This window comes from Drosophila erecta, unplaced genomic scaffold, assembly GCF_003286155.1.
Source record: "Drosophila erecta strain 14021-0224.00,06,07 unplaced genomic scaffold, DereRS2 tig00000021-arrow-pilon, whole genome shotgun sequence".
Classification (NCBI taxonomy): domain Eukaryota; kingdom Metazoa; phylum Arthropoda; class Insecta; order Diptera; family Drosophilidae; genus Drosophila; species Drosophila erecta.
This window is the reverse complement of record NW_020825198.1, coordinates 2275430-2405530: the sequence shown is the minus strand read 5'-3', so window position 1 is coordinate 2405530 and position 130101 is coordinate 2275430. Positions and strand designations below refer to the sequence as shown.

Sequence of the window (130101 nt, the reverse complement as noted above, 5' to 3'; positions counted from 1 at the left end):
AGTTGAGTTCGATTCGGTTCGGTTCGGTTCAGTTCAGGATGGTTCGGTTCGGCTGGAGGTATAGTATTAATTTATTTGGAGGGACCGAAGCGGCGACGATGCGAACGCCACCGAGAGGCGATGAAGACTGTGCGCGAATGGCGGGTGGCCAGAATCCGCAGTCTCGGGTCGCCTAACTGGCAGTTACTGCTGCGTTGCCAACTGCTTCCTGTGGACTGCATCCTTGCGTTCCACAGGCAAAGACAGTGGGCAAAGTCAAGCAGGAGAGCGGTCTGCAAAGGCGCGCTCTTAAGCCGGCAGCGGCGCTCTTAAGTGCTTATGTGCTGCGCATGCGGCCACCGGAAACAGCTGATCCGTGCAGACCATCAGCTGCTGTGCCCCATTTTGTTTATGTTTTGATGGCGTTTTCCTTTACCTTTCGCTTCGGAGTTTTCTTCTCACTTTTCCTTTTGCGTTTTTCTTGAGACGAGGTTAAGGTCAGGCCAACTTCTAACGACAGATGGCGTTTTTGTTGCCGCGAGGGCCACAAAAAGTGGCGAAGGATACGGGTCCCAGGAGCACTGGGAGTAATGGTAATGGCTTCCACTAATTTATGCACTATGGCCCACGTGGCGTATGCGTAACGCCACCAAGTACCAGTTAGTCATAAATCATCGTTTGAATTGAAGGTGCGAGTGGCGCGGCGGTGAGAAAAACGTTTATTTACGGCTGCTTTGAAAATATTGCCAAGGCTGAACAACCATTTGAAACTTATTGTGTGTATAACATATCTGAAGTGTCCCAAATCCTTGAATTAGTGTGGCGCAAATTAAGAGCGTCACAAATGGCATTTTCTCTGGTTAAACTAAACCCCAGAACAGCTGCCAATCTGTGGGCTCGTTTCTCGTATTTTACCTAGTCCCAAATAGCTGGCCATTTGTCAGGCAAACACCCGTAGATTTTACTGGCGGCTCAGACGCTTCTCAACCGTCTGTGGGCTGAATTTATGGCCGGTTCCCTTTATGCAAATGTGGCCGGGGAAAGTGTCCAAGTGGGAATGGAGACGCCAGTGGAGAAAGTGTCGACTGCCATGTTCCAGGCGCATGACAATCACTTTTGCTTTTACTTGTTTAATCCTTTAAGACGGTTTCTGTCGCCCCACAGGCAGTGCCTTTCTTTTTCGTCCTTCTTTCTTTGCACTGCTGTTGATTTTGGCCAAATTGAATTTATAATGCTGGTTACTCTATATGCCCCAGACAATTAGGACCCTAAAATGCGAGTTAGGATGGTGGACCAAAAAAATACATATTTAGCTGGCTTTAAAATAATGGCAGTTAGCATTTTCCATGTTCATGAAATTCATACCGCGTTATTATTTTCTTATTCCTGAGTCGATTCAAACATAAATATTTCAGTTTCATAAAAATGAAGTCTTTAAAATACTAATTTATGTCTGATAGCAGGTATATTTTAAGCATCGCAGCCCGAAACGATGTGATTACTAATGAGGGGTAGAACTTCCGTAACGGCGAGAAGTGCCTCCGGATTTCGAACCGCCAAATGGCAGTTGGAAATGCGCAGAAAATTTATATCGCAATGTGCCAGCGTTTTTCGTCGTATTTTCGGGGGTGCTGCAGATACACTAATATAGGCAAAAAGTTTTCCCAGCTGCAGGAAATGGGTGGAAACTGCAACAAACTGCATAATTAGTGAAGAGCTGGGTCAAATGCAAATCACGAAGAAAATGCTGATTTTCCACTGCTAAGGAAGCAATGAATTACTGTGAAATATTAAAATGAAGATTAGATTGGATGGCTCGCCATTAAATATGTTTAATGTTGCGGTTTGTTCAAAACTTGCGGTTTGAGTTATCTAAACACAAATGCAGGCAGCATCAGCAAAAATGGAATATTGCTTATCAAGGGAGAAACAATTTCTAATTAAATATTTCACGAGAAAACACTTGCTGGCAATTAAATTGAATTCTTATAAAATATTATTTGCATCTATTGGTTTCCACGCAACACGAATAAAACCTCCATCGCCTGGCATGTTTTTCAATTAAATAAAACAATTTATCGCTGCATATTCTGCGAATATTTGCAGCCATAAATAATGAAACAAAAATTGGGAATAAAAAACAAGCATTGCCGCCCAACGAAGCGAAAGCGCATGTGAGAGTATATGAAATCAACGGAATGGAAAAAAAGCTGAGAAATTAAAAGAAAACCAAATGGAAGGGATTTAACTAATTGAATAATCATTCAGTCATATGTGTGTGAGATACTTGTATATGTGAAATATTCCAACACATTTTATTGGAGTGTACTGATCTGCTGTGTTACTTTATTCGATTTTCCACATGTATTTGGTTGGAAGCGATTGTACATTGTGCTGACAGCTTACCCAGAAATTGCACACACATATGCTATGTTCATGCCAATCAACTTGGCCTAAAACAAAAGTCAAGACCGCAAAACTATATTAATATTTTGCTTTTATTTTTCCATGGCGTATTTGTTTCATTACTAGAGTATTTGTTTTATTGAAATGCACTTTCAATGAATATTGCACATGACTTTTTCACTACTTTGTATTGCTTATCTGATGCATATAGTAATTGACCTATTGAATCGTGATAAGCCCACTAAGTGATTTGGCGTATTTAAGCCTAATAAATTTTTAAACTGCAATGTTTATGTAATGTTTGAGTTACGCAAGTTGTCATTTTGCAGCGGTGGAGATGTGCATTGTTGTTTACAAACAACACGTCAGCCGAATACTAAACATTTGGCTTTCAGAAAAAAATGTGTCAGCCAATGTTTCGCCCAGTTTTCAAACAGGAATTACAAATAAAAGTCAACAAATCCCAGGAACGGGAAAGGGTGTATAACTTTTCACTTTGCAATATTATATTTCACTGGTTTATTCAGCATTTTTCACAAATTCCCTCCGCTACTCCCGCTCTTTTCCTTAAAAAAATGGCAGACATTCCGGCTGTAAACAAAAGCCGATGTGAAGCGTATAAAATAGAATTGGCGCCCGCTGACAATATCCATATCCGCCAGCCGAAGCCAAAATTATTTACAATAACAGCCAGCAATAAGTCGTGGCGATTTCGATTTGCATTTTATGCGAAGCGTTGGCGTTTACGGCCACAAGGACACTTTCCACTTGCTAATCTAAACATAGGAAAAGTACGGCGGAAAAGGCGGGAAAACAGAGGCGTGGTGGCACATAAAATTATGGAAAATCCCAAATGAAAAGTTGTCACGGGCAGGCAAAGCCACAAAAGTGAGTTAGCACGTTTTTCGGAATTAAAAACGCTGAAGAGGAAAACACAAAAGGCAAATAGAAGCTCGACAAGCAGCAAAGAAATGCGTATAAACAAGACGCAGAATAAGGAAACAAAATACGACAGTAAATTTCCCAGTTGATGGAAGCAGCGTGCTGACCCACGTTGGCCAAATTTGCTTTAATGCGGCTGAAGATTTAAATTTATTAGACGAGCGGAGGAAACTAATTTATGCGAGCGACCACAAAATGCCAGCGGAAACGGAAGTGGCGCCTACCTAGAAGGGGCGTGGCCATGCAACTGGGAGGCAGTTAGACTTCCGTTTTAGTGCCGGGTCCTGTCAACAAATTGTGCGGAGTCCGTGGTCAGTAAGGCAGAAACTTAAAGATGAGCAGAAACAGACCGAAATGAGTTCCAGTTAATACACTTAGCAGTGTTGTGCATTTGGCTACTTTGAAGCTGGTCTCAAAATATAAGTAGGTCGAAATACTTGGAAACTATTGCAAAGTTTAGCCAGAAAAAATAAAAATAAATTACCTAACATTCGATAGTTACTGATTTTGTATAGTGCAAACTTTCTATTACAAATTTGTATTTGAAAAAACTATATTTATGGATATTTAACTTTATTAATATCTCTTCTCACTATTTTTTGTAGAATTATACCCACTAATAACTACTGTAGTTACATTTCGGAATACTTTTTGAATAGGCCTAGTTCTTTGTATGGAACGCAGCCATTCTTAGCCAATTTTGTGTACTGTGCTTGCCAACACAAGCCCATCAAGTAGGCTCTTATGTCCTTGAACAAATTTGCCACCCCGACTGTATCTCTCGACTTAAAAAACCCAAATGCAGCGCCGGCGGCTGCTGTTCATTTGGTGTAACCAAGTCGAGTGCTTTTCCTGCTCGGCACTTTCCTCAAACAAAAGCTCATTAAAGGACCTCAGCCTCATTTTCGCTGCTCGGCAGCTGCTTCGTTTGTCATGTTCCGCCGCTAAGTGAAATGTTGTGCCATTTGCAAGTTGAGTAAGTTGGCCTCTGCTGCGGTCTGAGTTTATTTTAGATTCAGATACAGCAATCGCCCTGCACGACTTGTGGCGGATGCGTAAATCGGGTCACGGACATAATAACAATAAACCCGAATTGTTCAGTTGATTAATTCAAACGGGAGCTGGTAAGAATTTGCGGTCAGTTCGGTGGCAGTTCCTTCAACTCGCCTTTTTCTGCGTGTCAATGACTGTGGGTCGTTGTCTGTGGAAATCAATCTGGATGCCATGCGCTCATTGAAATCGAAAGGCGTCACGTAGGCGTCTAGTAAACATCGGACTTTCACAATCGCCAGGAGTTGGGGAGTGTATAAATTTGCTAGTTTTTAAAGTTCTGAGAGGTTTTACTGCTGATAAATGTTAACAGCACCTGCAGCTGGAAAGCTACACTCCTCAGATAATTTGCAAACTGGTCAGGTGTGACTGCACCGAAAGAAAAGTAAGGCTAAAGATTTGATGTAGGTAGTATGGGATATATAAAAGGATTAGATAATTAAATATTTTTATTGATATAAAATATTTAGATAATAAAATACTGAATTTATTTGCACTTCTCATAACTTTGCTCCTGATTTCCGCTAAATGTGAGCACCCAAATTTTGCAGTACTTTTTATCGCACATCCGCAGCAATTTGGTTGTGGTCAGATTTCGTTACATTTTCGTCCTTTTTTATGCCTCGTACCTTGGAGAAATCTGCGTAATAGCGACGTGACGGAAAAGCCAGTTTCCATTTTTCAAGAGCTTTCAGCTCAGGCCAGTGCAAGTGTTTTTCTTCAATTTCCCACCCGCTGGGTGGGCGGTAATTTTTCTTAGCTCTAGTCTTGACGGCTAGAGGTATTAATTAAAAGCAACAGCTGCATAATTTAGAAGCGCGGTGGTAGAATAATTTAATCAATGCCCTTGGCCGTGCAGGTGTTCCTACGGGGCGTATAAGTAATTCAGTTATTCGGTAATTCCGTTGTTAAATCAAATGATAAAACTGTTGGATAAAGGTACAAATTAGTCCCAACTGCAAGTTTGCTGGTTGCTCATGCAAAATTAATTATCCTGCCTGTGAAGTCGTTTCGCGAAACTTTCCGCTGAGATCTTGTTAAGTGCTTGTAAATTATTAAGGCGAACACATAACTCAATTAAAAGAAAAATACCCAAAAAACAAATCCTTTTTATTTGCAGAACTTATTCCTTAGATTTCCTAATCGGAATTAATGTAATTTCTGACACTTGAGGCTGCAGATTCATGGCTTGCGTGCATTTTAAATATGTATCCTTAAACGAAAACCCCGAGCATTACGCCTCTTGTGACAACAGCACGGAATCCATTCTGTGCACTGAATTATAAATAAACCGCATAAATAAGCCTCAAGTCAGCAGGAAATGTAAGTCCCATAAGAGGCACATGCAAATGCCAGGAACAAAACACAACATTCATTTCAATTTCAGCTAACTGCGACACTCATAAAAATTCCAAACATAAATCGAATTAGTAAATAAAGGAGCGGGTAGGTTGGAGACAATGGAGATAAAAATGAAAATACATCTGCTGGTTCTCTTCAGCCGTTGTACAACTGAAGTTAAATCATTAAATATTAAAGATTCATGAATATTTTTCAGATAAATACAATCAGAATAACAGAAGTGCATGAGCATAATATTTGTGCAGTCCTGAGTCACTCTCAGATTAAAGCCAACAATTTGGAAGCCCTTTAGTCAAATAAAATGAAATCGAATAAAACCATTTCGTGTGGAAGCCGCCTTTTGACTTTTCCTTTGCGTGTGAGATATGAAAGTTTTCCAGATAGTCACGACGTATAAAACAGACACGTGCCTCGGATGCGAGTGTGCATAGAAATTCAGAGCATTTAATTTTCAGCAGGCTTGACTTTAGTTTACTACGGCTTCCTGCTTGGCATTCTGGCGGTCTGCCCCTTGGGTCAACAATCGAAATTAAATTTTCGAATATGCGCTCAACATCTTGGCAAGTTGTAAACAATGAGCAATTTTCCAACTGGGACAGGCAATATCTTTTGATGAAAGCGCCCGAGGACCTCGGAAGTTGTGCCAAGTGTGAAAAGCTAGGGCAATTGGGAGGATTGGGGGGATGGGTTGGATAGGGGGGTTGCCTGCCAAGTTATTTAGCATCCGGCCCATAAAATGCCATAACTGGAAATTAATTTGAGAGCATTCTATCGATCAGCTCCTTAAAGTCACATCGTCCTCGACTGGCTGGCTCCTTTAAGTGCGCTCTCTACTGCTTTCTCCTGCGGTTAATTACCATTATCATTTTGGCCAAGTCACCTGAAGAGTCCTCCGGCTTGGGAATCCCCACCTGCGCCACCCTTTACCAGTCTGCGGTGGCTGCAAATATTTAACTATACTCTTAACCGCAGAACTCGTCGAAGGCTAATTGGCCTTCTGATGCTTCCGAGTCGTGTGTGTGCGGGTTTCGAGAGTGTAGCATACTTCCGGGAGTTTCGCCAAAGTTATACGGTTTCTTATTGCAGATTTTTGGGTAGGACGCAGTAAATTAGCTTCTGTTTATTTCCATAATTCGCCTGCCCAACGGGCTGTTTCCAATTGTTTTCACAGTATGCTGTATTATCTTTACATTTGCTTGACATTCAAAGAAAACAATGCAAATAACAAATTCGGCGAAACTAGGGGAGCAAATAAAAACTTTTAACTTCGAGCAACTTAATATGTATGAATGAAAAGAAAGAAATTTTTAACGAATGTGAAAAGTTTTTGAAGGTCCACAATAATGGAAGTTAAATAAAAGAAAAGTACACAGCCAAGGGGAAACATGAGAATACTTCCTTCTCGTAAATTTCGAGGCCAATAATTTCTTACTGTAGCAAATTCCTGTTAACAATAAAAGCCCTTCCATATAATTGTCAGTGAGGTGTGGGAAGTAACTTAAGACTTCATTACTGCAGAATAATACTTTCACTGCAACAGTGAAACCTCAGAGTGCGAGAAGATTGTTTGTCGAAAATCGTATATATTTAATCAAGTAATCATACTCTCTAAGACCAGCAAAATGAGTCTGTCCATAAATGAAATAAATTACCCATACAAAATAATAAATATAATATTTCCAGAACAGATGTGGCCCTAAATTTATTTTCCTTCAATATTACATTTTCGTGATTATGTCATAAAATGCGTATTAACTGCCACAAACTTGGGCCCCAAGTCTGTATTTTGGCAGTGGAACAATGATTCCCCTGGATCCATTTGAAAGTCAAAAGTTGGACGGAGCCACATTTTCAGCCTTCGTCAGTCACGGGTCGAAAAGTGGGTCGAAAGAGGGTCGAAAGTGGTCGTCGAAGTGGGCCAGAACCGCAGAACCGGCCCAATGAGCCGCTTTCGGCTTAATGGGTGGCATAAATCATAAGCCAATTGACTTGGCCGACTGCCCAGAGAGCCATGAATGACTCTAGTGCTGATCCCTTTTATGGCGTGCGAAACATTTCAGCATCATTTCATGCACTCCACTGCCTACTACATGTTATTATTTCTTCCATTTCTAGGAAACCTTTAAATATTTTATAGGATCGAATGCTTGAGGCCAGGCACGTTGTGTTGCTGAATAAGGAAAAGGCTTATGTTGACAGAACATTCCACTCTTATGGGGTTTTTTTGTTAGCCGAAAATTAATGAGTTTAGCGCGCCCAGGGAATTTCCCACAAAGCATCTTTGACTAATGTTTATTAATGAGAAAATCTGGCTTTGATTTTGAGCGGCGATTACGCAGACTTGTTTGATGTAATCTTAAATACCGTGGGAGCATTTCATTAGCAGAGTGACAAGGCCAACCAGTGAAATTCCTTTTGTTCTTCTTTGTCAGCGGCGCACACATGGCGTATGATTAATGTTTGCCACAATCATTGCGCGCGTTTAGGGCAAGACTTGAGATTTTAATTAACTAAGTCAAGCGATTTTCTGCGGCTTAGGCAGCTGCAAATGCGTTATTATTGCTAAATAACCGATGTGTACTCGCTCAATCGAACATGCAAATATCAGACCTAATGGAAATTTATGAAATTCCGTGCAGTTGGTCCATTAACTCGATTAGGCTGCAACTGATGTGGTCTGGATTCGTGTTGGTTTTGGCTTGTGGCTTGCACTCGCATTGCGGAAATCAATAACCGAAATTAATGTTAGAAACGCGGATTGACGACTAATTTATTCATCTTTTATTGCAACTCATTCATTCCAATGACAGCTGTACGCCATTCCGTCGAAGTAATTAACTCAACAAGTCGAGTTGAGTACCAAATCCCGAGCAAATAAACCCAGGCACACAAGGCTGAGCCTTCAACAAATGTCGGAAGAATACGAAAGATGGGAAAATGGGGCTACTTTCAGGCCTGAAGGAAATACAACAAATATGTAATGAAGTCACGTAAACATTTTAATTTGGCATTAAGGTCCCTTACTCCCACGTTTCATATACATTTTCTGCTGACTGGGGAGATTCCATCGCGTAACGAAATACGTTAACGCGTTAACTTATTAATGGGAATGGTAATTGGGGACTCATAACATTTGTCACTGGACCTGCGGATACCAACTGGATTTACCAGTCTGGTTTTTTTTAGTATTGGTCATATATGTACACTTGTACACCTCCTTGTGGTTCTGGAATATTTAATGCTCGTTCAATATGTATGCGACTGCCCTTCGAACGCCTATTGGGTCTATCGATTCTATTTATGCTTGCTATCTCTTTGACCGTATCCCAAATCAATAGATACTTGAAAGTTGGATTGGCTCTGCCTCCTAACAAATTTGTCAAAGCAATCAATGAAGTTAAAGGAATGATTTGGCAAAGGTCATCAGTTGGCGATTGAGGGCTAACATAATCTTTTTTTCTTTTATGTGTTCCTTTAGATTGTTCCTCATCAACCTCTGTTAGAAGATTTTTGAGTTAAAAAAGCTCTTTGTAACATGGGACGCAACCCAACCTAAATTTCTATAGCTATATCGAACACATTTGTCATTTGCATTCATAAAATGTACTCTTAATCACTACTGATTTAATAAACATCAAATATTATGTGAGTCTGAGCATTGTTTGATCAAAATCAATTCTAATAATTGACTTTTCATCTCCAATCAATGTCGTGTCAACTCAATATCGTCACATTTCCGTAATTAAAAGTAATCATACGCAGCGTGGCTCTGCGATTTTCCGACTTTTTCGTACTTGATATTTTACAGAAATCGGAGGAGCTAAATCGCTGTCTGACTTATGCCTTCGGTGTGTCAATTTTGTGAAGGCGAAGGAAGCCTCCAGTCTTTGGTGTGTAATCAGTGCGCCATTAGAAATTAAAGTATTATAAAGAGGCCTTCAAACTAATTACAAAAAGGCAACAATGGGCTGCGCACAGAATCATTGACAAAAAGGAAAACTTTTCCTGGACGAACCCAAATAAAATAAGTAGGTAAAACCGCCTGTGGCCAGAAAAGGTTCATTCCTGTGCGTGGGTAAACTTTTAAAAACCATTAAGTGATTTAAAAGTTTCCCAAACAGTTTCGGGCAACGGCTAAAATATGTGAGCACTGCTTAAAGTCGCTAGCTCATTTTACCTTAATTTCGTGTGGGATTTATAACAACATTTTCCACAGTACATAGGAAATTGATCGAATTTAACATTTCCCACTTGGATTTCCCGTGGAGAGATGACAGCCGACATCTGGAATCAGCATCAATCCTAAAAGCATCGAAGCATCGAGGGTCAAATCAGCCCTCACTCCTCGAGACATTAGCATGTTATGGTCTATCCACCGCAACACATAAACCAACACACCATCTAAAAGATGGGTACACTGAGAGAAGTCAGTAGTAAAACTAAATAAGAAAAATATAAATATATTTATTGCTGAGAAAATAGTAACAAATGCTGGGAATATTTGTTAATTAGTTATTACGTTCTGTAGCTATTAAGCTACTTTGATCTGATAACCATCAGTGCGTGAAAAGTTTTTCTTCTGTGTGATTAAAGCACTAAGCTAACATTCCTTGACGCCTTCAAAGGAGCCAACGCAGAGCGGTTAGACGGGAAAGCAGGGATTTTCCCACCATCGGAGATTTAGATGCAGACTACACTGATGGGTGCTGGTTGGATGCCTGCATATTGATTTAAGGAGGCGCCAAGGCGAAAGCTCTCCGGATTCGCATTTAAATTGAAATGCAATCAAATCGAACCTGCAGGGGTGGCGATGAAAACAAGCGGACTTAACAAACTACCCGCCGGAGGAGTTCAAAGACTTGGTCGGGTAAATATATGCAAATGCAGCCAGATTCTAGAACTGGCTGAATCCCGTATCATACATGGCTGGTAGTACAAGAAGCACAATCAAGCACTCGATTGAACAGAATAGCGTATATCCTTGCAACTTAAGCCCAGGGCTTTCTGCCTTGCCCAACTTCAATCCCAATGCTATGTCCTGGCCATCGGGATTTGCATTAAAACATCATTTTTTATGGGCCCTTATATAAATCGTTTTATTTGACAGAGCGGTGATGATATGCAGCTTTGCGAGGGCTCATTAAAAGCAAAAAGGTAATCACAGAGGACAAAATTAATGCCCATCCAACTGTCAACTTTATGAATCTGTCTGTCATGAGAGCAGTAAATTCTTTTGTGGGCAGAGCCTGTCTACCTCGCTCAAAAATCATGAAAATCATCAAAGCAGCAAAGTTCTGGGAGAATTCCCTGAATTATGTTCTTTTTTTTTGAGATAATAAAAACAAAACTGGCTCTTTTATCCTTAAGTTTCATTTCGGGAATGTAAAATATTCATTTAAAAGTGGTCGGTCATTTTGCACTATCAAAGAAAAGCCTTTCCCCAAAATATTTTGACCCTCAACATGTGGAAGGGGTCCACAGAAACTTGACTAATTACAGTTTCCTGGCCCAGACAAACACACCAACTGGTAGTTGGAAGCCCCAATGGCAAAATATTCTCTTACACAAGAGCAGCTAGGCTAATTATGCTAATTTCTGGCATTTCCAGGCCGGCCAAAATCACATTACACCGAAAAGTGGGCGCTGCAATGGAACAGTATTCCATGTAATTTACTATAAATAACATTATATCTAATCAGAGTGGGATTTAGGGGGCTTCAGGCCATATTAGTTGCATTCATTGACTGCAATTTGCATAATGATGCTGACTTTCGGGCACAGACATCAAGCCGGGCTCAAGTCCCAATTATGTCTGCTACATTTTGTTTAATGCCCTCAATTTACCAGCTCAAAGTTATCTCTGCAGAATGGAAAACTCCCCAGGCAAACCAGAGTGGATTGCAATCCGTCGGTTGCCCAGGATATTCGGCCAATTAGTGTCCTTGTGTGGGCGGCTTTTGCAGTGGACCCTCCTCCTCCTCCTCGTCCTTCGTCACACGTCACGTATGCATAATGTAAAGCAATTTACGCTCAACTGGTGGCAAACACCGTGCAGCAAGTTATTCAAAAGCTTTAAGCTTCAGCATTCTTATTAAAAATAAAATAAATGAAACACTAATTAAAAACGTGTTCAGTATTTAGCTGATGATCATATTATAGAAGAGAAAACTACATGTAGCCAGGTGTAAAATGACCTCTGACCTGTTGCCTGTGTTTCAAACCTAATGGGATTTTAATGGCAAAAGACTCAGTTGGTGAATGATCAACAACCTACAAATTAGGAGCACATTAAATGGGTAGGGAGGCTAACTATGAAAATTCTTAAAGGGCAAGATTATATGCCTCAGCTTGAAAATGTAAAAAAGTACCTTAAGAAGTAAGACAAAAACCTTTAAGCCTTTTTCTGCCATCCTTCAGCCCTTTGTGACATTGAACACGTTCCACTTTATCCTAACTTCACAAAAAGGTATTGTTTTCGGTTCATCGGAATTCCAAATTTCGAGAATTTATGCTCATAAAGTCGCCGTAGTGAAAGTTATGATTAATAAACTTCTAAATGCGCAATGGATAAGCAAACAAACAAAGCCTGCCATAAAACTCACATAATAAACAATAAAGTTTAGGCTTCTGCGTAGTTTCCTTTAGGACAATAAACGACCTTGAAGGCCCACAAAATAGTCAAATGACGAACCAGGAAATCCATTTGCGAAAGAGCTTGTTCTAACACTTTTGCTGAGAAAACACCCTTCGCATGCTGATTGGAAAATGTGCTCATGCAAATGTTTTGATTGCTTTCCTTGTTCCGAGCTCATTAAGTTTTAATTCGATCCCCGTACTGCAGCGTAACCATCATGAATGTTGTATCACGTGCATAATGCGTGTGTCCCGAAAATCGTTTTGTTTATCTGCCCCGTTAAAGTCTTGGCTTCCCATAATCGTTTTGTTTACAGGGCTTTGCTTGGGGAGTATCTTTTTAGGGCCATTTCCCCGAAGTACTTCTGCAGCAGTACCGTACATGGAAATTGCCTTGTGTACTTTGGGGCCTAGAAAACACGAAGATGGCTCAACAAGTGAGCCGTGAAAATGTGCTTTAAAGTGCTGCCTAAAACTCGCGAATCATATTCATACCAGCATCATCCTATTTCAGCAAGGACCTCTGCCAGGACTTTTGCTCCTGCCCGGGGTGCGTGGCTTCAGGGTCATGCAGCCATCGCCATTCAGATTCGATTGCAGCACATTCGTGACCTGGCCGGTTTCCGATTGCGCCGATTTGTTAGCCCCACAAGTTTGCGGACCGCTGACCTTTCTCCGCCGTATTTGTCGTACCTGACCGCTGCTGCGAAAACTTTCATTTCCGCACAGAGGCGGCCATGCGTGCATATATGTGCACAGCAACCTATTTGTATCGATTTTAATGGGGATTTAACTTGCCAAAGACCTTGAGTAAGAGTGAACTAATTAAAACGATGAATTAAATATTGATAAAATTATTTACATTTTTGAATACATTTAAATATATATTGAAGATCATAGGCAATTCCTAAGATTAACTCGTAGGGTTTCATAGATTCACAACTTGCAGGAAATTATTGTTGCGGTGCATTTACGTTTGTGGCCGCCTGCCTGTGGTTGTGTGTGGTTTTGGGTGATGCGGTGGTGCGAGGACCATTTGGCAACTATTTCCACCATGCAATCCGTGCTGATGAGTGTGTGCGTGAGTCCGTGCATTATTTTAGAAATTTCCACTCACCCGCACACGTAGAGCTGCCGGGCATCCGGAACTCCGGCCGTAGATCTGTCAGTGCGATGGAATGGCGTGTCCAGGGCATATGCACCCTGGGCGAGGAGATTGAAAGTTTTCGGTATTGCAGGATTTTTTTTTTGTTTGCCCTGGGCAGCACCACCGTGGGAATTATGAAGAAACGCAGTTGGAAGCGGGAACTTCGTGATTGCAGTGCCATGAAAATCATATCGCATAAATCCTATTGAATTGTTGGCAACGAGCGTTGCAAGTGCAACTTTCGGATCAATTTGTAGCCGGCGTGCTGTAATTAAAGTTTCGTAACTTATTTCTGTGGGGGTTACGGCTGAAATGGCACAAATTTGCATAAGCGCCGTACTTCAGCGGATTATGAAGGGTGCAATGGGGGCAGGACCTGCTCAAATTTCCATATGCCGAGGGGCTCAAATAATTAAATTAATTTGCTGTTGTGAGTGCCACTGCCATGTGGCGAGGTCAGTGAAGTGAAATTCATTTTCTCCCAGATACTTACGGGAAAAAAGAAATTGTGGAATAATATACCCTTCTGCAGATGGACAGTGTTTTTTCTATATACCAGTAATTATTTTATTTATTCTGGTATATTAATAATTACGATGTCCATGGTAGATTCACATCTCTGTCCAATCGTATGTAGCTTAACTCACGCATACCCTTTTCTCCCTTTTTTCGGGTAAACAATAAAGAGAAAACTTACCACATAAAAGTTGTTATTTTCTGCTTGAATGCGATGGGTGAATATGGATGGGTATACACTCCATCGTATATATATTCAGTATATGCAGGCATGAATATTAATGCCGTATGAATAAAAGTTGCCTTTTGTGCGCTCGCATTCATTACGCAATTTTGTCGGCTCGGCAAGGAAATTCCGTGCGTTTTCCCACAGCATTGTTTCCTATTAACTGCTGTTGTTTGTCTTTCGTATTAAATATTTTCCCGCGCGAAGGCCATTTACTTTGATTAATCTGCACTTAAGCAGGCGCAGCAGCTCGGTATCAGTGAGTCCAGAATCAGAGCACTTAAGCCGCATTAGGATTCAGCAGGTAGAACAGATTTCCGTACATGATTCATGCGCCAATTTCATATCACCTAATTGCCCCATTAATTGACCTAGTCTTAGCCTATGTTGTTGGTCCAAAATGTTGTCCAAAAGTTCCTTTGCCCGGGGTTCAATGATTTTTTCATGATAATTAAACCCAAGTCCTCCATTTCACTTAAGACCCGCCGGCATGGCAACTAATAACTTGACAACCGGCCACGCTGCAGCTGGATTGAGTTTTCAATTTAATTAAATCCCGCGTCAAATGAAAAGGCCCTGGGAAAGCCGAAAGGAAACTTTCGCACCATTTGTCACAAAGGCAGCGGACCATTAAACTGAGGCACAAGTGTCAGGGGCCAGCGAAGAAAAACCAAGAAAGATATATAATATATATAAGCTAGCATTTTCAAAGGCGAACAAAACTAATTCACAGCAATTTCAGGGCCATCAAGTACGCGATTGGGTACAAAGAAAGTGAGGGAAAGTCATCTCAGATATCGGGTCTTAGCTTTGTCCTCTGACAATTAGGTCCGTGAACTCTATATGTCCATTCTAAATTACCTACCAGTTTCGCTTCTGCAAATTATACTTATTTTAAGCATCTATTTTTGTTCTTGGGGATGCAGAATTTTGTATATATCTTTAAAATATCTTTCTTTTTCTCTTGATGTTTCCCAACCCGATCGAAAAACAAAGCATTTGTCAATGGGCAAACCCGGTCCCTATCAACATTTACTCCCTATTAGGTTATTGCTCATTCAATTGCTATCAATTTAAAAATAATATTTACACACTCGTATTTTACGTTTCCCTTTTTCTTACTCTTAAGGCCGATTTTGCCGCAGTTCAAAGAGGAAAACTGGAGGGTAAAACCCAAACACGAGCCGCATATAAACACTCATTTTGTATTTTGTAGCCCATATGACTTGGATGCCTTGGTGGGGATGTGGGTGCGGATTTGGGTGCAGATACAGTGGGTGCTTTTCAGTGGGTCGGCGGTTTGCGGCAAGGAAGTTTGCCTGCTCGCGACATGAGAACTCGCATATTTCCCAAGTGTTTTTTTGTGTTGGCGCTGCGGTTATGAGCTGTTTATGCAACATTGCGCGGTTTTATATTAATAATATTAAATATTGAGATTCCTGGATATTGCCAGGAAAGTGAAGTGTATCTTAAAGCAAATGCGGTGATTGCGAGCTGAAATTCGATTCTTGAAAGATAAAATAATATACAAAGTTAGGTTGTGTTGTGTTCCTTAAAACCCTTTAATATATTCTCAGTAAGAATACAAAACGAACAAAAATCGGATTGCACGATTTATTTTGTAAGTATTTTATATGAATAGGCCTTCCAGATTTCCTTTAAAATTCCAGAGTAGCCAAAATTCGTTTAGATATTTTCCTATCCTCCAATTGCTTGTTTTCCCCTCTAATTCCGATTAAGCAATGCATGTAATTCTCAGTATGCGTATAAAATATATGTATGTACATTTGCTCGATTTGAACTGCTTGGCTGGCATCTTGGAATAATTTATTTGCTGTGGCATGTTGCGAATATTTTTCAAAACAATATTTGATTAAAAATGTGCATATTGTAAACATTTCACAATAAAAGGACGGACATAATGCCTTGGAAACCATATTTCATATGGCCCTTTCGCGTTTCTGGCTGTCAGCAGTCCATTACACTGCGCTCAAAAAGTTTGCACACTCTAATGTGTTTGCTGTCAGCGTGTCAACTACGCTGGGCATTACAGCAGATATCCTTACCATTGTTCGACATTCCTTGGTGGCTTACATCGTGGCTGGATGCCTGGCCTCCTGGATGCCACGCCCCATATCCAGGTGCAGCTCGAGCTGTTGTCACATAAATAAAATTAAATGCCAGGCATAAATAGAATGTCAGTTTGCTGAATTTCAGTGCTGAAATATGGAAGCTGACCACATTGCGACACTTTTTTGTGGTTGTAGCTGCTGGTTCGCTGCAAGCCTTTAAGCCTCAAAAGCTCGGACGTGTCAGGCTCCGGTTTTGCCCAACACTCAGTTGAGCCATCAAATCTAATGACAGTCATCTAAAACAATAAGGCGCCCGGTTATCGTTCACCGAGCAGTTAATTCTATTAAAATGTCAGTCGACGACAGCCAGCAGAAGATCTAGTTGCCAGATGCCTACTGCTGGCCTACTGTTGTCTTCATTTGCATGTAAATACTTTGCCACGAACACAGGGAAAAATATCTCTTAAACAATATCTGAATTTGAGTGGAAAATAATGTAAATGTCAATATATCAATAGGCCAGAAAAAGACAGATTACACTGAATATAATCCAAACTTGGTAGCAATTGATATTTTCGTATAATTCATTGATTTTTCAAGTGTATAAATCGAAGGTTCTCAGGGGTGTTGACTTGGCGAGGGAAACTTGTCGGTTTACTAGAAGTGTTTCTCGAAACGATTTTCCACTCGAAAAGCAAACATTTAGGGGCTGACGCAAAACGTTTATTGCCCAAATTAAACAAAATAGCTTAGAGATGTAAATTTATTTGGTAGGCAAAGTATCTGTATTTTGGTGGGGATGTGTTCCAGAGCGGCACGTGGACAAGTGTGCTACCCAGTTCACATTTTTCGTATTTTTCGGGGCTTTCTTGGGGCTGCCACACGGCTTTAAATTGGCGTAGCATCAAAAACTGTTTGACACAACTGGGTCGGTCCTCAGCCTTTATTTTCTGTTGTTATGTTGGCAAACTGGTTCAAGGAGACAAACAACTGCAACTGCACCGCCGTCGTCACCGCAAAAATGTCGTACAAAATGGCGCAACAACTCAGTTAACGGTGCACCCACTCACAGATACGCACACATGTGGCCGCAGATACACACACAGACACATACACACAGATACACACCCACACAGCCAAACACGGCACGGCGGTTGAAGTATTTTCAGGGCGCACGGGACGTATGAGTGACAACGTTCAGTGCAACGATTTTTTAATGAGTTTGGCGAAATGCAAAACAGATAATCTTTGACATGCAGGAGCTGAGAAATGCGTTTTGTGCAATTGAAGAAATGCTCTTTGAAATATTGTCTAACATAAGTACCTATCTCATATATCTGCATAAAATAATCATATTACAAATAGTTACCTGTGTTACTGTATATACACATTGTTATTTAATTTAAATTCAATTGGATGAGCATAGTTCCAACATACCTGTAAAAATATCCTTTACAGACGCTGCTGACAGGTGCTTTCAAGTTTCCCCTGCCAACTTTTTCTCAGCTGCTTCTTGCCGCTTTTCTTACCTGTAGACACCTTCAGCCAATTGGTGTAAAAAGAAAAGCAAAAAGCGAGCCCAATAATTTATTCAACCATAAACAAGAAAAGTTTTGCCCATTTTCGCATACTCCGGAACAATTGTTGTCGAACGGTCGGTGGTCACGCCTCCGCCGCCTTTAACTGGGCCACTGGCATCCGTTCGCAATCCGAAATGACAAATAGCACGCAACAAGGCATTTGTTGCAGTGTACTGAAGTATTGTAGTTGTGTAGTGTTATCCTTGTTTCCGTTTGCCGGCAGTGTGTTTAATGAGATTTGGGCCCGCACCAGTTGTTTGCATTTTTTACGACGTTTTGGCTCGACATTGCGTGTTTGTTTGAACTTTGTTTAGTTATTGAAAAGCAATTAAGACGGCTTTAAGGAGTAGACGAATCAATCTTGGGGAAACTACCTATACTTTTTGGGTCACAACCTCTTTAAATTAAACATTAATTTGGACATAAATTGGTAACCTCCTCAAACAGGCTTTAATCGTAAAACGCGCACAAAAATGGGTGAAATAAATTTGAAAACGCTACAACAATTTTGGGATTATGTGAGCTGACTGCTGTTTGCTTATCTTGTCAGCTGTTGCCCCGTGTTTGCTTACAATCAATCAATTACCAATGGCACGTGCACTCGTCTGGCTCCGCTGGCTCTGATTTGGCAAATAAATACGAGTATTTTGCCATTTCCATGGGCCGAATGCAAATGCCTAACCATAGGAAAATATCAGCATAAATCAGAGCTGCCTTCGTCTGTCTGTGGCTGCCGGCTTATCCGACTTTCGCAGAATAATTTAGAATCTTTTTCGTGGCATTTGGACATTAGACACAAAAAACTGGATATCAGATCGGGTGTTAACAACTGATTCATTTAACTAATGAAGCACTCCAAAGGGCAGAATGATTTTTTAGTTCCCAATCTCTTAAGTACGGCATTTTAATTAAATCCCCAGCCGTTCCCCATCAAATAAAAGAAAGCCCTTCCCTTTCGCCACCTTGGCAACGAAATTTGCGCAATTGAATATTCCGTTTGGCTCCCAACTGAGGCGTGGGCCATAATTAAAACATTTATCAACTTTGTTGACAAATGACTACAGTTTGTTTGTTCTAGGCGGCACACGAACTAGCAAAAAAATCTATGGCGATTTGGGTTTTTTCGCATTTACGGGGGGACATTACAGGTTGCGTGACCGTTTTAAAAAAGCCTCCGCCTTTAAAAATCCCCCAGTTGATTAATGATTAGGTGCCTGAAGTTTTCCCCTGCTAATATTCGACATTGCAGCCCAATCTATCATGTTCAAGCGGTGGAAATGTGTTTGACTTACCAATTTCCCTATAGTGGATGTATGATAATGTTTTCCGCCCATCCCACAACTTGTCAAAAGCCGGGCTTGTAAACAATATGCATATGTTGCGAGGGCGTCAAGAGCCGCAGCTGTCAATGGGTTTCAGCTAACGACTTGGCATAAATAACCGCTGGCAACACTGCGTATGAGTAATAGAAATGGCCACACAGCACGAACAAATTGTCAGAGGCGTGTCAAGTTAATATATGAAAGAATTCATTTCGGTGGCGCTGTAAATTACAGGAAATTCTGGTTCCGAATACTAGAGGGCCAAATATTATTTTAGCATATTAGCCATTTTTACACATTTTGGAGCACGATTTCGGCGGGAGTCTCTCAAACTTTGACATGCAGTTGTTTGGCAAACACGTTCACACATCGCGGGAGCATAAATTAGTTGCTAATTAGGGAGGAGCCATAGGAAAATCTGTTGCCAGGCTTTTCCATTCGAATTTTCTTCCCAACCCTCGGGGCAATTATGGTAATTTTTCTGCCCTTTCTGCTTGGCCACCAACTGGCGCGCACATTTTGGCCATTGTTAAATAGCCGAAAATTTTCACAGCCAAGGACTTTTGGCCCTAAGTTTTTTGGCCTTGATGTGCGCTTAATTCAATGAAATTTGTAGCAATTGCATTTAAAATTGCCTGGGGTTGATTTTATAATTAAGGCTCCTGCCGATGATTCAGCAGAAATTGGTGTGGAATATTAACATATTTCGTTGGAAGAATTTGTAATTTGATTTTGGGGCCAGAGGGTCTACTAGTAGTTACATAATAAGCTTCGCTGCAATTTAATAATTAGAAGTTGTTCATTTATTGCAAAAGTTTTTGGAGGCGAATTAAACGGAAAATGACTTTAAAGCTGGGATGCCAAAATGACCGTGATTTATTAAGTTTATAGTGATTTATAGTTTAGTTTGTTCAGCATAATTTATGCTTAAATGCCGCTAGATGTGTAAATTTAATACGTTAAAGTATTCCACATGTTAGCAGCACCAAAATGACCCCAAAATGAACCAAATACATGGAAAAGTTTCGATGTTGCCAAACCACAAACTTCCCAGTAGCAAATGTGTGACGAGCAAAGAGCCAAGGGATTCCAGGGACAAGTTTTATATTCCATGTTTGTCCTTTGACCCTCGGACACTCGGCAGCCCAACCCCTTTGATTACATTTTCATTTATATCGCTTTTTCCATCCTGTCCACACTTTCTATCCGACGCTCCACTTCTGTACCTTCAGCAGTATAAAAAGAGCTGCAAACTGAGTTAACTTGCATTTTGTCTACACAGGGAAAAAGAGAAAAAAGATACAACATTCAACGAACCCAGCAAGAAAATATAACTAAATTTAAAATGTAATACGCAAATTTGACAACGAAAGGACATAAACTGTTTACATTTCAGTTGCCAGTTCGTTTATCTTATTTCTATTAATTTGAACTGTTTCAGTGCCCTTTCGAACAAAGAGGGAATTGTCCAAGCTGAAATCCTTAGAGTGTGTATGAGTGATTGAACGACCATATCGAATTGCCATTCATATATTTTCAATGACATTTAACTGGCTATGCGTTGTAGGAGATGGACTCTATTGATTCAGGGCTGTGTTTTTATTCCATTTCATCGGTTTGTGTCTGCAAATTGTAAATACAATTTGGGATTTACAGATGGCCCCCCAAACTGTAATTTAAGGCAAATACCTGAGCTTTGGCTTATTGGATTGCAACCATAAATTGGTTTCTAATTGTGTTTTTATTACAGGGCCAAATCTTCCATAATTCCATGAAACTGCAAATGAAGGCAGAAACCCTGTTAGGGCGAGTTGTTAATCTACTTCCAGAAATATGACTTGGCTCTTTTTTGATGGCAGCTCAATGAGTCTTGAGTTATGATGAACTTACCATTATTCTCAATCTTTTCGGTTTTATGTTACGTTTTTAATAATTTTATAATTCAGTTCATAAAATAAGCAATCACCCATATAGCCCGAAGTGTCCATATTATTTTACTCAAGTGGAGAGATAAATGAATTCTTGAAATCAAATCAATGATAATTACGAACGTGCCCATTTATTATAGTCTTGAATTAATGAACTTTTAGGGCCCTATTTCAGAGAACTGAATATAATTTTATTATGCAAGCAAATGTCTGGCTGGGAATTGAATGTGCAACTAGTCCTCCCACTCAAGATTGGGTGGTCCTTTATCAGAATTTATGGCAGGACCCTCGGGGCATTAGCATGAATGATGAACTCTTAGCATTTTGTAATTTTGAATTTGGCCCTTGACATCGCAATCGATTCCGCGTACTTTCTGAGCTTGTAGCCCCTTCGATTCATGTAATACATCTAAAGCTATCTATAGCTTGATCTTCGTCCTGAAACTACTGGCCATTAGCAGCTACGAATTGGGCCATCAGTTTTAGTCCTTTTATTTGTTTCTGTGCGTGTTCCACTCGCTCTCGAACACTGTTGACAAATTCGCCTCGCCCTTTGATTAAAATTACAATTAATCAACGCCCTTGACGCTCTCAACATTGCCATTTGCTTTCAGTCACTTTTTACTGTCAGTTGTTCGTTTATATTATTCGTCCTTATGTCAGAAGGACCAGGGCAATACGGGTCCTTGATGTTTGAGTGCCAATCACTGGGTTTTTGTCGGTAGTAAATCTCCCGAAAATTAAATTCAACGACAAAATTAAACAGCCTTTTATCGTAGCCAAATGCATCCAAAAGCATTCTTGAAAACGTTTTTTATTAAAGTTCAATATAAATTCAGTTCAGTAAAAACAAAGGGCTTCAATAATACTTACTATAAGTGACTTAAATAAAACCGCGTTTCCATCGCAAACACATTTATTCAATACAAAAAGAAATGTAATCTCGTAGCTTCCAAATCGTTTCATAAATATATCTTAGGTAATAGTTAGACTATGACTAATTCCTTTTTTTATCCAGAGACGCGCTTAGCACTTACACAACTATTAGGGGTGAAACTTAGTCAAGTATATCACTTATCAAGGGTGGTCACAAAATGTTGCAGGCTGCTTCCAGGGAGTCCTTTCAAGGAAACCCCACTCATTTTCCAGCAGAGCAAAGCCTCAGCGAAAGGGGCTCTCGATTCGCCAAGGTGGTTCGCTGGCTGGAAAATATTGGAATCAGCGCAGAGCAATTTGTCTGAAGAATTGGTCTGTACATAGTAGTTAAATATTAGTGGGTACTTGGGTAATTTACAGGGCGTACAAAATGGAAGTGAGGGGACATCTCACAGCCAGAGGGCATCGATGGCGTCTTCCACATCCTCGTCCCCTGGACTCGGCGGCTGCTCACTGACCAAAACAGCCTTGGCTTTGACCTCATCGGAGCTGCTAAGTAATACCATTAGAAGGACACTGCTGCGCCTGTTGATAGAGCTTTTGCCCAGCTCTATGTCCTGATCGGAGGATGTTTCGGTTTCCCTAGCCTTCTGGCTGCGCAGCTTTCTCAGCCAGTCCGTCGTGGGCCAGATGCACTTGGTGCCACTCCCACTGCGACGTCTTCGATGCTGTCCACTCGATATCGCAGCAGCCATTTGGCTGGGCTGCAAGTGCAGCTTCTCGACCAGGCTGATGTCGTTAGTGGAAACAGCAGCATCAGTGGCAACCGGACATCCATCAACATCAGTGGCTGCCACTGCCAGGGCCACCGATGCAGCTGCTCCACCGGCTGCGGCTGACACCGCCGCCCGGCCACTGCTCTCCTGCTACACATTTGTCACTTGGGTCGTCAGCCCGAGATCGATGGCCATGCTCTTGCTGACGGCATCCGTGTGCAGCAACCGCTGCCGTCCATATCCGCCGTAGCCGCCCAGGCCGCCACTTCCGCCCACCCTTCCATCGCCGTCGTGCTGCGACAACGGCAGCCATTTGTCCAGCCAGCGGGGACGGAAGAGGAGCGCGAACGTGCTCCGGAACTGACGGCTCATCGAGCAGTACAGGATGAAGTTGATGCTCGAATTAATAAGCGCCAAGATGTCCATAAGGTCACCTGGAGCGAAAAAAGTCGAAATGCCATAAATGCCGGGCGCCACCAACACGCCATCTATGGGCAGGGCTTTGACAAAGTTCAAGGGCGATTAGATTGATATTCCAAACACTCGAAAAAAAATAAAATATCAACAAATTAAATATTTTGAATATTAAAAAAACCTTTTTTTATATTTAAAACTTTAATTTTTAGCGAAATTTAAAAAACCTTTAAGTGTTCGGAGTTTTAAATGTAAGTCTACTTTAATTTGGGTGTGCTAGATAAACAAAATGAACACTTATTGAACATGTCAAGGCCAGACATGTACATTGAAGCCTCAAATTTGTGGTGCAATTATGGCAGCCAGCGGTCCGTATGATTGATGGCTGTGCCAAACTGGGCCCACGTAAACACCAGCCATAAATTCAGCCAATTATCATACCCAATAAAGCAATTTGGTGTTACAGACAGCGGAGAAGTAGGAGTTTTAATCCTGGAATACTTACTCAGCTTTAGGTAACATTGCAGGAAGAAGGCGTCGCCCAGGAGCACATTCAGCAGACCCATAATGCCCTGCGGAAACTCGGTGACCAGGAAGAGCAGCAGGACCGCCAGGAGCATCCTCGTGGTGCGATCGGTCTGCTTCTCCTTCTCCAGGAGCTTACAGCTCTTGGGTTGGGTTGGAGTCACCACCTTTCCATTGACAATTGGCTGCATATCGTTGGCCGCATGGCAGGCCAGGATTTTGCGCCTCCTCTTGGCCTCCAAGAGCGCCCCGATGAGCCGCACAGAAAGGATGGTCAATGCGAAGCAGGGTATCAGCTTGATCAAGACACTATATATAAGGAAGGTCGCATTCCTGAACTGGCGATCATGCAGCGCCAGTGCGCTGTGATACAACTTATAGACAGTCACATTGCGCTCGCCCATCGCCGAGGATGTGGTTGATCCAGTACTTAAAGTGGTTAGGGGTACGACTGTAGTTAAGCTTAGCAAGCTAACTGCAGTTCCATTGGCCGAATCACTAGGTATCGCCCAGGAAAAATCTGGCGTCGTACTCGACATGACCTGCATCGTCACCTCTTCCTGGCGATTGTAGTCCAGGATGTACTGACTCAACGGAACTGAGCCGATCGTCTTGCCATTGGCATCCAGGGTCTCCAGGAACTTGGCTATGGCCGTGACCAGGTACAGCCACGGTGATACCACCAGGACACACACCACATAGGCTGTGGCTATGGTGATCAACGTAGTCCGCATTCCACACCAGATGCGATTCCTCTGCGGATAGCTCACCGCTATATAGCGCCAAACCGCCAGCGTCACTGTCAGCCAAATGGAGATGGTGTGCAGCACCTGGGGAAAAACCGAGTGGAACTTGATGAAGCACGCCCAGCTGTAGCTGAGCTGCTCCTCCCGCGGCAGCCTCGCACTGAGAATGTAGTCGTGCACTGTATAGGGTATGTATTCCAGCATCACAGCCAGATCGGCGACTGCCAGACCCGTGAGTATGGCATTTGTGGGGGAGCGCATCTCGCGTCGGGTTAGCACAATGATATTCAGGGTGTTCGCGATGGTGCCCAGGATACACACAATCAGCGAGAAGTAGCCGTGGAAGTATTTGTAGCTGTTTGGGAGATAGGCAAAAAAGGCCTTATAGTACAACAAATATTTATGTATTTAAATTCTTTTTTAAATGCTTTTCTGAGCCATGCCATTATGGATTATGGATTTTTTCCGGGTATTGGTGCAGCTTAATCCGAAGGTGCCTACCCACATTAGGTACACTTCGTTAGCCTTTTTGCACTTTTTTCCGTAGGCAATTACACACATGATTTCATTATGCGCTCCCGGCTGGCAAATCATTATGTAAATTACACGTAAAAAAGTAATTAATATGCAGACGTACCCCAGGGATATGAGTCCATGCTCAAGCCCACGTCCTCGCTCTACTCACTTTGTGTGGAAATCATCGATGCCGGTGCCACAGTAATGCGGCTGCGACATGTTCGTGACCATGGTGTCAATGATGAGCTGGTCAGGTGGTAGTCGGTGGTGGGATGTCCTGGCAGGACTCCGATTGGTTGACCGCGCTGTCCGACTGCCAACTCAGTGCGCCCCGCTGCTCCACTGGCGTTTCATTAAAATTCCCTTTTTCGGAAATTCCAACACTCTAATATGCAAGCTGCGTGGCGAAAATGGTACCTGCAAATAAACACCAGGCGTTGGGTGAATAAAAAATGAATTCGCTGTTGTGGTTATAACTTAACCAGAATTAAAGCTTCGAAACTCACAAAATACAATGGCATTGCATGCCACATGCACAGAACAATGCCCAAGTTCAGGGTAGGTCAAAAGTATGATTCCACATGAATCAACAAAGAAATGTCATTACCATTTGTCCGAAATGGTCAGAAAACAATGCCTCGGCCCGTAATCAATAATAAGCATACGACCAGTGGGCCAGCAGAAGCAGATGATTTCGGCAATTTGTGGTCAAACGATGTAACATGCAACATTCCGGCTTACATGAAGCACGTAGACAAAACTAAACCTAACACTGAGCATTCTTATACGCTTGAAAGAAATAAAGCTGTGCACTAAATTACAGAAAACTATTTCTTGGAACTACCACATAGTTGCTGAGTGTAACACTCACGCATTTCTTGGTGACATAACTCCATTAGACAAATGAGAAAATACGGAGAATGCAGTTTGTGGCGAGAGTCAAAGGAAATATCTTTACTTTTGCTCTTGGCCCAGCCGCAGTGGCAGCTGCATAGCTGCAGTAGCCTCTAATTAAAAGTTACTTTCTTACTGGCCAAGTGACAATTTTCCGGAGAGCAATAAATCTGGACAATGAAAATTGTGCCAACTGTTTTGTCAGCCTTGAAGTGATAATAAAATCCGAAATTCTCTGTTTTCCATTCATATTCTGTCGTTGTGTTTGTGATCTGAAGCACAAAATCTTGTTTTTGGTTTTGTAAGCCGGCCTAGCTTCCATTACAGTGATTAAGACTTTTGGCCAGGGGATTTGGCCTAGATTGGGCTTATGCCAAGTGACTTGGAAAGGTCCTGCGATGCTGACTGGCAAAAATTCGGTCTTTTTTTTGCAATTATAAATGGTATGTTTCTCCGTGAAATTCCTAATTAATTCCCGTCATAAATATTGAATTAGGGATAAAGAAACATCGTTTCGGAACTACAAGAGCTGCCTTTAAGGCAGCCCCAAATGCCTGGCTAATTCCAACATGTGGTCAGGGCTTATAATTGAATTGGATTTCGTTGCAGGACCAGTGCCAAATTACACTGCAAGCACGCAGAAGTAAAGCAATAAACAAATGTCCCACTGTCTCATTTGGTCGCCACTAATGTAACTAATACGCACCGTATGCCGCCCATTACGGAAGTTTTCGGCAATTCCAGTGGGTGGCTGGGGTGGGCTACCAATGTCAAGTGCCTGCTGACCGAAGGACTAGAGGCCGTGAAAGCTGCGTCCAGTCACGTAAATGCTAGTACTTGTTGACTATGACAGGAACAGCGGAGTGTCTTGAGGGGATTTGGCTGCCTAAAGTGCCTGACGATGGCAGCTGACAGGACAAAGTGGAAAGAGGAATTAAGGGGTCAAAGGACCTCAGACAAGGAACAACACTTGCCGCTTAATAGACAACGCCGCACAAAAAAAAAACATCCATTTAAACGAGCTAATAAAGCCATCGCCAGGCTTTTCCATCTGCATTATTAATGCCACCCACCTTCGTCCGGCGCAATGGAATCACATAATCCACTACACCCCATCCACCGCATCGTTTTAATTACTGCGCCACGCCCCTTCGACAGTTGGCCAACTGCAAATGTCCTCACAAATGGAGGTTTGATTGTGTTGGCCCATTAGCAAAACACGGTGTAGTGGCAATGGTATTCGATTATCTGGCAATGGAATCGATGGTAATGTCTTTAAAGTAGAATCGGTTGCCTAACAGCACGTAGCGTTAAAGAAAAAGTCGTTACAATAAGGGAAAAGCATGGAAATTTCATATACCTGGGCAATTATGTAAAAAGCTTCAGTATAAACCGAGAATTGCTGATTATTTCTCTCCCTGCTAAAGCCACACATCGCCCAAGTCAAGTGTTTGTTTTTATGCACCCTTCGAACTGGGTTCAAGCCATCTTCTGGCCAAGTACAATTACATATTTGGCCTGTCCTCGAGGCAGGACCTCACAAGCGAACAGAACACTGATTCCTTCTGTTTTTCTTTTGGCTCCGGGCCATATAATGAGCAGAGAACAGAATACTACATATACGAGTAGTCCCTGACCCCTCGTTGGATGCCATGTGAGCTGGCTCATTTCGCTGGCCGGAAATACTTTGCCAGGATGGAGGGCCCAGGAGAGCCCTTCGCCCTTCGTGTGCGGTTAGAAACGCCGTGAATTTATGAAACCAAAAGCTCTGGCACACATTTTCAGCATTCCCAGGAATCACTGGGGATGGAAGAGGCAAATTATGCCAAAAGGTACCAAAAGGTAACAACAGCCACGTGCAGCTGCCCGGCTCACATAAAATGCTGAGTTTTTTTGGGAGTCGGAAATCCGGTTTTAAAGCTCACACGCACACATTTCAGGCATTTTAGTTTTTAGTTAGCGAAAAGTACTCTCTCTGGAAAAAAGAGAGAAATTGTGGAGGAAGCCGCAATATCAAAACCGGAAGCCATCATCAAGGACGCTATAGGGGCGATGCTGGCCACAACTAAGCGCATATAATTGAACACTTGTCGTGGGCACATGCGGCGTATGAGCAATATTCCGAAACAGCCAATCAAGAGTTCATGCGCCAAAAAATGGTATCTGCACTGTGGAAATTCATGAATTATTTATGAACCAATTAAAGTTGCTTAGGAAAGTGCTTTTAAGTATAAAATATTGGTTCGCCCTAATAAAAGTGCCTACAAATGGAAATGTATTAGAAAATGCATAGCATCCAGGTTATACACATAAATATTGTCTGCGAATCGCTTTATAATTTTTTTACCGTGCAGTTATCCTGCAAACAACGTATGAAATGGTCTTTTTTCCAGCCATCAAAACACAATCAAAAATAAAATCAAATATGACGTGATATTCAGACCAGAACGAAAACACCGAACAAAGTGCAAAAAATTGGAAAACTGGCAACTTTTCTCCTTGCAAAGGACATGGCCAGGGGCGGTTTTCTAATTCCCAATTTTTCATCCGCATTTCTTGCTCCAGCCGCTTGGCAATTTCACTCGGATCTCTGCATGTGAAAATTTTCTTGGCTTCTCTGGCTGCCTAATTGCTTTGGCTTCTTGCGAAATTTTCCCACTTCGACAGTATTTCTGTGCGATTTTTTTCTTAACTTCCCCGGCATTTTCGTGCTTGTTTTTGGCACTTCTCCGATCGGCCCCCAAGAAAAGCTCTTATCACCACAGTTCTTGAACTCCAGTTATTTTTTTTTTGTTTGTAAAAAGTTTCGCCTCTTTAAGTTGGAGTTGTCGGGGAATTAATATATCCATTATCGAGTGGGTCCGCTTCAATTAGCCCGTAATTCCTTGAAACTCTGACTGACAGCTGCCGCTCATTGATTTGGGTTCCTAAGCGAGTGAAGATAAGATTGAAGGGCATTAGGAAACGTCTTCCTTCTGACACGTATGCTTATCAAGTGCCAAGGGCACTGTTTTCCCATCCTGGATGCGCTTAAAAGCTTTCTTGTATAGCTACATATTAACTTTCTTTGTTCTTTCATATTTTTAGCTTATTTTTTCGGTGGAACCTTAGGGTCCCACGCTTTTCACCGTATTTGCATTTCCACATAAATGTTTTGCGCACTGTCAATTGTACAAAGGAAAAAATTGAAAGGCATCCTAACATTTCTTTAACTGTGACTCCAGGATTCTTTTTCTTTTGTGAAAATGTCCCAATTATTTGTACTGGCCCGGCAGGACATTGGCTTCGGGGCTATTTGCTCATTGATTTGACTGGGTCTATAAATGTGCATTTGCGTGGGGGGAAAGTGTCAACATGTCGAGTGCTAACGCTTTCTCTCTCAAATATTTGCCAACTAAGGCGCCCCAAAAGTCGGCGCCCAAACATGAGCGCATTCTGTAATTAAGCATTCAGAAAACGCTTTGGCTCAGCGGGTGCAAACACGGACAGTTGAATGTCGTGTGGTCATGGTGGAAATGGAATCCCTGGGATCAGCCACAAACATGTCAACGGTTGTCCCTCACAGGGGATATATGTAGCTGCATATTTTAAGGCCAATTCCGGAAAATCCCTCTTGCAATAGCAGTCAGTGAATGGCAAATGTATTTCCACAGATATTGTAGAACAATAAAGCGTTCTTTTAGAAACTACGCTTATTAAAAGGGAATATGATAGTTGGTTACTTTAGTCTGAAAAGTTTTCTCATTTTTCCCACTAATAGTTTCCAGTACAGGACTCAAATTGAAGGCATCTCGGTGCCATTTTCTTAGTTCAAGGTAATTGCTAGTCCATTTAGGCCGCCGCTTAAGTTGCAGCCAACTTTTTTCCGGCCATTATGCTGTTTTGCACTGATTAGTTTTCCTGTGCATTTTCCTCGACTCACCTCTTCGGTTATATTTAGATTCATTTACAGTGTTGACAATGGCAGCAGCTTTACTTAATTGGCTTTGATTGGATCGCAATTCATTATTTTAATTGCAGTGAATAGCGGGACACAGCGGTATAATATTATGATAGCCTATTTCGAGGGCAGTAAACTCGATTTATAGCTAGGAAGTGCCTAATAAACCAATATTTTATGAATGATTAACCATTGCTGCGCAGTTAGAGAGCGACCACAGAATTAATATTTCAATCTGCGGTAATTGAAACTGCAGTGGTTATGAATACTGATGAATGCCGATGTGTGCCAAGTGTCACGCCATTTACTTCCATTATATCATAATTATGCCCACTTTCCCCAAATGGAGCCATATGCCATAATGCTGGCTCAGCAATTCGTTTCAATTTAGCAGCTCCCCGTGTGTTTGGGTGTGTGAGCTGGCACTTTTCCGTTTTAATTTGTTTGCCCAGGGCCCACGGAATATTATATTAATCTGGCCGGCTTATCGGACTTGTTTATTGTTGTAGTCTAGGCCATTTCATCCCATCGCTGGTTTATTGCTCATCGACATGTTTATTACAGTGGAATTCTGCCTGCCATCGGCAATCGGCAGTTGATTAGCAGCATAAGCCCCGGCTCTCCAGCGATTATTCCCTTTGTCTGTTGAGTATAAAATATTAATAAATTATTACACCCACATATGCGGGACACACGGGAGAAAGTCGGACAGCGATAAATAGAATTTTTCACACCTCGTTGTCGTGAATGAACTGCTGACAATGGATCTATTTCTGGAACATTTCGGCTGCCTAATGCAGAATTTTTTACACTTAAACTCGATGAACGCACAGATACCCATAACCCATAGGGAGATTTCATGAAATCAATACAAATCGTATTTAGCGATTTAAGCATTTTTAATTATCCTAATGTCATTAGAGAATAACCATAAAAGCTCTAACTAATTTCACAGTTTATTGGCTATTAATTGCAACACCTAATTTGCTGCCATTAAATTTCTGCCCGCTAATCCAATAGTAAATGTGTGGCCTGCAGTAAAAGTTAATTTCATTTTTAAAAAGCAATTAACTTCCGCTGTTCCACAGCAGCTGTTTCACCCATAAATTGAGTTTAGCTCCGACTTGAAGACAAAACCATGTCGAATAAGAATTTATGGGGTTTTGGCTGGTATCTTTAGTATTTCCCCGGCTCATCGACAGCGGAAACTCTTCTGTGCAGTTTATATTTTCCGCTTCGCAATGCTGGCTGTCGCGCTAGGAAAATAATATCCGTTGCTGCCATATAAACCTAACAAGCAGACCAAATTTTCCGATGACAAGGATTAGGAAAAGTGGGAAATTCGAGTGCAAGGAGACCCTTTTAAGAAAATTCCATTCTGCTAACATCCTGTTGCACACTAAAGCCGAAAGCTGCACTTTCAGAAATCTCATTCCTTAATCACACGACCTGGCACTCATTTGAAGATAATATTACTCATCCTGGCATTTTGCGATAACGAGTGATGAGTGAGAAGGGATTTTCCTACGTTTAATATTCACCTTTTGTCACCTTGCTATCTCTTCTAACGCAACACTTTATTCCCAGTGTAGGGACTCAGCAATTCTACCAAAGATACAATCCCAGGCACTTGTGGCGAGCACGTCCTCATGTCGCAATGGCCACGAATTTCGATTGCAAGGACATGACAGGCAATCCCCAAACAAAAAAGCAAAAGCAAAAGCAAAAGCGAGAGCTAAGGGAACCGAAGGAGAAAAAACTGGGGCAAAGTCTGCTCAATATTATTTTTCAATTTATTATCAAGTACCTGCTGCTGCCGCTGGTGCTTCGCGGTTCGACGGTTTTTATTTCCCCGAATTTTCTTTCTATTAAAGCGCCATCAATTTGGCGGACAAGCCGTCAGCTCACAACATTTAGTTTGCGTCGAAGGGCAAAAAACATAATGGCGTTAACTGAATTTCCAGACGCCTTTCGGTGGCGACTAGACGACATCGCAAAAAAAGAAAAAAAAAAATGGCCGGAAAAAGCACCATCCATTTTCCATAGTCAAACATTTTAACTGCTATGTCATAATAAAATTGAATTACTTGCCCGAAACCAGCTGGCCATGGCCAATTGTTTGCTTTTGGCTCGGGGTAAATTGTTGCTGATACTGCCTTATTAATGCATAAATTTCATATCATCCAAGCTGAAGTTGCTAAAATCCACAAGTAATGGATATAGTAGAGCGACCATAAAAATGGAGAGCACTTGAAGCCCAACTGTCTGCTGTGACTGGAATGTTTTACAGGCATTTCTCATTAATTTGGCAAAAAAGTTTCCCAGCAGAAATGTAGAACTCGCAATTAAAAAGTCCTGCCCAAACTTTTTCTCCTCTCCTTTCGTTGAAGAATCAAAAGACCTGAGGCTGTTCAATACTTTTTCGAATAATATTTCCTTTCCCGTGAGCTCTGTCCGCCCGGATAACTTTTCATTCTGACACCAGACCCTGGGGGTAAGTCATAACGCCCCAGCTTACCTGCACCTTTGGCTCCACCTGATCCTGATCCCTTCATCACAGTTGGGGCATTAGGAACCACGCCACGCTCCATTTAACTCCGAGCCATTGCCGTGCCGCACATACTAATACACACTAATCAATGTGTGGGGATTGTGGGTGGCAATTCTCGCTGGATAATGTTAATTTGGTTCTGCATACCTGGTGGCTGATAGCCTTTGCCTCCGCGATTCGACGCGTGTGTGCGAATAATATTCATTAGAAAATTACACAATTTTTTTACATTAACGTCATTTATATTTGGGACACACCTGCGCACTGGGAAAAATCGAAATACCAACTGAAAATGCAATAATTCTCACTTATAAAGGTATATTTTACGCACGGCATTCTAACGCCGCTGCACGCTTTTAGCCAATACTACAAGCTGTCTAATAACGTGGAACGCTTTAAAACTGTGGTATTTTTTTCTCCGTGCACGCAGCACCCGACCATTTGCGTTATTAAGGTTTATTTCCCAACAGCTTGCGCCGTTTTTGCCTATTTAAAACACATTTTAAATGGCATTCTCACATGAAGCGTGTGATGGCAGCATGTTTGTCGTACTTTATGGCCAGTTTTTATATTCCCATCGACTTGCGGAACGCGGCACGGCCAGAAGACGCAGCATAAATTGCATTTTTGTTAGTTTTTCCCGGGGAGACACGCACAAAGACACACATAAAGCGACGAGGGCATTGGAATTAAACTGGGGCTTGTGTTGGGAAAAGTCTGCGCCCCTTTTCGTTTCCGTGCACTCCCCAAGCATTCACCTTCGACTTGTTGGCGTTATATTGCTCATACGCACTGTTACCCAGGCTCAACATGCTGCAATTAAGTTTTCTCCCCAGGGCTGCTGGGGGTGTTGGGCTGCTCTTGAGGTTTTTCGCATTTTATGGCGCAGGCTTTTGTAATTTCTATGGGTCTCTTCACGTGCAGCCCAACTTACGAGGATTTACATTTACCGAGGGCTGATTGGGCCACGATTAAGACCGGGCAGTCATATTGAAGAGATGGAGATTCCATCAAAAATTGAAGAGTACAGTTCACAACCAGTTTTTTATTTATGGAATGCTTATTCAAGTCCTCTGAACCCTGCTAAGAAACACTATAGCCCATGAACTAGACCATCACTAGTCCTGCTTCGCTGCCCATCTTATGATCTGCTTTTGAAAATGCATATTGAGGAGGGGAATTCTAAAGCGAGTCCCGAAATTTACACAGCTCTTGTCCTTTTGACCAAAGGTAACAGATTCAGGTGAGACGACAAAGGCGAGGCGAACAAAAGACGGCTACAAAACGCTCGGTTACCTTGAAGTGACAATCGAGCTGAGCTGCCCAAAAAGGACTCGAAACATCTACAACTAAGCCAACCTGAACTGAATGCCCAGTGGTTCGGAATTTCGCCACTGCCGTTCTATTTGCTTTTCCATTTGGTACATTTCCACTTTTCCGGTCGGACACTTGAATTGTTTTGGAGGCTTTGCCTACACCAACTACTAACTAAGCGAAGCCAGAATCAAAGCAAGTGTTTTAATTAAGTTAAAGTTGCACAAAAAGAGAACTTAAAGACTCGAAACTAAAATCTTTGAGGAAGCTCGAACAAAAAATTGGGTCAAGCAGCTTTAGGCAACTCGAGAAAATTACACTAAGCCGAGTAGTCTTCTTGAATTTGAATGAATGTGAATACTGAATAAAAATGGCGACTGCTGCATTGTGAGAGATTTGCTGTAAGACAAGGCCAAGTGGCCTGTAACGCACTTAAGGGCTCTCGAGACTTGCACACACAGCAACACCACATCTCTTAACACCCCCCAGTTTTCCACGCGGACTTTTCCGGGTGCCGCGCGTGGAAATCTCAGACCGAGTGAGTGGCTGCCGGAGAAGTCGAATGGCAAAGTGTTTCTCGGACATGTTACTTTTGGAGCAAGCCGAACTTAAGAAACCTGAGCAGGAACTACTCTTGGCAGCAGTTGAGGGCCCGAGGAACGTACTTGGCCCTAAGTGAATGCCAGTGACTGTCAGCTCGTGCTGCCACGCCCACCGGCCACGGACCACCGCCCACAACTTGGGCCATTGACATGCATTTTCGGGGTGCACAGGTTGTAGGTCGCCAATCCGGCCATTATTCTCCATTTGAGAGCTTGTTTCTCACGTGCGAGCATCAAACTGTGGAAGAGGGATTGGGATTTAATAAATTGCCAGGCCTCCAATAAAACCAACAAAGTTACACATAGAGCAACGAACTAGAATTCAATATCCATGCTTTTATAGCTTTCTTGCCTTTATACCTTTAGTCATTTCAGTATATACGAAATAATGTTTAGAAGACTCAATTACAAAATATGACTATTACATTTTATTGCCTGCTGGAACATATAAAGTTATGAACAGCCTGATTCAACTGCCAATAAAATCCGATTTGTACAAACAATATAATAATTTTTATTCGTGACTTGCACATGCCAAACTCTTTCTTTTGCTCCGTGCACAAGTTATAGCTTTTTGCAGCATGACTCACAGAATGATTTGTTGGCACAGGAGGATTGTTGGCCAAGTGAAGTTGGTCTAGTGCCATCAGCGCAATTGAACCGTTTGGAGCGATCGATTACGATGCCAAAGCAAGGTGCGGGCACACGATGAATAAATGAATGAATTAGGCGTGTGGCTGTGGGATGGGAAAAGTAGATGGCCAAGGGCTCTGATGACTGACAATGACATGCGGGTTTCGGCCATCGGAAAGTGGCAGAAGGTGCTGCCGTAAATGGCCGACTGAAGTGCAAGTCACTCCTTGTTAGAGCACACAGATGAAACAGATGTGGCAAAGTTACGAGATTGCCTGCTGCAGCTATAGTTGAAATCTCTTTTAAGTCACTTTCAATGGTCCTAAACCTTTGTACTGCATGGGGAAAATGGTTGATAATTAATTAGATGCTTTAGAAAGCGATTAGTGTATATAGTGTAAAGCGTTCTAATCGCTTTTTGGGAGGCAGTGGTAGTATAATTTTAACCAGAAAAGCATTCAGGTTTTCTCCTTGTGCATCCTTAATTAACCCAGAGATATTTAAAGTCTTTAGGGAACCAGCATGGTGCAAGAATAGCAACGTACAAGTGCTCAGTGGGCGAAAGGGAGGAACTTAGATCTTCTCTGAACCGAAGACCTCACGTTCCATGCCTGGGTGGCTGCGAAATGTCAACAGCAGGTAATGCGTCCTTAGTGCTTCCTGTTTATGCCGCAAAAGTCTTTGCTTCCCGGCAACCCTTTGTCCTTCCGGCCCACGGCAAGGACTTTTTCCCAGAAGTTTCGACTTGCCATCTGTCTGACTGCCGGGAGCTTGTTGATGCCTTGTCTCAGTGCAATTTCCATTTCTTTTGTTGCACAAAAGTCTCGAGCTGAGAAATTGGACAGTGGGAATGATATGTGGTTGGCGGGCTCTGATAAGCATACGAGTATGTAAATTAGAGACCTGACTGAAAATCCCATTTGTATTGTGCCAGCGGCATGAGAGAGATCTCATTTTTCGGTGCTGAACGTGTTTATGTGACAGGACAAGAAACTCATAACTCTGGCAAAGAGCTCTTTAAGAGCTGACCACAAAACTGGACATAAACATAAAGGAATATTGCTGAATCGTAACTTTTCCGCTGCGGCTGCTTGATAACTGTTTCAGATTCTGTATCGACAGCTATCAGCCAGTCACAAAAAAACAAGAATGCACAAAAAGAGAAATAATGAATGCCATCTACGATACGACTTCCACTTATGCTCCCTGCCATGCTTCATGGGGCATGAGCAACAGTTTGTCTGGCCATCAGACATCCACATCCACATCCACCCACCCACAACACTCCACGCTCCTTTTATAATCTTTTAAGGGCCGCTGTCTTTCGCGTCTTTTGTCTATTTGCCGCTGCCATTGACTTTGTTTATTCTCACGAGCGTGTCGGTCCTAGTCCAAGTACAAGTCCAAGTGCAAGACCAAGTCCAAGTCCCTTGCCCCCAAACAAAGCACTTGGGCTTAAAGAGCCGGCCAAAAATAGTTATTTCTCTGCCAGGCGCCATCAGAATAATTGCATTCGATCTATCTTGTCGGCGGCTTTAATCTTCAATGCTTCCAATAATGTGCTTGCATTCAGATAGTCAAGTTTATCTGCCAATTTCGCAGCCACACATCCTTGGAACTGGCAGATACATTGCACAGTGATAAAAGGATATTGCAGTACACCAAACTTTCAATTACTCTTTTTAAATGTAATGAACATTTGTCTTAGCTTACTGATGCACACTTTAAGTGCCTTAAATACAAGGCGGTAGAGCTGCCGAGCTGCAAATCACGGTAAAATCTGTTTTTTGGGAAACTGTTGAGCGCGTAAATGAAAGACGAAAGTAAGGACTTATCCACTAATGGTTCTTCTCGGTACTTTACGAGTATTTACTGACGCTCGTAGTTTCCCCTCCAGTGCTCTAGTGCTCATGCGATGCGACATCCTTTCCTTGCCAGATGCATTTAATTTAATTAAACAAGCTCCCCGAGGACCGAATAATTCACACTGACTTTTTGGTAGAACGCATCGGCATAAACAACATTTAAATGCAGTCATCATTTATGGCTGAGATTTGCTGCGCGCTGCGCTGACAGATGGCAAGATGATATGCCGCTTGATATGACTTCCGCACGACCATGCTGCGTATGCGTAATATTTGCCCAGATTTATGCAATGCTATTTTCCGACTGAACTGAAAGGCGAAAGCGAAGGGAAGGAAGTGATATAAATACGAGATATGGTTATGGTCCGCTCATGCATGGCACATGTGAAAACTTTTGCGATTGCGATTATGATGGGGGCCACTGGATCTGACCTTGCATTTAGCGTTGCATGAAAATATTACGCAGCCAGGCTTTCGAGTGCTCGGATGTATGTACGAGTATAGGTAGACCCCCGCCCAAAGCCGAGTATCCCGGCTCGGCACTGGCAATGTGAATTATTGATCCATTAAGGGTCTTCTACCATATTCCTCTTGCTTCGGCAGCATGTGCCTAGATAGCTGATGAATAGCCCGCCTGCCATTCGGTCGTCTTACTTTTATCGGACTTCGGCAGAAATGCGGCTACCCAAAGAAATGAGCATAAATCTTTTGACCCGCCCTCATTTGAATTCAGTTATTTTTGCTAGCAAACGAACGTGATGGGCGGACCAAACTTTTGTCAGGCTTAAACTTTTGTAACAGGCTGTAAAATGTCCCCACTTCCTTCATAAAAAGAGCTGACAATTTATGCCAGACACACATGTGGCTCAACAGCTCAACTTTCCAACCTTGACGTCGCTTATTTGGCTTAAGCGACGGAAATTATTATACAACAATAATGGAAATTATGATTTTACGCTCTGGCGCCTGGGATTTAAAAGTCAGCGGCCGACGTGGCGTATGCGTAATGCACTAAAGCTAAATAACACATACGCCCTAGAGAACACAAATAGAAGGAGAACGTTACAGAAACAAGGAAATGTGTAACTTATTAGTTACGACTTTTAAACATTAACGCAATTGTTTGGCAATTATATATAATATTCAACATGAGAGGAAGATAACAGGTTAAATTTCAGTATTAAACTGAATTACCACTTACTTTTTTTTGAACTCAGATGATATGGTTCTTTTTAAGCAAAATGCGATGCCTGGAGACAGAAAAACGAGTCAAAGAACCTTAAGAAGACATGTAATACAGAACTTGTTAAACAAAGGCCCGACAAATTAAATGTTTCTACATTCTTTTGTGAGCTAAACTCCGGCAATTAATTTAAATGATACTCAAAACCAAGAGCACGCCGACTATGCAACCAAAGTTTGCCTTTGCTAAGAGCCGCTGGCAATTGACTGGGCTTGAGCCAGTGGCACGTGCTCCGTCTTGAGCCGTCGTCCTGGCCTGGCCAAAACCGAACCACAACGGACAATTACTGTCTCATCTGGGCTGAGACACCGAATCCGGACTGTGGCAGTGGCAGCTGGCAGCAGGCATCAGAATTAATTAGCTGCCCAACTTAACCGAGACCGAAAAGTTCAGGTCTCCGCACAATGGACTCGATGGGATTTGGCATTGGAAAGAGACTGAACTTGGGATTGGAATCGATTGGGATGGATTGAAGTGCATGGCGGCGACTCTTGCCACTCCATGATGACATTCCATGATGGGTATGCCAACAATTTGGTGCCGCAATTTACGGTCTTCTGCTTCGGCTAAATGTGTCAACACATCGACTGGCAATTAAAGCCAGCGGGCAAGTGCATAAATTGGGTGGCATTATGGACTCTCGGCAGCTGCGAGAATTGCGATTTCGCACATGCTACTAATTACGTCGAGCTGTTAACCCTCTGGATGTCCATAAATTGAAAGTTTTATGCATTGTATCTTCTATTGACATGACTGGCGGTTCTCGAAAGGCTTGCACCGCAATTTCCTTGAGGGAAATTAGAAAACTTTGCGCTATCTGGACCGCCATTCGGTGGTTTTTTTTTTTGTTTGCTACTTTTCGACTGTGCAAACATTTTCGCAAGCCAACATTTTGTCCATTGTTTGCCAGTGGCCTTTCTACTCTAGTTGACTTTTATTTATTGTGGCCATAAAAAAGCAGCAGGCATTGCGCAAAGTTGAAAGAAGCCCAAAAGGAATCTAGCACGAAACGCCAACAATTTTTGTATACATTTGTTTGAGGTTTACTTTATGTTTGTTTCCCCTCACGAATGCTTGTTTTTTCCCATATTTTTCTTCGAAATTCAAATTTCATGCTTACAACACTTTTTACGACTTTCCCGCATTTGTGCAAACAATGTTTGTTGTCCCATTCCCGTGTTATTTGTTTATTTGTTCATTGACAAGATGCGAGCATCACATGTATTTTATGTTCCCTTGCCACGGCCTTCTCAGGTTTTCCATCGGTTTTTCCGAAGGGCTCCCTAGTTGCCAGTTGATTCTGGCCCATGGATTGCACTTTTGCGGACCCATTGATCATAAAAAGCCGTCAATAAATTTGTGGCCGAAATGGAGCAGAAAAGTTCCCCAAAAATGCAGATAGGTGGAAAAATTTTCAGTTAAATTGCAAAGTCCACATGCCTTCAATTAATTTCTAAACTTTTCCACAATTGGAAGGGTGCGGAAAATAGACAGAAATCGGAAATGAATAAAAACTTTGAAATCAAAATGATGTAGTTCACAGAACATAATGAAATTAAAAACGAATCTTTCTATAATTCATGATTCCAAATGCATTATTATATTTACCATTTTCTAAAACCACTTTTTTTAAGCAATCATATCTTTACGGCTCCAGAAAAGTTTCTTCAATGACTTATACATCTGGTTTGGCTGCTTACTGTTCACTTAACTCATTTAAAGCAAATTAAAATTCCCATTAAGAATCCTTTCTTAATCATTCGGGCAGCCTTTTCTTTCTTCTTTATAACTTATTACTGGGCTACCTACATCCATCAAATGGTACACACCCAGAAAATTACACCGAATACAATTTGCAGGACATTAAGCACACTGTCCCCATGGATCCCATTATGCTAATCAGATAAACCTTTTTCAGCCATAAATGAAATACAAGTTGGGCGAAATGAACAGATGTCAGATACCAAATGCGATTAGAAGAATGTTTAGATGACCAAAAGTTCACTGACCAGCCGATGAAAATGAGAATGCGAGAAGCCAACTTACACAAATCGAAAAACTTATATTACGAAAAATTCACTGCACCGCGCTTAACCGAAAATAGCAATTATTAGGATTTTGCATCTTAGGGGCACATATCCGACGTTTTCGAATTGTATTTTCGGCCGGGAAAACTCCGAGACACGTGCGTACGGCACCGCAATGGAAAACCAACTGAAAAACTGCGAAAAACTCGAGCGGCAGCTGCTCACGATTTTCCCCGAGCTCTCGGGAAATCGACGGTCGGCTTTTCCTGCGCGCCTGTCGAAAGTGTTGCCAGCTTTCTGGCGTCGACGCCGGCAGCGGCAGCGGTCGAACAGCTGTTCGGAAAAGCCAGGGAAACCCAGGGGAAAAACGCGTTCCACCAGAAGCAACTGGTGCAGCTGGGCGGAAGACAGAATCCACATGGCATCCACAGAAGGCAACAGCTGGACGACTTGTTGAAGTTGCAGAGTCTGTGCAAAACAGAGAGCCGGAATAACAATTTTCCTTGAAAACAACGAGAGAATGTAAAAAAAGTTTTCCTCTCTCCTTTGCAGAAGTTTGGTTTTCCGTTTGCTTTTGCTGCTGCTTTTCCAGTGGATCCCATTCGATTTGTTTTTATGAATGAAAAGGTTTTTATTGAACTTTCAGCGCGCCAAAAGTATATTTAGGCAAACTTTTTGCTGGTCAAATTTATGGAGCATCAGAAAGTCCATATGGCAGTTAACCCTTTTTTCGGACCCCTTGGCGTATGAGTAATAAATCATCAAATGAAATGATAAACTGCGACGACTACCTACTCACCCCGACAATTTTTCCACTTTTCCCAACTACAACGGGCTTTTAATAGAACCTGCTGCGAATGTGTTTAAAATCCCCGTCGAGTGCTCGTAAAACGTTCGTTTATCTTATTTGGGCTGGTATTTATTTACTTTTTATTTCGCAACTGCTTCATGTTAGATTTATGTGCGGATCTATTTGGCGAAATTTATGTTTGCATTTCAATTTACTTCCTCCCTCTTACTCACGGCTTATTTTAAAGCATATGTTGATTAACGTCAGCAGTTTATGACATGATTTCTCCAGCATTTAAGTGGGCTTTATCTAAATAGAATTTGTCGTGAAAACAAGCTATGTGAGGAAAGGGAAGTAAGCAGATTCTGCATAAAAACTTACTTATTTCTTCGCTTTTAGCTTTAATTAAGTTCAGGTAATAATGTAATAATTTCATTTAAATCTCTTTAAAAAAGATATAATTTAATTCGCGCTTTCGGTAATATATTCCTGCCGCGTTGGGCTTCAGTTTGAAGAGATTTCTGATTGACAAGCCCCCGAGGGCGGCATTAACTTCCCCCAAAAAAGAAAACACAGATTTCCCTTTTCCAAATCATCCTTCAATTTATGTCACATTTCGCACAGGACTCTGACGTCTCAAGCCCAGGATTCACACGTCTCTTTGCTGCGCAAAAAAGTGGGCCAAAGGCGAGGATCTCAATTATTAGGGCCTAAGTGCCGATAAAACCAAATCAATAATTTTCCTTTTTCCCATCGTGTTGGGCCGGAGGAATGCGAAGCGTTGACAATGTGGAATGTCTGCACGTGGCGGGGATCCATTAGATATGCGAGTTCTCGCCCAGATCCGCCTCCTTCTGCTCCTCCTCCTTGTCCTTCGGGAGCCTACCCATCCGCACATCCATGAATTTCCAAATGACATTCAATAAGCGTTCGAGATGTTCAATTATTTTTCAATTGCATCGATCTGCCGTCAAGCCACAAAAGAACTTCGATTATGCTTCGGCCGAAAATTATAAATGTATACAGAAAATAAAGAATAGCTGAATAATCCGAATTATAATACCAAAATATTAACATTAAGAAATTTGTATTTAAGTGAGACATTGAAAAATGTAAAAGGCGTTGTCTTAAAAAGTGTATTTTATATTAATTAATGATATGAATATAATGCATACATTCCCATAATGAAACATCTACATTTCAATTATTTAAATTATTTTAAAAATCATAAGAAAATTGTCGTTTTTCCGCATGTGTATGATTCGCCTATTATTGTTGATTTTCCTGCCAGCACGTGACCCGTCTAAAATAAGCCTGGTCGGAAGTCATTTGGCACCCATTTTTGTCCTACGCCTTGGGCATTTCCCACTCCCCGCCCCAGCCACATACGCCGGGGGCTTGTCCCTAAACCAGTTAGCTACTTTGCATTAAAGCTCGCCCCGGGAGCAGCGTTGAGTGGCCCAACTATATCCGATAGCACTCAGCCGTCGCCCGTCCAGCCCTCTGTCTCTCAATGGAGATTCACATGGAGATGAAGAGATGCGTTGACGTGTTAGCGGAAAATGGACGCGTGTCAAGGTTCGGGGAAATTCGGGGAAAATGGGGGGCCAGGATGTGCTGACTTGACAGGGGCGGAGCCGGAAAAGCTGCCGCTGCCATGGCAGCCCAACCGCAGAACAGGATTTCGATGCGTGCAGCTTTTTGGACCCCGTAGCGATAATCCTCTCAGTCCATATGGAAATGCAGAAACATCAGACAATGTGAGGGAACATACACTTGGAGAAAAGCACGTGAGTAATATGCACATACACGTTGAATTAGCTATTCCTTTTCATTCAATAATAAACCTACTTCATAGGTCATGTAAGAGTATTCTGATAGTTCTGTATCACCATTTTGTGCAGCCTACAATCGATTTATGAAAGAGTATTTCTTTCAGTGAACCATTAAAGAAGATTCAAAATCGCCTTGGGCATCACGAACTATCTGCTCGAAAGACTTTAAAGGCTCCTTGGCGGTGGCACAGCTGCCGGCGAAAGTTGTTGATATTTTGTTAACAGATTTATTTGCGCTTCGTGTTCACGCTTTCATTTGCAATTTTCCACTAGAGCTCGATTCTCTGTCGATTTTCTCGCTTTTCGATTAACCGGAGAAGTGGTGCCTCGAATGTTTTGTCCCATTCAGGCACCGGAGTACAAAAGAAATCAAAGCATTTGAGGGAAGCTGCCACTCCCTGTCAAACCCACTTCAAGTGGGCGCCACACAGCAGTGTCCCACCGCTCCTTTGGGTCTGCGGAGGTCCTTTTGTGTTCGGGGTTTCGGTGGTGGCATTTTGACAGTCCCTGTCCCTAGTTCCTCAGTCAGATTGGGTGCCGAAGCGGAGGAACTCTCTCGTCTGTCAATCTCCTGCGGATTGAAGTTGATTTATTCTGGCGGCGCAGGCTTTAAAGTGGCTTTAGACATCTCTTAAATGTCCGGCAAGCTTAACTTGTGCTACCGAAATAATTGTTGTGTGCAAATTTAAGGGGCCTTAAAAGTTTCACAACTTCAGGGCTTTCCACTTGGTTGCGCCCCTTTGAAAATGTGCAGGAAGAATTAAAATATTCATACGGCTTTTCGGGGCATAATTTAATTACACCCCGGGTTTTTTGTGCATCTCCTCGTCGGGAAGATGAGGCTGGGGAAACCTGTGCAGCGGAAAATCGTTTGTCACTCCCGTCGGGACTTATGCTTACGTTCCTGACGTTCCTTTGACTGCCTTTTGACTGCCTTTTTGCCGCCTCTGCAGCATTCGGTTTTTGTTTTTGACACAGTAGGCATCAAAAACGACTGTCTGCGGGCTCCGGTTATCTTTCCGGTACTTCAACAAATATACTTATTGCGTATTTTGTCACATCAAAGACATACTTTGTGATGCCCTTGGGAAAGGATTTTGTTCGTTGAACTTTAAAAATTAATGAGTTTTGTAGCTACTCAATTTGGAGTTTATCTGCCATTTCCAAACCAACACATATACTTTCTGGACCTCTGGGAGTTGCAACTAAAAAAAAATTCTCAAATTCAGACCCAACAAGATAGAATGCTATAGTCGACTTTCCCAACTACCCGTTACACAGCTGGTAAAAGTGCAAACGTGAAATTTTTCACATTTTCTGGAATGTCAGTAGAAATTGATTAAGAGAATTGCGTCAGAAACATTTAGAGGTATGCCATTAAGATAAGTTGAGTTATGGAATTTAGAATTTCAGTCTTTGGACATTTTTGAATTCCTACAATATCATCACATCAGAAAAACTACAAAAAAATCGAAAAAAAATAGAATTCTAAATTTGAATGCAGATTTTTAGAGAATTACGTAAGAAATATTTAGAGGTATGCCACTTCAAAATCCGATTAAGATAGGTTGAGTTAAGGAAATCAGAACTTCAGTATTTGGACTTTTTTGAATTTCTACATTATCATAACATCAGAAAAATTACAACAAAATCAAAAAAAAATAAAATTCTAAATTTGAATGCAGATTTTTAGAGAAACATTTAGAGGTATGCCACTTCAAAATCCGATTAAGATAGGTTGAGTTATGGAATTCAGAACTTCAGTATTTGGACTTTTTTGAATTTCTACAATATCATAACATCAGAAAAATTACAAAAAAATCGAAAAAAAATAAAATTCTAAATTTGAATGCAGATTTTTAGAGAATTACGTCAGAAACATTTAGAGGTATGCCACTTCAAAATCCGATTAAGATAAGTTGAGTTATGGACTTAAGAACTTCAGTATTTGGACTTTTTTGAATTTCTACAATATCATAACATCAGAAAAATTACAAAAAATTCAACAAAAAATTAATATCCAAATTTGAATGCAGATTTTTAGAGAATTGCGCTAGAAACGTTTAGAGGTATGCCACTTCAAAATCCGATTAAGATAAGTTGAGTTATGGACTTAGAAATTCAGTATTTGGACTTTTTTGAATTTCTACAATATCATAACATCAGAAAAATTACAAAAAATTAATATCCAAATTTGAATGCAGATTTTTAGAGAATTGCGCTAGAAACGTTTAGAGGTATGTTACTTTAAAATCCGATTAAGATAAGTTGAGTTATGGAATTTAGAATTTCAGTCTTTGGACATTTTTGAATTCCTACAATATCATCACATCAGAAAAACTAAAAAAAAATCGAAAAAAAATAAAATTCTAAATTTGAATGCAGATTTTTAGAGAATTACGTAAGAAACATTTACAGGTATGCCACTTCAAAATCCGATTAAGATAAGTTGAGTTATGGAATTTAGAATTTCAGTCTTTGGACATTTTTGAATTCCTACAATCTCATCAGAAAAACTACAAAAAAATCGAAAAAAAATAAAATTCTAAATTTGAATGCAGATTTTTAGAGAATTACGTCAGAAACATTTAGAGGTATGCCACTTCAAAATCCGATTAAGATAGGTTGAGTTATGGAATTCAGAACTTCAGTATTTGGACTTTTTTGAATTTCTACAATATCATAACATCAGAAAAATTACAACAAAATTAAAAAAAATGTAACATCCAAATTTTAATCCAGATTTTTAGATAATTACGCTAGAAACATTTATAGGTATGCCACTTCAAAATCCGATTAAGATAAGTAGATTTATGGAGTACAGAACTTCAGCCATTTATTAATTTTTATGAATTTATACAACATCACCACATCAAAAAAATAAAAAAAAATGGGGGCGTGACAGGTTTGGACGGTTTGTGGGCGTTTTAATTTTGGTATTACTTCCTTTCCTTAGGTTTTTTCAGTCTTTTTCTTTCTTAATTTTTGGTTCAGTATCAAAGCTGCAATCTTATTCAAGCTAATCCCACTCTTTGTTTTGGTTGGGAAAGGAATTCTTTGGTGGCCAAAACACCCACGCTTACATTTGTAAATCAAGCGAGAGGAGACAAGTTTATCATGGCCTTTTCGGTGGCAGCTGCTCCCACTCCCAGCGGTTCGGAGTATCCGAGTACGCGGGGGATTGGAGTTGATTCGGCTGGCTTTTATACCATTTGGTATTTTTGGAGCACAGCTGGGTGGCATTGTCACATTTATTGGGGCTCCATGGGCTGCAGCGTGATCCACTCCAGACTGCGAGTGGGCGTAGTTAACACGCCACGAAGCCATATCGCAGCCCCCCGGGGCAAAGGTCACACTCGCAGCTCACAGACAGAGTTGCTGATTAATTGATTTTATATCGAACACAATTTCCCGCGGCGCCTTGCGCCTGTTTTTCCGACTGAATCGGTGGAATATACGGAATTTACGGAATCGGAAGCCACTGCAAGGGATGCCGTGCAATTTATCAGCCAACTTCCAATTAACACTTGCCTGGCCTTTTCCACACCCAACTTCTCCAGGTTGTGAAGTTCGATCCTCTCGATTGTCTGCCAGTGAACGGCGAGGAGTATAATCAGGGCAACTGAGTACTTTAACAGCAGGACATCCAATTAGCTTAATTAATGTCGCTGTTTTCCCAAGTTTTACGGCGGGTAAAGTTGTCAGCAACAAAATCATTGAAGTAAGCTATTAAAGCAAAATAAATCATGTCCATGCATATGTGCACTCCCGTTTCACATACAGTAGCCCCAAATATTTACTCCTCTCGTTCCGTACGAATGTGAACGTTTATTTGCTTAGCTTAGATAACGACAATAGCGACCAAAGTCGTTAGTTTATGTACAAAAAACACCAATACCGAATACGAAGAGCACTCGAGGGCCCTTTAAAGCAACTCATTCGCGGTTATTGCCAATCTAACTGCAATGGCACTTTCAGTTTTTGATTTTTCAGCTTTCAGTTCGGGGTCTACTGGATCGGATTGGCTTGTGGGGGACGAGTGATGGCCAAAAGTGGGTGTTGACATGGCTACCAACAGCCCTGCATCAGACCCAACTGCTGGATGGCGCCGCAGCCAACGCGGTTCTGCATGTAATCCGGGAAGTTGCTCTGCAGGACTCGCATCGTATTCCGCTTGTAATCGGGCACCGCATGGGTCACCAGCTGGCAGGTCTGGCTTCGGTAAACCGGCTTGAAGTTGGCCTCCGCGAACGTGGAGTTCGTGTCCCAGCGGTACACCTCCGCATCGCCCTCGTTCCGGAAGAAGATTGCCGAGCCGTTGTCCGTGCCGATGATGACCATGCGACTGGGCTTCTTGCCGAGATCTGGAAAGGGCACATCAGTTAATTTACAGTTGAAGCCAAAAATGTACCAATTTAATATTCTAGATCAGGGTCCAAACAAACTCACCCAAGATGCGTCCATCGGCCACTCCACTTCGCAGATACTCAGACTTCAGGGAGAACAGCTTGCTGGTGCTCAGGTACGTGAAGTACAGTTCCGTGGAGCCACAATCCCGGCGGATGAGGGCTATGTAGAGGACATCCCTCGACCGACAGCCGGCGGTAACGGCCTTGGGCAGCACCACCCTGAATCCCCTATCCGCCTGGAGATTGTACACGATGATGGCCCGATTGGCGGCATCACTAACGTAGACGAAGCAGCCGCCATCCGGAGCATAGTCCACCACCAGATATTGGAGACGGGAACTGCTCGAAGTCAGGCCCTCCAGGGAGACGGTCTTCAGAACCTTGCCAGTTTTCACCGACATGGCCACCACTTTCGGGGGACACTTGCGCACCGGAGTCTCCAGAGTGTTCACAATACCCGTGTCCAAGACCCAGAGCACCTCGTTCTGGTCCACCACCAAATCCACCACCGATTGCAGGGCCTTGCAGTTGCCCTCCTCCTGGAGATCCCAGCAGGGATAGGGCTTGAATGTAGTGGAGCAGGTGCCCGGTTTTGCACTGGTCTTCACCAGCGTGGCCGGAACTCCCTTCCTGTAGCGCGGCAGAGCCAGATAGATGGTGTCTCCAATGAGCTGGGCCCGCGTGGCAATCACATTCTTGGGTATGAACTTTCCGGAGCTCTTGAAGAGCGACTTGGTGCTGGCACAGGGGAACTCGAACTGACCACCGGTCCACTGGATGGGTTGGGAATCGGAGTGCGCCCGATCCGGAGTCCACAATCCGTACTTGGTGCCCTGCGAGCGGGCCAATCCGGCCAGGCAAAATCCAAGGATCACGGCCAAGTGCAGTCTCATCGTGGAAGCAATTGTTAATGGTGTGGCAACGACGAGCGCGTTCTGCTCCCCAAATTGGCCAAGTGGCGTGCTTATATAACCCAACACCCCATAGAATCTGACCACAAATCGGCAACGTGCCTCGCAACCAATTCTTAGCTTTTGGACTGATTTTTTGCGAGCGGTATAACCTTGGCAAGAGTTTACCAGCAAACGCGGTAAAAACTAATAGCATTTAAAGTTGAAATTGAATCTTTAACGTATGAGCTTGAGACATTAATTAAATGGTTAGCCATTCATTATATAAATACTAACCAGCCATTCCTGGGCAGAAGCCTGGGAAGTTTGCCAAAGACGCTAAAGGACCAAGGCGAAGGGCACTTTCCTCCTTCAATTATCCAATCGACTAACAAAATGGCATTGCAATTACTGCAGTCAATTGAAAACGGAAGCCCAACAAGTGTCTCCAGATTGCCGGAGATATTTTTAGCAAACTAATTGCTGGCAATAGAATGACCTCAATCTGCGATTTTGCCATCCATAAGTTAGCCAATACACAGTGATTGAAAGAGTGGGAGAAGAATCTCAGCATCCCTGGGATTTCCCCGAAGAATTCCTGGGCCATTTCGCCATTTCCATCACCGTAATTGCCCCTAAATAGGTTAAGGCCCTCGATACGGGCAGACAACCCGGAATCGCCCCAAACCAAAACCAACGTGTTTGGCATGTTAAATTGTCAGCCGAAACCCGCATTCCGGTTGGCTTTTCCCCCACTCCCCGGAATGATTTATACGAGACAAGCGCACATACATATGTACATAGATGGAGCGCAAAAAATTGATGACAAGCATTTCCGGGCTACTCATCTGACATAATTTATGTAAACACTTACCGCCCACAAAAGCCAAAAAAAAGTTTTGGGTGTAGATAAGAGACAACCGGGCGACTACAGACTGACCCCCATTAGCTGGGGAATCACCCACTGCTCGGGAAAACCATGCCCCCACTTTCCGCAGGCCGATTTCCACACATTACATTGACAGTTTTTGTATATTGCCCGTTAACGTGGCGTATACGTCATTTGGCAAAGTCGGGGATTATGTGCGACTTCTTTAAAACGCGCTCGCTCTTTCCCGCGCGCAGTAAAGAAAAGTTCACCTTTTTATATATGTGCCAATAAAAATCCAATTGAAAACGCAAATAAGCCAATAATTTGTCGTGCTTTTTTTTTGCCCGCAGCAGCAGCGAAAAATGTACAAAAAGAATTGTCTGTGGTCACGTTTGATTTTTGATTTGTTTTGGTAAATGGGCCAAATGAGGTTTATGCTTTTTAACTTTGTGCTGAGAAACGCGATTTTCTTTGCCGGGAATTTCACATAAATTAAATGAAAACTTCTGGCAAACTTCTTTGGAAATGCTGAACTCCAGGGCGGGCTATAACTCACAGATATACACAGATATAAAATATGTGACGGCTTCTTACTCAAAAACTTATATGGTTCCTTTGATCAGTGAACCTAGATTTAACTTGGTTCTCAGATAGAGTTGCAGTACAGGGTATTAAAAAGTCATCAGTTGCGGTTAAAGTTAATCTTCCAATACATTTCGCCACTCGCCTAATTTATGTGCTTTGCTTTCACTTTGCTGGCTTTCTTTCGTCGGCCAAGTTTTGTTTACGTCTGCTTAAAGTTGTCCACATGGGCTCTTAACCTTTTGCAACCGCCATAAATTATTGCCTTTATCCAGTGGCCCATCTTTGTTTAATTGTTTTGCAATAATTGAATTTATTTGGCCGGTTCTTTTCATTCTGGATCGCCGGCAAATTGCTCTTGGCACCCTGCTGCTATCTTGTGTGCATATGGAATATTCACTTTTTGCACACAATATGCCATCAATGGGAATTTTACATATCGCATTTATACTCGTATGCATCTGTCGACATCAAGGAGAAAATATTTCCAAATGAGTGAAGATATTTCTTACAAATACACTACCCATAGAATATGTTGAGTTTTAGTGCTCAATTTTATTGTTGATTGTGGTGCTTTCTTATCTTAATCATTTAATGTCTAGAGATGAATAAACTATTGCTGATTATACGCTTTCTAATAAGCGTATCTGTGGGCTTTACTTGCAGGGTAAAAGAGTCTTAGCATCGTTAAATTTCCATTTGCATACTTTGCTTTTATTTATGTTGGAGCACATAAATATTTATCTACAGACTCACCGAAGATGTTGCCTGACTGACAATCCCGCCCACACACACATATCGCATCCGCCTGCTTTTGGGCATGTGAGTGCCATAAATTCGGGGATTACGATCGGGGGAGGGCGACTTATGGCAGTTTATTGAATCGAAATTCACAAAAATTCAATCTGCATGTAACTTGGCATTATAGACAGACCGGTCGGGCCTCATCCCGCCATGCGGAAGGAGCAGCCCGTCTGACCCCGATGAAAGGGTTATCAAAATGTTGACCCGCCGATGTTCATTTGCTGGGAAATGTTATTTGCCGTAAGGAGATTAAACATTTTGTTTGTCATAATTCGATGCACGTGCTGCTCCATCCCCGCAGGGGTGCGGGGCAAACAAAGGACTCCCCAGCTGGACACCGACTCCTCCTCCGCCCAACCCAATGTGTCAAAGCATTTTTATTCGCTGTTTCTTACGAGTTCATCGGCCACGTCTGGCGGATACAGCTTCAATTCGATCCGCCTGAAAAGCACCTAAGTCCACAAAGAGCCTTGAGTAGCCAGCAAAAAAACATGACCAAAAATGTGGTTCCAGGGGGCACCCGGATTTGAACCGGGGACCTCTCGATCTGCAGTCGAATGCTCTACCCCTGAGCTATACCCCCGACTTGATTTGCCCGAACTTGGAGCGCCTTTTAAAGTTCCCGGCTGAGATAAAATGCCGCCTTTGCATTTATCTTAAAATAGAACTGAAATCAATTTGGAAGAGTTTCGCGAAACTCTGGGTGTGAATCACACGGCTGTGGGGCTCCTCCGATTCTCCGGCAACTTGCAATCTTATCTGCGAATAACGTGCCCCATCTCCCCGAACTTTCTGCTTTCGCCCCCAAAGCAAACTGATAGCTGCAGGCGGGCTGACAGATGTTTTTGTCAGCCAAAATAGCTGGTAACACAAGCCAAGTAACTGAAACTTTCTCGGTCGCAGAAATGCAGGTCACAGACGTCAGCATTGATATTGAACTTTTGGGCCACTTTGCCGACAGTTTCGCAGTGACCCTTGAACTTTGCCTGCCAAGGGGTGTAACTTGGTTCTCCGTCGGATGCAGAAACGCAAGCGATCGATGAGTGACAGCAGCAATTTCCCAACTTTAGCCCATTTTATTGAACGGAATAGTGTGACTCATTAGGTACCCATAAATGGCCATCATAGTACAAGCTGATATGGGGAAACTTAAACTAATAAATGGAGCAGAAGTGATTAATTAAGCAGGCAGATAGCCAAAATAGAAAAAATAGTTATCAAGCCAATTAGATTGAAAATAAGTGGAGTAAAAATCCAGAAAATTTGATTTAAATGCTCAGGAAAAATCAAGTAATCCAGGTAGAGCTGACACTATAGAAGGGGTCACATTTGCATATCTTTTCCGCATCGGTTTCCGCATTGCTTAGAAACCGAGTGGCCAAGCGGGCTAAGAGTTCTGACCGATTTCCGGATTAGGCCAGACGTGCTGGCTGGGTGGTAACCACGCCAGACAGACACTTGTTTCCCCCCGTGTCAAGCATCTAACGACCTTGCTGCAACACGCTCCAGATGCCGGCTGCACAAGTCGTCGGGTATTATATATAAATGCAGGTCTGCCGTCGCTCAGGCAGTTTTATGTGCTGGCCAACGTGGTGAACCGGGTGAAGAAGCTCACTTTGTGGAAAGCGCAGAAAGAAACGCCCGAAAATGTCGCAGCTGCCCCTGCTGCTCCTCGTTGCCTCCGCCTCCCTGGTCTTGGCAGGATACAGCTCCTCCACCGACGAATCGACGGACGCCTCCAACGCCATTGGGGGCACCAAGTGCGACAAGAACCCGCTGAGCGAACTGACCTTCCAGCTGAGTGGCAGCAGCCTCCACTGGCCCTGTGAGTCCACCAAGAACATCTACGTCCAGTCCGGCCGCTACGTGCCCCGGAACGTGATCGTGACCCGGGCCCAGCTGCAGCGGGACTCGGCCTTCGTGGTCCTGCCCAGATACAAGCAGGGCGTGCCCTTCACCCTCGGCAAGGTCAATCTGAAGAAGGGCGAGTGCCTGACCAAGATCGCCCCCTATCCATGCTGGGCCATCCAGGAGGAGGGCAACTGCCAGGCGCTGCAGTCCGTCGTGGACATAGCCGTCGATCAGAACGTGAGTGCAATTAACGCCTGTATTGTTTGGGCCATTTTTTCTTTTGGGGCTCATAAGAGTTGTCTCATTCAAAATGCCATTTCTGGCTTTCATTACGCACTGCTATTTTTTGGCCACCATGGCGGCATAGCACTTTCGACCCATTTCCTTCTTGATTTCTGCCAAATGCTCAATTCATATTTTAATAGTGGGTGGATTAAAGGGTAGCTTGGGTATGCCCTAATGGGAAGAGGTTTTTGATAGCTTCGCATATTACCGGGTGCCGAATTCAAAAAAATTAATGTGTAGTAAAAAAAAAAGTAATGTGTCTGTGCACAGCTAGCCATTGAAAGTCGATCAGAATGAGCAGTTTTACTCCAGGGTGTCGTTTTCGCATTAACCCTTTGCGGGCGGCCTTTTTAACCGGCCATCCTGACTGTCGACCAAAAATTGCTTTTTTAATCAAATAAACGGGGCGACAAAAGCGAAGAGCTCCAAATAAAATTCGTGACTGCCAATTGGTTTGGTGGTGGCAACTGAAGGGTAGAATAACGGCTGAAAAAGTGGTTGGGTAAATGGAATATTGTAAAAGGCAAGGACTGCAGCTGAAAAGTGACATGTAAATGCAGTGAAAAGTTCTCGGAAATAATTCGGAAATGCCTGGAACAGGCTATCCAACCTTGTTTTGTGCATTTCGATTGCACTTCAGAACTTGTAAGCTTTAATTTTAAATGACAGATGCCATCGCAGATACTGCAATGATATGTACTATTTACATGGGTATATATGCCCCAATGCAAATGAACTGCTTATAATTCCGAGCATAAGCTGCAACTTAATGATTTCCTTCAATTATTGTTGGCGTCAATTCGTTCTCATTTAAATGCCATGCCCATTTAGCTGCATTTATGCAAATCATTTCTTTATTTTATTTACACAAAAGTCGACGAAACAATAACAAACAGCAAACAAACGAGGCAACTGCATTTATTTATTTGCGCAATTTTCCATTCAGTGCTTTTCGCTGATACTCATTTTATTGCCACATATTTGCGAGTGTGGAATTTTTAACGCCGTCAACATTTCAATTACCCGCCAGCAAATGAAAACATTAAAAACAATCAACATGAGCTGCAATTGATAGCAATTAATAATTGTTTCTGCGTTCGCAGGGACTTCTGTGGGCCTTGGACGTGGGCATTGTCAACACTCTGGAGCAGCCCATCCGCAGGTGCAGTCCCAAAATCGTGGCCATAAACACGGCCAACAACAAGGTGGTCAAGAGCATCGACCTGAGCGACCTGGTCACCTCCGAGAGTCGCCTGCAGTTCATCGTGGTCGACTACTCCAAGGACAACAAGCCATTCGTGTGAGTGCCACTAGCTATTCTTCTTTTTGTTTCTGGAAAATCCAAGAAAATTCATTTATTACATTTTTATTCAGATACATTTAGGCTCAGTTTAATACCATGCCTCACATTAATATTACGATAATTACTAACTATTATTACGTACAAAAATATCTCCAAATAATTATTAGCACAATGAATGCATGAATGAGAGGAAACAAGATTCCTTCATCCAGATATTCAGAAATTCATATTGATGTCATAAATATTCGTTGAAATCATCAAGCAGAATCAAGAGTTTGAAGTGCAATTGAAGTACTTTTACCAAGCGTCAGATTCTTTTAATCAATGATCACTGGGCAAATTAAAAGTGAATTAGCCACTAAGAGGCCCATATCTTATCTGCTCAAGGTAGTTCTCAGAAGTGTGGCTCATATGCCATTCACCAGCCAATTAAAATCCCATTGTGTACACGATATCTAATCTCATTTCCCATTGTATTTCCTTTACCTCCAACCACAGATATGTGGCTGACGCTGGAGCCCGCAGTATCCTGGTGTACGACATCACGGGCAACAAGTCCTACCGCATTGTCCTGCCCAAGGCCACCGCCCCCACTAGCGATGTCCTGTACGTGGCGCTCACCTCGAAGCCGGACGGCACCTCCACCCTGTTCTTCAGCTACCTGAGCTCCCCCCGTCTGTATTCCATCAAGGGCGAGTACCTGCGCGTGGGCCAGGGAGCGGGATCCATCATCGACGTGGGTCCCAAGCCCTATGGCAAGCAGGCGGTGCTCCTGGGCGCCGACGGAGGCACCTCGCTATTCTTCCGATACAAGGGCGAGAACGACATCTACCTGTGGGACTCGGAGACCTGCTTCAAGGCCGCCAATCTGCAGGAGGTGCAGCGGGGAGGCGACTGCCGCCTGTCCACCCAAGTCCTTCCGGGACACAAGCGTTTCATGTGGGCGCTGGAGAGCAACTTCCACGACTTCATCTCGGATCGGACGGGCTGCAACGGAGCCTCGATCGTCCTGCATCCTGTGGTGCGGGAATGTGACGATTAAATCAGGCTCCCTCCACTTTCTTAGGCTTAAGATTCAAACTGAATGGTTGTCGTTACTGGGTCTTATTAAAATTTGGTGAATGTTTATAGTTATGCAGGTGCACTATTTGGCAGGTTATTTTTCGTCTATCATAAAGAGATCAATGTGGGAATTTATATTTTGAATAGCCATTTATTGGGACTATGAGAGAAATTTATTCCTCTGACTCCGCTTGGCACTTCAGAGTCTCAGCATTGAAATACTGTCCTACTGGACAGCTATAGATCTGCAGCTGGTGATCGATGCATATGCAATACTCATCCTTGGTGGAGCCATTGGGACAGCTAAGGAGCTCAAAGTCCGAGCATTGATAGATCCTATCAGTCACGCAGGTCATGATCCTAGCATCAATATGGAAACCGGCGGGACATGTCATCACCTCCAGTTCTCCATTCACGCACTTGCAGTATTCGATTTCAGAGGTTCGGAAGGGACACGGGTACCTATCGTTGTTCATGCACGTGTGAGACTCGTTCGCCTGGATTCTCAAGCTCCTGGTGTCAGGCACACAGCTGTAACTGTTGAAAACGAATCCTTCGTGGCACTTCATCATCAGCGGATACAGCGAGTTGGCCGCGTCACTAACGCAGACGTAGAAGTACCGGCTGTCAGCCGCCCATCCACCCACTTGTCCCGATCGACTGCAGGTGAACTGCTCCTTGGTGCACTGCTCACTTTCGCGGGGAAGCACACAGGTGCCCGTGAGGGTGGAGTAACCCGCTCCGTTGGAGCAGAGGCGAGGGGTGTCCACACTCTGATCACTGCACTCGTGGTACCTCCTGCAGTCGTACGGATCCGGGAACAAGCCCTCCTGCTGACAGCTGAAGGGACCCCTCGTGGGCACCTGGCACTGCGCCTGAAAGGTGCATCCGAAGGTTCCCTCGTCGCTGCAAAAGAAATTGTACTCCGACTGGCAACCCAGCATCGACATCGTTTCCCAGCTGCCGGTGGCATCGCGGATGCAGTAGCCCAAAGTGGTGCAGTCTAGGCAAACGAAGCCGGGAATGCGCACATCCTGGCAGGGATTATCATCGGCCCCAGCCGATCCGATCGCCAGAGCGAGCAGGAGTAGAAAAACCGGTACTGAAGACCTCATCTCGAAGACTGTTGGTGGGTCAACTGAGGAACTATCTTTTATAGCACCTCCTAATCAGCCAGACAAGTGTCTTTTCCTTAATTAAAAAGATAAGCTTTAAAAAGTATTATCGACTTGATAAAGAAAAATACTACGACGTTATAATAATTTTTTTAGAAAACTTACTAAGCGTAGCTAAAATTGTAATTTGTGCAAGATTGTCATCAAAACCGTGAACTGATAAATCCGAAATTCATTGAACCTTTTTCCAAGCTAATCAGTTTTATTTCAAGATAGGCTAGGCCCAAGAACTACACACGTTGGGTCAACAAGCTCCAGCAACGCACGCAAAGGAAATTGGATTAAAGATGGTCCCTCCGGAGCATCTGTAGTACTCAATATCACTACCCTTATCGCGACAATGATAGTACCCTGAGCAGTCGGCGGGATCTGCAAACAACCCAAGTCGCTGACACTTTCCAGACGAACTGGGCAAGTTCCCGTCATTACGCATCACGCAAAACGCCAGCGCGGAATCAAAGATATACCCCGTGGGACAGTATTCATGATGCAATTTTCCATTGATGCAGATGCAAAAGACGTCGTTTGCAGTGCTGTTGGGGCATGCGGACACAAGAAGTTGCTCCTGGCACTCAACGGTTCCAATCCTGCAGACCAATAGATTCGCATCGAAGTAAGCTCCTTCGGGACATTGCCAGATCTGAAGGTGGTTGTCTACGCACAGGCAAAACTTATCCACATCTGTAGCCATCGGACATTTGCCTATCTGGCGATTGGTACAGCTTGTAATGTCTGTAGAGACGCACGCTTTGATAGTTTCATTAAAGTAGAAATCATCTGGACAGGATTCAGCTGCTGCATCCAACCTAAGCTCCCGATACCCGCCGTTCTCCAACCCGTTTCCCATGTGAAACCACAGGAAAATTAGGAGCCAGCTAAACAGTATAGAATAATCCATGTTGCAAACTACAAAATAGACCTCGTTACTCCGCCTTATATAGTACCTCATAACATGGAGAATGTTTCGGTATAATTAATAGATAAACTGCTATGTAGTCCCGAAAAAATCAAAGCAATTATGAGCTAGTCACAGCAATTAGCAAGAAAGAACAAAGACATCTTGAAATCCAGAATTAATTTCACCTCTCCATTGCAGTACTGCGGAAAAACAAAAAACCAATTCCGGCAAACTCATACTTTTCGAAATAGAATTTTAAATAGAATAGAATAGAATTTAGTCGTTCGGTCATGGTAAACATGATTTGTTTATTCCATGTAATCAAATGTAGTATAATCCTGTGAAGAATAAATAAAATAGAGGGATGCATCTTGCTTAGCAGCTTCCCAGGACGCAGGAGGACAACTCGGGGCGGTAGAAAGTCCCATTGGGGCAGTCCATGTGTCGCAGGGTGCCATTCAGAGCTGAGCAGTAGTAGTACTTTCGGCAGTCGTTTCCATCGGCTATCAAGCCCACGTGCTGGCAGGTATTGGGCAGCACCGAGAAGTCGTCGTCGTTGGGATCCTCGACGATTACGGAAGGATCATCGGTGTTGGGCGGCAGGACATTCGATCCGCTGCGGCAGACGTAGTCCACGAAGGTCTCCCCATCATTACACCTGTGCAGCGAGGGGTAGATGACGATGGTGTCGTTCAGGTTCTGGTTAACCGTCGACTTGCAGACGTAGAAGATATTGGGGTTAGTGGGCCAGGCGGCCACGTGTCCGGCATTCGGGCAGTAGTACTGTCGCTGCAGGCAGACGGTGTCAGTCAGGGTCAAAGTGCACTGGCCAGTCCTCGCATCGAAGGCCTTGTCGTTGCCACAATCCACGGCAGCAGCCACCAGAGTGGCCCCCACGAAGTAGCACATGTGGTACTTCTGGCAGTCGTACGGATCCGGGAAGATGCCCTGCGAGGTGCACTGGAAGTTGCCCTCGATACCGAACGGATGGCACGGCCCCGTCTCGTTGGTGCAGCTTCCCAGACGGGCATTGCAGTAGTATCCATTGGCCACGTCGCAGGACTCCACGGGTATGTTCACCCATCCGTTGGAGTGGCGCACGCAGGTGGCCAGCAGCTCACAGGACTCACAGATGGGTCCGGGACTCTGGCGGCCCTCGCAGGAGTTCGTCTCCCGCGGTTGGATGCGTCGTGTGGTCACTGTGGCTCCCATGAGGAGGGACACCAGGTTGAGCATCAACTATGGGGTAAATAGAAATGAAATGCTTTCTGTAAGTCACTCACTTTGTAGTACGAATAAGCATATATATTTATCCCATTTAGAAGTACAAAAAATACCTACCACGCTCACTAATAGCTTTTTCAAGAACATGATGATGTATCCTTTGTAGCCCTTTGTTTCTGGTTAGTTTTGGTCTAGCTTTCACGAGAATCTTCGATTGTCTGATTTCAGACTCATATGGTGACAGCAATAAAAGCCCCGAAATAGCAGACTCAGATAGCGTTTTATATCTTTTGTGTGTCTGTTTGTCTATCAACTTTCAAAAGCCGATGGGAGTTGGGCAAAGTGGCAATCGCAGCGGCGTTTCTAATTACAACAACTACACGGATGGGAATGCCGCAATGATGAGTGAGTGAACCACATTTACTAGAAAATGGTCCAACTAGATTCGAGTGGAGAGGCTGTTTAATAAGTAAACAAAACGGCATTTGGCTTGGCCTAGTTATTTAGAGCACTTTAAAGTGATTTCGGATAAATATTTGGGTATCATTTCTTTCAATAAATCTGAACACAAGCATTAATTTGTAAATATGCACTTGTCGTAAAGCAATGTACTGAAATGCCAATTATATATAACACTATATTTTTCGCTTAACGTTCCGTTTGATTTGATTTGAGTTTGATTTCAAATTCATTAATAATCGCCCAGATGAATAACGGGAATGGGTTAGGTCACCGCTAAGCGCTTATCCACGCCATCCACCGCCCTACTGATGCGGAACCCTACTGCGCGCCCAGTGTAAACGAACTTCTTTATGCGATAGCCAGACTGGCAGCACGGGCTCCAGTCGATAGTGCCACCTCCAACGCCCTAACAAAAAAAAAGGAGGAGGAGCAAAAGGACAAAGGATGACCAAGATCCCAGGCAGCAATCTGGAGTTCGTCCGCGAGGAGGACTTTGTGGAGTACTACATATTTCCCAAGATACCCGACAACGTACAAGATGAAGGCGCGCTGCGCAAACTGATGCTCCAGATCCGCAACGAGATCTCGGCCATTGTTCGGGAGAAGTCCTTGGAGCGCAGCTATCTGTGGCACAAGGACGAGTTTCAGCTGCAAGTGCGGCTGGGCAGCGCCGAAGAGCGCCTGCTGAACGATGAGATTAACCCGGAGCAGGAGGCGGAACTCGGTATGCGCACAATGTTCTATAAATAGCCTTATTTCTGCATTTGAACTCATCCATTTCCATGTCCCCGCCCAGGCGACCTCCCACCGCACTTACACGGCGTAACCCACTATGGCGACAACATCAGCGACGAGTGGTTCGTCGTCTATCTGCTCACGGAGATCACACGTGCTCGCGGGGACTGCATTGCACGGGTGAGCGATTCAGATGGCGAGTTCCTGCTCATCGAGGCGGCGGATGCCCTGCCCGACTGGGCGTCTCCCGAAACTTGCGAGCATCGCGTTTTCCTGGTCGGGGGTTTCCTGCAGCTCCTCCAGAACTCCGCCGCCGCCAGCAGCCAGGACAAGCCACTGACCATGGCCACTGCTGTACAACGTATACGAATGAATCCCACCCTATATCGCTGCTCGCGGGAGATACAGTCATGTATTGACGCGCGCCTGAAGGAGTACCAGATCGCCCAGCCGCACTTCTCCATTCATCGCCAGGTGCTGCAACTCCCGCACAGCGCTGCACAGCTTCTGAAACAAAAGCCAAGATTACTCTCTTCGGCGGTTCGGGCTTTCTGTGAACGGGACTCGCTGGACGTCAAGGCCCTTCGCACCATGCGATATTTCCCACCGGAGGCAGCACGCGTGCGCACCAACGTGCGTTTCACCCGCTGTCTGTACGCCATGCTGTCGCACCAGCAGTATCTTCCCGAGAAGAGACTCGGTTGGCATCTAACAGATCCTGTATCCGAGCCGGAACGGTATAAGGAGCAACTCTTGGGCTTGAAACTGGCCAGTGGACTGGAGATCCTGGCCACTCAAGCCAAGCGGGTAGAGGGCCAAAAGCTGGAAGATCTTCCTGCCTGGCGATCGTATCTGCGGAGCTTGCAGAGCAAGGGCTACTTCCGGGAAAACATTGAGGGCAGTGCCGAGTACCAGGAGCTGCTGCACAAGGCCAAGCAGTACTTCCATGGCAACCAGGAGCGTTTCCGCACAGCCTCCAGAGCCGGCGCAGAGATCCTCGATCTATTGCTACATCCAGCGGAGGCTGCTTCCGAGGAGCTGCGTGATGAGCAGAACAACCTGCAGCCCAGCGACTCGGATGAGTGGTTGAATATCAGCGCTGAGGATCTGGACTCCATGCTGCAGGATCGCTACGGACCCAAGAAGCTCTACAAGCCGAACGGACAAATGAATGCCGAGGAGTTCACCAAGCAGCTGACGGAGTTTTTAGATCGACAGTCCAACTACGAGGGCATTGAGCATCGCGGGCTCGAGGAGCCGGAGCTGGACTCAGACGATGACGAGCCGCCGCCACAGGCCAAGAGTTCCACAGGACTGGGGGCAAAGGTCAAGAAGAATCCCTCCATGCGCAAGGCTTGCCAGCGAAATTCTGTCATCCAGCCGGAGGAACCGGACAGCACACATGTGCGGAATTTCTTGGACTTTGTAATACCCGAGGACAACTGGGACTCCACCTCAGAGATGAGTGACTACGCGGACGAGGACGACATGGAGAGGAATCTAAATTCGCTTTCTGGAGGTGGCAGTGTTTTCCCACTCGACCGGCAGATCCAGTCGTATATGGAGCAGATGGACCGGGAGTTGGCGCAGACCAGCGTGGGCAAATCCTTCCACGGCAAGAAGAAGGCTCCTCCACAGGCGGACGAGGACGATTTTGACGACATTGAGGACTTTGAGCCCATCAATATAAACGTAAACACGCTGCGCAACATGATGGATAGCTACCAATCGCAGGTGGGCGGCGCAGGTCCTGTTTCCAATCTGTTTAGCGCCATGGGCGTGGGCATGTCAGCTGGCGAGGACAAGGAGCATAAGGATATATCCGAGTCGGCCGTGTAAGCGGGATTACAGGGATTAGTCTAGACTTAAGTCCATCAAATAAACGTCAATGTGAATATTTCAATGTAATATAATTTGCAATTTGCAATGTAATCTTATTTGCTATTTTTGATCACTAATCCTTGGATGCAGGCACAAAGTTTCCATAGTCGCGTCTGACCTTCATGGGTGGCTCGTTGCTTGGAGGATCATTTCTTTGATTATGATCATGGGAGCGCTTGTAGCCCCCAGATCCTCCGGAGCCTCCACCTCCTTCGTACCGATCCCGGCGCTCCCTGGGATCGTATCTGTTGTTGCGGCGGTTGTCTGTGGGAATAAATGGGTTCGTAAGCTATAAATAGGAACTAAGCTTCCCGGGTATTACCCCTAAATCCCCTGTCCTGGTTGTTGTGGTAGCCAGCTCCTCCTCGTCGCTGCCAGCCCCTTTCGCCGCCTCCCCTGCGATGTCCGTTGTAGCGATTGTGGTAAGAATGACCACCGCCTCCTCCGCCCTGGAAACCGCCGCCGCCTCCTCCACCGCCGCCACCTCCGCCCATCCAGTTCTCCACGATTGGCGGATCCGGCACAGGCTTGCTGCAGTGCGCCATGAACTCTGGGTCGTCGTCGGTGAAGCGGTCTGCGAACTCAAGTTCACAGGACTCCAGGAAGTTCACGTCCCTTTCGACCAGACGGTTTATCTTTCGGTTAGGATCCACCATTGTTCCGAGAATTATCCAAATAAATTCCCTTTGACTGTATTTTTCATATGATAGAGCGCCCAACACAGCTGTTTTAGTCAGCGGTTTTTAGTCACCGTGATTTTGCTCAGCTCACGTTATCGAAACAAAAGTTTCTCACATATGTAATCACTCTTAAGTAAATCACGATCAAAATAAGTTGAGTTAGGTTAAGCTAAGTTAATAAATTAATAACATGTCAATGTTTCCAAATAATTAGTAATGTTAATTACAAGGAATGTTTTACAAACTAAAAATCACAGAATCAAAGGCCAGCTGAGTGCGCCCATCGCTGCAATGCGGGTGTAGTATTTTGTCTCGCGCTCTAGTACGGTCACACTGCTCGAGCGGGGGCGACTTTTCCGCGGAAAAATGTTATTAATTAGCCAAATGAAAAAGCCCCAATTCTTCACCCGCCAGCACTAGAGAGCAGAACATGTCCCCGCCTCGTCAACACAGCGCAACACGGATCACAGCCCACACGCACGTCCAGAAACCAGAGGAGCAGCACCTCGTCTTTGGCAGCGGCGGTCGGAGCAAGAGCCCCTGGAGATCTCACTAGCCATGGAGCAATCTGTGTCAGCCCGCTGGCTGAAACGCTATCGCGCCTTCTTCCTCGTCCTGCTGCTCATTGTGGCCATCCAGTTGTTCCTGGCCTACAAGTCCCTAGACATCGTGGGCGGCGGTTCCGGTTCCGGCTTCGATGCGGCTGAGGCGCCTGCCAGTCCGCCCCCACCGCAGTCTCAGGCACGGGTCCAACCACCTGTCAAAACCAAACTTACTGCCCAGCAACTGGGCTTCCAGGCAGAGTGCGACGTACTCGCCAGGGAGGCCATCTCCGCCCTACAGCGCGCCAAAACGAAAGACTGTCGAGAACATATCGCGCACATCGCCTGCGCAATCCAAGCCGGACGCTTCTACTCTCCGCAACTCAGGAGCAGCTGTCCAGCTGGTAATCACACGGCCAACGTTTCTCTGGGATGCTTCAAGGATGAGAAAGACCGCCGCCTGCTGGACGGCTACTACAGCAGCTCCAAAACCTCCAATTCCCCAGCCAAATGTGTGGAGCTATGTCTGCAAAGCGGCTATCCGTACGCAGGTGTGCAATACGGTCGCGAGTGCTTCTGCGGATACGACACGCCTCCTAGAGCCGCCAAGCTGCCGGACTCCAGTTGCAACACCAAGTGCCTGGGCAACGCCAAGGAAATCTGCGGCGGATTCTACGCCATGAACGTTTACGAGACCGGAATTGCCAGTGAGTACGAAGAAGGGACTTTATTCTTTGTATTAACGATTAAGTTAAACCTGGTTTTAATCCTTATATATTTGAAACCTTTCCATCTCTTGCAGAGTTCACCGCGCAACTGGCGGCCACCACTCCCCCCGAGGAAACGAAGCGCGTGCGGATCGCATTTCTGCTGACGCTCAATGGAAGAGCGCTGCGTCAGGTACACCGACTTCTGAAGGCGCTCTATGCTCCGGAGCACGTCTACTACATTCATGTGGACGAGGTGGGTCAATGGCCGGAACTCGGCAATTAGCTCGCGCGATTAATTGCGCTAATTTGCACAATTTAACACACTGGCGGCCAAAATAGTTGGCCACTGATTGATTTATTTATGGTACGGCTAATAGCTGACTAGCTATTTGAGAAGTGCCATGAACTACATACACTCTTACTGGTTATGTAAACTGACGCGCCAAGTGCACAATCAGCACTGCATTTAATTTACATTGTGCTCTAATTGCCCAGCCCACTTACAAATTACTAGAACCTGGCAGTGTGCGTTGCGCGCCTTATAAAAATATATCAGTGTCATAGTATTTGGCTAATTTCAATTAACAGTTTGTTTCTTCTATAGCGACAGGATTACCTGTACCGGAAGCTGCTGGAGTTGGAGTCCAAGTTCCCGAACATTCGTTTGGCACGGAAGCGATTCTCCACCATATGGGGAGGAGCCTCTCTCCTGACCATGTTGCTTCAGTGCATGGAGGACCTTCTACAGTCCAACTGGCACTGGGACTTTGTAATCAACCTTAGCGAAAGTGATTTTCCAGTGAAGACACTCGACAAGTTGGTGGATTTTCTGAGCGCCAATCCGGGCAGGAACTTTGTTAAGGGGCACGGCCGGGAGACACAGAAGTTCATCCAGAAGCAAGGCTTGGACAAGACCTTCGTCGAGTGTGACACGCACATGTGGAGAATAGGGGATCGAAAGTTGCCAGCTGGCATTCAAGTGGACGGAGGCAGTGACTGGGTGGCGTTGTCACGACCTTTTGTGGCCTATGTTACCCATCCCAAGGAAGACGATGAGCTGTTGCAGGCTCTTCTGAAGCTCTTCCGACACACGCTCCTGCCGGCGGAGTCATTTTTCCACACGGTCCTCAGGAACACCAAGCATTGCACGAGCTATGTGGACAACAACCTGCACGTCACCAACTGGAAGCGGAAGCAGGGATGTAAATGCCAGTACAAACATGTGGTGGATTGGTGCGGATGCAGTCCAAACGATTTTAAGCCGGAAGATTGGCCCAGGCTGCAGGCCACGGAACAGAAGTCTCTGTTCTTCGCACGGAAGTTTGAACCTGTTATCAACCAGGCGGTGCTACTTCAGCTGGAGGAGTGGCTCTACGGGCCATACACCAGCGAGTACGCCAATCTGCACGGCTATTGGCAGTCCTTGTATCACCACGAGGATATCCATGGATCAGGAGACGATTTAGCCAGAAGCGTTGGAGACAGCGTACTGCGTCTATCTGCTCGTCAAGCCAAATTGGATCCCCTAGAGTTAATAGAACTCACTCATTACCTCCACCGAGATCAGTACAAGGGGTTCCTGGTCCGCTACAGAGCCAGAGGATCTTCCGGGAAGCCACTGCACTTGGAGACGAGAGTGCGACCGACGCAGCAAGGAAAACTGGCGAGGAATGCTCGCTTCAGCAAGAGATTACGCAACTTTGAGGTCTCTACGGACTTCGATCAAAAGGAGCAGATTGCCCGGAACTTTGGAAAGCTCTTGGGTCCGCACAGTGACTTGCTACTGAGCTACACACTCCAAGCCAGCGCAGATTCGGGTGCTGCGTCCCATTCCTACAACCTCACGCTGCTGTGGATAGATCCGCTGGGCCGCCTGCAGGATTTTAACGAATTGCATGTGGAGGACTCCACCAGCGATGTGATAAACCACTCAAAAACCCTGCTAAAACATCCCATCACACCGGGGATCTGGACAGCGAAGTTAATAGGCCGCAACTCGATCTATGCGCAGTTAAAATTCCTAATTGCCCCACTTGCCTATTACAAGGGATATCCGCTGGCAAAGTCCTCAGAAGCTGAGGCGCTAAACGCCGGCCTGGCTGTGGCTCTGCCTGAGGATTTTGAGATGCCCGTGGAGTGGCAGCAGCACCTCCAAACCGACGATGAGCAGTTTACCATGCGCGAGGAATCCATAGCCAAGGGAAAAATGCTGGGACAGGAGCTGCACAGTTGGATTGACGGATTAGTTGCCCAATTCTTTCAGCTGCGTGAGAGCTGCGTGGTGGAGGCGGACAGCGAGGTTTCCCTGCCTCTCTGCAGCGATGTCCCCTGGAGCTCACTGGCACCCGACCCCAAGAGCGATGTGGATGCCCTGCTCAAATGAGTCATTGCCATGCATTAATTTTGTTATTAATTATCTAGTGTAAATACTCGCCGAGATTTAGATGCCGAGCCGCAATAACCGATTTTTTGATAGCTCCTTTTTCTCCTCAATGTTTTCGTATTGATTGTTGTGATAATGTGAACTTTTAAGCGCCATCTTGACCGGATGCGGAACTCCAACGCTCCAATTGTAATTTGATTTTTATAATAATAGAGCATAGCATTTTGGAACTAGTTAAGTTAGTTAGGTTTGAACGCCTTGTAAATACGCAACGCACTGGACACCAAAAGATCGCATTGCAGCCAAATATCGTGGAGGTAATCCAGAGTTAACTGTATATAAGGTTAGCTAGACGCAATTCCTTAACTAAGTCATAAGCTAGGGCACCACCAGATAGCAATTGAATCAGTTGTATTCACAAAGTTTCTTCGATTTTTTGATTCACATATCAAGTTATCCAAAATAAATGAGCAATTCTACATGTACTAAGTGGTCGTTCACAGATTCATTCTGCTCCTCATGCGAGGTTGAACACACCCCTATGCGGAACTTTGGGGCCGGAATTCCAGGTATTTTATGGTTTAGTAGGTTAGACTTAAGGAGACTTAAAGCCAAGGCTATTTGTACTGCCGTTCGCTGCTGGCGGGCAGCCTAGATGCACAGATCCTCGTCCGGATCCTCCTCGTCGAAATCATCGTCGGCATCGGGCGTGTATATTATGTTTCCCTCAGACGGCTCGCACGTGCTGGAATATGGACAAACATATCATTAAGGAGATCCTCCAGAAAGACTCCGAGAATGTCTTCAAATTCTAGGTTGCCACTCACCGTTCGTATGGCAGGGTGAGTGCATTGCGGGCCATCACTTCATCCTCGTCAAGTTCGATTTTGAAGGTGCTGCTGGCCGGCTCTGGGGTCTGCTCCGTCTCGGGCGAGGGCTGCTTGGGGGAGCCACCTGCAGGTAGCCCTCCGTCCAGCGGCGTCACCTGGAAAAAGGTTTTGCTGACTTGGCAGGAGTAGCGCTTGTTGGACACCGCACCGCCCGGCTTGCGTGAAATCAGCGAGAGTAATTTGTCGGATTCCAGTCGTAGGACCAACTCGGCCAGGTACTCGCAGCCAGCCAGGATGTATTCGGCATGGGGATTCTGTAAGTGTTGTGGGGAGGCCCACAGGAACACGCGGCACACGTTCTCCGAGCGCCGCAGGCGGTTGAGGAAGCCAAAGATGAAGGCGGGCGTCTGGTAGCACAGCAGGTCGGCCAAGGTGGGCAGGATGACGTTGAAGCCAGTGGCTTTGGATCCCGGAATGCTCCCGTCCAGGTCGCCGGCATTTTCCGCCGCAGTGTTGTTGTTTTTGTGGTTGGCGCACTCGCCAATCAGCGCCTCGAAGGTGGCCACGTGCTTCAGACTGACGCCGGTGGGCAGGGCCTTGATAGTTTCCGCCCCCTGTCCCTGCTCGTGCAGCAGGCTGCCGATGAACTTGGGGGCAATGCGCTCCCGATTTAGCTCATCTGCGGACGAGGAGGGAGATGGGGAGTTGCATTAGTTGGCAGGCGATGGGGTCGTCACTGTAAACTCACCTATAACGAGGACCACTTTCTGATTGGTCACCAACAGGTTGGAGAGCATTTTGTTAGCATTTATTGTGAGACTACTTATATATGATTTTAAATTGTGCTTTTTGTTGAAGCTGCCAGTTCTGCTAAGCAAAAGGCGTTAGGGTGTTTCAGTCGTTGGCGATGGGTCACACTGGCGGCAAATGGGAGTCCAGGGCCTCGAAGTAAATGTTTTCCAAAATCTAGTCAGATAATATATAGTTTGTTAATTTTTGAAATCAAATCTAACGTATTCAGTGGTTTCTATATTATTTGAACGTGTATTCAACTCATACTTTTTTTTTAATACTTTTTGATACTACAGCATGGTTCCCGTATCCCTGGTTGTCCCGCTTTTTTCCAAATGAGTAAACAGAAAAACATAGCGGTTAACAGATCGAGTTACAGTTTAAAACCCTTTGATAGTGAAAGTTTGACCTTGTCCTTGACGTGCTAAACTAAGTTATGTATTAATGAATGTGCCGCTTTAAACTCGACTATTTAATAATAATGCTGACGTAGTAAATTCGCGCAGCATTGCGTTCTTTTTTTGCTGCAAAATTATCTCTGTGTGTTTGTGCCGTTTTTGTTTTTGTTCTTGCCTTTCCCATTGAAGACCATTGGATATATTCCAAACTAAAACACATTGTTGGACTTCTGATTCAGTTCAAATCTGTAAGTTTACCTATGTATGTATTTGTATCTAAGCCACGTCTGTAATTATATGTAGTAAACAAACAGTTCGAATTTGTTTGCGGCTTTGCATTAATATCCAACAAGTGGTTTTCCTACAGTAGTGTGTGACGAAGTTTGTTTGCATGTGTGCTTCGGTTTTTACAGTTCTGTGCTTCCAACGGAAAGCTCGTGGAAATGCCAAATGGAAGGGCCAAGTGCGGCGGAGTGGGCGGGGCTTTAGGGCTTTCAAGCCCACGCAGCCTGTGCAGAATTTCCACGGCTTTTCCTCCATATGGAAGGCACAGCTTCCTGCATTTAAAGCAGTTTGTTCAACAAGTAAAGTAAAGTGCGTGGCAGTTTCCCAGAAAAGTAGCAGAAGTCGCGCAAAACCCAGTGTCATCGCTTTAAAGTCACTAATTGGTGCTAAAGATAAGCGCAGGCGGTACTGAAGCAGGCATTATCTGAGCAGGGCGAAGCATCAATCAAGTATACGCCATGTTGTTCTCACTGGGTGAGTCGAAGTGCACATACAGTCATAATTGCACAGCAAGAACTGCGGCGCTTTAAAGGGAAAGCGACTGGTCTAAAGTTGTGCTTAAAGGTTTCACTTCCTTGTAGACATACTTTGGAAACTAAGAACTTTCAACACGATTGAGTAGCTAATACCAAAGCACAAATAACTTACTCCCTCGAAATAATGCGTAATAACAAGTAGTAACGGGTGCTAATACTTACCTAAAAACCTCTATTAAACCCTTTTACGTTTCGGAATCGACTCCTTTTGGAAAAAATAGATCCAGTTGAAGGAGTTCTACTGCACTATGCCATTACTATGCACAGAACATTAAAGTCAAAGTCGCAATTGAAATGCCGCTCAGTGACAATGGCTTGAATAGATCCGAGGAATGCGAAATGCAAAGAAGGCATCAATGCACCCCCTTCCCAACCAGAAGCGATCGACCTGGTCCGGCATACTAACCAGCATTCGCTGGCACCCAAAGCCAAAGCCCAAGCAGAAACCAAACCCAACCCCAGTGGAATCCAATCCGCGTAGAGAACCAAACAATTATCCACACCGAATTGAACAGTATGTGTGCGATGTCGCATGCGAGAGATTTGGGAGCGGGAAAAAGCTTTTCCTAGCCATCGCCGGGCGGCGGCTGGAAAACTTTAAATTCAGTTGCGCATTGCACGCCGAAGTGTTCGGTTGTATTAGCGGTGTGTCGTGTGAATTAGTTACTAGTAGTTAGTTACTAGCAGTTGCTAGTGTTTTTGTGCTGTGTCTTAGGGCAATTAACGCCGTCCATTAGACTGTTGCATGTGTTTTTGTGGTTGAACCATTGGCGAATTATTGATTTAAAGTACACAGACCATGTCGAAGGACGCGGACGTGGAGCAGGCGACCAAGCCGGAGAGTGGAGTTGTCCAGGTGGAGCCAGCAATTCCGGAGCAGCCACAGGCCGCCGCTCCGACGACGGTCTCTACGGCGACCACTGTGATCGCGGTGACTAATGGGGAAAAGCCAGTGGAAGCGACACCTGCAACAACTGCAACACCTGCGACAGCAGAACAAGTGCAACCTGCAACCACCATCGCTGGCATTGAGTTGGCCACTCCAACTTCACCACCAACAGGTAGACTATGAATGGCATTGGATTTCGGCTCCAAGTCTGATTAGTGCCAAGTAAAACCAACAAATCGAGTGTTAGTTATAGTAAAAGTTAAAGCAAAAGCAAAACGCACCGAAAGACAGACTGCCGCCATCTCCTTTCCCCGCCCGGTTTTCACCATCGCATCGCCATCACCATAGACATCGACATCGACATCACGATCCGCGATCAGCAACCAGCAACCAGTAACCAGCTGAATTTCACTTTGGTTTTCCAGACTTTATTTATTTTGCTCCGCTGTCTTCGGACTTGTGCGCTTTTCCAAAGTCAAAGTCATCTGCCCGGGTTTTACTTTCGGTGCGGCTATGCGGCTATGTGGATTGTTTATTTCAAATTTTGCGCACGATCTGCTGCAACGCTTTGCTGGCCAGCGTCTTCGGCACGCCCACTTAACCCTAATAATTAACAGTCATAGTCACAGCTAATGTGCCAATTAATTTCACTTGCATCCCAAAGCTGGGCCGAAATGGAGCACTCCAACTGGAGCCCATTGAGTAACCGGGGACGCGTGGCGGCTGCCATTTACCAGCATTTATAATTGCGATTGCCAGCTACAAATGTCCCAGGCCCACTTATCAGCCAATTTACAAGCTAACACTTGGCAGTCTGGCTCATTTGCAGTTCGCCCGAGTCGAAATTAAAACACCATTTGCATACCAAACCTCAATTAGGGCGCCCGATAGGGGCCCTTATCGGGTGCATCTGCACCTGCACCTACAAGTTTATGGCCAGAAGTGCATGCGGATACTGCAACCTGAAGCTCTGCATATTCAAACATATTGTGCATATTATGCATCCCAAATAAGTGAAAATCTGGTGGTCCAGATGTGAACAAATCGCTTTATGTTCCCCGATCGACCATTAAATGAACCTCTTTTTGAACTAAAGAAGCATTCGCACATTTTAATTAAGACACAAGTATACTATTCCTCATGTATCGAGTGAAGAACACGGCTACTTTCACTGCGGTGCGGGTTCCGCAAAACGAATCGAACTTTTAATTAATTTAATGTGTCATGCTGCAACATGAAGCGGGAGGAACTTGTACGATGCTATTTAAAGCGATTTACTATCAGATGGCTATCTGGAGAGCAAGGTGATAAGGCCAGTTCGTGCCCGCCAGGCAGATAAAGTGGGCAGAACGCTCCGCCGGTGCAAATTAATGTTGGGTAAACAAGAGCAATTGTTTACGCATGAATTAGCCAAATTACGCCTGATGAGTGGCTGGCGAAAGGGGTGGGGAGGTGGGTGCGTCCCAGTGCCTGGGAACAGGCCGTTCCCATAAATTCAGGCCCAGCCGATATGAGATCTTGTTTATCGCAGTATCGGATGGCTGGCGACGAAGGAACTGCTTGTTTACCCGGCGAGTGCAGCTGCCATTAAAGCGGATCAGATGTAGGCGTCAAAAGTGGGAGCTAACTTTTTGGGGAGCCAACTCGTTCTGGTCGCATGTTATCAGCAAGTGCTTGGGGCTATTTTAATCTTCGGCCACGGACGGCAGGTGGAACATGTAATTGAATCATGTTTACGTAGCTGCAGCCACAAACCGAAAGTATGGAAAATATATACGAGTGTTTGAGATCCCCTCCCCTTTTTGATGCCCCGATATCTCTGCCCTTGAATGAGTTATGCGATTAGAGCGCCAAAAATGCGTGCTGTGCGTAATGGGCTCTATTTATAGCTTATCCCAAACGCTTGTTGGATTTTTCAGGCAGTGGCAAGGCGAGCATGGATCCGGCGCTGATCAACTTTAAGGTGCTCTATGTGCTCACCCAGCTGTGCGGCCTGACGATGATCGTCCTGGTGGCCACCTGGATTGGCCAGCACTTCGGGGGCCTGGCCGGCACCTCCAATCCTGGCGTGGAGTTCAACTGGCATCCGCTGTTCATGACCATTGGCTTCATTTACCTGTATGGCAACTGTGAGTAAATGGAGCGGAAGAGGTGCCACTCCACTCCCATTGAGTAGCTTTGAAATGGTAATCCAATGTTCGATCCCACAGCCATTCTGATCTATCGCGGTTTCCGCACCACGCGCAAGAAGACTCTGAAGCTCACCCACGCCGGCATCCACATGGGCGCATTCATTCTGACGGTGATTGCCTTGAAGACGGTCTTCGATTCGCACAACTTGGCCAATCCGCCCATTCCCAACATGTACTCCCTGCACTCTTGGCTGGGGCTTTCCGCGGTGATCGTCTTCTCGCTGCAGTATGTGGCCGGATTTGTGGCCTTCTTGGCGCCGGGATTGAGGGAGAACTACAGGATTGCCATGATGCCGCTGCACATATACTTCGGACTCTTTGGCTTCGTTCTGGCTATTGCGAGTGCCCTAATGGGTATCACCGAGAAGGCCATCTTCGCCATGTAGGTTCACACATATGCTATCCAGATAGATCACTTGACTAATCAATGGGGACTTGTCTAGCAAAACTCCGGCTTACTCCACTCTGCCGCCGGCTGGTGTGCTGGCCAATGTCATTGGAGTACTGTACGTGGTCTTCGGCGCCCTGGTTGTCTACCTGGCCACTGAGCCCGCCTACAAGCGGAAGCCTATTCCCGAGGACACGGCTCTGCTGAGCTCCAGTTCCGCCAACGAATAAGGCTCTGCCCATGCCCCAAATCAACTGCAATGCTTACTTAAGCTCAAAACTGTGCACAAAACCAAACGAAACCGAAACCTGATCACACGGATGGTGCTTTGTTAGAGATGAAGATTGAGATTCGTCAAGCTGCGTGTATTATCTGTAGGAAGTACATAACCTAACGAATATGTATGACTCCGAATTACCCACATACGTATACTTTGGTCACCAGTTGTGCAATGATTTCAGCGAGTGCTCAAGTCGTAACGTATTTAACCTCATGAAGAACATTTGCTTTGAACTGTACGAATACATCTATCTATGTGTGTTATATATGCTTAAATAAATATGTATACATATATCTATAAATATAAATGCAAATAAATATCAACAGCCCCCGGGCATGAGGACGCCTCCCTTTTGGCGCTCCTGTTTCGACTCCTCCAAGTCATCCTCTTCATACTCATTTACATCGAGCTCCTCTTCAGCCTCGTCTTCTCCTGAATTGGAAGACTTTGGGGGCACGTAGCTCGGGGTGAATGATAGCGAAAGCGTGTCGATGACCCAGCTCTTTGAGTCTTTTAGATTCATGCTCTCTTGGTCGTGTTCGTGGAATGTGAGATCCGGACCCAGGACCACCAGGTAGGTGGGCACCTTGCCCACTCCCTTCACCTCCGTGTGAGCTCGGTAGTTGCAGCGGATGTTGAACTGTCGCAGCACCTTCGCCGTGTTCCGGGGCACTTGGATGTTGTCCAGCAATCCAGTGGAGCACATCCGGGAGGCCATGTTGACGGTATGACCCCAGATGTCATAGTGTGGTTTCGAGAGTCCCACTACGCCGGCCATCACGGGTCCATGGGAGATGCCTTAGGATTGGATCAATGGATTGGTTAGAAATACAGTGAAGGTAATGCAGCCCACCTATCTTTAGGCTTCCCGTTAAGAAAGTCTCGTACTCCGAGAACATGTAGTTGTACCGAATGTCGTGCATGATGCGAAGTAAGTCCAGAGCAAATTCGGTCATCACCAGGACGGCGGCATCCTGCACGTGGGCGTAGGGCTGGCTGACGTTATCGCCGCTCATTTCATCGTCCTCGGTGCTGCCGAAGTGAACAGTCAGTACTAAGGGATAAGTTTGTAAAAAATGTACTTTAATCTAGCCCATGATAATCACCGCTGGATCTGCGCCTCACTTCCGAATCCGTTTCGCGTTCCTTGACAGGAATGTCGATGGAGAAGTCAGTGTAGTGGTCCGTTTCCAGACCACAGGCCACCATGTAGGTCCATCCCATCACCTTGATCTTTTCGATCTTGTACCTGGTCTGGTAGTTGACCAGGAGGTCGTCGAAGCAGCAGATGATCTCGTGCAGGATCCGCAGACCCGTCGTGTCGGCGTTGAAGTTCTCAATGGAGGCGAACATCACGGCCACCTTGGAGAAGTTCTCATAGTAGAGCTGGTCGTGCGGTCGCCGCACCTTGAACACCTGCGCCACGTGGGAAGGCAGGATGTTAGCCATAATGATCTTCATGGAGCGCAGCTTGTCATCAGTTTGTTGGTGGGCTTCCTCGTAGCAAGCGCGCATGCTGAAAGCGATGTGTTTAGAGATTTGCAAAGATCTCCGCTTACTCACAAATAGTTGAACTTCCTGAGGTAGTTGACGTGACGTTCCCGCAACACCAGAACAATGAACAGAGCCACCAGGTACCAGGTGTGGGCGTAGTCCGCCTTCAGCCCCAGATCAGTGGTCTCCGATCTCTCAAAGGCGAACCCGTAGTAGAAATGGACGCTGCCCAAGTGGAGTCCGAGGATGAGGAGGCCGAGGATCATCTTTATCATCAGCGGACAGCCCGAGATGACAAATAGCAGACTGAGCACGATAACCACACAGTAAGTGACAGTCTAAAAGTACGAGATGGTTTTCAGTTTTTCAAATTGCACTTGTTTATATTTAACCCATGGTCCGAAGCATTCCGCATAGGTCTTTTCATTATGGAGGTGGGCTTCGATGATACCCAGTTCTAGTTTCGCAATATCACAGGAAAACTACGAGTACATTGGAAAGTATTGACAGTGCATTTGGCTTCTTCGTGAAATCATGAATACGAACCACCGTTTGAGAGGACATAACGTAGAGCAGGAGCAGTATCACAATGGTCAATGGAACCCTTACGAACAGAGAGTCCTCGATTCTTTCTGAGATCCTGAGAAGCCAGCGGCTCAGAAAACAAGAGGGCTGCGACATGGGCGTGTGTCTCTTCCACTGCAGGCGGAGCTTCTTGTATCCGGCAAGAAAGCACAGGATCAGCAGTACCAGGAGAATACCGAGCAAGACCAGAAGATCGGAGTATGTGGCTCTGTGGAGCAAGAGAAAAGTTCAGTGCTTGGCAGCCCAACAAACAAGAGCTCACTCTTCGTTCCAGTTGATGCACAATATAGCCAGTCCAGCACAGAGCACTATGAGCATGGAGTACTTCATCATAAGGTCCGGCAGGTTGTGGAATGCCCACTCCATCTTCCAGCTGCGAAACACACCCAGCACGAGGTGGATCTGGTTGCTGAACAGGTACTCCTCGTTAAAGTCCTTTTTCTTCATCGACCGGCTACGCCGCCACTCTATGAAGCAGTGACCCACCGCCATTTCCTCCACCTCCTTCATGATCTCGCGCTGCGCCTTGATCTGGATCTCCTCGTAGTATCCTCCGTAGCTCAGGCGGCATGAGGTTACTGAGGCGTTGCTCAATTCGTCTTCCAGTTCGCCGGGCTCCACCGCATCAGGAAGTCGACTGCTGACCAGGAAGGTACGGATCCCCGCTTGCTGCAGGATGGGATCACTTTTGGCTGCCTCGGAGCCCTCTCTGAATATGTAGTGCTCGTCCAGCATGCTCAGGGTCATTTGAGAGACGTGCACCAGTCCCGGAAGCCCGGATGCCTCCAGCCGATTGGTGATGTCCACGTCCTTGGACCAGATGTCGAACTGCCATTTGGTGTGCCCAATGATTCCCGCAAACACCTCACCCGAGTGCACACCGATCCGAAGGTTGATGTCCAGCTTGCGCCGGCTGCTTACGTCCTGCGTGATGCGGATCATATCCAGCGCCTGGTCAACGCAGCAGGAGGCGTGGGCAGGAAAGTAGTTCGGGATGCCCGCCACACAGTTGTAGGCATCTCCCAGGAACTTAATCCGCATCGCTCGGTTGCGGTTTGCAGCCAGGTCAAAGTTCACAAACAGCTCGTGCAGAATCTCCACCAGTTGCGGTGCCTCCAGAGTGGTGGTCAGCTGCGTGTAGTTCACCATGTCTGCCACCAAAATGGAAACATCCGGGTAGGGTTCCAAAAACAGTTTCCTACTTAAGACACCACCAATATAGAGCACTTCGGAAATGCATTTCACATCATTGCGCATACGCACCGTGAATCCGCCTTTTGGGGAGTGAAGCTCTTGTCCTGATCCTCGATGCGGCTGCAGATTTCCTCCTGCAAGGTGCGTACCATTCTGCGTGGTAAAATGGACTCTAGCAAGGCATTCTCCTTTTTCATCACAAGCTGTGGAAAATCAGAGCTGCACAGCACTTGAAAGTAATACAGCTGGTGGCATACCTGGTAGACAATGTTTTGGTACACCAACTGGTAGCGACTAAGGATTGCTCGTCTAAGGCCGTAGTCCCTTACTACAATCAAAAATGAGAAGATCATGTTGAGGGTTAGGAGGTATATGGCATAGGAGGCGAGCAGGTAAAGCGAAACTTGATCATTAAGGTACTGCACGTAGAAAACGGAGCCCACATAAACTACGGACACCACCATGCCCAGGAAGTACACTGAGTTTCCTTGGTAGAATGCGATGGGTAAGGTCGTGTAGACACTGATCAGGACTACATGATCGTAGCAGGGCACCGAGGGATACGCTGCGCCACTGTGGATGGTCCCCAGGAGGTCAGAAGCGAAATCTGCATAAAAGGAAGAAATTCTTAGGAGTAGTGGGACTGGACAGTGCCAAAACCTCACCCATAGAGATTAGAAAGAGGGCCATCAGCCACGATATGAACTTATTCGTATTCATCCCAACGTTCTTCTGCATGCTCATTAGCATGATGAAGGGGCTGAAAAGCATAACCACGAAGTGGGGGACCACGGTCACCAGTATGACATCCTAAAGGAATTGGTGTAGTCTTGCCCAGCTGTATGCTATATCAGATGAGATTACCTGGACTAGGGCGAGCAACAGAATCATGTGAGCTACCATCAGTAGTTCCACCTGCCAAATGATCTGGACCACATTCGACATCAGCGCCAGCTCCCGGAGGTGGGAGCAGGCCATTTCCAGGCGTAGACTCTGACACTTGCTCTGGAATTGGAATTAGAGCGTGGTGGAGACTGAAGTGGGTGGGCCATCAGATGGAATCCCGGTCTACCTTCAAGTGTCGCCATTCCAGTTCTTTTACGGTGCTCAGGGAGCGGTAGGCAACCACGTCTTCCTGGTAATATGGGCTCTCGTTAGCCATTTGGACTGAAAAAATGTTTGGTGAGATCTATTTGAGTTTTCTATAGCTACTATGACTTACTTCTCAAGCCAAAATAAAGCTATTCCATAAGTTACAATCACAAGACTCGCATAAAAACCCTCGCATTGAGACCTATAAAGCAGTGCAAATTAAAATTGTATTATTTTCCAATTAATCTATTTGTCAGCTCTTTTTTCGTCCAGCCACTGCACGGAGACTACGCTGCCCTTGTGCGAATCGTTGTTCTGGCTATGATGCTGGAAGTGTAGATTCTCGTCCAGGTCCACAAGGTAGGTGGGCACCTGGCCCACTCCCTTCACAAGGGTCATCCCCCGAAAATTGCAGCGAATGTTGGAGTCCCGTAGGATGTTCGCGACGCTGTCGGTCACGTGGATGCCATCCATCACTCCCGTGGAAGTCATCCGGGAGGCCATGTTCACAGTGTGTCCCCAGATGTCGTAGTGCGGCTTGGAGAGTCCCACAACTCCCGCCATCACAGGTCCATGGGCGATGCCTGAAATGGAGAAAGTGGCAAGTGGGATAGAATCGCCGCCTTGGTAACGATTGAACTCACCAATCTTCAAGCTGCCAGTTAACTTGGAATCCCTTTCGAAGAAAATCCCCTTAGAGCGGATGTCACGCATGATGCGAAGTAGATTCAAGGCGAATTCAGTCATGACCACGACTGTATTATCGGTCTCATTCAAAGTGGCCTGGGAGGTGTGCCGATCCTTGCTGATTACCTCATCATCGGCATCCGTCGGGGCGAATCGAACGGAAGCTAAGAATGCAATTATCAGACCCTAATCGTGCACGAAATAGTATTGGTCCATACCTGATTTCTGGACCTTATCGGCTTCCCGATTTCTGGAGACGGGAACGCTGATCGAGAAGTCCGTGTAGTGATCGACGTCCAGGCCGCAGGCCGCTAAGTATGTCCAGCCCATCACCTTGATCTTCTCGATTTTGTACAAGGCCTGGTAGTTGATCAATAGCTCGTCGAAGAAGCAGATCATCTCGTGGAGAGCTCGCAGTCCCGAGTCCTCCGCCTCGTAGTTCTCGATGGTGGCGAACATCACGGCCACCTGGGAGAAGTTCTCATAGTAGAGCTGATCGCTGCGCCGACGCACCTTAAACACCTCTGCCACGTGGGTGGGCAGAATGTTGGCCATGATGATCTTGATGGTGCGGGTTTTGACCTTGGTCTGCTCGTGTTTCTTTTCGAAGCACAGGCTCATGCTGGGAAAAGCATGTGAGTGGGTAAGTATGTGAACTAACCAACAAACCAGAAGAGGTAATGCGTACAAGTAGCTCGCCTTCAGGATGTAGTTGAGGTAGCCTTCGCGCACAACCACCACGATGAAGAAGGCAACCAGGTACCAGCTGTGGGAAAGACTCGATATCATGCCCACATTGGTGGTTGCCGACCGCTCGAAGGCGAATCCGTAGTAGGCATGGACCGTGGTCACATGGCAGCCTAGGATGGCCAGACCCACTCCTAGCTTTGCGATCAGCGGAATGCCAATGATGCTCAGCAAAAGGCTGAGCACAATGACTACTGCATAAGTCACAGTCTATGGGACAATAGTATTCTAGTAAACTGGCTTTAAAGCTATTCTCTTCTAACTTTCGATACCAACCCAAGGCGTGAAGCAAAACATCTGGGGCTTCAAGTTATGCAACTCGGAATCTATAATGTCTAGCTCGAGCCCGGCTATATCACAGGAGAACTATAGTAAGGAAATCGGTCGATTATAGAACTCAGAAGGACGAAAAGGACTCACCACTGTTTCCGAAGACATCACATACAGCAGGGACAGCACCGAAATGGCCAATGGAACTCGAACGAACACCGACTTCTCGATCAGATTGGAGATCTTAATCATCCAGCGACTCAGGAAGGTGGCGGGCTGCGTCATGGGCGTGAGTCGGCGGCCACGTAGCCAGAGTTTTTTATAGGATGCCAGCAAGAATGCCAAGAGTATGGCCAGAAACAGGCCGAACAACATGGTATAGTCCTTGGCTTCTCTTCTGCAAATGATTGAAGCTACAGTAACGGAGCGCAATGGCATTGAAAGCTCACTTATTGAGTAGGTTCATGGATATAATCGTGGCTCCAGCAAAGGCCATCATCCCCAGGCTGTATTTCATTAGAAGGTCCCGCATTTTGCTAAAGGACCACTCCATCCTCCAGCTGCGGAAAGTGGTGAAGAGGAAGTACGACTCGAGATGGAATGTATACTCCTCGTTGATGTCCTTTTTAGCTATTCGGTGCAGTGGCCGTCTGATCTTGCACGCCTGCACTCGGTTCACCGGCATGTGCTCCACCTCGAGAATCATATCGCGCTGCGCCTTCACCTGGATGTCTTCGTAGTCCTGACTGAAACTAAAGCTGAAACGGTAGTCGTTCAGCGAGATATTGTCGTCCTCCAAGTCATCGGTGTCCTCGAAGTTTGGAAGTCGACTTCTTATCAGGTAGGTACTCAGATTAGACCGTTGCAGGAGAGGATCTTGCTTGGCCGTTTCGGTACCCTCCTCATACACGTACTGGTTGTCCAGCAAGCCCAGTGTGCGGCTAGAAATGTGCACCATTCCTGGAAGTCCGGATGCCTCCAGCCGGTTGGTGATGTCGACGTCCTTCGACCAGATGTCGAACTGCCACTTGGTGAGTCCAATGATCCCAGCGAGAATCTCCCCCGAGTGCACCCCGACCCGAAGCTCGATCTTCTGATTTCGTCGCTGGCTGGCTTCTCGGCTTATCTCAATCATGTCCAGAGCCTGGTTCACACAGGCGTTGGCGTGGGCAGAAAAGTAGCTGGGAATCCCAGTGACGCAGGTGTACGAATCGCCCAGGAACTTGATGCGTGTGGCCCTGTTTTGGTTGGCAGCCAAATCGAAACTAACGAACAACTCGTGCAGGATGGCCACAAGTTCTGATACGTCCATTGTGGTGGTCAGATTCGTAAAGTTAACCATGTCCGCTTCTAAAATAGATACTTCCGGATGGGGCTCCATAAAGAGATGTCTGTGGGCGATGAGCTGCATTTCGCCGTCCGATCAAGCTGTCTTATAATCTGTGGAACTCACCGCGTTTTTGTAAAGGGAATTAGATTAGACGGATCTTCTTCAATGTGACTGGCGATGGCATCTTGCAAGGATCTCGCCAGCGTTACTGGTATTATCGAGTCCATCAAGGCCTTTTCCTCTTTCATTGCCATCTAGGTAAACGATATAAGTCAACTAGTACAAGGAAATTTATCTCTACCCACCTGAAACACCAAGTTCTGGTACACCAGCTGGTAACGACTTAGTATTCCGCTTCTCATGTAGTACTCCTGGAATCCGGTGAGGAACATGCAAAGCATGTTTAGAAAGCACAGATACACCCCATAAGCCGTCAGCTCCCACACTTTATCCAGTGTTTTGATCTCGGCTATCAACACCATGTATGCAAAGTACACCAGTGAAACGGCAAGACCCAAAAGGTAAGCTTTGCCGTTTTCCACAAAGGCTATTGGAAACATCAGGTAGACCAGGACAATAACCACGTGATCGTAATTTGGTATCAGGGAAAATGAACTAAAGTAACAGATGGGCAGTATCAAGTCTGAAAAGGATGAGATCTAAGTGTGAGCCTTGGATACGAATGTCGCAGGAATCACAAACCCATTGCAGTCAGAAGCAAGGCCATTAAACAGCTGACCAAAATGGCAATGGCTTCGTACTGCTCGACGTTGGGCTCCCTGCTGGGCATCAGAAACGATGGAGTGAGTAACATGACCGCGAAATAAGGAAGTACAGTGAGAAAATCAATGTCCTGCAGCGAAGGAAGCGCAGTTATTTGGAAATATGCATTTGGCGTATTTTTCCCACCTTGACCACGCTGAACAGCAGAATCACATGAAGGAGCATCAAAATTTCAATGACTATAATGAGTTGGGTCACAAGGGCCACTGAAACCAAGTGAAGGTGCCGATGGTAAACGCCTTCCAGACGCAACTCGCGGCACTTGTACTGCAATTGAATCGTACTGGATACTTGGAAAGGTATTTCCGCGACCTAGCATACCCGCAGGAGTTTCCACTCGTAGCCCGGCATGTTGCCCAGAGAGCGGTAATCTACTACATTTTCGCTGTAGCCTGGATCCATTTCGGCAGTGTACTCGTATATAATATTATATTGTAAACAAATGGTTTTATTTAATAAAGTTTTAGACATAAAATGAAAAAGGGGATTGTTACTTTTCTTCTATTTTTTAGGAGTAAATTTACAAATTTTGTATTTTTTTTGGCCGGTATAACGGTGGAAATTGATTTTGAAGAAGGCAACATTTTGAAATTCAAATAAAGCGCGGTAAAATTGTGTTGCTTATTGTAGCATACTTTTGGGCTTAACATTTTTAAAGTGCCGCCAACCCTGTTGCATACTTTTGGGCTTGGCGACATAAGTCGGAAAATATGGTCACACTGGACATTTTAGCTCGTTACCATTTGCAGCCCAAAAGTATACAACATTATTTGCCGTAATTTGGTTTAGCTTCTGCCCAAAAGTATGCAATGGAATATTAAATTTAAAAACAATTTCGACCAGCCACCTGCTGCGATTTCTGTTCATGCAGCTTTCGAAGAGCAGCACGCACCTGATCATCGCTCGCGGTTATTAATATTTTCGCCACTAATCACCAGAGACAAGTCCACAATTAGTGGCACAATTAGTGCTTAGTGACATCTTGAGTCACTATCAGTGATAGTAACGTGCCAGTGCAGTGATCTTAAAACTATCAAATTTAATTAAATTGTGCTCCGCTGTCCAACGGCCACGTGCCGGCAAGCTTAACACAACATCCGTTGGAAAGCTTAACAAACATCTGTGAGGAGCTTACCATTTGGTTCCAGCAGCAGATAAGTTCTGGCCTATGTATCAGATAGAAGCTTTTAGTTTCTATTCTGCCCCAAGATCAATTGATATTATTGCATACTCTTAGGCGTGCGATGAAACCCGGACAATTTGACAAGCCGCAGTCAACGACTACTAGTGCTACTAATAAGAACAAGGCAGTTCTAGGAGAGGAACTTAGAAATGCCGTCAACGCGCCCTCAGATAATGATACTCTACAAGTATCCGATTTTGCCGCCACAGCAGCTTCATTGGCATCTGCTTTTTCGAGCGTCAATGGGTCCACATCAGGAACCGCCTCGCGCTACCAAAGCCCTGCTTCAGGTGAAGCCTCGCAGCGCTTTCAAACAATAAAGCGCAAGTCATGCGCCTCCCCAAAGACTGATGGGAAAAAAGCTAACCTCGGCAAGAACGGTGATAACGTTCCCATACCTCAATCGAACTATAGTGGCAGCTCAAACCGTTTCGAATTGCTAGCGCTTCACCCAGATGACATGGAAGTTGAGAACGCCAACGACGTGCTATGTGAGAGGCCTAGTACAAGTCATCAAGCTGCCATTGCTGCGGCGAAGCGGGCCGCTAACTCTCCTGGCACCTCAGGTTCTCCCAACAAGACGCAGCCCAAACCACCGCCCATAGTGATGGAAGGTATTGAAAACGTCTCTCTGCTCATGCAAGAACTCAGGAAAATAATTGACATAAATAAAGTTGAAGCTAGGGCTTCACTTGGCGGTATGATGAGACTCTATGCAAATGACGCTACCACTTTTCGTAGCATTGTCAGTTGGCTTGAGCAGGAAAAATATGAATTCCATTGCTACCAACTGAAGGAAGATAGGCCGTTTAAAGTCTGCATTAAAGGCTTACACCACAGCACGCTTCATAGCCAGATTAAGGAGGATCTGGAAAAATTCGGACACAAGGTGCTTGACGTCCATCTGCCCCAGAGGCGCAGTGAGCCAGGCACCCCTGTAGCCAAGCCGGTAAATATGTTCTTCGTGAATATTGCCGCCGCGGCCAATAATAAGGAGATCCTGCTAGTCAAGGCACTTTGCCATATGCGGGTTATCGTTGAGCCCCTCCGAAAGCGCAATGCTGTTGTGCAATGCCATCGATGCCAACAGTTTGGCCATACGGCTAAATACTGTCGTAAAGCGCATATTTGCGTCAAATGTGCTGGCGAGCACGCTGCCAGCAACTGTACTAGGCCGCGCAGTGAACCGTGCACGTGCTACAATTGCGGACAACAGCACCCTGCAAGCTATTCAGGGTGCCCCAAATACCAGGCGTTCCTGCAACGATCTCGGCCCAAGCGTGGAGTTGGAGCTCGGCCTACTGTGAATAGCCAAACCGAGACAAATGATCAAACTAGGAGCAGACCAAGAGTAGCCACTCGTCAAGGTGTCTCCTATGCAGATGCAGCTAGGGGAGGCGTGCATGTCTCTCAACATGAACAGCAGAACAACCCAAACATAAACCAACGAACCAACAGCCGCAACCGCTCGACATCGAGATCTCGAGTTGCAGCTCAACGAGACAACAACCGCAACCGTTCAGCATCGAGATCCCGAAATACGGCATATCACTCATCTCTTGAAAATAACATTGAAAACATGATGCGAACCCTCAATGGAAATATCGATTCACTCCGCTCGTTACAGGATAAACAGACGGAGATGATGATGATGATGCTCAAACAGCAGCAACAGCAGACACAGCAGCAGGGGCAAATTCTTAATTTGCTTGCTGCCCTCCAAGCGCAACGATCAACAATATGATGCCGCTGCGCATTCTAATGTGGAACGCCGATGGCGTTTCCACGAAGCTGCCAGAGCTTGAGTGCTTTGCGCGACAAAATAAGATCGATGTCATACTAATTAGTGAGACTCACTGCCGAGGAAACTTTGTGCCAAAAATATATGGTTTTGATGCATATCCAGCTAATGATCCAAGTGTTGGCAATGCTAGAGGAGGAGCTGCGATCTTTATAAAATCTAGCTTGGTGCATTATCCTCTGAGCCCTGTTACCAGCGAAAAAGTACAAATAGCGTCTGCAGGAATAAACACAGCGCTTGGTGTGATCGACTTTGGTGCGATTTACTGTCCTCCTCGTTTCACATGGACAACAAATGAATTTGCTGACATACTACCGCTAAATCATCGAAAATTTATAATTGCAGGAGACTGGAATGCATCTCACTGGCTCTGGGGCTCAGGAAGATGCAATCAAAGAGGTCGCGCTCTCGCGGATCTTATTCTTAGTACGGAAGTCAACACGCTGGCTACAGGCAGTCCTACTCGGTATCCGTACGGTAGGAGAGGAACTCCAAGCTGCATTGATTTTGCAGTAACGAAAGGCGTTCTCGATATTCATGCTTCCATAACATCGGCTCCTGATCTCAGCTCTGATCACCTGCCTCTTATCATAACGCTGGATGTCACAGCATTGACATATCCTACAGCAGATCGATTGATAACCAGACACACCAACTTAGAAATGTTCTGCGGTCTTCTAGAGCAATCTCTGTATCTTGATATAGAAATCAACTCAGAAGAAGATATTGAGGACGCAATCAACCTATTTGCTGTAAAGGTGAAATCGGCAGCCATAACAGCTACACGAACGTTGACACAGAGACCCGTAGCAGCAGGTATACCCCTCACACGGGAAATTCTTATTTTAATTGCTGAAAAGAGACGACTTCGGACAAGATGGATGAGGTCCCGCCACCCTCTAGACAAATTAGAGTGGAACAGAGCTCAACATATTCTCCGTAAGAAACTGGTGGACCATAAAGCTGCATGGTTCGACGAGAGGCTTACCAACACTGGTACTGGAAGCGAAGCGAGGCATTCTCTATGGAAAGCGACGCGTAGTATAAAAAGGAGGTGCCCCAGGAAGGCACCCCTAGCTAATGAGAACGGAACATGGTGTCGTTCTGACAAGGAACAAGCGGAAGTGTTTGCTAGGCACTTAGCTGAACGGTTCAAGCCCTTTAACCTTGCCAGCCAACAGGAAAAACAAGAAACGCAGGAAGTCCTCGAGCAAGCGCTGCAAATGGATGCACCGATTCTCCCGTTCGACCAATGTGAGATATCAGCGATCATAAACCGCCAATCCTCTAAAAGAGCACCAGGCCACGACATCATCTGCAACGCTACTCTGAAGGCGCTGCCTACTCACGCGATCTCTTACATAACGTTGATCTTCAACGCTATGTTGAGGTTGCATTACTTCCCTGCCCAGTGGAAATTTGGCTTAGTGAGTATGATCCACAAGCCCGGAAAGCCAGAGAGTGACCCAGCATCCTACCGGCCAATCAGTCTCCTCCCATCAATCTCGAAGATCTTTGAGAGACTTATCTCTGCCCGAATTGCTGGGATAATGTCATCCAGAAGAGCCATCCCTGATCACCAATTTGGATTTCGTGCAGGTCACAGTTCAATAGAACAACTGCACCGCATCGTTGACCAAATATTGCAAGCCTACGATGAGAAAGAATACTGCAATGCGCTCTTTTTGGACATTAAGGAAGCATTCGACCGAGTCTGGCATATTGGCCTATTGGCCAAAATAAAAATGACACTACCAGCACCGTATTACTTGCTAATGCGGTCCTACTTGGCGAATAGGCAGTTCGCAGTACGTTTCCACTCCGCAACCTCAGGGATACATGAGGTCAGTGCAGGAGTGCCTCAAGGAAGTGTACTGGGTCCATTATTGTACTGTCTGTATACCAACGATATGCCGCAGCCAAATGCTAGTATGGACGCCAACCCTGACAGGATGACTCTAGCCACTTTCGCCGATGACGTCTGTGTTACTTACAGATCATCCTGCGAATATGAAGCAGCAGACGGCCTACAAGAGTACGCTGACAGGTACGAGAAATGGGCAAGAAGATGGAATATTGGCATAAATGGTCAAAAGTCAGCTAACGTGTGCTTCTCACTAAGGAGGAAAACACCACCTGCTGTTCAACTAGGTGAGGAGATGGTACAGCAGTGTAGTACGGCCAAATATCTTGGCATAACATTAGATCGCCGGCTCACATTTGCTCCCCACATAGCAGCCATCAAAACAAGGGTGAGAGCAGCTGTGACAAAGCACTGGTGGCTCCTAAGAAGCAACAGTAAACTCTCCACCCGAAATAAGCTCACCCTATACAAGCAGGTCATTGCTCCCATCTGGCAATATGGTTGCCAAATCTGGGGGATAGCAAGAGATAGCCAAATCAAAAAAATTCAGGTGGCCCAGAACAAAATAGCGAGACAAATTACAGGCTGTGAGTGGTACATTCGAAATAGCGTGCTACATAGGGACCTAAAACTAGTTACGGTACTACAACAAATCAACTTCCACTCCAGTCGGTACAACTCAAGACTGATGAACCACAGGAATCGTCTCGCTAATGATCTCACCATTACTCGACCGAGGCAGAGGATCAAAAGACGTCAACCAAGAGACTTAGTGCTAAGATAACAATAGCTTAATAGCTAAACATTAATTATAAAACAACATGAGAGTATTAGACCAAACTAGAAAAAGCTATATTAAATATTCCCTATAGCCGGAGCGCCAATTGGCAGAAACAATAGAAAATAAGGTAATAAAAGGGTTCATAGCTATCCTGTATATCTTAATAAACTACAATAAAAAAAAAAAAAAAAAAAAAAAAAAAAAAAAGATTTCTGTTCGCCTGGTACCAGGAATCGAAATTTCTTCTATTTTGCCATCCAAATTGGCCTCAACTGCGGATTTCGTGGGTAACTTCGTGATTTCTAACACCAGGGGAACATAATCGTTAGCAGGCTGCTGCTGGGAATCGTTGGTCCCCTTCTGCGATTTCTGTTCGCCTGGTACTTATATCGAAAGATCTCCCAATTGCTCGACCAAATTTGCCACAACTAAGCATTTTGCGTCAAATTTCCCGATTGCTGGCACCAGGCGATCATAATTTGTAGCACAAGGATGTTGGAAACATCTGATCGTTGGGTCACTTCCAAGATTTTCTGTTCGCCTGGTACTGCAAAACGGAAAAACTCCCATTTTAGTTTGAATTACGGCGAATTTCTTGATTCGTGGCACAAGGATGCTGGGAAAATCTATCTATTTGATCGTTGGGTCAACTTTCGAGTTTCTGTTCGCCTGGTACTGCGAAACAGCAAAACTCCCATTATTTTTAACGCAATAATTCCGAAAAAAATTAAAACAAATGTATTTTTTTTTTGTTTTTTTTTTACTTTTATTTGTGGCTGCCCTAAGCCTAATATATTTATATACATGCATGCCTTAGATCTAATCTCTGGTAAATTTCAGCTAGTCTTCTTTGGTTGCCGCGGGCGGGCGATGTGGCAGGAACTGGTATTCGCTGTCGGTGCCAATGATGTAGGTGGGTATGTTGCCACGCCCCTTGACAAAGGTCATGCCACGGTAGTTGCACTGGATGTTGAACTCGCGCAGCTTGAGCGCCGTGTTCTCGGTGACTTGGATCCGGCCGGGCACCCCGGTGGAGTCCATGCGCGAGGCCATGTTCACCGGATTGCCCCAGATGTCGTAGTGTGGCTTCGAGATGCCTACCACCCCTGCCATGGCCCTGCCGTGCGAAATGCCGATCCTCAGCATGCCGTAGTCGGTGCTGCCCTCGTACTCCGTCTGCATGTTCTCGGTGTTGAAGCGCCGCATGGTGCGCATCAGGTCCAGGGCGAACTCGGCCATCACCCGCACCACCTCGTTGCTGCTGCTCCCGTTTTGGGTGGTGCTGATGCGCGGCCCGCTGGTGATCACATTGCCCTCGTACTGACCCCGCTCCAAGTCGAGGTCCAGCGCTATGTTGCTCCCGTTTCCGTACGGCACCCGTTGCACTCCGTCCGCATTGGAGCTGCGTGCTCCGTCGTAGCGACTCCTGCGGCCGTTGGGCATGAGCGAAACGTTGCGAAACTTCAGCTGGGGGGCGTTCACCTGCTCGGAACGAGAGACATCCACGCCACAGGCCGCCATGTACGTCCAGTTGGCCACCTTGATCTTCTCCACGCGCAGGCTCTGCGAGTACTTGTTCAGCTGAAAGTGGAGAGACGGATACTCGGATTAGTTTCATTTAGAGTTCAATCTTATATTTTCATTCTATTTAGGTATTAGCATTGATATGGCTTCCCTTCATTTGAAATGGTAGAATTTATCTCAATAGACGGTAGACAGAATGTCACTGCTATCTAATTCAAGACACTTCTTGGATAGGCACTTCGTTCTGTTACGATTCGATAAGATTGCTATGCAGCGTTACGTAGTGCCCAAATTTAGGCACCCATATCAATGGGGGATTCGCGGAAAACGATGGCAGACTACTCACCACATCGTCAAAGTCGCAGATAATCTCATTCAGCACCCGCAATCCGATCTTGTCTGTGTCGAAGTTTTTGATCGAGGCAAACATCACGGCCACGTTATCGTACTCCTCGTAGTAAAGCTCATTCTGCAGTTGGTTCGACAGATAGAAGTCAGCTGGGTGGGCGGATTTGGAGTTTAGTTTGCGATTAGTATGGGTCACAAGCTAATGCTGGGAAAACTTACCAACATGTGTGGGCAAAATATTGGTAAGTAGCACTTTGATGGTGTCATTGGTGATCAGAGCATCCTCCTGCTTCTTAATTAGCTGCCGTTTCCAGCTGCCAAAATAAATAGTGTATGAGCAGTGCTTCTCGCAAGAGGTAAGTCCACTGTAATTACTTGTAATCCACTTTGGCAATGAACTCCGTTTGCCGCTCCATCAGGTGGAAGATGCCGAACGTTATGATCATCAGCAGAATGTGCGAGTACTTGGCGTTGAAGTTGACATTGGTGGAGGGGCTGTTGGCGTATATGTAGTTGAACTCGGACACCACCAGCACCGCATAGCCGATCATTATCAGGGCGGAGAAGCAGGACTTGATGATGAAGGGGATCCGTGTGAAAAGAAAGGACATGCCAATGACCAGAGTCATGCAGTTGGTGAGTATCTGCAGAGAAATTAGTTTGTTTAATGGAAGTGCTAATGCCAGACTCTAGGGGCTTTCCCACCCAAGGATGAAAGCACTGCACCCGCTCCTCGTAGCTCGGATCCAGATCGGCGTAGTCCTCGTCGCTGCTGCATCCCACCACTTGCATTATGGCCACCGCGCAGTAGGAGAAGATGATCAGGAAGTACATCACCACCCGGATGACTACGTTGCGCTGCATCTCATCCGACATGCGGAAGAAGAAGCCACTGAGCCTGCTGCTCGGCGAGGACACATCCGCATCGGACATGTACATGATCCATAGCTTCTTGTACCAGGATACGATCAGCAGAATGGTGAGCAGGATAATCGTGGTGCCATCTATGTACCAGTAGTGATAGCGGGCACTGAAGTGGAAATGTACAGGTAATCAACTGCTTAATTAAGGGTGCCCTTTTACTTACTCCTTGCTCAGCAGCTGGATGGTCAGCAGACCCATGTAGATTACCCAAGCCAAAGCAATGCTGTACTTGAGCATCACATCTGGCTCCTTCATGTACTGGAGCTCCCAGTTGCGGATGCGGAAGAACAGACAGCAGGAGCTGATGTTGCGGCGAAAGGTCTCCTCTTCGATTTCATCCTGGGTGAGCCGCGTGCTCCGCCTGAAAACTTTGGTGAGCCTGAAAAGGGGATAGCCGTTAGCATTACATTTCAGGGCTTGCCAAGCACTACTCACTGTATCCTGCCGATGGGCATCTTGTCCAGCTCGCGACACATCTCCAGCTTGGCCTGGTTGCGCACCTGGTTGTACTGGTGGAGCGTGGAGTTGTGCATGAAGTTGGACTTGCTGACCTCGCTCAGCTTCTTCGCCTGCCGCTCCCTCATCCTGCGACGCGGGTCATGCATGGGGGCCTACAACTTTCGGTTCGAGATAATGGTGCTGGCAAGGAACATAGGACCTTTCTGGAGTACTCACGCGCAGTGACTTGATAAGGAAGGTGCGAATGCCGTGCTTCTGGAGCACTGCATCCTCTCGAGCTTTTTCGGTGCCGTCCTCGAAGAAATACTCGCCATCCAGCAGTGATAGGGTCTTCTGGCTCACATGCACTCTTCCTGTGGCTCCGGTGGCCTCCAGTCTATTGGCGATATCCACGTCCTTGGACCATATGTCAAACTGCCATTTGGCGGCTCCAATTACGCCGGAGAGGACATCTCCCGAGTGGACGCCGATTCGCATGTCGATATTCAGATGACGCTTCTCCCTAAAGGGAAAGAAAAGCAAGATAGAATGCTATAGTCCAGTTACACGAATGCAAACGAGAAATTTCAACCTTTTCTGTGGAACGAAAAAAAACTTCGACTCGGCAATTGATCCTGATCAAGAATACTTTATATGGTATATACACTTTTGAACGAATCTACGAGTAACGGGTATAATTTAAATACATGAAATTAAACAAATGTTCTAAATTTGCATGCAGATTTTTAGAGATTTGCGCCAGAAACATTTAGAAGTATGCCACTTCAAAATCCGATGAAGATAAGTTGAGTTATGGACTTTAGAACTTCAACCTTGAGACTTTTTATAATTGTTTTGAATTTCTACTACATCCGAACATCAGAAAAATTACAACAAAATTTTGAAAAAATAAATTTCCAAATTTGAATGTAGATTTTTAGAGAATTGCTCCAGAAACATTTAGAGGTATGCCACTCCAAAATCCGATTAAGATAAGTTGAGTTATGGACTCGAGAACTTCAGTCTGTGGACATTTTTGAATTTTTGCAACATCACTACATCAGAAACATTACAAAAAAAATTTGAAAAAATAAATTTCCAAATTTGAATGCAGATTTTTAGAGAATTGCTCCAGAAACATTTAGAGGTATGCCACTTCAAAATCCGATTAAGATAAGTTGAGTTATGGACTTTAGAACTTCAGCCTTGGAACACTTTTGAATTTGTACAATATCATAACATCAGGAAAATGACAAAAATATTGAAAAAAAGTAAATTTCCAAATTTGAATGCAGATTTTTAGAGAATTGCTCCAGAAACATTTAGAGGTATGCCACTTCAAAATCCGATTAAGATAAGTTGAGTTATGGAGTATAGAACTTCAGCCTTGGGATATTTCATAGTTTTTTTGAATTTCTACAACATCATCACATCAGAAAAATTACAAAAAAATTAAATAAAAATAAATTTCTAAATTTGAATGCAGATTTTTAGATAATTGCGCCAGAAACATTTAGAGGTATGCCACTTTAAAATCCGATTAATAAAAGTTGAGTTATGGACTTTAGAACTTCAGCCTTGGGACACTTTTAAATTTGTACAATATCATAACATCAGGAAAATGACAAAAATATTGAAAAAAAAGTAAATTTCCAAATTTGAATGCAGATTTTTAGAGAATTGCTCCAGAAACATTTAGAGGTATGCCACTTCAAAATCCGATTAAGATAAGTTGAGTTATGGAGTTCAGAACTTTAGACTTGGGACACTTTTGAATTTGTACAATATCATAACATCAGGAAAATGACAAAAATATTGAAAAAAAATAAAATTCCAAATTTGAATGCAGATTTTTAGAGAATTGCTTCAGAAACATTTAGAGGTATGCCACTTTAAAATCCGATTAATATAAGTTGAGTTATGGACTTTAGAACTTCAGCCTTGGGACACTTTTGAATTTGTACAATATCATAACATCAGGAAAATGACAAAAATATTGAAAATAAATAAATTTCAAAATTTGAATACAGATTTTTAGAGAATTGCTCCAGAAACATTTAGAGGTATGCCACTTTAAAATCCGATTAAGATAAGTTGAGTTATGGAGTTCAGAACTTTAGCCTTGGGACACTTTTGAATTTGTACAACATCATAACATCAGGAAAATGACAAAAATATTGAAAAAAAATAAATTTCCAAATTTGAATGCAGATTTTTAGAGAATTGCTCCAGAAACATTTAGAGGTATGCCACTTTAAAATCCGATTAATTAAAGTTGAGTTATGGACTTTAGAACTTCAGCCTTGGGACACTTTTAAATTTTTACAATATCATAACATCAGGAAAATGACAAAAATATTGAAAAAAAATAAATTTCAAAATTTGAATACAGATTTTTAGAGAATTGCTCCAGAAACATTTAGAGGTATGCCACTTTAAAATCCGATTAAGATAAGTTGAGTTATGGAGTTCAGAACTTTAGCCTTGGGACACTTTTGAATTTGTACAACATCATAACATCAGGAAAATGACAAAAATATTGAAAAAAAATAAATTTCCAAATTTGAATGCAGATTTTTAGAGAATTGCTCCAGAAACATTTAGAGGTATGCCACTTCAAAATCCGATTAAGATAAGTTGAGTTATGGAGTTCAGAACTTTAGCCTTGGGACACTTTTGAATTTGTACAATATCATAACATCAGGAAAATGACAAAAATATTGAAAAAAAATAAATTTCCAAATTTGTATGCAGATTTTTAGAGAATTGCTCCAGAAACATTTAGAGGTATGCCACTTTAAAATCCGATTAAGATAAGTTGAGTTATGGAGTTCAGAACTTTAGCCTTGGGACACTTTGGAATTTGTACAACATCATAACATCAGGAAAATGACAAAAATATTGAAAAAAAATAAATTTCCAAATTTGTATGCAGATTTTTAGAGAATTGCTCCAGAAACATTTAGAGGTATGCCACTTTAAAATCCGATTAAGATAAGTTGAGTTATGGAGTTCAGAACTTTAGCCTTGGGACACTTTGGAATTTGTACAACATCATAACATCAGGAAAATGACAAAAATATTGAAAAAAAATAAATTTCCAAATTTGAATGCAGATTTTTAGAGAATTGCTCCAGAAACATTTAGAGGTATGCCACTTCAAAATCCGATTAAGATAAGTTGAGTTATGGAGTTCAGAACTTTAGCCTTGGGACACTTTTGAATTTGTACAATATCATAACATCAGGAAAATGACAAAAATATTGAAAAAAAATAAATTTCCAAATTTGTATGCAGATTTTTAGAGAATTGCTCCAGAAACATTTAGAGGTATGCCACTTTAAAATCCGATTAAGATAAGTTGAGTTATGGAGTTCAGAACTTTAGCCTTGGGACACTTTGGAATTTGTACAACATCATAACATCAGGAAAATGACAAAAATATTGAAAAAAAATAAATTTCCAAATTTGAATGCAGATTTTTAGAGAATTGCTCCAGAAACATTTAGAGGTATGCCACTTTAAAATCCGATTAATATAAGTTGAGTTATGGACTTCAGAACTTCAGCCTTGGGACACTTTTAAATTTGTACAATATCATAACATCAGGAAAATGACAAAAATATTGAAAAAAAATAAATTTCCAAATTTGTACGCAGATTTTTAGAGAATTGCTCCAGAAACATTTAGAGGTATGCCACTTCAAAATCCGATTAAGATAAGTTGAGTTATGGAGTTCAGAACTTTAGCCTTGGGACACTTTTGAATTTGTACAATATCATAACATCAGGAAAATGACAAAAATATTGAAAAAAAATAAATTTCCAAATTTGAATGCAGATTTTTAGAGAATTGCTCCAGAAACATTTAGAGGTATGCCACTTTAAAATCCGATTAATAAAAGTTGAGTTATGGACTTTAGAACTTCAGCCTTGGGACACTTTTAAATTTGTACAATATCATAACATCAGGAAAATGACAAAAATATTGAAAAAAAAGTAAATTTCCAAATTTGAATGCAGATTTTTAGAGAATTGCTCCAGAAACATTTAGAGGTATGCCACTTCAAAATCCGATTAAGATAAGTTGAGTTATGGAGTTCAGAACTTTAGCCTTGGGACACTTTTGAATTTGTACAATATCATAACATCAGGAAAATGACAAAAATATTGAAAAAAAATAAAATTCCAAATTTGAATGCAGATTTTTAGAGAATTGCTCCAGAAACATTTAGAGGTATGCCACTTTAAAATCCGATTAATATAAGTTGAGTTATGGACTTTAGAACTTCAGCCTTGGGACACTTTTGAATTTGTACAATATCATAACATCAGGAAAATGACAAAAATATTGAAAAAAAATAAATTTCAAAATTTGAATGCAGATTTTTAGAGAATTGCTCCAGAAACATTTAGAGGTATGCCACTTTAAAATCCGATTAAGATAAGTTGAGTTATGGAGTTCAGAACTTTAGCCTTGGGACACTTTTGAATTTGTACAACATCATAACATCAGGAAAATGACAAAAATATTGAAAAAAAATAAATTTCCAAATTTGAATGCAGATTTTTAGAGAATTGCTCCAGAAACATTTAGAGGTATGCCACTTTAAAAACCGATTAATTAAAGTTGAGTTATGGACTTTAGAACTTCAGCCTTGGGACACTTTTAAATTTTTACAATATCATAACATCAGGAAAATGACAAAAATATTGAAAAAAAATAAATTTCCAAATTTGAATGCAGATTTTTAGAGAATTGCTCCAGAAACATTTAGAGGTATGCCACTTCAAAATCCGATTAAGATAAGTTGAGTTATGGAGTTCAGAACTTTAGCCTTGGGACACTTTTGAATTTGTACAATATCATAACATCAGGAAAATGACAAATATATTGAAAAAAAATAAATTTCCAAATTTGTATGCAGATTTTTAGAGAATTGCTCCAGAAACATTTAGAGGTATGCCACTTTAAAATCCGATTAAGATAAGTTGAGTTATGGAGTTCAGAACTTTAGCCTTGGGACACTTTGGAATTTGTACAACATCATAACATCTGGAAAATGACAAAAATATTGAAAAAAAATAAATTTCCAAATTTGTATGCAGATTTTTAGAGAATTGCTCCAGAAACATTTAGAGGTATGCCACTTTAAAATCCGATTAAGATAAGTTGAGTTATGGAGTTCAGAACTTTAGCCTTGGGACACTTTGGAATTTGTACAACATCATAACATCAGGAAAATGACAAAAATATTGAAAAAAAATAAATTTCCAAATTTGAATGCAGATTTTTAGAGAATTGCTCCAGAAACATTTAGAGGTATGCCACTTCAAAATCCGATTAAGATAAGTTGAGTTATGGAGTTCAGAACTTTAGCCTTGGGACACTTTTGAATTTGTACAATATCATAACATCAGGAAAATGACAAAAATATTGAAAAAAAATAAATTTCCAAATTTGTATGCAGATTTTTAGAGAATTGCTCCAGAAACATTTAGAGGTATGCCACTTTAAAATCCGATTAAGATAAGTTGAGTTATGGAGTTCAGAACTTTAGCCTTGGGACACTTTGGAATTTGTACAACATCATAACATCAGGAAAATGACAAAAATATTGAAAAAAAATAAATTTCCAAATTTGAATGCAGATTTTTAGAGAATTGCTCCAGAAACATTTAGAGGTATGCCACTTTAAAATCCGATTAATATAAGTTGAGTTATGGACTTCAGAACTTCAGCCTTGGGACACTTTTAAATTTGTACAATATCATAACATCAGGAAAATGACAAAAATATTGAAAAAAAATAAATTTCCAAATTTGTACGCAGATTTTTAGAGAATTGCTCTAGAAACATTTAGAGGTATGCCACTTCAAAATCCGATTAAGATAAGTTGAGTTATGGAGTTCAGAACTTTAGCCTTGGGACACTTTTAAATTTGTACAATATCATAACATCAGGAAAATGACAAAAATATTGAAAAAAAATAAATTTCCAAATTTGTATGCAGATTTTTAGAGAATTGCTCCAGAAACATTTGGAGGTATGCCACTTCAAAATCCGATTAAGATAAGTTGAGTTATGGAGTTCAGAACTTTAGCCTTGGGACACTTTTGAATTTGTACAATATCATAACATCAGGAAAATGACAAAAATATTGAAAAAAAATAAATTTCCAAATTTGAATGCAGATTTTTAGAGAATTGCTCCCGAAACATTTAGAGGTATGCCACTTTAAAATCCGATTAATATAAGTTGAGTTATGGACTTCAGAACTTCAGCCTTGGGACACTTTTAAATTTGTACAATATCATAACATCAGGAAAATGACAAAAATATTGAAAAAAAATAAATTTCCAAATTTGTATGCAGATTTTTAGAGAATTGCTCCAGAAACATTTAGAGGTATGCCACTTTAAAATCCGATTAAGATAAGTTGAGTTATGGAGTTCAGAACTTTAGCCTTGGGACACTTTTGAATTTGTACAATATCATAACATCAGGAAAATGATAAAAATATTGAAAAAAAATAAATTTCCAAATTTGAATGCAGATTTTTAGAGAATTGCTCCAGAAACATTTAGAGGTATGCCACTTTAAAATCCGATTAAGATAAGTTGAGTTATGGAGTTCAGAACTTTAGCCTTGGGACACTTTTGAATTTGTACAACATCATAACATCAGGAAAATGACCAAAATATTGAAAAAAAATAAATTTCCAAATTTGAATGCAGATTTTTAGAGAATTGCTCCAGAAACATTTAGAGGTATGCCACTTTAAAATCCGATTAATATAAGTTGAGTTATGGACTTCAGAACTTCAGCCTTGGGACACTTTTAAATTTGTACAATATCATAACATCAGGAAAATGACAAAAATATTGAAAAAAAATAAATTTCCAAATTTGTATGCAGATTTTTAGAGAATTGCTCCAGAAACATTTAGAGGTATGCCACTTTAAAATCCGATTAAGATAAGTTGAGTTATGGAGTTCAGAACTTTAGCCTTGGGACACTTTGGAATTTGTACAACATCATAACATCAGGAAAATGACAAAAATATTGAAAAAAAATAAATTTCCAAATTTGAATGCAGATTTTTAGAGAATTGCTCCAGAAACATTTAGAGGTATGCCACTTTAAAATCCGATTAATATAAGTTGAGTTATGGACTTCAGAACTTCAGCCTTGGGACACTTTTAAATTTGTACAATATCATAACATCAGGAAAATGACAAAAATATTGAAAAAAAATAAATTTCCAAATTTGTACGCAGATTTTTAGAGAATTGCTCCAGAAACATTTAGAGGTATGCCACTTCAAAATCCGATTAAGATAAGTTGAGTTATGGAGTTCAGAACTTTAGCCTTGGGACACTTTTAAATTTGTACAATATCATAACATCAGGAAAATGACAAAAATATTGAAAAAAAATAAATTTCCAAATTTGTATGCAGATTTTTAGAGAATTGCTCCAGAAACATTTGGAGGTATGCCACTTCAAAATCCGATTAAGATAAGTTGAGTTATGGAGTTCAGAACTTTAGCCTTGGGACACTTTTGAATTTGTACAATATCATAACATCAGGAAAATGACAAAAATATTGAAAAAAAATAAATTTCCAAATTTGAATGCAGATTTTTAGAGAATTGCTCCAGAAACATTTAGAGGTATGCCACTTTAAAATCCGATTAATATAAGTTGAGTTATGGACTTCAGAACTTCAGCCTTGGGACACTTTTAAATTTGTACAATATCATAACATCAGGAAAATGACAATAATATTGAAAATAAATAAATTTCCAAATTTGTATGCAGATTTTTAGAGAATTGCTCCAGAAACATTTAGAGGTATGCCACTTTAAAATCCGATTAAGATAAGTTGAGTTATGGAGTTCAGAACTTTAGCCTTGGGACACTTTTGAATTTGTACAATATCATAACATCAGGAAAATGACAAAAATATTGAAAAAAAATAAATTTCCAAATTTGAATGCAGTTTTTTAGAGAATTGCTCCAGAAACATTTAGAGGTATGCCACTTTAAAATCCGATTAAGATAAGTTGAGTTATGGAGTTCAGAACTTTAGCCTTGGGACACTTTGGAATTTGTACAACATCATAACATCAGGAAAATGACAAAAATATTGAAAAAAAATAAATTTCCAAATTTGAATGCAGATTTTTAGAGAATTGCTCCAGAAACATTTAGAGGTATGCCACTTTAAAATCCGATTAATATAAGTTGAGTTATGGACTTCAGAACTTCAGCCTTGGGACACTTTTAAATTTGTACAATATCATAACATCAGGAAAATGACAAAAATATTGAAAAAAAATAAATTTCCAAATTTGTACGCAGATTTTTAGAGAATTGCTCCAGAAACATTTAGAGGTATGCCACTTCAAAATCCGATTAAGATAAGTTGAGTTATGGAGTTCAGAACTTTAGCCTTGGGACACTTTTAAATTTGTACAATATCATAACATCAGGAAAATGACAAAAATATTGAAAAAAAATAAATTTCCAAATTTGTATGCAGATTTTTAGAGAATTGCTCCAGAAACATTTGGAGGTATGCCACTTCAAAATCCGATTAAGATAAGTTGAGTTATGGAGTTCAGAACTTTAGCCTTGGGACACTTTTGAATTTGTACAATATCATAACATCAGGAAAATGACAAAAATATTGAAAAAAAATAAATTTCCAAATTTGAATGCAGATTTTTAGAGAATTGCTCCCGAAACATTTAGAGGTATGCCACTTTAAAATCCGATTAATATAAGTTGAGTTATGGACTTCAGAACTTCAGCCTTGGGACACTTTTAAATTTGTACAATATCATAACATCAGGAAAATGACAAAAATATTGAAAATAAATAAATTTCCAAATTTGTATGCAGATTTTTAGAGAATTGCTCCAGAAACATTTAGAGGTATGCCACTTTAAAATCCGATTAAGATAAGTTGAGTTATGGAGTTCAGAACTTTAGCCTTGGGACACTTTTGAATTTGTACAATATCATAACATCAGGAAAATGACAAAAATATTGAAAAAAAATAAATTTCCAAATTTGAATGCAGTTTTTTAGAGAATTGCTCCAGAAACATTTAGAGGTATGCCACTTTAAAATCCGATTAAGATAAGTTGAGTTATGGAGTTCAGAACTTTAGCCTTGGGACACTTTTGAATTTGTACAACATCATAACATCAGGAAAATGACCAAAATATTGAAAAAAAATAAATTTCCAAATTTGAATGCAGATTTTTAGAGAATTGCTCCAGAAACATTTAGAGGTATGCCACTTTAAAATCCGATTAATATAAGTTGAGTTATGGACTTCAGAACTTCAGCCTTGGGACACTTTTAAATTTGTACAATATCATAACATCAGGAAAATGACAAAAATATTGAAAAAAAATAAATTTCCAAATTTGTATGCAGATTTTTAGAGAATTGCTCCAGAAACATTTAGAGGTATGCCACTTCAAAATCCGATTAAGATAAGTTGAGTTATGGAGTTCAGAACTTTAGCCTTGGGACACTTTTGAATTTGTACAATATCATAACATCAGGAAAATGACAAAAATATTGAAAAAAAATAAATTTCCAAATTTGAATGCAGATTTTTAGAGAATTGCTCCCGAAACATTTAGAGGTATGCCACTTTAAAATCCGATTAATATAAGTTGAGTTATGGACTTCAGAACTTCAGCCTTGGGACACTTTTAAATTTGTACAATATCATAACATCAGGAAAATGACAAAAATATTGAAAAAAAATAAATTTCCAAATTTGTATGCAGATTTTTAGAGAATTGCTCCAGAAACATTTAGAGGTATGCCACTTCAAAATCCGATTAAGATAAGTTGAGTTATGGAGTTCAGAACTTTAGCCTTGGGACACTTTTGAATTTGTACAATATCATAACATCAGGAAAATGACAAAAATATTGAAAAAAAATAAATTTCCAAATTTGAATGCAGATTTTTAGAGAATTGCTCCCGAAACATTTAGAGGTATGCCACTTTAAAATCCGATTAATATAAGTTGAGTTATGGACTTCAGAACTTCAGCCTTGGGACACTTTTAAATTTGTACAATATCATAACATCAGGAAAATGACAAAAATATTGAAAAAAAATAAATTTCCAAATTTGTATGCAGATTTTTAGAGAATTGCTCCAGAAACATTTAGAGGTATGCCACTTCAAAATCCGATTAAGATAAGTTGAGTTATGGAGTTCAGAACTTTAGCCTTGGGACACTTTTAAATTTGTACAATATCATAACATCAGGAAAATGATAAAAATATTGAAAAAAAATAAATTTCCAAATTTGAATGCAGATTTTTAGAGAATTGCTCCAGAAACATTTAGAGGTATGCTACTTTAAAATCCGATTAAGATAAGTTGAGTTATGGAGTTCAGAACTTTAGCCTTGGGACACTTTTGAATTTGTACAACATCATAACATCAGGAAAATGACCAAAATATTGAAAAAAAATAAATTTCCAAATTTGAATGCAGATTTTTAGAGAATTGCTCCAGAAACATTTAGAGGTATGCCACTTTAAAATCCGATTAATATAAGTTGACTTATGGACTTCAGAACTTCAGCCTTGGGACACTTTTAAATTTGTACAATATCATAACATCAGGAAAATGACAAAAATATTGAAAAAAAATAAATTTCCAAATTTGTATGCAGATTTTTAGAGAATTGCTCCAGAAACATTTAGAGGTATGCCACTTCAAAATCCGATTAAGATAAGTTGAGTTATGGAGTTCAGAACTTTAGCCTTGGGACACTTTTGAATTTGTACAATATCATAACATCAGGAAAATGACAAAAATATTGAAAAAAAATAAATTTCCAAATTTGAATGCAGATTTTTAGAGAATTGCTCCCGAAACATTTAGAGGTATGCCACTTTAAAATCCGATTAATATAAGTTGAGTTATGGACTTCAGAACTTCAGCCTTGGGACACTTTTAAATTTGTACAATATCATAACATCAGGAAAATGACAAAAATATTGAAAAAAAATAAATTTCCAAATTTGTATGCAGATTTTTAGAGAATTGCTCCAGAAACATTTAGAGGTATGCCACTTCAAAATCCGATTAAGATAAGTTGAGTTATGGAGTTCAGAACTTTAGCCTTGGGACACTTTTAAATTTGTACAATATCATAACATCAGGAAAATGATAAAAATATTGAAAAAAAATAAATTTCCAAATTTGAATGCAGATTTTTAGAGAATTGCTCCAGAAACATTTAGAGGTATGTCACTTCAAAATCCGATTAAGATAAGTTGAGTTATGGAGTTCAGAACTTTAGCCTTGGGACACTTTTGAATTTGTACAATATCATAACATCAGGAAAATGACAAAAATATTGAAAAAAAATAAATTTCCAAATTTGAATGCAGATTTTTAGAGAATTGCTCCAGAAACATTTAGAGGTATGCTACTTTAAAATCCGAGTAAGATAAGTTGAGTTATGGAGTTCAGAACTTTAGCCTTGGGACACTTTTGAATTTGTACAACATCATAACATCAGGAAAATGACAAAAATATTGAAAAAAAATAAATTTCCAAATTTGAATGCAGATTTTTAGAGAATTGCTCCAGAAACATTTAGAGGTATGCCACTTTAAAATCCGATTAATATAAGTTGAGTTATGGACTTCAGAACTTCAGCCTTGGGACACTTTTAAATTTGTACAATATCATAACATCAGGAAAATGACAAAAATATTGAAAAAAAAATAAATTTCCAAATTTGTATGCAGATTTTTAGAGAATTGCTCCAGAAACATTTAGAGGTATGCCACTTCAAAATCCGATTAAGATAAGTTGAGTTATGGAGTTCAGAACTTTAGACTTGGGACACTTTTGAATTTGTACAATATCATAACATCAGGAAAATGACAAAAATATTGAAAAAAAATAAATTTCCAAATTTGAATGCAGATTTTTAGAGAATTGCTCCCGAAACATTTAGAGGTATGCCACTTTAAAATCCGATTAATATAAGTTGAGTTATGGACTTCAGAACTTCAGCCTTGGGACACTTTTAAATTTGTACAATATCATAACATCAGGAAAATGACAAAAATATTGAAAAAAAATAAATTTCCAAATTTGTATGCAGATTTTTAGAGAATTGCTCCAGAAACATTTAGAGGTATGCCACTTTAAAATCCGATTAAGATAAGTTGAGTTATGGAGTTCAGAACTTTAGCCTTGGGACACTTTTGAATTTTTACAATATCATAACATCAGGAAAATGACAAAAATATTGAAAAAAAATAAATTTCCAAATTTGAATGCAGATTTTTAGAGAATTGCTCCAGAAACATTTAGAGGTATGCCACTTTAAAATCCGATTAAGATAAGTTGAGTTATGGAGTTCAGAACTTTAGCCTTGGGACACTTTTGAATTTGTACAATATCATAACATCAGGAAAATGATAAAAATATTGAAAAAAAATAAATTTCCAAATTTGAATGCAGATTTTTAGAGAATTGCTCCAGAAACATTTAGAGGTATGTCACTTCAAAATCCGATTAAGATAAGTTGAGTTATGGAGTTCAGAACTTTAGCCTTGGGACACTTTTGAATTTGTACAATATCATAACATCAGGAAAATGACAAAAATATTGAAAAAAAATAAATTTCCAAATTTGAATGCAGATTTTTAGAGAATTGCTCCAGAAACATTTAGAGGTATGCTACTTTAAAATCCGATTAAGATAAGTTGAGTTATGGAGTTCAGAACTTTAGCCTTGGGACACTTTTGAATTTGTACAACATCATAACATCAGGAAAATGACAAAAATATTGAAAAAAAATAAATTTCCAAATTTGAATGCAGATTTTTAGAGAATTGCTCCAGAAACATTTAGAGGTATGCCACTTTAAAATCCGATTAATATAAGTTGAGCTATGGACTTCAGAACTTCAGCCTTGGGACACTTTTAAATTTGTACAATATCATAACATCAGGAAAATGACAAAAATATTGAAAAAAAATAAATTTCCAAATTTGTATGCAGATTTTTAGAGAATTGCTCCAGAAACATTTAGAGGTATGCCACTTCAAAATCCGATTAAGATAAGTTGAGTTATGGAGTTCAGAACTTTAGCCTTGGGACACTTTTGAATTTGTACAATATCATAACATCAGGAAAATGACAAAAATATTGAAAAAAAATAAATTTCCAAATTTGAATGCAGATTTTTAGAGAATTGCTCCCGAAACATTTAGAGGTATGCCACTTTAAAATCCGATTAATATAAGTTGAGTTATGGACTTCAGAACTTCAGCCTTGGGACACTTTTAAATTTGTACAATATCATAACATCAGGAAAATGACAAAAATATTGAAAAAAAATAAATTTCCAAATTTGTATGCAGATTTTTAGAGAATTGCTCCAGAAACATTTAGAGGTATGCCACTTCAAAATCCGATTAAGATAAGTTGAGTTATGGAGTTCAGAACTTTAGCCTTGGGACACTTTTGAATTTTTACAATATCATAACATCAGGAAAATGACAAAAATATTGAAAAAAAATAAATTTCCAAATTTGAATGCAGATTTTTAGAGAATTGCTCCAGAAACATTTAGAGGTATGCCACTTTAAAATCCGATTAATATAAGTTGAGTTATGGACTTTAGAACTTCAGCCTTGGGACACTTTTAAATTTGTACAATATCATAACATCAGGAAAATGACAAAAATATTGAAAAAAAATAAATTTCCAAATTTGAATGCAGATTTTTAGAGAATTGCTCCAGAAACATTTAGAGGTATGCCACTTTAAAATCCGATTAAGATAAGTTGAGTTATGGAGTTCAGAACTTTAGCCTTGGGACACTTTTGAATTTGTACAATATCATAACATCAGGAAAATGACAAAAATATTGAAAAAGAATAAATTTCTAAAATTGAATGCAGATTTGTAGAGAATTGCTCCAGAAACATTTAGAGGTATGCCACTTTAAAATCCGATTAATATAAGTTGAGTTATGGACTTTAGAACTTCAGCCTTGGGACACTTTTAAATTTGTACAATATCATAACATCAGAAAAATGACAAAAATATTGAAAAAAAATAAATTTCCAAATTTGAATGCAGATTTTTAGAGAATTGCTCCAGAAACATTTAGAGGTATGCCACTTTAAAATCCGATTAATATAAGTTGAGTTATGGAGTTCAGAACTTTAGCCTTGGGACACTTTTGAATTTGTACAACATCATAACATCAGGAAAATGACAAAAATATTGAAAAAAAATAAATTTCCAAATTTGAATGCAGATTTTTAGAGAATTGCTCCAGAAACATTTAGAGGTACGCCACTTCAAAATTTCTAATTTTTATGAATTTCTACATCATCACATCAAAAAAATTACAAAAAATTTAAAAAAAATTAATTTTCTAAATTTGAATGCAGATTTTCAGAAAATTGCGCCAGAAACATTTAGAGGTATTCCACTTCAAAATCCGATTAGGATAAGTTGAGTTAAGGAGTTTAGAACTTCAGTCTTAGGACATTTCTTAATTTTTTGAAATTGCCAAATGAACACTTTTCAATTGAAAATTTTACTTTTCCCTTTTTGAACACTTTAAAATAAAAACAAATATAAACACTTTACAAGGAAATTTTCCTCTAATTATGAGGAATTACCTTTATTTCAACACACCAAGATGTTAAAATTTCAATAAATTTATGCACATAAAATACCACCCAAAAAAAAATGGAACATAAAAAAAAGAACGCGTTGAATTAAATTAAATCATTTAAATTGGATATCAAAATTCGCCGCAAACCACAATTACTATTTGCGGCGAATTTCGCATCATTGCCAACACACCGGCATTTATGCACGGCGAAGTAGGAGCACGGCGGATTTAAAACACAGCGAACTTGTCGCATCGAGACACACACACATATGAAAACGCGCGTCACCCGCTTGAATGCCTAAATTAAAAACCGTAAATTCGAATCTTATATTGCATTTTGCGTTCGCACGCTATTACTAACATACTAACTAGCCGACAATGCTTTCATTTTAAGTAGAATAACTCCTTTTCAATGTTTATTTAACATAAAATTGGCAGCTGCCATTTTCTGAAGCTCACACACACATGTGCACCGAAGCACAAGGTTTTTCACTTCTTGCAGGGTCTTTAATTACTCAAAATCGAAACAGAGAGATTGATTGAACAGAGCGATAATGATAACTTAGTATTAACACAAGTTTTAACGAATTCCGAACGCTTTTAGTTTAATTCAACTTATTGAAACACGCGAAGCGAAAAAGCAACCGTCTGAGAAATGCGCAGCTAAGAACTGACAGGTAACGGCGTACTTAGAGGAAAGGAAGAAAATGGAATAAGCGACGATCAAACGGAACTTTGCTCTCTTTCGCTCTGATCATGTAAACTACTGGAAAATAGAGAACTATGCAATTTTACATAGGTAAATTGTATGTAAACTAGAAATGCATATAAAATAATATCATTCTAATGTGTTATAAAGTAAATTAGGGTGCTTTTATTATAAAATAAATGAAATAATACTGCAAAATCACATAACATACATATTTCAGTACATTCCTGATTTTAAAGCTGGCAACTTGACGGTCATCACATTAACAAAATTACAAAAAAATTAAAAAAAAAAATCAATTTCCAAATTTGAATGCAGATTTTTAGACAATTGCTCCAGAAACATTTAGAGGTATGCCACTTCAAAATACGATAATTGAAGGTTGAATTATGGACTTTAGAACTTCAGCCTTCTTTTTGAATTCTACATTAGAAAAAACAACAACAAAATTAAAAAAAAAACAAATTTTCAAATTTAAATGCAGATTTTCAGAGAATTGCGTCAGAAACACTTCACATCCTCTTCAAAATCCGATTAAGATAAGAGTTATGGAGTATAGGGCTTCAGACATTTCTTAATTTTTATGAATTTCTTCAACATCATCACATCAAAAAAATTACAAAAAGTAAATAAAAAAAAAGTGTGGGCGTGACAGTGTGGGCAACATTCTTCTAATCTCAACATTCTAGCTTTTGTAGTTCCTGAGATCGAGGCGTTCATACGGACAGAGGGACAGACGGACATGGCCAGATCGTCTAGGCTATTGATCCTGATCAAAAATATACATACTTTAAATCTTCGGAAACGTTTCTTTCTGCCTGTTACATACTATTCAACGAATCTAGTATACCCTTTTACTCTACGAGTAACGGGTGTAATAATTATTGCATGGATATACTTTTTGCTTTCCACAAATTCAATAAAATACATTTTCAATAGTATGCTCACATTCAAGCATAGTTCAATGTATGCTTACATTATATGGTTATTTTCCAATAATGGCAAACAGCTTTTATTGGCCAATTTAATAGGTTTCCATTTGAATTTGTATGTCTTATCAGGTTTGGTAAATTACGTCGGTCACTAACGACATTACGTTTTTTTTACAGCACGTGATTCCAGTTAAAATGGTTAAATTCTGGAAAGGGAGCAGGTAATAGTATTTCGGCATTTGCGTGTAAAACTAATATTTGTCTAATAAATAACCGTTGAAATTCCTTTAATTCCATTATGATAGATTCGTTTAAAAAGTTCTCTAATCGTTATCAGTAATCACAGCTCCCATCCGGCCTAATGAAATGCGAGTTATCAGAGGTGACTAATCACAACACGGCTAATGACATCAATATTTCAATCAATATGAAGCTGTGCCTACCTGACATCTCGTATGTCCTTGATCATCCGCAGTCCCAGATCCACACAGCACTTGGCGTGGTCCGCATTGGGATTGGCCAGTCCAGCCACGCAGTAGTAGCAGTCGCCCAGGAACTTGATCCTCAGCACGTTGTACTCCTCGCTGGCGATGTCGAAGCGCACGAAGAGATCGTGCAGAGCCTCCACCAGCTTCTTCACATCCAGGGTGGTGGTCAGGTGGGTGTAGTTGACCACATCCGCGTAGAGGACGGTGACATCTTCGTGAGGCTCGATGAAGAGGGTGCTGAAGAGAAGCAGATGGTTGTAATATTTCAGCTAGGATTTTAACACCACTTATAGAAGAGTTGCTTGGCTTTACAGCTTTCCACTCACCCATGATCCGGTTGTCGCCACCTTTTGAGGGTCTGGCTATCGGCACTCCTTCGCAGATCCAGTTGCGATTGCTGCTGGTGCTGCTGCTTGGATCGCTCGATGCGGTTCTTCACATCCTCCTGCAACCGATCGGCGATCTGGGCAGGCAGGATGCTCAGCAAAAGACTCCGCTCCTGATCCCTGGCATAGCGCAGTAGGAGATTCTCCTCCACGTACTGCCGACGATCGAGGAAGGTGGTACGTAGCGCTATATCCCTCATCAGGCGAAAGAAAATCCCCAAGAGGTTGACGCAACTCAGGTATATGGCCTCGTTCAGGATGCTGTGCATCTGGTTGTCATCCTTGGCGGTGATCACGAAGCTGTAGTTTATTATGTAGCATAAGGTGACTGCCGATCCCAGGACAAAGGGTTGCAGCAGGTACGGCACCGGCATGAACATGTATATGGCGTACAGGGTGTACGCATCGTAGATCGGATTCAGGATGTCGTTGTGGCTGGTGGCGTGGTAGACATTCAGCCCGATGTCCATCAGGACCATCACACAGACCGCCAGCCAGGAGGTGGCGTACACCACCCAGCCGTGCTTGCTCACCAGATCGCTCCGGAAGTTCACGGACAGCACCACCCAGATGAGCAGTGCGGAGCTCATGTAGGCCACCATGTCCACGTACACGTACTTGATCTCCGGCGTGGTCAGCAGCAGCAGCGTGTGGATCACGGTCACCGCCACGTGGATGAAGATGAACAGCGACAGGTAGCCGACGCGCAGGCGCCGCATGTAGATGTCGTACGAGTCCTCCAGCTCCAGGTTGCGACATTTTCTCTGTGGCATTGGGGTAAGCAGAGGCAGTAGCCACTTAGTTTTGCTAAACACAAAGCGCCACACCTAAACATTTAAAGTGCCCTTCTTACATGCTAAGATTAAGTTCGTTGCTAACGCTGCTCAAATAGTGTCATTCATACCCGTATAACACGGCTGTCATCATTAACCTTAATAGAGAGTTCCTTATCGGCTGAGCGCTCGAGAAAATTCATAAATAATACAGTACATTTCGTTTTGGGACAATTTGCATACAGTTTTTAGTTCCCCGAAGGCAATTGCAAATAAGATATGAGATAAAGATACAATCACTCCCTACTACCATGATCGCGATCTATAAACTGCAGGAACTTTGCATTCGGTTGCAATTTGGTAAGCCCAGATTTTAGTGATGGCTTATAAAGATAAAGAGCGGCGCAAATAAAACTGGTTGTTTTGGACCCCTTCAGTGGAGGCACTCACCACAAGATACGACCACTCCCAGTTCTTCTCGTTCTGCACGGTTTGGGCCTGGCTGCTGGTTCTGGCCAGACTGATGGGGTTGGAGCGATTGTACTCGATGGCCGAGTCGAAGTAAGAGTCCATGATGGCGCCAGTTCAGGTCGGAGCGGGTTGGATGGGATCAGAGGATGAGAGGATCAGTGCGGCGGGTTCATTTTCGGTAGCAGCTGTCCAAAATCAGAGGCTGGCTGGCTACTACCTATTACCGGATCAAACAATTAGCCCCAAAGGCAAATATGTAGCTATCAGCTATCAGAGTTCCAGCCACAAAGTGCCCCAATAGGCATTGAATCAGTCAATTGTGGGGCTTCGCTTATCAGAGCCACCTAAAAGAGGGAGGGAGGATTTCAGATTTCGGATTTCGGGCTGCGAGCTGCGAGCTGCGAGCTGTGCTGTTCGTATGTTCATGTGCTTATATGTGCGTAAGGTGGCGGAAACAGCAGCTAATTTAGCAATTTGTCTAATGTGCCGTTGATAGTGGTAATAGCTATTGGTCTGTAAATCACACTCACCCGCACTCGCACTCGTACTCCGAATCGAAAGCGGAATCGGAATCGGAATGGGGATCGATCAGGCGGACTTCGTCTGCATTATCAGCTGCAGTGGGCGAGTGTAAAGGGAAGGACCACGGCTATATGGCTGTGTAATTTATTTGCGGGCTTTGCACGTACGGACGGGCACTTGAGGCGACCGATTTCGCACTTCACTTTCGTTGAGTAATAAATACGATAATAATTAATAAAAAATTAACACCACTTAAGCGCGTAGCGCTCCAACAAGCCAATACACGGCGGACAGGTATCACAAATTACTCTTTTGCCGCGATAAGCGCTCGCCCCGATTCGATTCCGTGCGACTTAATTGCCCGCGGGAGCTGATATCTACACACGCGACCGACTCCAACCAACTGCTGCGACCAACTGAGCGCCCACCACACCTGTCGAGCCGATGGCACTCGGATTCCCGATGGCTGAGTGCTGAAAGTGGAGTGCTTATCAGTGTGAAAAGTGTTTGGCGGTGCTGGCGCTTGATTGATGACACAGCCGCAGGGCGCTTGCTTGTCAAGTGAAGTTATTAAAAACCTACTGTCGATTATTGCAATTTATTAAAACTGCTTAATTGGACTATTATTCCATGTGCCCGAAAATACAAATTCAAATTTGAATTCGGGCGCCTGGCACTGGCTCCATCTGGTGGGCAATGTTGTAAGTTAGGATTTGCAGCCCTGGAGTTCGGAATATACGGCAACACTGGTTTGTGGAAACAGCATTATTATTATTTTATATTATTAATATTATTATTATTATATTATTTTGGAAAATGCATTTAGAAGCCTGCTTTGCACGATACGAGAATAACACATCAAAAAATTGAACGAGCGAAATGCCGAAGAAACGCTGATTGCCCGAATAACTGATTTCCCGCCAAGGCGAGTGTGACCAGATATCGTAATTCTAATCAGCCGCCAATCTAGGCGTCTTTGGTATTTTGCTCAAAACGGCATACGCATTCCAAGCTGTTTATTTTTCGGAAACTTGAAAATATTGCAATCGTTCGACCGATTTGATAATAAGTAAGGAAAAGCGGCGAAGGCAAACCAGAAGCAGCCATGTCGGCCTTCACGGAGACGGCTCTCCTCAAGAAGCTGGCCGAGCTGAACAGCAGTCAGCAGAGCATCCAGACGTTATCCCTGTGGCTAATTCACCACCGCAAACACAGCGCAGCGATTGTGAAAACCTGGCAACGGGAGCTGGAGAACGGTGGGTATCCTGGCCATCCTGTGCAGCACACACCCTAATGCATCCCCTCCCCCAGCAGTGCCGGAGCCCAAGAAGCTGACCTTCATGTATCTGGCCAACGACGTGATCCAGAACAGCAAGAAGAAGGGTCCGGAGTACGGCAAGGAGTTCACCCATGTGCTGGGCAAGGTGTTCGCCCACATTGGCGAGAAGTGCAGCTCGGACAAGTTGCTGGGCAGCCTGGGACGGATCTTGAACATCTGGCTAGAGCGCGGCGTCTACGATCCCAAGGCCATTGCCGACTGGAGGTCCCGATTACACAAGGAGGCCGCTGGCAGCAGCACCAGCACCAGCAGTAATGGCAAGACCAATGGGGATAGTGAGAAGCCGGAGAAGGAGAAAGATCACGGCGGCAGCAGCAAGCCCGAGAAGTCCGAGCGCCGCGAGAAGCGCAAGCACGAGGATCGCCACTCCAAGTCCAAGCGCTCGCGCCATCACGTCCAAGACAGCAGCAGTAGCTCGAATACCGCTGCTCCGGCAGAGGAAGTCGTTTCTGTGGAACCGGAAAACGGCCACACGCCACCATACTTGCCTTTGGGGGAGCCCCCAGAGCCCGAGGAGCTCATCAAGGCCCTGACCAGCATCGAAAACTCCGCTTCTAGCGATGCCGTGGTGCGCGAGCGTATCGCCAAGCTGCCCCAGGAAATATCCGAGATAAGCTGCATCAGCAAGCTGGAGGATAAGGATAAGGCTAAGGCGCTGGCCGTACAGGTGGGCCACAAATGCATGTGTACTTATTTGTGGTCAAAATTAAAGCAATGGAGAAAGAGCGCCGTGCCAGTGTTTTGACCGCAAATGTTTTAAGCCTCATCGTGAATGGATACTATTAATCGTTTTCCTTTCAGGTGAACGAAGCTGTGGATCTGCTGAACGACTACAATGCTCGATTGGCGGCGGAGATGGAGGAGCGCGCCAAGCTGGCCACAATGCTGCGAGATTTTCAAGCGGAGCAGAAAGAACTTCTCTCCCAGGCTGAGCAACGCCTCGATGTACGTTCTTCATGGTCTAAGCACTGCATGCTCTTTGGGGTTGTTAGATAAAGATCATTTTCCAAAAGCTATGGGGTGTAGTTCGTCACAGAACACATTCAATTATGGCGCAAAACATTTGTTACCTAGTCTAGTCGCTTATGGGCTATCCGCATTTTGTATTAATATGTTATTTGCATTAAAAAAACCCGAATCTAATCTAGTGCATCCCCCTTTAATTACACGTGTTGAGCATCGTCGGCTAATTCTTTGTGTCTTTGCAGGAACACAAAAAGAAGCTGGCCAAGATGTTGGGCCTGCAGAAGGAGATCCACGACCACCTCTCCAACCTGCCCGACCTGAGCCAATTGCCTGATGTGACTGGCGGACTGGCGCCCCTGCCCTCCGCTGGCGATCTCTTCAACGCTCTGCATTGAAGGATACAGACCCTGAAACCTAAGGAGCCACTTTAAGTCAAGACTAGAGTTTATATATATATATTTGCAGTTGTCCCCCTACTCACACCGCGTCCACAAATCCCCTGACTGTAATCCAAGCACACCCGGATGACGATTTCAATATAGCATCTAATTGCAAGCAACTTACATTCTTGGACTTCTTCTTCTGTGCAGTTAGTGCATCACGTAGTTGGCTGCACCCTGCCACTTTTCGGTAAACGAAATGATGTCGGCAATGCCGCTGCCCGGTGACATCTTCAAGGCCACCGAGAACTTGCTCCACACGTCGCGGTTTACTTGGTTGCTCGACCCTTGAAAGGTCACCGGCTGACGGCCCCTCACGGGAAACCCACTCAGCAAGCAGGGCAGATCATTGGGCCCCAAACTTGACTCGTACAAGCCGCGATCATCGGTGGGCAGCTGCTGGTCCACTTGTTGGTCCATGCTGATGGCGAGAACCCATTCGCGCACCTCCTCGTGAAGGCTGGGATCATTCTTCAGGTGAATGTCCTCCGGCAAGGGCACGGAACTGGGAAAATCGGTGCTAGCCAGGTCGGAATGGTCCACCAACTGACCGGAACCCTCTTCAATGGCCTCGCACACGTCCAGATAATGGTTGAGCATCACAAAGGCCTCGGCTTCGCGACCTGCCTGGCGGAGATCCATCCCAGCTTCGTAGAAACCCTTGTCCACCGGCAGCAGATCCGTGTGGCGAAGCAGAGCCAAGGATAAGCGCAGAGCCACCGGCTGAAGCGCCTGCACCTCCTTGCATGCGGCTCTCGTAGCGTAATAGTGGGCTATTAACAGGAACTGCTCCATGCTGGCTGTAAATTTGGATTGGGACTGCTCGGGAGTTGCCTTAAGGGACTGCAGCAGGCGGGAGAGGAAGTCCCTCAAGTGGCGCCATGTGGTGCCTCGCTCCGTTTGCTCCTCCCTCAGGGCCAAGCAGTCCAGGGCGATCCTGGTGTAGATATTAAAGTGGGCTTCGATCGGAGGAGCTCCGTAGCTCAAGTAGAGTCCCAAGGCCGTGCTGCAGTTGCCTTCCCTAATGAGCTGGGCTGCATAGACGGCCACATACTTCTGCAGCAGGGCGGGATTCAGCCCCTTGGCCTTCTCCAAGCAGCGCTGCCACTGACCCTGCTCCGCCAGGAGATCCAGGGCGGAGACTATGTCAATGTCCGCCAGTTGCTCAATGTTCCCCTCGTGCTTCAGACTGGCTTTTTGCTGCTGCTCCACATAGGCCAGCAGTTGCAGATCTGGATCGATTTCCTTGGCCAGCCGACGAGCCTTGCTCCATTGTTCCGTCTTGATGAACACGTCCACCGCCTGCTTGGGCATATCCGCCGCCAAGTAAAGCTGTGCTGCGGGTCCTATCTGCTTTATGGCAAGTAATCGCGGTCCCAGCGATTGGGCCAACTCCTGGGCATCCTGACCCTCCAAAAACTGATTGCAAATCTCAGCGGCTCGTAGCAGAGCTCTCTCCAATGTGGACGCATCCTCGGCATTGGAGGAATCTATCTGCATGAGGCACTCGGCCGCCTTGCGAAACTGCTCCTTCTTAGCAAACTCTGCTGCCTTTTGCAGATAGCCCCGCGAAATGGAGGCGGCATCCTCGCCAGCTTGTGCCTGCGCCTGGCCCCTCTGGAGCTGCGCTTGAAGACGCCTCAGGTCGTTGAGTGCCGACGGATAGTGCTCCTCGGCGATGCGCAGGGCATCTTCGTAGAGGGATTCCTGCTTGTAGTGCTCTATAATCAAGTCCGGACGATGGGCTCGCAAGAGGAGAGCTTCATAGTCCTTGTAGTTACTGGTTTCCAGGGCAGCCGACGCTTGTCCTATTAGAACTTCTCCCACCGCCTCGGGGAGATGGGACTCAGCCACATTTAGGGCCGCCTGCCAGTCGCCTGCATGTTGGTACATCAGAATGGCCTCCCTGGGCTTATTGGCCTTCAAGAATTCTGCCTCCGCCGCCTCGAACTTGCCCTCATCCTCCAACGACATGGCGATCTTCAGGTGCACCTCATCCGTGGGCTTCCCAGCAAATTTGCACAGCTCCATTGCGAATTCGAATTGTCCGGAATCGCAGGCGAATCCCACTGCTGTATCCAGCAGGCCCAGTTTGCTCAGCAATCTGACTGCACCCTCTGTGGGCATGGACTTGGCCCACATGTAGGCCACCTGCTGGCTGGCTCCCTCGGTGCCCTTCTGCTTGGCCACCCTGTAGCCATCCTCCCAGCGCCCCGAGGAGCAGTACATGTGCACGGCGGACTTCCAGTCCCCGGAGGCTACGAAGTGCATCTCGGCGTTCTTCAGCTTACCACGGGACTCCAGTTGGCGAGCCAAATGCAAGTGGGTGCTATCCAGCAGATCCTTGTGATAACGCTCTACCAAGCGGATCATGGAGTCGTACAACTCCCTCCGCTTGTACATAGCTATGGCCAGGTCGGGTTCGTTGACCGCTATCAGGACCTTCTCGGCATCCCTATACTTCCCCTGCTCCTCCAGCGTTCCAGCAAGCTGAACGAAGAGCTCACGAACTTGCTCCGCCTTCAGGTATTTCTCACCAATCACATAGGCCCTCTCCCATTTGCCATGCCGGTTGAGTAGCTCTATGGCATCCTTGTGCAGATTGGCCCGCACCAACATATCCTCTGCGCCATCTAGATCTCCTGCGAAGGCCAGATGCTTGGCTAGATCCACGGCATATCGCTGTATAAGCTCCGGCTCGTCCAGGACCTTGGCTATCTGAACTGCCTTGCGCCATTGCTTGGCGCCCACAGCGGCTTCCAAGGCCTTTTGGGTGGCTCCCGCTTCGATGTAGTGGTTGATTGAGGCATCCAGTTGCTTGCGGCTCACCAGCCAGTCGCCCCACTCCTCCTCCAGCGTCGTTACCTCCTGCGGGGCCACCACTCGTCCTATTTCCAATGCTCTGGCATATGCTCCGCCCTTTCTGTAAAGAGCTAGCGCTGCCTCGGGCCGGGATAGCCGATGGGCTATGTCTCCAGCCAGTTCGTAGAGCTCGGAGCGAACCAGTCCCTCAGTTACCTGCAGCATTACTTGCTCATCCTGCAGGATGTGGGGTGTCTTTAGGGCCAAACGAGCAGCCCTTGCCGGTTTGTTGGCCTTCAGGAACAGGGCCATCGCCTGCTCGAGATCACCCTGCTCCTCGAGCACCTGACCAGCCTTCTCCTGCTGCTCGCTGCTCATCAAGTAGTCCATGTGCTGTTGCTTCAACTCGGAGATCCTGTTATATCCACGCCTCTCCGCCAGCGCCACTGCCTCATCCCACATGCCCAGCTGCTGGTACATCTTCAGAGCTGACTCGATGTCACCCTGCTCCAGATATATCCGCTCAGCAGTGCGCAAGTCCGATCCGAGTAGAGCCAGCTTGGCGCGAACTTCGGGGCAGAGGATGCCAGGGGAGCCGGAGGACTCCTCGAACTCATCCGCCTGCTGGATCATTCCAGCTAAGTAGTACGCTTTGGATACGTTACCTAAGGCAGCATAGCAACGCTGGGCTACGCGGAGGTTTCCATCTTCCAAGGAGATTAAGGCCAGATTGTGCCACATGGCCTTTGCGGCCGGCTTGTCACCCAGGGACTCCAGGAAGTGCACGGCTCTTCCGAAATCACTGTCATTTACCGCGGTGCCAAACTCCACTAGCCCTTCATCCAATTGGTAGTTGTGCTCGCTGGGCCCGTCCTGGGAGCGAACCACTGTGCGTCCCTGTGGAAGTTAAAAGGATATATCAAAGGCCGGGAACTATATACAGCACTATACATACATTTTCACGGAGCACCTCGATGGCTTCACCTCGCACGCTCTGCATGGTCACATGCTCCGGAAGATCAATGTTGTACCAGATGGCCAGGTTGGAGTTGCTCTGGGCCACCACCACATCGCTCTGGGGGACCCACTGGACAAAGGATATATTGCTGAGCAAAGTCTGCTTCTTGCCAGTGTAGTTATCCACTAGGATCAACCGCAGTTTCTTATCGCGGAACAGGAGCTTATGGGCAGTCTCACTTAGTTCCAGCCAGTCGATCTTGGTCTCATGACTAATCTGACCACTGGTCATTCTACTAACCAGATCCACCACACATATGGTCTTCGCATCCAAGAGGAAAGCGAGTTTCTTGTTTTCCTTTGCATTTCCTCGCTCATTCAGACGCACGGAGATCACGTGGGGATTCACGAATTCCGTGCGTACAGATCCCAGGATGGAGTTCTCACCGTATTCCACCAAGCTCAGTTCGCCCACATTGAAGATCAGGCAAACAGTGGGGTTCTCGAAGTAGAAACGTTCATGGTGACCGGAGGCAGTCCAGGGAACTTCGCTGCTCAAATTTCTGGTCAAATCACATAGGATAAGGGACTCCTCCGTTCGGGCCACCAGGTAATTATCCCGGCCCATAATCCTAACGTCATCGATCTCCAGACCCAGATGCGATTCAATAGTGAGGGCTTGCGAGGGCTCAGTCAAGGATCTGACCAACAGTTGACTCGGCGCCACGAAGATCAGCTCGAACTTGTCCTGCCACACGGTGCGTCGAAGTACGGACTCAAAGAGGAGCACAGCTCCACTCACGGATCCCAGGGCGAGGCGGGCTCCATCTCTGCGCCAGAGGAGACTGCTCAGCGTGTACAAGCAGTCCACCTCCTTGCTGGCACTCTCGCTCCAGGCTCCTTGTCGAGGACTCCACGCAAAGATGCGTATTCTGTCAAAGCTGCCGAAGGCCACTGCCTGTCCATTCGGACTACTGGCGGCCACCGTGAACTCCCGTTCGCCTTCCGTCCGGGAATGATCAAAGGTGCGTAGTTGACGACCCTGAAAGTGGGGAATCACGGAAGTTCAAGAAATCTCCAGGGGACTATATCGTTGTGCACATACCATACTATCATAGAACACTATTCTCTGATCGCAGCCGCCGGCACAGAATCCACCCTGTGGCCAGGCTAAAGCAAACGGCGGAACTGGATGTTGCACTACTCTGCCCAGTGGCTCCGTGGCCTCATCCGTCATGAAGTAGCGTATGATGGTGCCATCGTTGTGGCCGCTCAGGAAGCCAGTTCCCTTGGTATTGGCCGCCAAGGAAATGCAGATGCTATCACCGCCGTAGAGACTTTGCGATTTGTTGCTCTTGCTGTGAAGGGCACGCACTTTGCCGTCCTCTAATCCTGTTGCAAGTACTTGATGAAATAAATTCATTGAATTCAGCAAAAGAGGTGTACCTGCTATAATGGATCCCGAAGTAAGCCAAATCAGAGCAGTCACTGCACTGGCCTGCGGGAACTTGTTGCATATCACCTTCTTGTCATTCCAGGATTCCCCCAACTTGTACACGTAGACGATGCTGTCGCTCTGGCCAACTGCCAGTTTGGTGGAGTCCGGACTGAAGGCCAGTCCCCGTATGACATAGGAGTTCTTTCCATTCGCGGGGTTCGCTGGCTTGGTGCTGAACTTATCGCGTCTTTCGCCTGCATCATCATACAGTAGAATATGACGATCCGCGGTGGCTATGGCCAACTTCTGCTGATTGGGGGACCAGGCTAGTCCCGCAATTCGTTGGATTTGCTCCTGGAAATAAGAGCAGTTTTAACTATTATTTATCCTATATTTATTAGTTATCCTATACGATTTTCAAAGGTTTCATACATTGATGAAAGTGGCACACATATAACTTGCAATACGTAATTACTTCGTGTACACGAATATCCGATGACATTTGCAAATTTGGAAATAAATAATACTTTGAACTTTTTCAACTTCACTTTCAACTTTTTCGTCAACTTGATTACCTGGCCCTCCAGCAAAGTTCGCAGATACTTCAACTGCATTTCAGCAAGTTTTTACCTCTGCTTTCTAGTACTTCTCCTGAAATATGAAATCGAACACAAAATTGTTAATTTTCCGACGCAGTATGTGCCGTTGTTGTGGTCGGAGTCCGTTGTTGTGGCAACCGGGAGCCCGGCAACCTCCCCTGCCACCCACTTCCATTTCCACTTCCACCCCTTTGTGGTGTCGTGTGCTGTGGTGTTGTCTATTTTCTTGGCGCTTCCGCTTTGCGCTGCCATTCTAAATAAATGGCCTTTGTTTTGAGATGCAGCAGGTGCCGGGGCTGCCACAGGATGGGCCAGGATGTGGCTCTGCGGCGCTGCTGGGGGTGGGTGGGCGTCCCACCCGCAGGCACAAAGCTGTTGCTTGCTCTGCAGACAGCGCCGTCCTCTGTGCGTTGTCCTAGTCCTTTCAGCGAGCAGCGGAGAGTCCTCTGTCCACGGCGCATGCGCTGCGGAGAGAGCGAGTCGCAGGTGAGAGGCCAATTCATACAGGTGTGCTGTGTGACGAGGGCGCATGACCTTGGGGGTGGGTTTGGGGGTAGGCGAAGTCCTGACTGGTCTAAAAAAGCCCTCTATCGGATTTCTGGCCCATCATTTAAGATTGCCATAAGGTATAACAGTCTTATAGGAAAACCCCTCTGTTCTATAATTATGGTTTAGAATGTATCCTTACTCTTATAGCTATATAAAAAGTATGCACATATATTTCAGATATATTTATTATTATAAATATTTTACTCATTTTTTTTTCTGTCATACTCGTTTAGCAACATTTTGAGGGCACCATTTCTAGCGTTTCAGCTAAAGGTTGCGCATATCCTTGCTGGACTAACTGCTTGCTTGTGAAAGCACCTCTTGCATGAACAGCTTAACATACTGACTGCTTACTTTTACTCCTTTGCAGTAAACTGCTTTTATTTGTACGCTACACTGCTTTCGCCCCTTTTTGAAGACAATTTTCGGAGTGCTATATGAACTTCACCACCATTTCCCCAGCAGGATTCTCAGCGAAGCTAATCCTCTCCCAGTGCTCTCTGCTCGCTCTCGCTCTCTTCGGCCTCACTCGGATTTCGTCCTGTCGGCAGCTCTCGTGTATCTCTCGTTTCTCGGCCAACGTCGTTCGCCTTGGCCAAGTCAAAAGGACTTACGGCGGCAGCTGGATAAGGCGGCTGCTGATTATTTTATTCAATGGCGGAGGCCAAGTCAGCGCCAACGTGGCTAATGTATGGCCCAACGCATTGTGGCAGGTCAAAGCGGGCAATTCAGTCTGGTTTCTGCTGCTGGTTCCAGTCGGTCCTTTGGTCCTTTGGTTCTTTGGTCCTTCGGTTCTTTTAGGCCATCCTTTGGCCTTTTCCCGGGCAGCTCAGCCACTCTGCTTTGTGGCAGTGCCTGGTTGGCATGCCTTTAATGAGTTTCATTAATTAAAGCTACTTTGTTGGCACTGCTCGCTCCTTCCGCCCCGTGATCTATGTGTGAGTGCGTGGGTGTGTGAGTGTGCATGAGTAAACATGCAACATGAATTTTGTCCTTGACTTTTAATGGGTTTATGACAAAAGCGCTGCCACCACCCCCACAGAAAAACCCCCTGGAAACGTAGCTAATGTGCAGGGCGTTCTCAGATGTGTCCCTACACAAGGATATGTATTTGTTTACATATATACACACATACACATGTGGGGGAGTGACTGTGCGTGAGTGTGGGTAAAAGAGTTGTTAAAGCGGACGTCTGCCGGAAGCTCTTGTGGGTGCCATTTTGGTTCATGTTCCATGCGACGCACGCCATTTTTATCTCCTTCCTTTTGCCCTGCCCTAAACCATTCGCCAGACTTTTGTCTCTAGATCCTGGCAGCTTCCTTTGGCTCGCTTGTCATTGTTTCCACGGCTATCCCTTTTTACTTTTTCCCTTTGATATTGGTCCTGTGGCCAAGGCCGGTGGCGTTTTGGCTGCCACTGCAGTTTTAGCCATTCTGGCCATCTTAGCCGCATCCACATCCGTTTCACGATGCCGTCTTTCGCTTTCGGGCCCGGCTTAATTTGTCGACTTACAATTTTTATCTCCTCGAGCAGGCGAAATGCGCTCAAGATGCTATCAATTAGGAAGACGCCACTCGGGATGAAGCCCCTGGCTTTTCTTTAACCCATTTGAAATTGAAAATTGTTGGATAATTGTTAGCCTTTGGAGTCGTGCATTTCTTAAATGCACAGCACAATATAATAAATACTGTCAGCTCAAACAATGTTGTTGGATAGTTTGAAATATAGTAAAAAACTTATTTGGTACGTTGGTATATAGGCTAATTTCTCTGTATCTAAGCTTTCTGATTTAAGAAATCCATGTGGCATTCGCACCAGTTTTATGTGGCTTTAAGCACTGCTGACCGAAATGGGTTCAGCCAACTTTGGCAGCCGCAAGAGCTGCGCTAATTCAGCTTTAAGGCAACAATCTGGTTAAAAGTCCACAGCCGCAACTCAAATCTGGGCATTAGTGGCTCGCGTACTTTTTCGCAGCGCCAGGCGAAAGCGAAAACCGAAACTTTTCCTCAACTTTGGGTCAAACCCACACACTCACGGAAAAGCCAGTCTCCCTGGGATTTCCCAGACCGTGCGTAGAAAGTGCAACTGCAACAAACTCGAAAAGTGCGGCAGGAAGTGCGCGAAATCACAACAGAACAGCGGAACAGCGTCAGCCGAGTGCAACTTCGAGTGGCAACGGGGCAAGTGCTATGCATAATGAATAACATTTTCAAATTAGTTTCCGGTCAGCGAAGATTTTTACGTAGCCTTTCGAGCGAATGAAGGAAAGTCCATGGGGTGCTTTCACCGAAAACAAAAGAAAGCGAGCATTAAAATAAAGGAAAGCGCAGTTCGTGGGAGTTTAATGACGTTTAATTTAAGCCACGAAATGGGATCAGTTTTGCTAGTTCCCTAAAATGTACATTGAACTACAATGTATTTGATTAGTGCCGACATACTCGTAAGGCAGAATAGATAATAGTCCCCCTGAATACCGAAACTCCAATCTACTTCCATCAAATGCCATTTTAACGTAGGACCCCTCCTCCTGGCTGAAATTATAGTCCCCTGTCAGGATATAATTATATGCTGCTAACGTGCAATCAAAGCGATTGCCATAACAATAATAGCAGCGACCGGAATGGAGGAGCTGAGTGAGGAGCCTAGGTCAATCATTTAATAAGCCCCCATGGAGAATGTGTATGGATGGGGACGGAGGTGGCCCGGTGTAAGCAAGCAGAACGTAAAAACAGAAAAAGGAGAGGCATAATAATGTACATAAATGTCTACATCTGGCCATTATAATGGGGAATAGCAACGGGGCCCTGAACTGGAAACGTTCTGCCGGCATAATGAAATCAAAATATGCTTCTGCCCACGTCTGCTTTCCGGCCTTGGCAGTACAGGACAGTACAGTACAGTACAGTATAGTACAGTACGGTATGTATGTGTATGGAAACAATTTGCGTTAAAAATTGGCACAACAATCGCAAAATAATCACCTTGGAGAGCTGGAGATTTGTGTGCCGGGGAGTTGGAGCTCGACTGACTGACTAGTTTGCCTAGTTTCACTTGGCCAACTACCTGCTCCCTGCCTTTTCCACAAGTTCGAATCCCCAACTGACCAGACAAGCCTGTTAAAAGTATTAAATCGGGGGCCACAGTGCAGCCAGCCAACTGCATCCCCAACGCATCCATTCAATCGAAAAAATGAAGCACTCGTTGTGATAGCTCACGGGCGTCATTTGCGAGACTCTCGAGCACTTTCAGCCAAATGAAATGTGGCACAATGAACTTGGCCGGCCAAGTCCTTTGGCCTTTTTGGCTCCCGGCTCAAGTCATAATTTTCCAGATGCGGAAGATAGATAGCTGGCCAAAAAGCAAAGCGTTTGTACTCGTATTTTGCCTTATCTGTGGATGAGCCGAAAATTTTCACGAGTCACATGTATCCTGGGGCAAGAGGCAAAAGTTTTGCCAATTAGGTGATTAGAAATTGACCCCGGGGATATCTTCTAGTTGTATTTTGGCCTGGCAATTAACGCCGAAATTAGAACACTCGGAATCATTGATGTAGTCAATTCGATTGCTGTAAAAACATTTCTCGATATTTGTATCCGCATCGTGGTCTATTTTGCAGGTCGCATAAAACCAAATCAAAGTCAAAGTCTGCATAAATTAGGGGACCCTACTAAATGGCTGTAAATGGCAAGAAACCCTTTGGGCAAAATATGGAATGCACAGGCAGAAAATTATTTCTGAGAAAGTATTAAAGGAGTTTTTTTTGGTACTGATGTTATTAACATTTGTTATTTGCAAAGCCTACATTTTGTTATCCCCCAAGCAAAACTGTATATTCCCTTCTAGTTAAACACAAACTTTAGAGTGCAAATAGTGGCCAGGGAGTAGGTTGACATGGATTGGAACATAAAACATATATTGAAAGTTTGCGCTGTGCACACACACACCATGCGCGACTCTAGTGTTTGGGGCTTTTATTGTCGAACTGGCGATTCTGCTCTGCTGCTTTTGGCCAAACAGTGGGCCAGTGTAAGCGCTATTAGCCAAAAGGCCTGCCAAATAAATGCGAAACATTTGTACCAACACATGGGCATGTTTTATGTCGCAATGTCAGCATGAGCACTTTGCGTTTCATATTTGCCAGGCCACTGAGCATATACCACACACCACACACACAATATACACAGCCACATCGAGAGAGAAAAAGATTCCTGGGCGTTACATTCGAGTTTCGTTGCCGTTTTCTTTATGCAAATTAGCCTTCAGTCAGTTGGATTTTTTCCACGTCTTGCCGCTGCCACTGTTGCTCTTTGCATAAATTTTAAATTTCCTTCTTTTTGCCTGGCTTCTCGGCTCGTATTTATTTGGAAGCATACTTTTATGGGCGCTGGCTGTGACAAGTCCTGATACGTCTGGCCCTGTCTCAGGCTTATTTATGCACTAACATTAAGAATTATTAACTTTGATAACTTATTGCACTACGACCTCGTCTGTGTCGCCGCCTCCGCCGCCCCGATTTCTTTTCATTTTGATTCCGTACATGTGCGGAAATTTTATGTGACACTTGAGAGATTTATGTTTGGGGCCAAAAACCGAAACTGAATCTGGCGGACACTTGGGGGCGTGGCATTCCGCATTGTTCAGTTTCAAAAGTGCCGCCGGAAAAATGCCAAACACGTGCGACGATCAACCTCTAAAGTCCTTGAAGAGGCGGACTGGCCACCACTGGGCCATATTAATCATACGCACCGTTGGCCCAACACTGCACAAGGGCGTTAATTAATTCGGCGCTCTATCTAAAATATGCGACGTTTGATTCGAGTGTCAGCGCAGCAAACAAAACTTGGCAATGAAATGGAACGAAATTAATTTCTAGATTTGTTTGCCTCGTCATCAGTCTGTCTGTCGGCTCTTTGACATTTATTCGCACAAAAAAAAACCTTGGCGACAGGCGAACATTGTTGAACAAGTTTACAAGGCTTCCAATTTAAGCCAATTTGCAGTCTGAAATTAGTTTTGCGTGCTGGTTATTAATTAATCCCGGGAACAATCAATCTAAATCGCCTGACAGCGCATGCCATAAATTAAATGTCCGACTATATGTTGGATTTTCAGGGAATCCATTTCGCGCCAACTTCCAAATAGATGTCCTGTCCGCTTTTCAATTAAATTCCAATTGACAATGACTGACGGGGGGTCTAAAATTGTCTGGGTTCCGGTTAATTAATAAATAATTGTGTTTATGAAAATGTAGCGCAGCTAGGTGATAATTATCATGCCTGTCCGGCCGCAGCAGTCTTCTATTTTTGGTTTTCTGATGTCGCCACATCACGCATACGACGCGTGGCCAGGGCAAACCATTTCTGTCGCAGGCGGAGGCCAGCAATTTGGGCACGCCCATTGTCAGTGGAGTAGTCCACGTTTTGATTGATGGTTGGTTATGTCGGTTTGTCCGCTAGCCCTCCAATTTTCCCCCAGATCCGAAGGCAACTCCCAGCGGCTGCTGCATATTGTTTCGCCCTTTTTTCTGGTTTGAGGGCTATGCTGCTGGTGGCTTCTGGTTTTGTTTTCTGGTTATTTGGACGAAGGGTCATGAATTCGTGATGCGGTCGCCGGGGCAACAAATTGAAGTGCTCTGGTCCCAGTTCATTGCGAGTCGAGCTGCGGGAATGGCCTTGATGCAGTTGCGGTTTCTGTCCAAAAAAGGCCACCGGCACCCCTCGCAGTGCCCATACTTGCCCACTCTGATTTGACGGATTCTATTAGGCTTTGAGGTGATTACGGCGCCTTTGTGCTGCCATGGCTGATTGATAAGGTCGCCAGTGTCAAAGACCAGCTGCAGGCGCAAAAAGAGCCCGCCTCGTTGTGCACATCAACAATAACACGAATCTCATTAATCATACGTATGCATAATGGTACGTGTCGTACAAGGATGATCAGGGGAATGGACGGATTTGAGCCACTGGACAGAAAGAGAGGACCAAGACTAATGTAATGTGCCACAATATGTTATCAACTGAGGCAGGGGCGGTTGGATTTTGGCCAGGTCAAAGGTGGATGCGGTGCTACCTGCTTTTACCTGTCCTCTGCTGTCCCACCTGCTGGCTAAACATAATCATGTGTCATTGTCGTTGTCGCTGTCCTGGCCAATTCCATCCTTCCACCCGCTTTGCACTTGGAAATAAATAGTGCCTATTCAAGCATCACTTTTGCTTGAAAATCAATATTAAATAAGAATTGTCGGTAAAATTCGTAAATATATTAAAAATAATAGCCAAAGTCCTTTAGTGGTCAAAGCGGACCCAAAAATACAAGCAAAATCTAGTTTTTCAACCAAATTTTTGGAAAATTCATCCGAAAATTAATTGTTATGCATTTTTGAACTCCCAATCAATGTTAAAATCAAATGGCATTCAAATCTGGACATTTAAATTTTTGACCGATTTTTTCAAAAAAATGTGATGTAACCCCTTACAAAAATGTGAAATTTGAAAAAAAAAAATTGTTTTTGTAAGTCAGCCAAAAAGTTGTATGGGTCGTTAGCATTGGTAATTAGCTGCTCAGAACAGTAATTAGTTTTTTGTGTGCCTTTTTTTGGAGAAAATATATCAAAAAACCTGATGAAAATGTATATATTTTAATGAAAACATTTACATTTTTTGCAAAATTTTGTCAAATCCAAATTAGCAAGACAGCCAAAAGCACAAATAGTTAATCCGAAGTTGTTTTACAGATTTTACACCCTCCATTTTTGCTTGAAAAGGTTATAAAGCCCACTTTATAACAAAAGTATTCCGCTCGCCTCGTTTAAGAATAACAAACTATATATACGTTTTTTTAAGTGCAGCGCTCACCTTGGGTCGGTTTTTGTACAAGCTCTGGCTTTGCTTACATTCAATTTATCCCCGCCCCTTGCAGATGCCTAACAACCATATCGTGTTCCCACTCCACGCGTGTGACGGGATAATTAAAGGGGATGTCAGCTGTGGCCTCTCTGTCCACTTCATCAGGATCAGTCGGGGCAGAGTGTTCTGCAGCAGGCTACCCGCGTTTCGCAGGGCAGCCACCAATTAGTTTTGGGTTAGGAAATTTAATTATACTCGTGGCGCACACCTTTTTCGGATTCGGAGCTTCAGCCAGTTTCATTGGGGCATGAATTATGCGTTTTTAATTGCTGACCCCCACGAAGGGAACCCGGCTTGACCCGACAATTCATCTTGCAAGTAGGGATTCGGGACATGACTTCATTAAAAGCCGTTTAGCTCGAGTGGGAAGCACTTTAAATTCCTCGCATCGCCATAAACTCACACTGCAAGTGCAGCTCGACTTTGGGTTTTGTGCATTTTGTGGCATTTTTGGGCACTGAGCGAAATCAGCATCCATCATTCAGACACTTCCGCTTGGCTGGAAAATGGAAAATGGGAAACGCCGGGCAACAAAAAAAGGAAAAAAGGAAAACGGGCCAGGCAAACATTGACATTGCCTTGTATTGTGCTCTCGCTGTCGATTTTTGTTTGCCATCTCGCAATGTCAATTTATTCGGACTGCAGTCGGCGATAGAAATTTAAATGTTCAAATGGCAGATTTAGCCACTATTTTTCTTTTTGTCGATTTCGTTTGTTTGCGGTCTTTTGGGGATTTGCTGGAATCGAATGGAAAACCCTAGTAAAACAGCAATACAGCAAAACAGAGCAAAACACAGCGAGTTAATCGTGCAGGAAGCCAATCCAGGAGATGCTAAAATATCGCAGGCAATGGAATTATGTGGATTAGTCTTTGTTCTGTTGCCAATTTAAATATTTAATGGCTGGGCTTTCAAGTTGGTCAAAGGAGTAAGCCAATGGCGCACATATATTCTAGTTTAATTGAACCCAACTTAATATTCAATATACTGTGTGCAGAATGGGCTGCATCTATAATTTATCTGACACGCAAGTTTATCTATTTTCTGGACCAGTGCACATTGCTCATACGCCGTATGTGCGGTCAGGGCGAAAACTATCCGGAGCCAAAAGACGTACAATGGCTAATAAAGCAGAATATTTCCTTGCGCACATAAATAACCAAAGTGCTTGAGCATTTTTGAGCAGCAGGCACTCTTGGCCTTAATAACTCTGAGCGGGGTAAATAGGTGTTTAGTGGCTATTATCGTCCCGGGACGGGGACGGCATGTGTGTGTTTTGAACTCTTTAGCATCAATATTTTATGTATTATGCCAGCAGATTATGATTTATCGCCTGGTGCTGAAATGGCGATGGCGATGGCAATGCGCCTGCTCCCCGGAGAGTCCAACGGCGAAATCATTGTCTTGGCCCGCTTAGAATTCCATATTTCACAGCTCCGAGCTTCAATTCGCATTCCCGCTTCCTGAGTCGGTGTGAAAATTACGTTTAAAAGTGTTTAAGTGGCGCTCGCGCTAAGTAACAAGTTGAAAAATTGCGCAGCTCGCTCGTAAATTTGCTCGGCAAAGTGAAAAGTAATAATATACAGGCATTATAAATGGCTGTGCGTCCTTGAAGTTCCAGTCGTCGGGTAGTCAGGTGGGCAGGAGATACATATCGTATACATTGCTGGCACTTTGGTGCTATGAACCGTATATAGTCAATGGCCGCCGTCACCGCAACTCCTTGTGCACCTCCATTTGATATTTAGATACCGCAACATAGCATCAAAAAGACACATGGAGAATATATACACATCATCATATCACATCATTTATGACACCATCAAAGAGTTAAATACACCTTTTGAACAATACTAGTTAGAGCATTTTTTGATTTAGATACAATTTCAAACAATTTATGAATTTAAAACCAGTTCTCTCTGTGCATTTCTATGCGAGAATCAGTGAAGCAAATAGAGCAACAACAAACGCGACGACAGGACACAGACATATTCACCCACACATATGCATATGTCCTGTTTCTGCATGGGTGTGTGTGTGTGTGGGTGGGTGGGCAAAGCATTTCAAAAGTAATTCAAGCAAGAAAAAAGTTGGGTAATTGAAAGTTTGCCCATAAAAATTTGTCGCTCTGCGTTTTGCCCGTTTGAATGAAGGGCAGACCGTCGTTCCCCCTCCCAGTTTCCACCCAACCCGATAACTGGCAACTTTTCATTATGCAGCCCCGCCCATTTTTCACCGCCCCCCAAACTAGAGACTCCTGCCATTATCTGGAGCACTATCGAGGCGCCCGAAACTAGTTGAAGTGCTTGAATTGTTTACGTTGATAACTTTCCTTTTTTTATTGAACCTACCCCAAATTGTGTAGGGTATTTTGGCGAGCAGGGCTCTTAGATGTGAATTCTCGCATGGTAGCTAAAGTAGGTTAAATATATTAAAAATATGTCAAGAGGTAGCTGGACGATTTGCTGATAGACAGACTATCGAAAAACGCTGAGGAAACCGGAGATAAGTTTGCTGTTAGGGTATCAAGCTGGTCTAGTTTATGTCCCATTTATTGGCCAGACACCACAAAGTTTGTCTGTGGCATCAGCCGCTCCTTTTACTTTGTTAGAAGGATCGCTATTTTTATGGGGCCGCATAATGAAAACGCGAACGCGATTGCAGTTTAACTGCACTTTCAATGACAACCAGTCTGCTGCCACGCCCACTTCTTAGCCCGAGCCGCCTCCTCTTAGCCCTCTTCATTAGTCAGGCACTTGGAGCACCAACGAATTGCCGGCCTTGATAAATGGCAGTCGTGTGCTCAGCTGAGATGTATCTACGTACGTATTCGGTTCAGTGGGTGAGTATCTGGAGCTTCAAAGCCGGGACAGGCCACAGATTAAGCGTAAATGATATGAACACATAAAAGTGGCAAATTGGGAAGTGAAACAGAAAACCCAAAACCCCTGATGCACTCGAAAAAAGGTTTAAGTACATATATTCTAAAAACAAGGTTCGAGACTTGTATATGTAGCCCAAATATCTACATTTTAGTATCTGCAATTTTGTAATAAACATTTGATTTCTTTAGCTAGAAATTCGTTTTGCTTTTGCTACCGAATGAGAATCTGTTTTGTGGCAGGACTTAACACCAAAGCCACATGAACTCACTCGAACTGAGCTGCTGATGGCTTAAAACTGGACCGCACAATGTAATAAATTAGATTTACCGAACTTGATGCGAAAGTGCCGCCAAATATTTAACACCAATCAACATGAGCATGGAATAAGTTTCAGCAGCAACAAGAGGGCAACAGACAGGGCCTAGAAAAATAAGTGGAGAATGGAAAAACTTTGCCCTTTCTGGTGGGTTTCCGTTGGACTCATTGTTTCGAGTTGCCCAAGTCGCCGTCTTGGCAAGACGAAAGGTGTCAACAATGACAAACACTTTTAACTAACCAACTTTTGCCGGCTTGTTTCGCCGGCTCTTCGGTTCTCTGGTTCTCTGGTTGTCTGGTTGTCTGGATGTCTGGCTGATTGTGTTGCCCCGATAGCGGTCGACAGTTTAAGCCATGCAAACAAACTTGCGGGACATTTGACACAGGCCAGTGAATACAGTTCCAGATTTGCCCGATTTTGGGGAAAAGGTTCCCAAAGGGATGTGTGTATCTGGGGAAAAATAGGAGCAATGGGCAGTTTCTCTTTAATATACTATTGGAAAATTATAAGTTGTGCGGTAAGGAGAATTAGCGTGAGTTTAAAAAGTTAAATTGAAACAAAAGTTTTGCGAAACTTCTTGAATAGTAATGATTGAAATGTAATATGGCAACTTCTGGCAGAAAACCCGTGGGTTTCATGCCATCCCGAATCCTGGCCATCGGCGAACTCGCCCACCTAATCATCCCAATGGCAAAGACTTCAATCTCGTCTCTTCATCGCCCGCTGCCAAATGGGACCCATCAATTTTACAGCATCTGGGTCGAGAGGTGGAAACAGGTAAATCAATCACACGCATTATGCGATGGCTTTGCCCGTGAAATATGCCAAAGAATCTGGGACTTAGCGGGGTTTTGGGTGTGGGTGTGGGTTTGGGTTTGGTTTTATTTGGGCTTCGGCTTACCATATACTTTTTATGGCTCACATGGTGCTGGGCCTCCGTTGATTTTTATGCCGCTGGCTCTTATTACTTGTAAGTGGGCGAGTGGAACGACGTTGCTCATACGCCCCATATACCAGTGGTATTGCAGCCATTTTACGGCCAGCTCTTCCTCTTTATGTATATTTCACGTCATTTGCTTTGGCTTTGTCATTCCGACGAAATGGGAACGGGAGCAAAACCAGCGAGTCCTTAGGCATATTTATTAGAAGTACTCCTCAAGAGCTTCTTGTTAGCCCGGATGAGATGAAGGTAATTGATAGTAACTTCTTGCCAGGTCGACGATCTTTGTGTACGCGAAGGCGTGGCGCTCGACACATAAATTATTGTATTTTAATGTTATGTGCATTCATGGCTTTATTTTAGTTGAAAACTGCTGCTGCTTCTAACCCATTTGGCGCAAAGGTATCGAGCTCTACATGCGAGTAATTGCATCAGGCCAGAAATCTGCTAACAAACATCGTTATTTAGTTTGCCTTTTTTGTGCTCGGTACACTTAAATTTCGTTATTATTGCGACAAATTGGAACTGCAAACAAATGCTGAAATTAAAGCACGTTTGGAATGACTTGGGCATGACTAGTTTTTAGTAGTCACTAATTTTTCATATTTGAGATAGAATGCTGAGTTTTGCTTGCTTTTTTTGTTTATCAGTTGTCACAGTCCACTTGCAATGCTTAAAAAGTAAAACTTTTATAATTTTGTTAAAAAATATGTATCAATTTTATGCACATAACAGTCATTATTTGAGTGAAACCATAATGAGAAATCGCTTCTTTCATTTGTGCACTTAATTCATTGCTCTACAATAAATTGTTGTTTTTTATTATTTTTAAAAATATTTTCAAAAACTTTAATGTGTATTTTGCAGATATTAAAGAAAAGATCAGATGGTGCTTTTAGTTTTCCGATTCTATCGAGTATTTTTTCTCATGTATGAAAACCTCACATGGAACTGGTAAATGCTAAAACTACTCGATTGCCAGAGTACAAATAATATAGATTTATTTGTTTAGGAAATATATTTTCTTGTAGCCCTATAATTCCCAACTAGTTCTAGTTGAGACTGTAAGGCATGTCTTCTAATTTCGAGTCGGAAAATAGTGCAAGGAAGCCGTCCTACCGGTCGAGCAGTGAGTGTAGTGTATGTACCGGTGTATGTATGTATGTATGTATGTATGTATGTATGTATGTATGTATGTATGTATGTATGTATGTATGTATGTATGTATGTATGTATGTATGTATGTATGTATGTATGTATGTATGTATGTATGTATGTATGTATGTATGTATGTATGTATGTATGTATGTATGCATGTATGTATGCATGTATGTATGTATGTATGTATGTATGTATGTATGTATGTATGCATGTATGTATGTATGTATGTATGTATGTATGTATGTATGTATGTATGTATGTATGTATGTATGTATGTATGTATGTATGTATGTATGTATGTATGTATGTATGCATTTATGTATGTAGTGTATGTGTTACTTCCACAAAGTAGTACAAATTGTCTTAATTAAAGCCTGAAGAATGTTTAACTTACTGTCGGAACACATATGTAGTCATTGCCGCTTTTGATATTTGCTTAGAAAAAATATTTTCTTGTAGCCCTATTATTCCCAACTAGTTCTAGTGAAGACTGTAAGGCATGTCTTCTAATTTAGAGTTGCAAAATAGTTCAAGTAATCTCTCTTACCGGTTGAGCAGTACGTGTATTGTATGTGTTTTTAAGTGTGATCACTTGCAAGATCAAATTGGCATCCCTCTTGAACAAATAACCGGCAAATGTTATTCATACAAGTGTTTGAAATGTTATAATATTTATTTTATAATATTTAATACAAAAATAAATATTATACATTAATCTCGATTATATTA

At 43.6% G+C, this 130101-nt stretch overlaps 16 protein-coding genes and 1 non-coding gene across 23 annotated transcripts; 5 read left to right on the top strand and 12 right to left on the bottom strand.

Annotated features, from left to right (window-relative positions):
* Positions 1-22121: 22121 nt before the first annotated feature.
* LOC6546532 lies at positions 22122-25331 on the bottom strand. The gene is given in 3 exon segments (XM_001971230.3): positions 22122-23249; positions 23735-24855; positions 25186-25331. Coding segments are annotated over 3 exon segments (1944 nt in total). The 5' UTR covers positions 25248-25331; the 3' UTR covers positions 22122-22488.
* Positions 25332-46522: 21191 nt separating this feature from the next.
* Positions 46523-48054, bottom strand: LOC6546531 (protein yellow). The gene is made up of 2 exons (XM_001971229.3): positions 47160-48054; positions 46523-47074 (listed from the first exon to the last, which is right to left on the bottom strand). The coding sequence occupies exons 1-2, from the start codon at positions 48010-48012 to the stop codon at positions 46779-46781; spliced, it is 1149 nt and encodes a 382-aa protein (XP_001971265.1). The 5' UTR covers positions 48013-48054; the 3' UTR covers positions 46523-46778.
* Positions 48055-50777: 2723 nt separating this feature from the next.
* Positions 50778-50849, bottom strand: Trnac-gca. The gene has a single exon. It is a non-coding gene; the product is annotated as a tRNA-Cys (tRNA).
* Positions 50850-51835: 986 nt separating this feature from the next.
* LOC6546529 (major royal jelly protein 1) lies at positions 51836-54828 on the top strand. Its single transcript, XM_001971228.3, has 3 exons — positions 51836-52354; positions 53506-53702; positions 54204-54828. Exons 1-3 carry the CDS (start codon positions 51914-51916, stop codon positions 54745-54747), a joined length of 1182 nt encoding a protein of 393 aa, XP_001971264.1. The 5' UTR covers positions 51836-51913; the 3' UTR covers positions 54748-54828.
* A 38-nt stretch (positions 54829-54866) lies between these two features.
* On the bottom strand, positions 54867-55891 carry LOC6546528. The gene has a single exon (XM_001971227.2). It carries the CDS (start codon positions 55880-55882, stop codon positions 54941-54943), a length of 942 nt encoding a protein of 313 aa, XP_001971263.1. The 5' UTR covers positions 55883-55891; the 3' UTR covers positions 54867-54940.
* Positions 55892-56186: 295 nt separating this feature from the next.
* Positions 56187-56840, bottom strand: LOC6546527. Its single transcript, XM_001971226.1, has one exon. The coding sequence runs from the start codon at positions 56838-56840 to the stop codon at positions 56187-56189; it is 654 nt and encodes a 217-aa protein (XP_001971262.1).
* Positions 56841-57068: 228 nt separating this feature from the next.
* On the bottom strand, positions 57069-58315 carry LOC6546526. The gene is made up of 2 exons (XM_001971225.3): positions 58182-58315; positions 57069-58079 (listed from the first exon to the last, which is right to left on the bottom strand). Exons 1-2 carry the CDS (start codon positions 58209-58211, stop codon positions 57216-57218), a joined length of 894 nt encoding a protein of 297 aa, XP_001971261.1. The 5' UTR covers positions 58212-58315; the 3' UTR covers positions 57069-57215.
* A 559-nt stretch (positions 58316-58874) lies between these two features.
* LOC6546420 (protein ecdysoneless) lies at positions 58875-61174 on the top strand. The gene is made up of 2 exons (XM_001971224.3): positions 58875-59250; positions 59323-61174. Exons 1-2 carry the CDS (start codon positions 58971-58973, stop codon positions 61098-61100), a joined length of 2058 nt encoding a protein of 685 aa, XP_001971260.1. The 5' UTR covers positions 58875-58970; the 3' UTR covers positions 61101-61174.
* On the bottom strand, positions 61151-61931 carry LOC6546419 (rRNA 2'-O-methyltransferase fibrillarin). Its single transcript, XM_001971223.3, has 2 exons — positions 61465-61931; positions 61151-61406 (listed from the first exon to the last, which is right to left on the bottom strand). The coding sequence occupies exons 1-2, from the start codon at positions 61796-61798 to the stop codon at positions 61216-61218; spliced, it is 525 nt and encodes a 174-aa protein (XP_001971259.1). The 5' UTR covers positions 61799-61931; the 3' UTR covers positions 61151-61215.
* Positions 61932-62089: 158 nt separating this feature from the next.
* LOC6546418 (xylosyltransferase oxt) lies at positions 62090-65946 on the top strand. Its single transcript, XM_001971222.3, has 3 exons — positions 62090-63071; positions 63167-63327; positions 63679-65946. Exons 1-3 carry the CDS (start codon positions 62381-62383, stop codon positions 65455-65457), a joined length of 2631 nt encoding a protein of 876 aa, XP_001971258.1. The 5' UTR covers positions 62090-62380; the 3' UTR covers positions 65458-65946.
* On the bottom strand, positions 65867-68699 carry LOC6546417 (elongator complex protein 5). The gene is made up of 4 exons (XM_001971221.3): positions 68461-68699; positions 67036-67253; positions 66285-66966; positions 65867-66202 (listed from the first exon to the last, which is right to left on the bottom strand). The coding sequence occupies exons 2-4, from the start codon at positions 67082-67084 to the stop codon at positions 66109-66111; spliced, it is 825 nt and encodes a 274-aa protein (XP_001971257.1). The 5' UTR covers positions 67085-67253; positions 68461-68699; the 3' UTR covers positions 65867-66108.
* Positions 67391-72340, top strand: LOC6546416 (cytochrome b reductase 1). Of its 4 annotated transcripts, none has more exons than XM_015158004.2 (5): positions 67391-67725; positions 69088-69359; positions 71107-71316; positions 71398-71761; positions 71823-72340. In XM_015158004.2, the coding sequence occupies exons 2-5, from the start codon at positions 69098-69100 to the stop codon at positions 71995-71997; spliced, it is 1011 nt and encodes a 336-aa protein (XP_015013490.1). In that variant the 5' UTR covers positions 67391-67725; positions 69088-69097; the 3' UTR covers positions 71998-72340. The 4 variants fall into 4 exon arrangements, with proteins under 4 accessions (XP_015013490.1, XP_026833769.1, XP_026833770.1 ...); XM_026977968.1 differs by having other exon boundaries at positions 69095-69359; positions 71823-72336; XM_026977969.1 differs by lacking the exon at positions 69088-69359.
* LOC6546415 (adenylyl cyclase X E) lies at positions 72341-76482 on the bottom strand. The gene is made up of 12 exons (XM_001971219.3): positions 76393-76482; positions 76185-76325; positions 75986-76130; positions 75578-75927; positions 75390-75523; positions 74389-75324; positions 74088-74334; positions 73934-74023; positions 73611-73879; positions 73154-73563; positions 72901-73101; positions 72341-72845 (listed from the first exon to the last, which is right to left on the bottom strand). Exons 1-12 carry the CDS (start codon positions 76480-76482, stop codon positions 72367-72369), a joined length of 3492 nt encoding a protein of 1163 aa, XP_001971255.2. The 3' UTR covers positions 72341-72366.
* Positions 76483-76501: 19 nt separating this feature from the next.
* On the bottom strand, positions 76502-80686 carry LOC6546484 (adenylyl cyclase X E). The gene is made up of 12 exons (XM_001971217.3): positions 80551-80686; positions 80356-80496; positions 80149-80299; positions 79752-80089; positions 79570-79700; positions 78566-79507; positions 78267-78513; positions 78123-78212; positions 77788-78056; positions 77318-77721; positions 77057-77263; positions 76502-76996 (listed from the first exon to the last, which is right to left on the bottom strand). Exons 1-12 carry the CDS (start codon positions 80629-80631, stop codon positions 76659-76661), a joined length of 3339 nt encoding a protein of 1112 aa, XP_001971253.2. The 5' UTR covers positions 80632-80686; the 3' UTR covers positions 76502-76658.
* A 5919-nt stretch (positions 80687-86605) lies between these two features.
* Positions 86606-108116, bottom strand: LOC6546483 (adenylyl cyclase X E). Of its 3 annotated transcripts, XM_001971216.3 has the most exons (12): positions 108088-108116; positions 107537-107901; positions 106254-107077; positions 105883-106164; positions 89330-89615; positions 89090-89265; positions 88818-89033; positions 88436-88760; positions 88106-88374; positions 87950-88044; positions 87729-87880; positions 86606-87439 (listed from the first exon to the last, which is right to left on the bottom strand). In XM_001971216.3, the coding sequence occupies exons 2-12, from the start codon at positions 107657-107659 to the stop codon at positions 86699-86701; spliced, it is 3489 nt and encodes a 1162-aa protein (XP_001971252.1). In that variant the 5' UTR covers positions 107660-107901; positions 108088-108116; the 3' UTR covers positions 86606-86698. The 3 variants fall into 3 exon arrangements, with proteins under 3 accessions (XP_001971252.1, XP_026833449.1, XP_026833451.1); XM_026977648.1 differs by lacking the exons at positions 105883-106164; positions 106254-107077; positions 107537-107901; positions 108088-108116 and adding an exon at positions 104160-104497; XM_026977650.1 differs by lacking the exons at positions 105883-106164; positions 106254-107077; positions 107537-107901; positions 108088-108116 and adding an exon at positions 103803-103980.
* Positions 108117-109053: 937 nt separating this feature from the next.
* On the top strand, positions 109054-110949 carry LOC6546482 (regulation of nuclear pre-mRNA domain-containing protein 1A). The gene is made up of 4 exons (XM_001971215.3): positions 109054-109335; positions 109394-110085; positions 110220-110363; positions 110627-110949. The coding sequence occupies exons 1-4, from the start codon at positions 109185-109187 to the stop codon at positions 110777-110779; spliced, it is 1140 nt and encodes a 379-aa protein (XP_001971251.1). The 5' UTR covers positions 109054-109184; the 3' UTR covers positions 110780-110949.
* Positions 110950-110958: 9 nt separating this feature from the next.
* Positions 110959-116739, bottom strand: LOC6546481 (intraflagellar transport protein 172 homolog). 2 transcript variants are annotated; one of them, XM_001971214.3, is made up of 5 exons: positions 116597-116739; positions 116030-116375; positions 115689-115975; positions 114582-115625; positions 110959-114523 (listed from the first exon to the last, which is right to left on the bottom strand). In XM_001971214.3, exons 1-5 carry the CDS (start codon positions 116633-116635, stop codon positions 110975-110977), a joined length of 5265 nt encoding a protein of 1754 aa, XP_001971250.1. In that variant the 5' UTR covers positions 116636-116739; the 3' UTR covers positions 110959-110974. The 2 variants fall into 2 exon arrangements, with proteins under 2 accessions (XP_001971250.1, XP_026833165.1); XM_026977364.1 differs by having other exon boundaries at positions 115689-116375.
* Positions 116740-130101: the final 13362 nt, after the last annotated feature.

What these genes read in the sequence shown, in the direction of transcription:
- LOC6546531 (XM_001971229.3), bottom strand. Translation starts at nt 48,012, where the DNA reads ATGAGACTGCACTTGGCCGTGATCCTTGGATTTTGCCTGGCCGGATTG. An exon ending in GGCCGATGGACGCATCTTGG is followed by an intron (nt 47,075 to 47,159) that starts GTGAGTTTGTTT and finishes TGCCCTTTCCAG; the next exon opens with ATCTCGGCAAGAAGCCCAGT.
- LOC6546529 (XM_001971228.3), top strand. Translation starts at nt 51,914, where the DNA reads ATGTCGCAGCTGCCCCTGCTGCTCCTCGTTGCCTCCGCCTCCCTGGTC. An exon ending in ACATAGCCGTCGATCAGAAC is followed by an intron (nt 52,355 to 53,505) that starts GTGAGTGCAATT and finishes CTGCGTTCGCAG; the next exon opens with GGACTTCTGTGGGCCTTGGA. An exon ending in AAGGACAACAAGCCATTCGT is followed by an intron (nt 53,703 to 54,203) that starts GTGAGTGCCACT and finishes CTCCAACCACAG; the next exon opens with ATATGTGGCTGACGCTGGAG.
- LOC6546528 (XM_001971227.2), bottom strand. Translation starts at nt 55,882, where the DNA reads ATGAGGTCTTCAGTACCGGTTTTTCTACTCCTGCTCGCTCTGGCGATC.
- LOC6546527 (XM_001971226.1), bottom strand. Translation starts at nt 56,840, where the DNA reads ATGGATTATTCTATACTGTTTAGCTGGCTCCTAATTTTCCTGTGGTTT.
- LOC6546526 (XM_001971225.3), bottom strand. Translation starts at nt 58,211, where the DNA reads ATGTTCTTGAAAAAGCTATTAGTGAGCGTG. An exon ending in AAAAGCTATTAGTGAGCGTG is followed by an intron (nt 58,080 to 58,181) that starts GTAGGTATTTTT and finishes TTTACCCCATAG; the next exon opens with TTGATGCTCAACCTGGTGTC.
- LOC6546420 (XM_001971224.3), top strand. Translation starts at nt 58,971, where the DNA reads ATGACCAAGATCCCAGGCAGCAATCTGGAGTTCGTCCGCGAGGAGGAC. An exon ending in GGAGCAGGAGGCGGAACTCG is followed by an intron (nt 59,251 to 59,322) that starts GTATGCGCACAA and finishes GTCCCCGCCCAG; the next exon opens with GCGACCTCCCACCGCACTTA.
- LOC6546419 (XM_001971223.3), bottom strand. Translation starts at nt 61,798, where the DNA reads ATGGTGGATCCTAACCGAAAGATAAACCGTCTGGTCGAAAGGGACGTG. An exon ending in CCAGGACAGGGGATTTAGGG is followed by an intron (nt 61,407 to 61,464) that starts GTAATACCCGGG and finishes TTATTCCCACAG; the next exon opens with ACAACCGCCGCAACAACAGA.
- LOC6546418 (XM_001971222.3), top strand. Translation starts at nt 62,381, where the DNA reads ATGGAGCAATCTGTGTCAGCCCGCTGGCTGAAACGCTATCGCGCCTTC. An exon ending in TTACGAGACCGGAATTGCCA is followed by an intron (nt 63,072 to 63,166) that starts GTGAGTACGAAG and finishes CATCTCTTGCAG; the next exon opens with AGTTCACCGCGCAACTGGCG. An exon ending in ACTACATTCATGTGGACGAG is followed by an intron (nt 63,328 to 63,678) that starts GTGGGTCAATGG and finishes TTTCTTCTATAG; the next exon opens with CGACAGGATTACCTGTACCG.
- LOC6546417 (XM_001971221.3), bottom strand. Translation starts at nt 67,084, where the DNA reads ATGCTCTCCAACCTGTTGGTGACCAATCAGAAAGTGGTCCTCGTTATA. An exon ending in GAAAGTGGTCCTCGTTATAG is followed by an intron (nt 66,967 to 67,035) that starts GTGAGTTTACAG and finishes CCTCGTCCGCAG; the next exon opens with ATGAGCTAAATCGGGAGCGC. An exon ending in CTCACCCTGCCATACGAACG is followed by an intron (nt 66,203 to 66,284) that starts GTGAGTGGCAAC and finishes TCCATATTCCAG; the next exon opens with CACGTGCGAGCCGTCTGAGG.
- LOC6546416 (XM_015158004.2), top strand. Translation starts at nt 69,098, where the DNA reads ATGTCGAAGGACGCGGACGTGGAGCAGGCGACCAAGCCGGAGAGTGGA. An exon ending in TCCAACTTCACCACCAACAG is followed by an intron (nt 69,360 to 71,106) that starts GTAGACTATGAA and finishes TGGATTTTTCAG; the next exon opens with GCAGTGGCAAGGCGAGCATG. An exon ending in CATTTACCTGTATGGCAACT is followed by an intron (nt 71,317 to 71,397) that starts GTGAGTAAATGG and finishes TCGATCCCACAG; the next exon opens with CCATTCTGATCTATCGCGGT.
- LOC6546415 (XM_001971219.3), bottom strand. Translation starts at nt 76,482, where the DNA reads ATGGCTAACGAGAGCCCATATTACCAGGAAGACGTGGTTGCCTACCGC. An exon ending in CGGAATGCTTCGGACCATGG is followed by an intron (nt 73,880 to 73,933) that starts GTTAAATATAAA and finishes TCGTACTTTTAG; the next exon opens with ACTGTCACTTACTGTGTGGT. An exon ending in AACGGGAAGCCTAAAGATAG is followed by an intron (nt 72,846 to 72,900) that starts GTGGGCTGCATT and finishes TCCAATCCTAAG; the next exon opens with GCATCTCCCATGGACCCGTG.
- LOC6546484 (XM_001971217.3), bottom strand. Translation starts at nt 80,631, where the DNA reads ATGGATCCAGGCTACAGCGAAAATGTAGTAGATTACCGCTCTCTGGGC. An exon ending in ACGAGTGGAAACTCCTGCGG is followed by an intron (nt 80,497 to 80,550) that starts GTATGCTAGGTC and finishes ATTCAATTGCAG; the next exon opens with TACAAGTGCCGCGAGTTGCG. An exon ending in TGATGTCTTCGGAAACAGTG is followed by an intron (nt 78,213 to 78,266) that starts GTGAGTCCTTTT and finishes TCCTTACTATAG; the next exon opens with TTCTCCTGTGATATAGCCGG.
- LOC6546483 (XM_001971216.3), bottom strand. Translation starts at nt 107,659, where the DNA reads ATGGACTCTTACTTCGACTCGGCCATCGAGTACAATCGCTCCAACCCC. An exon ending in TGGCGACAACCGGATCATGG is followed by an intron (nt 106,165 to 106,253) that starts GTGAGTGGAAAG and finishes GCTTCTCTTCAG; the next exon opens with CACCCTCTTCATCGAGCCTC. An exon ending in ATTGCCAAAGTGGATTACAA is followed by an intron (nt 88,045 to 88,105) that starts GTAATTACAGTG and finishes TTATTTTGGCAG; the next exon opens with CTGGAAACGGCAGCTAATTA.
- LOC6546482 (XM_001971215.3), top strand. Translation starts at nt 109,185, where the DNA reads ATGTCGGCCTTCACGGAGACGGCTCTCCTCAAGAAGCTGGCCGAGCTG. An exon ending in GCAACGGGAGCTGGAGAACG is followed by an intron (nt 109,336 to 109,393) that starts GTGGGTATCCTG and finishes CTCCCCCAGCAG; the next exon opens with TGCCGGAGCCCAAGAAGCTG. An exon ending in CTAAGGCGCTGGCCGTACAG is followed by an intron (nt 110,086 to 110,219) that starts GTGGGCCACAAA and finishes TTTTCCTTTCAG; the next exon opens with GTGAACGAAGCTGTGGATCT.
- LOC6546481 (XM_026977364.1), bottom strand. Translation starts at nt 116,635, where the DNA reads ATGCAGTTGAAGTATCTGCGAACTTTGCTGGAGGGCCAG. An exon ending in GAACTTTGCTGGAGGGCCAG is followed by an intron (nt 116,376 to 116,596) that starts GTAATCAAGTTG and finishes TCTTATTTCCAG; the next exon opens with GAGCAAATCCAACGAATTGC. An exon ending in TCGAGGTGCTCCGTGAAAAT is followed by an intron (nt 114,524 to 114,581) that starts GTATGTATAGTG and finishes TAACTTCCACAG; the next exon opens with GGACGCACAGTGGTTCGCTC.